The sequence below is a fragment of the Cupressus sempervirens genome, chromosome 10, assembly GCF_028749045.1.
Source record: "Cupressus sempervirens isolate cs-2001-9-10 chromosome 10, ASM2874904v1, whole genome shotgun sequence".
Taxonomy (NCBI): Eukaryota; Viridiplantae; Streptophyta; class Pinopsida; order Cupressales; family Cupressaceae; genus Cupressus; species Cupressus sempervirens.
The window spans coordinates 538,690,595-538,834,773 of record NC_143127.1 but is presented as its reverse complement, the minus strand read 5'-3'; the positions used below and the strand labels follow the sequence as shown (position 1 = coordinate 538,834,773).

The 144,179-nt window shown below is 34.7% G+C and overlaps 1 protein-coding gene across 3 annotated transcripts; it reads right to left on the bottom strand.

Moving 5' to 3' along the window:
- Nucleotides 1-74,171: 74,171 nt before the first annotated feature.
- Nucleotides 74,172-136,517, bottom strand: LOC149535027 (uncharacterized). 3 transcript variants are annotated; one of them, XM_089806998.1, is made up of 16 exons: nucleotides 136,372-136,517; nucleotides 135,859-135,935; nucleotides 135,694-135,791; nucleotides 135,502-135,602; nucleotides 135,012-135,090; nucleotides 134,787-134,847; nucleotides 134,490-134,536; nucleotides 133,512-133,604; nucleotides 133,209-133,299; nucleotides 111,878-111,926; nucleotides 75,282-75,398; nucleotides 75,044-75,191; nucleotides 74,871-74,963; nucleotides 74,722-74,790; nucleotides 74,599-74,641; nucleotides 74,172-74,508 (listed from the first exon to the last, which is right to left on the bottom strand). In XM_089806998.1, the coding sequence occupies exons 2-16, from the start codon at nucleotides 135,911-135,913 to the stop codon at nucleotides 74,408-74,410; spliced, it is 1,245 nt and encodes a 414-aa protein (XP_089663124.1). In that variant the 5' UTR covers nucleotides 135,914-135,935; nucleotides 136,372-136,517; the 3' UTR covers nucleotides 74,172-74,407. The 3 variants fall into 3 exon arrangements, with proteins under 3 accessions (XP_089663124.1, XP_089663123.1, XP_089663122.1); XM_089806997.1 differs by lacking the exon at nucleotides 136,372-136,517 and adding an exon at nucleotides 136,185-136,359; XM_089806996.1 differs by lacking the exon at nucleotides 136,372-136,517 and having other exon boundaries at nucleotides 135,859-135,958.
- Nucleotides 136,518-144,179: the final 7,662 nt, after the last annotated feature.

Below are 144,179 nucleotides of genomic sequence, written 5' to 3'. Positions count from 1 at the left end.
AAGTGACACTATATCTACCGAGTCACCAATGGTTACCGAGTTCCAGGCAACATTGTATGAATAGTATGAACCGAGCCCCTACCTCTATCGAGTGCATGAAGATGCCGTATAATGTAGTGGATGCCATGTATCAGAAGGTCATCAAGTCTGTCTGAAGAACCCGAGTTTATTTTACTATTTGGCCGACTCAGTTATATTTTGTTTACTTGTGTTCAGTCGACCTTGCATCTATAATTACTGAAATGGTATATAATACAGAGTTGTAATTGTTGTAATAAAAAAAAAAAGAAAAAAGTGACAAGTATGAATATATTGTGATACAAGAGACAGATGTGAATTCAGCAACAGAGTAGTATATTAGCAAGGTTCACAAGGTGCAGTAAAGATTTCATCAATCACAAGAGGTGATTATTGCAAAAGATCTAATCAAGGTATATGTAGATCTGATTGGTTCATCCTAATAGGTGAATCATCTAAAATCCTCTAACAAGGTAGACTTAGCAGTCTTTGTATAAATCTCCTAACAGAGTGCATACTTGAAATGTATGTTTTAAATCCTTTAACAAGGTGGATCTAGCAATCCTCTTTGCTCCTAACAGGGCAGATCACCAGAAGTGATCATTGTATGCCTTAACCAGCTAACTTCCTTCTACAGAAAAGAAGCTTTGTGGGTTTCATCCCCACCCTAGTTTTACTTTCTATTTTGGAAGGTTTCTGGGTCACCAAATCTCTGTGCATATGTGTTATGAATATTTATTTATCTCTTGCATGCATCAGATTAGGTGAATGAATGATTTTCTAGTTTATACTGAACTAACTTAAAAGTTGTATTGTTACTGATTCACCCCTCCCCTCTCAGTAACTTGTTATATCTTGAATATTTCCAACAATTGGTATCAGAGCTATTTGGTTCTCAGGACAAAGCTTGACAACTTGAGCAAAGATCAAAGTCAATGGAGATATTCAGACTAGAGAAAGTTATAGAAAATGAAAAGTTAGATCTAAAAATGGCCATGGTTCAACTCAAAGAAGCAAAGGAAAATCTTTCTCAATCCCTAAAAAGAAGAAAGGAACTTGCAAGACAAATGAATGATCATCTTTATGTTGAAGAAAGGATTGAAGATTTGTTACCATCAAGTAATTCAGAAGAAGTTGACAAAGCAATTAAAGAACTTCTAGAAAAGAATGGATCTCTGCAAGAAGAGGTAAGAAAGCTTAAAAGAGAGCAAGAAATACAGTCAATCAGGCTATGTGAAGTTTTGGAACAAAGAAACAAAGCACAAGAAGAATTGGAAGATAGAAGTCATGAAATTCATAATCAATCCCATCAGCATGAAGCTCTTATAAACCAACTCTGTAATGCAAATGAAGAAATCAGGATTCTCATAGCACAAAATGAAAGAATAAGGAATGATTTAAACACTGAAAAGCAAATCAATAAAAGTCTACAGAGTGACTTAGGAACTGAGAGACAAATCAATGAAAGCTTGGAAAATGACCTAATCTCTGAAAGGAAAGTCAATGAAAGAATGATGAAATCCCAAACAGATATAAATCAATTAAATCAACAAAATGAGGAAAACATTCATAGACAAAAGGGTAAAGCTGGTCTTGGATACAAGGAAGAAGGTGAATCCTCCAAACAAGGTGAACAAAGGAATAAAAGACCCACTTGTAATCACTGTGGTAGGTTAGGACATACATCAAACAAATGCTGGAGCAATGGGAAAGCAAAATTCAATGGCAAATGCTTCAATTGCAATCAGCATGGTCATAAGGCAAATGAGTGTAAAGAAAAACCAAAATTTGAGGGCAACTGTTACAAATGCAAAAAACATAAAACTAAATCATTCAATCTAGCTAAACAGATTGTCAAAGCCATATTTGGATGGGACTACAACACCTAGTGCAGATGTCACTATTGTGGAGAATATGGACATTCTGGCATAAATTGTGCTAGACATCACCTAAGGAAAAAGGACACTACAGCAAGATGCTATACATGTACATAACTTGGTCATATAGCTAAAAATTGCATGAATATCAAAATAATTGAAGATGAGAAGAAAATCAAAGCAGACAACATTCAGAAGCAAATGAAGCAACAGTGGATTCCAAAATCTACCGAGCAAAATAAATCAAAGAATGGAAATGTCACTCAAGTAATGAGTGATTCCACCATTTCCAATTAATATTCATAAAAGAAAGATTGGAACTACATCCTCCAAGATTTATCCTAAGCAGCTCCAAAGGAAGAAGGATGATCAAATCAGTATTTCAGATACACTTTGACTTCAAGACAATTCAAGACTTTATCGAGTTCGGTCGGGTGCAAAAAAGATTCATTAATTGAGTATCAGCTACCAAGTTAGGTCGGTAAGAGACTTTACCAAGTTTGGTCGAGCACAAAAAAAGTTTCATTGACCGAGTTGTGTCAACCAAGGAAGGTCAGTTCGTGACCTAACCGAATTAGGTCGGTACTTCAATGTTTTCATTTGATCGCCGAGCTGATAATATCTATCGAGCTAGTGGATGACAACTTGTCATTTCATCTACCATCATACCAAAACATTTATGGCGAGTTTGTTGTCAAAAGGGGCAAAAATTGATCTCATTTTTCACTGCGAACAAAGAGCTAAGTTATCTTCTGCGATTCCATAGCGAGCTTAAAGCATTTTCGAGCGATTTTTTTCAAAAGGGCAAAGAATCTGCTCAAAAATTTTCTACACCTACCAAGTAGCAATGGCATCTAAAAGTGGCAACTCCAAGACAAAGAAAGGCTCAGAAATGTTGGTTAGAGGAGAGGAATGGAAGAACCCGAACTTCAAATTGGCATCGACAATTGCAGAATCATTGGACCCTAACGGTGCTCAGTCGCAAATCCCTCCAAAGGTACGTCTTATTAATGACATTCGCTCTCATTTCAAGTGTTCCATTCAAGAACTTGGAAACCTAGAAATTGACAATGCCCTAGGTGAAATGAGTGTAGATGGAACCTTGAAACCTGAACATAAACATCTTGAAACAAAAGGGTTAACCCATATTTCGCATTTGCCAAGGAAATTTCAAGTAAAATGGGTTAGGTATGTACTCAGTCAGGTTCACAATGGCCAATTGTGGTTAGAGCAAACAGTACCTATCACTAAGAAAATGATTAGCAAAATTACTAGACTCCCCATGTTGAGCAAAGCCAAGACTACCAAAACCCTAGGTCGAGAAGAACTGCAGAGACTAACCCAAGCAGAATGGGATGGCAGAGGACTTAAGCTTAGTACAGTAACTGATGTTGAATTGAGATTTTGCATTCACGTCATTGCTCATAAAATCTACAATTCAAGCCGTCCAAACAGTGTATCCTGTGAAGCTGTGGATTTTGCATATAAAATAATAAAGAAGAATGTAGAGTTTGATTTATCGAAATTGCTTTTGTCCCAATTCAATAAAAATATGGAAAGCATAAGGACTTCCAAGAACAACTCCTATAAATTTGTTTCACTTTTGATTTGTTTGTTTTTCTATATTCTAAAGTTCTTTCCATCCAAAGGATCAATAGTATGGAAAAAGGATATCCCAATTCTTTATCAAATTAATGAATTCATCGCCAAATTAGGTGAAAATTTTGACAGTGTTTTGGATAGTTATTTTGAAGAATTTAAGGAAAGAATGAACAATAGGTTCCGAATTCCTCCAAGACTTGTTGAAGAGTACAAGGAAGATGTATGTTTCATGGTAGAATGTGACAAGGTATACATACAGGCAGTCAGGCCTTGGGTAGCATGGGTGAAACCTCTTCCTTATGAGGTAAATATTGATGAAACCAGGGACATCATAGAAGTACTGGTAAATGAACCTGTAGACCCAAGGCAACCAGTTTTTGGAACATATGATGAAGCTAAGGCCAGAATTGAGCTTCAACTTAAAATCTCTCAGGCCATTAGCAAAGGAAAAAGGAGCATAGCCAAACTGAAAACAAATGTTGGTCCTCTCATGATAATAGAAGGGAGAGGTGAAGATGAAGAAGAGGAGGAAACTGAGTCTGAAAAAGAAGAAAAGCCTCAATGAAAGAAAGGTAAGGTGACTATCACCAAACCTACAAAGCAAAGTACTGTAGTGTTCTCCAAGAGAAAAAGACAAGGAAAGAAGGAACCTGTACTTGTTAAGCCTCCACTCACCCTTGAGGCAAGACTGAAGCAATTAGATGCAGGAGCTAGCTTCACAAACTTCAAAGCATTGAAGTTTGAAACCAGAATAGAACAGGAGAAAATGCAGATTGAGGAACTGGTACTGAACAAAAGGGGTAAATGGAAACACTCCCCGAACTAGATAGCCTCTCAGATCTCCAAAGAGCTATTGGAGAGGTTGCAACCAAGATGCGAAGCTGCAACCAAGACTGTCAAAGACATTTATGAGCAGACCCTGAGGAATCTCCTGTCGAGTCTCACTAATGTTGAAGTGAAGAAATCATTGAAAGACCACGAAGGTAACATGATGATTAGATTCCACACTTGTTTGATGCTTGTCAAAGACATTGAGAATGTAGTAAATGATGCAACAAACATGTGGAAAAATATCTATCATCTACACAAACCTAGTGATGATACTGTTGAAATCAAGGACAATGACAACAGTGATGATAATGATGATGATGATGATGGTGATGACATTGAAGACATTCCAGAAGACCTGCAATCATTAATGTTAGAAGCTGAGGAAGAATCTGAAAGATAAATGAAGGAAGAAGCAGAACAAGATAAGGAGGAAGAAGATCCACTAATAATTGCAGCTGAAGTCATTGCATCTCTTCCTCACTCTCCACCTAAAATAGGAACATCAACTGTGGAGATAGCTTCTACTAGTGAAATTATGAGCTCAATAGCCTCATCAATTGATCAGTCTTCACCTATCTCCTCTCAGCTTCGGGTATCATCTATGCGTGTCTACCACTTCATTAACCAAGCTGTAGCCACCTTCTTTGACCGAGTTATCCTCAGTCACAGTAGTAAGTTTTTCAAATATATCAACTACAGAGTGTACAGTAAGTGTACCTATAGGTACTACAATTTTGACTTCTCCTGCTCCAATTTTGGCAACTGTTAGTTCTCCCACTCTATCCTGTATAGCAATTTTGGGAGCAACACCAATTTTTGATACTATTAGCACTTCTCTCAGTCTTTCTCTAGTTAGTCCTATTCCAATTTTGTCAGCTAGTCTAGCATCATCAACTATTGTTTCAATTTCAAAGGGAAAAGATGTAGTCACTGCAGAAAAACCAAAAAGATACATATTTTCTAGTAAGGCAGTGGATGAGGAAATAGATCTGGATAAGGACATTGTCATTCCTAAGATAGATCTAGATACTACATCAGTTGATGAAATGAGAATGATCAGTCAGCTAATAGAGCAGAAAGCTAGGCAAAAAGAGCTAAGGCATGAGAGAGACCAGGAATATAGCATCATTGAGAATGCTAAGAATATCATAACAGATGCTATAGGTGTTGAAGTAGATTCTACTCAACACATTTTGATTTAGTTAGAAGATGCTATATATAAATTTAATGAGGACAGCTCTGGCCAAGAGAAATTGATTGAAAAGGCAGAGAAGAAATTTGATAATAAGGTGCTTAAGCACATTGCTCAGCATATTGTAGTAAAACAGGTAGAATTGTCTACAATTTTGAGTAATTTTGAACATTCTTTTAATAATGTAACTTCACTTTTTGGCAAACTCTATGATGTTACTGAGTTTACTAAGGAAATAAAAGAAAAGTTGAATAAAATTGATGCGGATATGAAGGTCAGTGCTCAAATGCTGTAATCTGACCACAGTGCAAGTTCATCCCATCATCTGAGAATAAGGTTTTTACCAGAGAAATAGGCAGAATTGGTGAGAGAGGAAGCAAGGATCAGGTCTACTCTGATTGACATCCAGAATACGATCCTTCTTGTCATGGTCACAATTCAGAAGCATATTACTCACTCTAAAACATTGATCCATGACAACAACTTCTCTATTGCAGATCACATGATTGAACTCTCTGCAGAAGTTCAAATTGCACTCTCCACCAGCAAAATTTTGCAAGAAAATTGGGATAAGACTTTGGCTCTTATTCTCAAGGTACATTCAGAATTTCTCTCTCATTTTGGAATCTCCGTGTAAATATATACTGTTTGGCATTATTGTCAAAAAGGGGGAGATAGACTTCAAGAGCTAATTGTACATATTGTATGGGGGAGATATATGTAAATAAAAGGATATATGTTGCAAGATTTGCAAAAAGATCAATTTTGAACTATATATCATTTTTATTTTGCACATAAACTTTGATTCATAATTGTTTTTGTCACTAATGCCAAAGGGGGAGATTTTTGGCATAAAGGTATTTGCCATTAGTGACAATACTCATTACACAGTTCAAACCGAGCATCGAAGACACAGTTCAAACCGAGCGTCGAAGACACAGTTCAAACCGAGCGTTGAAGACACAGTTCAAACTGAGCGTCAAATACATAGTTCAAACTGAGCGTCAAAGACACAGTTCAAACTGAGTAAAGTTGTACTTTGAGTAAAGTTGTACTTAGTGTTAACCGAGTAAAGATGGACTCAGTATTGACCGAGTGAAGAAGGACTCAGTGTTAATCGAGCTCAGTCGATTAACAAAGAAATTAGTTTTTACCGAGTGACACTATATCTACCGAGTCACCAATGGTTACCGAGTTCCAGGCAACGTTGTATGAATAGTATGAACTGAGCCCCTACCTCTACCAAGTGCATGATGATTTCATGTAATGTAGTGGATGTCGTGTATCAGAAGGTCATCAAGTCTGTCTGAAGAACCCGAGTTTATTTTACTATTTGGCCGACTCAGTTATATTTTGTTTACTTGTGTTCAGCCGACCTTGCATCTATAATTACTGAAATGGTATTTAATACAGAGTTTTAATTGTTGTAATAAATAAAATAAAAAAGTGACATGTATGAATATATTGTGATGCAAGAGACAGATGCAAATTCAGCAGTAGAGCAGTATATTAGCAAGGTTCACAAGGTGCAGTAAAGATTTCATCAATCACAAGAGGTGATTATTGCAAAAGATCTAATCAAGGTATATGTAGATCTGATTGGTTCATCCTAACAGGTGAATCATCTAAATCCTCTAACAAGGTAGACTTAACAGTCTTTGTATAAATCTCCTAACAGAGTGCATACTTGAAATGTATGTTTTAAATCCTTTAACAAGGTGGATCTAGAAATCCTCTTTGCTCCTAACATGGTAGATCACCAGAAGTGATCATTGTATGCCTTAACTGGCTAACTTCCTACTGTAGAAAAGAAGCTTTGTGGGTTTCATCCCCACCCCAGTTTTACTTTCTATTTTGGAAGGTTTCTGGGTCACCAAATCTCTGTGCATATGTGTTATGAATATTTATTTATCTCTTGCATGCATCAGATTAGGTGAATGAATGATTTTCTAGTTTATATTGAACTAACTTAAAAGTTGTATTATTACTGATTCACCCCTCCCCTCTCAGTAACTTGTTATATCTTGAATATTTCCAACACCTCCTTAGGTTGTTCAATACATACCTCTTCCTAGCCGTTCGCCTCTCCCACTACCATCCTTCCTTTTATTGATGGAAACTCTCAAAAAATCTCTAAAAAAAATTGCAAAAAAGGTGTCTGGTGTACCTTCAAACCCCTCTCCACCTTAAGAAACCACGTTCCCCCTCTCAAGGTCTCTATAGATGCCTTTTATGAATCTGGGGTCTACAAGGTTATGTGTTCTTGAGGCTCACCTTACATTGGTGAAATGGGTAGATCTTTCACCATGAGAGGGTTTGCAAGTCAACTTTGGTTGAGAACTCATCTTCTACTAAACACCACATATGTTGAGATCATTCCCAAATCCTTGTCAAGGAGGATTACTTTTATAAGAGGAAGATGAAGGAGACAATTGAGATATTCAATCACCCCTCTAATCTCAATTGTGATAAAGGATGGGATTTTAACCTCACTTGGCATCCTCTATTATCCTCCATCAAGAGCCACCATTATCTACCTAGCTAAATCTTTCCTCTCTTCTCCTTCCTTGGTGATCTCTCTCTCTCTCTCTCTCTCTCTCTCTCTCTCTCTCTCTCTCTCTCTCTCTCTCTAGGTCTTTCATTTTTCCCCCTTCATCGATCCTTTGTGAGGCTCCCCTCTCTAGTCCTCCCAACCCCCCCTCCCCACACACCCCTTGCCTTGCATTTCCCCCCACACCTTCGACTATTTCTCTTGATCTTGTCCATCTCTTCTTTGTGATATTTATTTTGGTGGTTTTCTTATATTTTGTTTTTCCTTTTTTCCTTATATATGTATACATGCATACACACACTTATTATTTTCATTAGTCAGTAGTTTTTGGTTTAGTTTATTATTTTTCTCACATTTTATGTTACTTTCATTTATGCATTTTTTGTGCTCTTATACACATGTATGTATGTATATATGTGTGTATATATGTATGCATATATATGTGAACGTATGTGTGTGTGTGTTTATTCACATATATATTTATATATAGCTATATTTACGTACATATATGTTTATATATGTACTTATATGTACATATATGTTTATATATGTATATATATATTTTCATATTATTTTCATTAGTTATTAGTTTTTATTTTGTTTTATTATTTTGTTTGCATCTAATGTTACTTCTTGCCTTTTTCTCTGTAGTCTCTTCCATCATATTCTCTTCTATTTTTGTGCTTGTTTCCTTCTCTGAAGTTCTTCTTCTATGTACATCTTGCTACAATATGATCAACTTCATCGCAATTAAAACAAATGATAGGCAACTTACCTTTGAATGTATCTTTTCCTCTGTGAAATTTTCTTGTCAACAATGTTTCCAATTGTTCAATGTCTTCCTCATCTGTACTACTATCACTGAATGCATACTTTATCTTTCTTTTCTTCTTCTTCTACTTTACCTCCTTAGAATCTTTTAGCAATAAGTTTTCTTTGAAAGCTGATTCAATACTTTTTGGTCTGTAATTGTCAAAATTAGATAGCTCAAAAGCAGTGAGTCTTCCTACCAAACCTTCAAGGGTTAGATCATTTTCTGGTATACATCTTAGCTCTTGGATTGTAGAGACTCTAATGGCATACATAGGAAGCAATGTTCTCAAGACTTTACTTAGCGCATTATCATTATCTATTTTACTAGTAGCACCTTTTATTGCACTAACAACTTCTTTTATTCTAGAAACACATTGAGCAATATTCTAAACTTCATCCATTCTCGTGTCATCAAACTTACCTCTGAGGCTCTTTGACTTAGCTCTTTGAACATTTTTTCTCCTCCAAAGATGGTGTTGAGGGCATCCCACATCTACTTTGCATTCTTAAGGCCTTTGATATCATCAAATTTAGTATAGCTTAGGGCAGAGGCAATCTCCAACATCACATGATTATGTTCTTTCTTTTTCTTCAAATCTTCAGCAGTTAGGGCTCCTACCAAATCAACATGTTCTACTGAAATGCAAGATTGTGCATAATCTCCAAGTCCTCCAAGGTGTAGCTTCATAAAACTTTTCCATTTAGGAAAGTTATCTCTATTTAGCTTGGGTGCCTCTCTTTTGACATCTTGATCTTTGTGCTTCTAGTACCTTAAAACTAGTCCTCTTAAGCAGATGGCTCTGATACCAATTGTTGGAATTCTTTTAGAATAACTGAGAGGGGAGGTGAATCAGTTATTCAAGCTCTAGATGTACAAATAAAACTTTTCACAATTCACTAAACCCATAAAAATTTCTCAACCATGCATGCATTCATTATGTGTTGACCAAAACTAATATGTTACTGTCAAATCAATATGCAGAAATGTAAAGCATAAAACACAACATATCCATCAACACATTTGACCCAATGATTTAATGTGAAAACCCAATTTGGGAAAAACCACCAGTAACATGCTACTCCTTTTTTCACTTTTGAAGTGATGCCCTATTAAAGGTTACAATACACACTGTTAAATGTGGCCCAGTTAAGGGATTTCAATCACCTTGTCAAAAGTGAGCCTTGTTAGAGGACTTTAGGCCATTCACTTGGAATGCCACCTTGTTAAAACATTTTCTAATGACTATTAAGTCAACCTTACTCCAAAGGATTTACCCTAGGCTGATACAATTGTTAGAAAGTAATAGTAGAGCTTTGATCTAATACAACTTACAACCTTACTTGCAGATTACAAATCACTATTTAGTCCTCAACTCTTCTTGGCTTCTAATCTTTGTAACTATAACAGCTTTTCACCCTTCAAGCATTCATCATCTTTAAGCCTTCTTTCTTAGGACACCATTGTGGACTTCTTCACTTGAGTCACTTGATAAAGCAAACCCTCTTCCTTCTCCTTATCAGATTTTTGTATCAAAACTCTCCAACCTCTTTGCTTCATGACTAGACATCCCTACATATAGCAAATTAGAACACTTTTCCCACTCATTATCCATCAGCAAAATTATGGTTTTTGATGGATTAGGTAGAATACAATGTATCTACCCCATATTTTTTCTTTTCTAGAAACTTCTCCTAGAATCCATTTGAATTCACCTCCAAAATGGTTTACATAAGATTTTGTGCCACCAGCTCATCAATCTTATCTTCCTCCTAATTCACTAGTTCCAAGAAAATAAACTTTTTGGCTTATATTTGGTGAATCTTCGATCTTTTTCATAATGTAGCAGCTCAGCATTATCAATTCACTAATGCTCAGCACATACTGTGTTACTCGGCATCTACTGTAAAATCACCCAACATCAGCTAGATTTTACTCGACATCCACTAGAATTTTCTTTCACTAGGCTCCAACTGACTTTTTTCTTAGGTTGCACTAACTTTGCTTGGCACCTTCTATCAACTTGGTCAAGCTTGGAAAATGAACTTTGTTCAACCTTATTCTTCTGAACTTCCTAAGTGTAGCTAGTCATTTTGTAACCTCAAGTAGATCATCAATACACTATGTTATCACTATCTTAATTGATTCTTGCACTTTAGTACATAATCATAACTCAACCTTTCCTCTAGGTACTTTTGTTACATCTTGTTGATCAAATCCTCCTCATCAATTAACTAATTGATAGTGCTTGAAACATTTAAGCAATCATCTTACTAGCATGTAGCAGGTTTGACATCAGTGACAAAACAATGATTGAAACACATAGTCTTCTTACCCAATCTTTTCATTCAAATGATCAATTCAATCATGTATCAATAATCTCCCTCTTTGGCATTGATGGCAAACAAAATTGATCAACCAATCAAACAAATGATGAACATCTTGTACCATCAAACTAACTAGGTTAAAATAGTAAGGCAATACCAAAAAGAAAGTTTGTGATTAAAACTTTTCCCTCTATCAACAACTCCCTCTTTTGATTAGGATACAAAATAAAACTCCCCTGAGTTCCTTCTTTTATGATTCTCTTCTGTCATAGATCAGCAAAATATCAGAAAAAACTCCCTCTGAGTTCCTTCTTTTCTTATTCTCTTCCATCATAGATCAACAAAATATCAGAATATCTCCCTCTTTTTGTTCTGATCCTTCCTCTAATTGCTTTATTCTTTTTCCCTCTTTCTTTCTTACGAAACCAATTAGTAATGTACTTTAAACCTTGATTATCTCCCTTGATTAGTTTAATGTACTTTCTCCCTCTTTAACAACAATTCCAAAGACATATACTCAACACTTGGCATCTTTGATATATGTAGACATAGGCTTTTGCAGGCTCTTCAATTTTCTCCCTTTGTCACCTTGCTTGTGACTGATTTGTAATTCTAGCTCTATAATTACTTTAAGCAATTCCTAAAATAAGATCCACTGCATCAATTTGTATGAAATAAATGTTATCTTGTTTGATGTAGGGTACTCCCTCTATCTTTTACATAGGGGTACCACCCCTAGTTTACCTCTCAAATACTCATAAGAATCCTTAGGTAATCCTTTGGTGAAGATATCAGTAATTTTCTCCTCTGTGTTAATATATTTCATCTTCACCTCTTTGTCTTCAACTAATTTCCTTACATAATGATACTTTATTCTAATGTGTTTTGTCTTGGTATGCATTACAGGATTCTTTGATATATTGATAACACTTGTATTATCACAATAAAGTGTCACTAGTTCTATGATTTCTTCCTTCATTCCCTTAAGTAGTTGTTTGATCCATACAATGTTTGTGCAATTGATAGTAGTAGCAACATACTCTACTTCAACAGTAGATTGGGAAGTGCAACTCTGCTTCTTGCTAGTCCATGTAACAAGTCTTCTACCTAAGAAGAATGCTCCTCCACTGGTGCTCTTTCTATCATCAATATTTTCTACCCAATCAGCATCAGTGTAGACTTTTAGTTCAAACTTTTAATTATTCTTATAGTATAAACCATACTCTTTTGTTCCTTTCAAGTATATCATTATCCTTTTCATAGCGATCAAGTGATTCTCTCTAGGATTAGTAGAGAATTTTGCAACTATTCCCATAGCTAATGTAATATCAGGTCTGCTATGTACTACGTATTGCAATTTTTTAATCATGGATCTGTATAATGTTTGATTTACCTTAGTTGAACTATCATTCTTTGATAGCTTGAGTGCTATTACCATAGGTGTACTTACTGGTTTTGAATCCTCAAGTCCAAATGTCTTCAATATCTCTTTGACATATTTTGACTAAGTGATATATACACCATATTTCATTTGATAGACTTGTAATCCCACAAAGAATTTGATTTCCTCAAACATTGACATTTCAAACTCTTTCTTCATCTAATTTGCAAAATCTTTACATAAAGAATCTTGTCCTCCAAATATTATGTCATCAACAAATATTTTAGATAATAGTACACCTTTTTCTTTATCTATCTTCATGTACAAGTTGTTGTTATCATCTATCCTTTCAAATCTAATCTTAACAAGATAAGTATGAAGTCTCTCATACCATACTCTTGGTGCTTGTTTCAATCCATATAGGGCTTTGAGTAGTCTACATACCATGTTCTTATTATTTTTATCAACAACATCTTCTAGTTGTTCTACGTAGACTTCTTCTTCTAATATGTCATTCAAAAATGCAGACTTGACATCCATCTAGTAAACTTTGAAACCTTTGTATGTAGTATAAGCAAGTAGAATTATCACTCCTTCCATTCTTGCAATAGGGGCAAATGTTTCACCATAGTCAATTCCTTCTTCTTGTGCATACCTTTTGCAGACTAGTCTTGCTTTGTTTCTTGTCACTTTACCATTCTCATTTAACTTATTTCTGAATACCCATTTTGTGCCAATCACATTCTTGTCTTCTGGTCTAGGAACTAGACTCCAAGTCTTGTTCTTTTCTATCTGTTGAATTTCTTCGTCCATGGCCTTATACCAATCATCATCTTCCAATGCATCTCTCACTATCTTAGGTTCCTTCATGCTTAACAAACATGATTCACTTCTCAGCCTATTTCTTTTCATTGGCCTCGCATCTTTGTTTCCAATGATTTGATCTATAGTGTGGTGTTTTTTGACATATTTGGACAGTCTAGGCTCAGTTCTTATAGGTGCATTTTGTCTCTCAGCTTCAGTATCACTATGTACATCTCTATCAGGTGTTTCAACATCTCTATCATGTGTGCTAATCTCAGAGTCAAATTGTGCATTTTCCTCATTCTGTAACTTGACATTTACAGGATGTGACTCGGTAGTTGTTGAGACTTGTTGTTGGTTTGTTGCATGATTTATAGCATCTTCTTTAGTAGGCATTACTTCATAATAGTATACAAATGACTTGTATTCTTTTGGTTTTTTTGTAGATTTAGTCTCATGTGCTTCTGTAAATTCATCAAAATTCACATTTGCACTTTTCACAATTTTGTTAATGTTAGTATTTAAACACTCATAAGCTTTACTTCTTGTGGAGTAACAAGGGAATATACCTTCTTCTCTCCTTGCAAAAAACTTTCCACTCCTAACATCTTTAAGAATATAGCACTTTCTTCCAAATACCTTAAAGTATTTCACATTAGGTGGATGACCATACCATAGTTCAAAAGGTGTTGAGTGAGTACCTTTCTTGATTTGCACATAGTTTAAGGTGTATACAGCAATACTTATAGCTTCTCTCCAATATTTTAGAGCAACATTCTTCTCCATCATGAGTGTCCTAGCATAGTCCATTATAGACCTATTTCTTCTTTCAACAATTCCATTTTTTGGAGGGATCTTAGGTACAGATGTCTGTCTCTTGATTCCTCTATCATTATAGAACATTTCAAACTCATTTGAAGTGAATTCACCTTCTCTATCTGATCTCAAACATTTCATACTCTTACCTGTTTCCTTTTTTACTCTTGCCAAGTACCATTTAAACATTTGAAAAGCATCTGATTTTTGTTTTAGAAACATGACTATCATCATCCTAGAGTAATCATCAACAAATAGCATTATATACTTTTCACCTTTGTAGCTTTGCACTTCAATAGGTCCACAGAAGTCAGTATGAATAATTTCAATTATTTCCTTAGAGGTATAAGCTTTACTTTGTCATCTTGCCTAGCTGACATTGTTTGCACATTATATTTTCTACTTTCTTCAACTTAGGAAAATCTCTAACTCTTTTCATGTTGCTGATACTAATCAGATTATAAAAATTAACATGACTTAGTCTCCTGTGCCAAAGCCATACATCATCAAATTTTTCAATAAGACAAGTAGCATCTTCTATATCCAAATAGAACAGATTACTTCTAGTTTGATCACCTTTTCCAATCAAGTTTCCATTTGTATCATATATCTTGGTTGATTTATTTTCAAACTCAATTTTGCACCCCAAATTATTCAATTGTGACATACTTAACAAGTTATAATTCAATCCTTCAACATAATAAGAATTGTCACATGAAATCTTGTTTGTGAGTTTGATAAACCCTTTTCCTTTTATCAAACATGGTGCATCATTACCAAATCTTACACTATTTCCATCATAACAAGTTAAGGTAATGAACTTACTTTTGTCTCTAGTCATGTGATGTGAGCATCCACTGTCAATGATCCATTTGTAATTCTTGTTCACACAAGTCATAAGTGCAGTTGCCTCATCCTCATTAGATTTGTCCTTCATTGCAACATATACCACTTCATCATAATTTTCATCAGAATCATGTTCATCAACAATGTAGCATGACTTCTTTCCTTTTGTGTCTGTAGTCTCTCCTATCATCTTCTCTTCTATTTTTATGTTTGCTTCCTTCTCTAAAGTTCTTCTTCTATGTACATCTTGCTGCAATATGACCAACTTCATTGCAATTAAAAAAAATGATAGGCAGCTTACTTTTGAATTTACCTTTTCCTTTGTGAAATCTTCTTGCCAGCAATACCTCCAATTGTTCAATGTCTTCCTCATCTGTACTACTATCACTAGATGCATACTTTATCTTTATTTTCTTCTTCTTTTGCTTTACCTACTCAGAGTCTTTCAGTAACAAATTTTCTTTGAAAGATGATTTAATACTCTCTGGTCTATAATTATCAAAATTAGATAGCTCAAAAGTAGTGAGTCTTCCTACCAGACCTTCAACGGTTAGATCATTTCCTAGTATACATCTTAGCTCTTGGATTGTAGACACTCTAATGGCATACACAGGCAACAATTTTCTCAAGACTTTACTTAGCACAGTATCATCATCTATTTTACTAGTAGCACCTTTTTATTGCAATAACAACTTCTTGTATTCTAGAAACATATTGAGCAATATTCTCACCTTCTTCCATTCTCATGTCATCAAACTTACCTCTGAGGCTCTTTGTCTTGGCTCTTTGAATATTTTTGTCTCCTTCGTAGATGGTGTCTAGGGCATCCCACATCTACTTTTCATTCTTAAGGCCTTTGATATCATCAAATTCAACATAGCTTAGGGTAGAGGCAATCTCCAACATCACCTAATTGTGTTCTTTCTTTTTCTTCAAATCTTCAGTAGGTAGGGCTCCTCCTAGATCAACATGTTCTAATAAAATGCAAGATTGTGCATAATCTTCAAGTCCTCCAAGGTGTAGCTTCATCAAACTTTTCCATGCAAGAAAGTTATCTTTGTTTAGCTTGGGTACCTCTCTTTTTCACATCTTGATCTTTATGCTTCTAGTACCTTAAAACTAGTCCTCTTAAGTAGATGGCTCTGATACCAATTGTTGGAATTCTTTTAGAATAGTTGAGGGGGGGGGGGGGGGGGGGGGGGGGGGTGAATTAGTTATACAAGTTCGAGATGTACAAATAAAACTTTTTCACAATTCACTAAACCCATAAAAATTTCTCAAACATGCATGCATTCATTGTGTGTTAACCAAAATTGATATGTTACTGTCAAATCAACATGCAGAAATGTAAAGCATAAAACACAACATATCCATCAACACATTTGACACAATGATTTAATGTGGAAACCCAATTTGGGAAAAACCATCAGTAACATGCTATTCCTTTTTCACTCTTCTGAAGTGATGCCCTATTAAAGGCCAACCCTGTAAAAGGTTACAATACACACTATTAAATGTGACCCAGTTAAGGGATTTCAATCACCCTGTCAAAAGTGAGCCTTGTTAGAGGACTTCAGGCCATTCACTTTGAATGCCACCCTATTAAAGGATTTTCAAATGACTGCTAAGTCAACCTTACTCCAAAGGATTTACTGTAGGTTGATATAATTGTTAGAAAGTAATAGTAGAGCTTTGATTTGATACAACTTACAACCTTACTTGAAAATTATAGATCACTATTCAATCCTTAACTCTTCTTGACTTCGAATCTTTGTAGCTTTGACAGCTTTTTCACCCTTCAAGCATTCATCCTCTTTAAGCCTTCTTGCTTAGTATGTCATTGCAAACTTCTTCACTTGAGTCACTTGATGAAGTAAACCCCCTCCCTTCCTCCTTATCAGATTTTCAAATCAAAACTCTCCAACCTCTTTGCTTCATGACCAGACATCCCTACATATAGGAAATTAGAGTACATTTCCTGCTTATTATCCATCACCAAAATTATGGTTTTCAATGGATTAGGTAGAATACAATGTATCTACCCCATATTTTATCTTTTCTAGAAACTTGTCCTAGAATCCATTTGAATTCACCTCCAAAATGGTTTACATAATATTATGTGCCACCAACTCATCAATCTTATCTTCCTCTTAATTCAAAATTTCTAAGAAAACAAACTTTTCATCTTTTATTTGGAAAATCTTCGATATTTTTCATAATGTAGCAGCTCAGCACATACTTTGTTACTTGACATCTACTGTAAAATCACTCGGCATCAACTGAATTTTATTGGTGCTTGACATCAACTAAATTTTACTTAGCATCTACTAACTTACTTAGCATCCACTAGAACTTGCTTTCACTAAGCTCCAACTGACTTTTTGCTTGGCTTGCACTAAATTTTTTTGGCACCTTCTATCAACTTGGTCAAGCTTGGCAAATGAACTTTGTTCAACCTTATTCTTATGAACTTTCTAAGTGTAGCTAGTCATTTTGTAACCTCAAGTAGATCATCAATACATTATGTTATCATTTTTTTAACTAATTCTTGCACTTCAATACATAATCGTAACTCAACCTTTCCTTTAGGTACTTTTGTTACATCTTGTTGATCAAATCCTCCTCATCAATCAACTAAGTGATAGTGCTTGAAACATATAAGCAATTGTCTTACCAACATGTAGTAGGTTTGACATGAGTGACAAAACAATGATTGAAACACACAGTCTTCTTGAACAATCTTTCCACTCAAATGATCTTTTCAATCATATATCAACACCTTATTCCTTGTCAGAACTCCTTTGTTCACACTTCCAATGATTTTCTTAATAGGATGATTATTTTCCCTATTTCTACTAGGTGTCACTTGTTCAACTCTATTTTCTATAGTAAGTTTAGGTCTTGGTTCTTATCTTTGTTCTTTGCTTACTCTTTCTAATTCAGTCTGTAAATTGGTATCACTTTCATAACATAATTCATGCTCAACATTTTGATTGTTAGTTCTCTAATTGTTCTCTCCATAAGAATCATAATTAAGTATCCTCTCTTGAATTCTAAATCTCTCATCAACTCTCACATTAGTACTTTCAACAATAGTCATCAATCTCTAATTAAAACATAGTAGGCATATACCCAAACCAAAGTTCATAAGGTGTCTTACGAGTACCTTGTTTAATCTGTACTCTATTTATAGCATATACTATTGTGTTCACTATTTCTCTCCAAAATATATAAGATAAATTATTCTCAAACATCATTTCTCTAGTTCCTTTTGTAACTAATATGTTCCTTCTTTCTATTATCCCATTTTTTTGTGGATTCTTAGAGATTGAAAGTTGTCTCCTTATACCATTATCCTCAAAAAAATTGTTAAACTAATTTAAAATAAGTTCTTCATGTCTATCAGACCTCAAGTATTTAATATTTAGACCAAATTCATTCTCATCTCTACTCTTAAATATCTTGAATTTCTCAAAATATTTAGATTTACATCTAAGAAATGCAACCACACCATTCTAGTGAAATCATAAATAAGAAGCATAAAATACCTTTCACCATAAAAAGCTCTAGTCTTTGTAGGACCACTTAGACTTGTATGCACAATCGCCAAATTTTCTAAAGTATTAAATTTCTTTCTTGGAAATGGACTTCTCTTTTGTTTTGCCAACACACATTCTTTTCACATCATATTAGTAGGTTTGATAATTTTAGGAAAATCTCCAATAGAAAATGTAGTATTGACCTTCATAATGTTATGAAAGTTGATATGAAAAAATTGCTTATGCCACAACCAAATATCATCCACTTTAGCAACTAGACATATCATTTCAGTAGGGTTCAACTGAAATACATTACCTCTTGTCCTTGTACCAATACAAATAAATATTCAATTTTTATCTTTGATAATGCAAGTCTTCTCTGTCAACTACAATTGATACCCCTTGTTAAAAAGTTGTCCAACACTCAAAATATTATGTTTCAAACCATCCACAAAGTAGACATCATCAGTGTTAGTCTTTCCACTAAGAGTAATAAATCCTTTTTCTTTTATGTGACACATTGCATTATATCCAACTCTAACTATTCTACCATCACAACTATTAAATTCCAAAAAAAAAAATCATATCACCAGTCATATGATGGGAACAATTGTAATCACCTAAAAAGGGTCATCTAGACTATTAGCCCACTTTTTAGCAATTTTGAATAATTTATTAATTCCTTATTCTTGATAAAATCCTCAAAAATATATTTATTCGATTATAACCTATGGTTTGACCACTATATCTTAAGTTCCACCTAATGCTTTCCATGTTGAATATGTGTATCCTCAAGGGGTACCTCCAAAAGAAACTCAAGCTAATCTTCACTTGGCTGAAAGCCTTTTTCATATAATGTTATGCCTACTATGTTCACTTTAACTAGTCATTCACTATCTCTTCAAGATCCTACCATGCACAACTGACATTTTGTTAGAAATATGGCTAAGTAGGATGAATTAGGTGTTTCATTTATGGAAACATATATATGAGGATGAGATGGCAGAATGTACAATTAAAGATCTCACAGTCTATGACAAAAAATTGTCTAAGTGTTAGACAATTTCACTGGTAGTACATAGACAATTTTGGTAATGTGTAGTCTACAAAGATGTTTGGCATGCACATAGTTAAGGACATGTAGTACATAGTGTCTTGATGATGTACCTAAGTGCACAATATGGTATGGATAGAATGATGTCATATATATTTATTTAATCAGTAGATGTAGTGAACATAGCAGAAAAAAGCTCAGTAGTAAAAGGTAATTTAAAAGCTAAGGAATTATTTTGGGTACAAAATAATTGCTTAACTAATTAGGGATGACATACTAGATATTAACCCTATTTTAGTAAGATTTATTTTTGTAATATGCCAAATGTGTGAAAGCTCTAAGGCCAACAGGACAAAATTTTGTTAAAATGTAAGATATAAAAGAAGATTATAACTTGTGAAGTTATGTGTGGTGTTGCAAACTATGTATGTAATATATGAATTTATATGAAGGCTATGTAATACAAATTCTAGTGTAAGATCAAAGATATGCAAAGTATAGTAGTCAATAGTAAAGAGGTTTTGGTATCTATCTTTTGTGTATTAAGGCACTACATTGTATAATTACAAGTTTGGGGAGTGGGATCTTCTTGGATACATTTTTTAATTATAATACCAACTCCTAATAGGGTTGAAGAAAATCCTAATATGGATGAGGCTTTTAATAGGGCCTAGTCCTCTAACAAGGACCAAGACACTATATGTACTTCATAGACTCCTAATAGGCTCAATATCCTTAACATGATTCTTTTGTTTAGTGGATCATTTTTTGGGTACCATCCCCATTGGAGTTTTCTCTTGGTTAGGGTTTCCCTAGTTAACAAAATATGGTTTTATGAGTTCTCTTTTTGTATAGATTTATTTATTGTTTAACATTGTTGGTTTTCTTTCATATGTGTGTTATAAAGTAATTAACAATATTTAGTCATAAGAAAAAGTTTGTAGAATAATAATTCACCCCACCTCTCTGTGTTATCTATTTCTAATAATTGGTATCAGAGCTCAGTTACTTAGAAGAGGCTTAACAACTTGAGTAAGATCCCTATGGATATGGAATAGTTAAAAAGGAATCTTGAAGAAGCCATTGAATAGATTGATCTTCTTACTGAAGATAGAGACAAACTGAAAGAAAGGTACGAAGATACGAAAGATTACATTGAGAAATTGAAAGATAAGATTGATCATCTCAAATCTAGAAAATAACCTAAAGAGTAGACTAGTGATAGTGATGAGGTAGCAACCCAAAAGAAAGAAAATGATTTTGAAACATGAGTTGAATATTGTTGAACTAAAGTTGAGCTTGAAGAAAAATGATAGCAAGATTGAATCAAAACTGAAATCTAAATGATGTAGATTTTAGAAATCATCTCACAGAAGTGACATCTAAACTAGATTCTATCAAAATAGAACATGCAGAACTCAATAAGTACAATACTATTATGAAAAGATAATTGAATTGGGATAAGAAATAATTAGAGAATCTATATTCTAGTAGTGAGAAAATTGATGAACAACTATTCTATCAGAGATCTTCTTATGATAAGACAGGTTTTGGATATCTTATTGAAGAAAAATTAACAAAGAAATCTAAAGCTAGAAAAGAACTAGATCCAATTGTTGAAACCCCTGAACCTAAGAACAATGATCAAAATGAAATTAAGTCAAGTAAATCTGTAGAAGTACCTAAAGAAGTTGAGCAAGTAAGTCAACCTGATAAATGTGTTGAACCCAAACAAATAGAGCAAGTTGAACTACCTAAAGAAGTAAGATATGAATTTAAAGGTAGATGCTTTATATGTAATCAAATTGTTCATATGAAGAAAGATTGTATAGGTAATTCTTTCAAACCTATTACTAATTTCCATTGTTATAATTGTCATGGTTTGGGACATAAATAAATTGATTGTAGGAAACCTAAGTTTGATAGTAATAATGGCAATAGTAGAATGTTTAGGGATACTAACCCTATAGGAAATGAAAGAAGGATATGCTCAAGCAGATATAATGAAGGGGAAAGATTTGATGGAACAAGGAGAAATATTGTGTGTTGCAAGTGTAACAACTTTGGACACATTGCAAGGAATCGCAAAGCACCAGTCAATCAGAATGGACCTAATTAGATGAGGAGTGCACCTATATGTCAATTATGTAATAACTTTGGTCACATTGAAAGATTTTTCTAAATGGATATGAGGATGATTAATAGGAATCCAAACTACAAAAGGAAAAACAATAGAAATGATAGAAGAAGTGATAGTAGCAATAACAGTCAGAAAGAAGCACTCAAAGAGCATGTTGAAGAATTCAAGGAAGTATTTGTGAAGGAAAATGATCCATCAAGTTCACACATGGTATTAGAAGAACAATATTTTGATGCACCTAATGAGAGATTGAAGTCATCCATTTTGTGTGATTCATCTTATTTGAATTAAGCACTTTTTCATTGAAGATAGAGCACCAGAAAGATATAATAAAGATTAGAGATTGAATTAGAGCTTACAAAATTGGTATAAGCATTAATAGATTGTAAGGAAGCTATGGATAAGAGTGCAAATCATTCAGAGATTGTATGAGGTCGTATGAATGAAAATAAGTTTTACTGGTTAATACACAACATCTTTTACAAATTGAGTAGTTTTGCAATCAATGCAAAGTTCAATTTGAAAGGAATTAAAAGATGAGAACAAGATTGTGACTACCATTCAATTGTGTGAAGAGTTAAGAATGAATTGAGAGCAATTTGACATTGATTTAAAGGCAAATTTAAAGTATTTACAAATGCAAAGTAAGAAAGCCCTAGTTACACAAATTCTAGGTATTTTACAAAGTTTTGAGTTGTATTTTGAGAATCTTTGAATCAATTAAGATGGAAAATCCCACTATTAGTGATGTTCATGATTAGGGAAGATAATGTAAGAATAAATAAATAAAAGTATAGGTTACAAGATTAATCATAGTTCAAGGTTGAAGGTTAAATTTTTTACCTACTAGATTCATCCATGCAACATACCTAATTGGTGGGACTTTACATGTTTCTTAAATCAAGGGGGTTTAATTAGGTTCCTAATAAGTCAATTAGGTTTAGGGTTAAATTTCAAACCTTAGTAATACACTGTAAAATCACATTACACAACATTGACATGTCAATAACTTCATAGTGAAATCACCTAATACATACATACAACTGATGATCACAAACTAAGTCAATTAATAAGGAGGTTTGAATATCTTCATTAGATTCAACCTTGGCTTTACAGTTTGTACATATCGTTGGTTACTAATTCTCCGATAATTTCCATTATATTTTTTTAGCACACTCAATTGAACATCAGTAGTGTGTCATCTTAAAATGGAAGCACTTCCATTTCAAGAGTGTTTAGCCCTCTGAGTAAGTGATATGGGGTCATGTCAAGTGCCTTGAATGATTCTTTGACTTGGATATGGCCTTTTCCCCTATTTTGCCCCCTTTTCCACTTTCTTTCTTCACTTTTCTTGCATTTTGGACTGAGATCTTGAGATTTTTGACATTGGGTCAAGGACAACCTTTTAGGTCAAGGTTGACCTCGACCTTAACCTAGGTCAAGGATGACCTTGACCCTGACCTAGGGCAAGGTTGACCTTGTCCCTGACCCTAGGTCCAAATTTTAAGGTTTCAAGATTTTTAGATGTTGAGTTTCAGGAAGAATTGTTTTTCCACTTTCGGATGGACTGTTTTGGTCTTCGAAATGGTAAACTCTTACATTTCATTTAATCTAGGTCCATTTCTAGGGGTTAAGGTTAATTGGGATTTAATGCTCCCATGTTAGCCTTCTCTAGAAGTTTGTGCCCTAGATCTATGTATAAGGAAGCCTCCTCCTCTCATTTTCTTTAACCTATGAATGCTAAATAAGACTTAAGAATGAACAAGGTATAAGGAGATGCAATGAAATTATACTCTTTCATGATCAAGAATTCAAGAATTATCAAGTTCAAGCAAGCATCCATCTTCAAGCATTCAATTCATCAAGGATATCCATTAGTAGTCATTGAAGGATTCAAGCTCTATGGAGCCCTCTTGTTGAAGATTCCTCCATTTCTATTCAAGCCTCTTCCTAATCCAAGATCCATTCAAGATTGGTGTTGAAGATCTAATGTCATTGATTTGAGACATCCTACATACAATTCTACATTCATTTGGAGCATTCATACTTGTGGATTCAATTATTTGAATCCTCCACAAGGATTTCAATATAAGAAATGTGAAAAATTCCATTTACTTTGTTTATAGTTATTCCAATTTCAATGTTGATTCCAAACTAGGTTTTGACCAAGGCAAACCCCCCATCCAAACAAACAAATCCCTCTTTCTTTTAGATACAAGTGTGGAACAACTAATTAAAGAGTAGATTTGGATACCCTTTTAGTCAAACTTGTAGGATCCATGAACAAAATTTTTGTTAGAGTAGTGCAAGTCAAGATCAATGTCCCACTATCTAGGTCAAGGTTGACCTACACTTAGAAAAGAAAAATATTTCTAGGTTTTGAAGATCTCACAGTTTTAGTTCAAAAATGCAAAAATGGACTTTTTTGAGATCATTTGATAGGGTTTTCAGCCAATTCTTTTTCAAAGGTATGTACCTTTATTTCTTCATTTTAATATTAGTCTCCTATATTTGCATCCCATATCCAAAAAAAATATGTATGTGTAAAATATGGGATTGGGGTCTCTTTCATATGCATTATTCTAAACCCTATTCATCATCCATATTTTATCCTATTCATTTTGGTGAACTTGACACACTTACCCCCTCTCTTTTCTCAAATTAGATGCCCTATTATATTTTTTGTGTTGGTTTTCCCTTCATATTATCTTGTGTGTTCACCTTCATCTTACATATTGGTGAACCCGCAATAGACAACTCTTTCTTTTTGATGTTAGATTTGTATTTTATGTTAGATCTTACATGCGTATAAAAGTATATTTATTTTATGCTCTTGCATTTTTCAAAAGTACAAAAAAATAATAAATTTTTTTCAAAAATACAAAAATATTTACATTTTGTTGCTTTTTGGAATTAGATGCCCTATTGTATTTATGGTGTTTGATTTCCCTGTCTTCATTTGAATGCATCTAGATCTATTATTTATGCATTTCTTTATTCATTATCATGTTGCACAAGTTGTTTGAAATTTTTTCCAAACATTCTTCTATAACTTTTGGGACTACACAACATCCTCCTCTTACCTTACCATCGCATGGTGTTACACATAGAAAGACTTTCTTTAGTGTGTGTGATGATGCTTTGTCCTCTTTTGAATTACCTTGTATGGATATATTAGAGCATGAAGATGACCTTAATCTATATTTGCATCATATTTCTCTTTGTGGAGAGTATTTGAGGATTGATGTTAATTCTTCTCCTAATATGTATCATTTCTATGAGTCTTCTTTAGAATATAATCCTACAATGTGCTTTATTGATAGGGATGATAATCCTCCTATTTGGGATGAACCTTTAGATTTGGATGTTGATTACTCTCTTCCTCATGAAACCATTGTGGATGATCATGTGGATAAAGACATCGATTTATCCCCTCCTCATGAAGATACTTTTATACAAGAGGGTGATTTATTAATGGATGACATATTCATATATGATAATAACTCTCTTTTTTTAAAACACACTCCCCTTTTGTAGACATTTTAGTGAATGAAGATGACATTATAAATGCTTTACCTCCATTTGAGATTCCTTCTAGTGTTAAGGCATTAGTGGAGAATGATATGTTTTCCCTTGATGCTCTCCTACTTAGTGATGATCTTATGGAGAATCAAGTTCCTACCTCATCTCCTCCTAGGATGTCTTCTTTTCTTCCTTCTTGTGAATTTTTTTGTAGTGTTGAGATGACTAACATGGTTTATCCAGAACCTTTGTTGACTATCAAAGGTTGTCCTTGCATTACTATCAAAGGTAAATCTATGGAGTCTTTACAGTCTTCCAGTGACCAAGATTCTATAGCTCACACATAACATAAAAGGAGTAACCTTCAACCTAATCTGGTGGTTTCTACTTCATTGCCACCTTCTCATCCCATTCTTCCTCCTCCAACCCATCTTCCTAGAAAGAAGTATGATTTGATAAACCAACTGCAAAATATCCATATCAAGATTTCTTTATGGGAGCTTCTTCAAACTTCCCTTACCCACTATGAAGCCTTGCAAAAATATCTAGCAACTCTTCCCACTCCACCTTCTAATTCAAAGAACATCAATAGCTTCTTACAATGCATGCATACTACCCCAATTGTTCCTCAAATTGTATTTACTCAAAAGGATTTACCTTCTAAAGAAGTTAAAAATCAATATGATGCTCTTATGGTCATTGTTACTGTCAATAAATGTATCATTTGTAGGACTTTGATTGATAATGGATCTAGGCTTAATATTTGTAGCATGGGCATGCTCAAAGTAATTAACACTGATCTTTCAACTATTCAACCTGATAATGTTCCTATATGTGGCTTTGATAATATTTCTAATAGAACTTTGGGAATAATTACCTTACCTATTAAAGTAGGTCTGGTCATCCTAAATACACCTATTCATGTTATGCCTACACCTTTCAAATATAAATTTCTTTTGGGTAGATCTTGATTGCATGAGATGCATGCTATCCCTTCCACCCTTCACCATAAAGTCAAGTTTATACATAACAACATGATGTATACACTTCATGTGGATGATGTGCTAAATCCTTGTCCGAATATTCAAACCCATACTACTCCTATTCCTAATAGTAATCCTTCTTCCTCTAATGATCTTCCTCATGATGATTGGGGAACCTTGGATTTTAATCCTACCTTTATTGGAGAGTATAAGGTTTATAATCTTGATTTTATGAAGCCACAAAGAGAGTTTGAACAATAAGTTTTTATTTTTAAGGCTCTTCATAAAAACTTTGTTATTGTTTCTATCCATAATAAAACTATCAAACCTACTAATGATGACATAGTGACTAATGAAGTTCCATTGACTCCTTCTGATGTGGCTTCTCATTATGGTCCTAGTTATTATTTCCTAGTTAAACAAGGATTCAATGGTCAAGCATGTGGTAAGAATAAATAGGGAGTTCAAATACCCTTATAGAATGGGGGGCATAGGCATTCTTATGGATTGGGATTTAATCCTCAACCAAAAATCAATGTTAACATCTCAAATAACACTTTAAAATATGCTAAAACTATGAAGGATTTTGACCAGGAAGTTCTTTTTCCCAAACTCCTCCATTCTAAGATGATTACTAGACATAAATGCAAGAATAAATATAGTCCACACTTGAAGACTCTTCCTTTTTGTTTGTATCATAGATTTCATGATCATTCTACTAATGAATGTCAAGCTTTACGTTATAATATTAGGCTTGATAGTAAGGTTATTTATATATCATGTGGTAACAAGTTGTATTTCAATATTGTTTTCTTTAAATAACATTTATGTTCCTATTATGGAACTCTGCATTATGTAAACAATGTTAGCCTAACCTTTGGGGGCACATTGTCTTGTATAGTGTTGCGAGCGATATAATAGGTCCCCTTCCATCTTTGTTCCTATGCTTGGGGGCCAAGGATGTCATCTCCTTATTTTTTGTATTTTTGGGATCCATTTTTCCTTGGTTAAGCAATATATATATATTATGTGAATTCCAATCATACATGAAAATTTTGGTTTGCATTGAGGATCTATGTTCTTAATCATAACCTATTTCATTGTTTGACATTGGGTTGCCATGGTTGATAAATCTATCACCTTGGAAGTTGAATAGTGTGATATCCCTTACAAGGGTTACTTTTTCTCTTCTTGCATGATATCTCTTTGCATTCATCCTTTCCATGGCCTCAAAGGAATTGTGACCTTTGTGGCTTGGACTAGGTCTTGTCTATGGATATTGTCTTGATTTTAAAGAAGGCTTTATCCTTGTTCTTTTATTTCCTTAACATGTCAAAATAGTATGTATTTTTTTCATCTTAAGGTGGGGGGCATATATATGGCCTCCCTCATTCTATATTATGCATTTTTGGCCTAACCATTTGTTTTGCAAAATACTAAATCTTGGAAGGTAATGCACATAAGTTGCTAAATCCTAACTTAGGGACATGCATTTTCAATTTTCAATATGCTAAATCATTTGAAGGTAATTCACATAAGTTTTTAAATCCTAAAGGGACATGCATTTTCAATTTTAAATATGCTAAATCCTCGGAGGACCTAACGCACATAAATTGCTAAATCCTAAAGAGATACACATTTTACAAATATATTCTATAATGATATGAGAATATGGATCCATGGGTACTTTATAAAAGTCGTCAGAAGATGCACTACATACATGCACAAAGCTTCCAAAAGGTGCACAACTTTATGGGTGACTATCAAGTTCTTTCTTGGTGGGCCATCCTATTCTTTTTATGGTTCACAGTGAGATACACACTTCTTACTGGGCGAGCTAGCTACTTCTCTTTTCTTCTTCTCTTTTTTTTCTAGAGATGTCTCTCTTATTGTAATCTTGGAGTTGATAAAGACTTTTGTCCCTTGGGGCTTAAGGACCTCTTTGTCCCTTTGATTTTAATAAGATTATATTTTCATTATGATCTACTTTACCAAGAGTTTCCATTGAGTCCATAATCTTGCTAAAGTGGGAGCTAAATGTATCATCTTAAAATGGAATCACTTCCATGTTAAGATTTTTTAGCCCTACAAATAAGTAGTATGGGGTCATTTCAAGCACCTTGAATGGGTCTTTGAATTGGATCTGGCTTTTTCCCCAATTTTACCCCCTTTTTCCACTTTCTTTCTACACTTTTCTAGCATTCTAGACTAAGATCCTAAGATTTTTGACCTTAGGGGCAAGGATGACCTTTTAGTTCAAGGTCAACCTCAACCTTGACCTAGGTCAAGGATGACCTCAACCCTGACCTAGGGCAAGGTCAACCTTGTCACTAACCCTAGGTCCAAATTTCAAGGTTTCATGATTTCTGGATGTCAGGTTTCAAAAAGAATTATTTTCCCACTTTTGGGTTAGCTGTTTTGGTCTCCAAAATGGTAAACTCTTAATTGCATTTAATCTAGGTCCATTTCTAAAGATTAAGGTTAATTTGGATTTAATGCTCCCATGTCAGCCTTCTCTAGAATTTTGTACCCTAGATCTCTATATAAGGAAGCCTTCTCCTCTTATTTTCTTTAACCTACAAATGTAAACAAGACTTAAAAATGAACAAGGCATAAGGAGATGAGAAAAATTTCTACTCTTTCATGATCAATTATTCAAGCATTATCAAGTTCAATAAAACATCTATCTTCAAGCATTCAATTCATCAAGGAGATCCATTAGTAGCCATTGAAGGATTCAAGATCTACGGAGCCCTCTTGTTGAAGATTCATCCATTTAGATTCAAGCCTCTTCTTAAACCAAGATCTATTCAAAATTGGTGTTGAAGATCTAATGTCATTTATTTGAGACATCCTACATACAATTATACATTCATCTAGATCATCCATACTTGTCGATTCAAGGATTCAAATCCTCCACAAGGATTTCAATATAAGAAAGGTGAATAGTTCCATTCACTTTGTTTATACTTATTTCAATTTCAATGTTGATTCCAAAATGGGGTTTGACCAAGGCAAACCCCCCATTCAAACAAACAAAACCATTCTTCTTGCAAATACAAGTGTGGAACAGTGAATTAAAGAGCATATTTGGATACCCTTTTCATCAAACTTGTGAGATCTGTGAAAATAATTTTTTCCAGAGCAGTGCAAGTCAAAGTCAACTTTTTGGGGCACAATTGTGGCCTAGGGTACAATTTTTCCCTACTATCTAGGTCAAGGTCGACCTACCCTTAGAAAATAAAAATATTTCTACGTTTTGAAGATCTCGTAGTTTTAGTTCTAGAAAGAGAAAATTGACAGTTTTTGGGATCATTTGATAGGGTTTTCAGCCGATTCTTTTTCGGAGGTAAGTACCTTTATTTATTCATTTCAATATTAATCTCCTATATTTACATCCCATATCATAAAATCTATATGTATGTGTAAAATATGGACTTAGGGTCTCTTTCATATGCATTATTCTAAACCCCATTCATCATCCATATTTTATCCTATTGAAGTAGCTCGATAAATGAGTGAACATTCTACATTCTTATTTTAATAAAAATTTCTAGTTCTACATCTGATAAGACATAATTGATTTCATATTTGAAATACCATATCATATTCATCGTTTCGATTTAAAATGATAAAATAATCATCATAATGCATGTGTATACCTAAAACATCATAAACATCATCAATAGAGCATACTGAAATATTTGAATGCATATAACCTAATCATCAAGGTACCATAATTAACATCATCATAATCATCTAAGTCTTTAATTATTATCACCTAGTTATACAGATGTATCTTAGAGAACACATGCAATGGTTATGATTTAAACCATAATTTCAAGTAACCAAATAAATCATCTCAATACAAAAGTATACCCTCTTGTACATAATACCTTAACACGTCATAATGTACTTTTAACATCTAGAATTAAGTTACTTAAGGAAACTTCTACTGAGTTGATAATCTTTGTCTTTGAATTTCTAATGATTCATAAAAGAGCAAATATTAAGTTATATTATTGAAACAATCATCAAATCATAATACGTAAGATAGCCACAATTATCATAATATCCTCTACATAGTTTCGAGCAAGAACATCAATATTCTCCCATACCATTTTCTTTTCGTGCTCATATATCCATTCAAATCTCCTATAAAGGATTTAATAGAGAAATTCATATTTAAATAAGTCTATATGAGGAGGGGTCTTATAAATTTTATTAACATACCTCAATCTTGCAACATTGAACTTAATCATTAAACCTACTTTAACAAGTATGGGCTTGGTAGATGGGGTGAGGAAATCATGTGAACATGTGAGATCAAGAGGGCTGAAATGATTCACTTTCAAGCAATTAGGTATATGTTGATTCAAATAGAGAAAGAGAGAGAATGTGTAACAGGAATAGAATGTTGGCAACCCTAAACCACTAAAGTAATATTGGAAACACTAGCTTTGCATCTCAATCCTAAATAATATTGGAAAACTAACTTCAATATAATTTCTTAATAATACATTTAAGCCTCAAAAATAGTGTTGCCAGATATTATAGTCTAAAAGAAAAGGTCACCGTGTCATTTTAAAGAGTAGAAACCACTCATATTAGTAGCACCAACATTTGTAGAATAGATCAAGATAAAGTGAAAATGCAAGATTTTAATTCAATAGAAAATTGTAGAGGATAAAATCTTAAGTAGTGATACATAGCATTCACAACAATAAAAAGGGGTATAAATGAACAATAAATGCTTGTTTTAACCAAAAAATCTTCACACCTTCAAGCATACATTTATTCAATATTTTCTAACATAGATTAAAACCCTAGTATCTAACATATTACTAGTACAAAATTTAAAACTATAATCAACAATTTACTTAATGAAAGGAAAATCCAATGATGAAAATTGAGTTACTAACTACCTAGAAACCTCTTCATAAAGTGTCAATTAGCAGTCTATATAAAGTGTCAATGTGAGTATTGTAGCTGTTCAAAATTGAAGTAAAATTGTCAATGCAAGTAAAAAGAACTAATATCAAGATCTATAGTTCTCCCACATCCTTCATGCTATTTCATCTCAAAATTTTCCCCAATCATCTCTATCTCACTAATTCATCCCATAAGTGTCAAGAATTGTCACATTTATCCCATTGCGATCATGTTCCTCTTCAATTTCCACATCTGATGGAACACCATCCTCTATCATAATGAAATTATGTAGTATTTAATATGCTAACATGATCTTTGTTTGAGTCATGATAGTATAGGACACTACTTGCCTCAGGATAGGAAAACATTACTCCAAAATACCAAATGTGTGCTCAATCACATTCCTAAGAGAGGAGTGTCAATGGTTTAAAAACTCATGTGCATTGTTGATTAGGTTTTCTCTAGAAAAATCTCTTAGGTGGTACCACGTACATTGAAAAGGGGCAAGAAATCTAAGAACATTTTGATAGTCAACATAAACTAAATAGATTTTTCCTATACAAAGGAAAAATAAGTTATAGATTGGAAATAGCATAAAACTATCATTTACAATAATGAATATATAATCATTAAAAATATGATTTAATACACCACAAGGAACTAGTAGTGAATCTACTCTTGACAAAGCCAAAGAAAGAACGTGACTATCTATAGCTTACCCTTCCCAACCACCAAGAACATATTGAAACTTGTAGTCAAACAAACAAACACCCATTACATTTTGTGATTGGTTTCCTTATCTATCGCAATATTTTTCTTAGTTTTCCACATCAATGGTAATTAGTATATGGGCTCCATAAATTGCTCCAATACAGTCCTAGTGTAAGATATATTATTGTTAAATACATAGCAATAGACTCGAGCAACAAAATATATGTCAGTAGGAGGTTTACCTTGAAGTGCAAATCAAAACAATCCTTCCCAGTAGTTTCTAGAGGAAAAAGTAATTGGTATGGAGTGATATGATAGCCTTCAAGACCTTGTGGAAATAGAAACTAATTGTCTCTCCTGAGTGACCAAAGTTATGGACAGTCTTATGATTCTTTAGATTGTGGACAAGGGTATGGAGGAACATGACTAGTTGTTCTTCCAATTTCATGTTTATCATATCTTTAATGCTCCCTTTCTCCCTTAGAATATTGGGGAGTTTGAATAAATCTCCTCTACTCATGTGTATTTAGTCATGGCAATCTGTCTCATTGGAATATATAATACATTTGTAGAAAGGACATGCAACTCTTCTTCACTTGTGTTTATTTATTCTAGCATATTTGGAAGATGATACTATGAATATTGCTCGAGTGAAAAGCAAAATAGAAAGTACATGCAAGAGCGTGATCTTCCAAAAAAAAAATTGCCTTGGACTTTTATATCATTAGGAAGATCCATTAAACAATCAAGGAGGAAAAAAGGTGTTGTCACTTCTGTCAAGAATCAAGGAGACCATGGTCAGTATTTCAATTTTCTCTACTTTCTCATTTCTTACAATTTCTTTAAAGTTTTAATTTCTTAAAATGCATGGAAAAAATTTAGGTACCATTAAGAATATTAGTCAATTGTCATTAATGAAATTCATCAAGATCTTGAGTGAATTGTTAATATTTTTCTTTATTTGTATCATCAGTTTACACAAGAATGTGATATTTTAAATTGTAAGAAGAAAGAGCATGTGTGTGCTATTTTTATCATTACAAGGATTAAAATATCCGACTGCATAAATGTTGCACTACAACTTGGCTCTTGTTCACCCACAAATTTAACTATAAGATGCACAAATGTACCACATCATTGGTGTAGGTTTCCTTTAAAATTGTATGAGTAAGATTTGTAACATTGATGCATATTTTTCTCTTTTCCTCCCCTCATAAAGGTAACAAAGGTGTTAATAGAAAATTAAGGATCTAAAGAAAGAAACAAAGTTCTTTATCATAACAAAGGTATGATTTAAAAAGGTAAGGAAGGCTCTGATGAGTTGAAGGTCAAGGTGAAAGGTGTTGTCATAGATTAAATCTAGGAAAATTTAGCAATCTAAGATTCCTTAACAAGTGATCTCACATTAGATGGAAAAAGATGATTTTCATCTAAATTGGAATAAGCATGGACAATAGGCTCATTGATGTAAACCTACCCAAGGCTTTGTAAAATTAAATTTTAGTGGCACCTCACATGGTAACTTGGGTAAGCTTGAGGCTAGCCAATTGGTTCATGATCAATTAGGATTTTGGTTGAAGTTCACTCTATATTTCTTTCTCACCTACAATAACATTGATGAACTGGGTCACATATGTATCCATAGATCTGATGTAGGGTGACAATTGGAAACCTGGGGATTAAGATCAAGATGCATAATGAATGTAATTTACTGTACATAGTTTGACAAAAGTGCATTTGAGATGTTATTCTCATAGTTACAATGTCAATATTCATTTAAGAAGAAAATTTGTGATTAAGCTCATCAAAAATCAAAATTTATATAAATTCATCAAAAATATTTATCCATAAAACAAGCCAAACATTTAATCGAGATGCCTAGTCGGTGTGGCTAAAAAAATTCATACAACCTAAATACTATCTACCACTTGATTAGCAGATATTAGTATGTCAAACTACAAGAATGTAGGTCCTTTTAAGATGTTGGCACACTAAGTATAGCTTCACATAAACATCACATAGTCTACGTTCCAAACATCTAACAAAAGCTCACCTATTAGAGGCTAAGCAAAACAAATTGATATTAGAGTAACTAGGGAATTAATTATATCACTAGCTTAAAGACTTTATCTTTGCATTGAATATTTGGATCCATCTCCTATTATAGAAAAAGGGCCTCATCAAAATAGATGGTAAAAATTTAAAGTATGCAACCAATATGTATATATAAAATAAAAAAATTATTGAGACCTTTCATTATCAAGTAAACAACTATATATTATATATATTAAAAATCACCTCTTATCTGAGAATCAAGAAAAATGTGGTAGCATTATGAAAATAAGGAGACCTAAGGTCAACAAATGACAAAAATTTAAGGGAAATTTCCATAGGAAATGAGCTATAATAGTAGGGAAACACATAATCATCAACCCAAAATGTTATAAAATACAACATTGAAACATACAAATTTCCACTTACCCATGCTTTATTTGTGAAATTTTACATGTTGGATGAATAATACCCACCAATCAGAATAATTTGATTGCAACAATGGCTTATCAATCCCTAAAGATTGGAACAATATGATCGTATCTACATCCCAAACCAAGTTGACTATAGCTAAAGAGAATGCCTGAATAAGGCATGATCTAATAGAATTGTCAAGGCTTCGACCCCCTTTGTCACTTATCCTAAACAGATAGGTCAAGAGGAGAAAGATTGATCTCGGAAAGTCCTTTCTCTATCTGAATCAAATGATTACAATGGCCATATCTAGACTTGAAACCATTGAGGTACTCAATTTTCAAACCCTCCATTGGCAAATAATTACATGTCACATTCATCTAAGAGTATTCATATTCTACTTTAAGCTACCTCCTACAATCTGCCCTAGAATTTTCCCACAAAGAAAACAATGGAGAATATTGTGAAGTTATATGCAAAACTAACCTAATCTAACTGCATATTTATGTCACCAAAATGTTTCATGCATATAATATGATTTAGAACTTCTATCCTTTCACATAGTTGCATGTAATGAGCACCTTTGAGATCACAAAGGTTGACCCTTGATACCTTCAAATCATTGATGTAAAATTTTGGAATAGAAATACAGTGATACGAAGATGAAAAAGAAATGATGATGTACCTAATCATTGCATGGAGGAGGGGGGAATGATGTCTCTACTACAGAATAACAACTCTCCAAATTAGGGCACCTCTAGATCAAATGAGATAATAGGACACCTTTGGGTATAACAACTCTGCAAAACAATGGAAAATCAACACAAACAACCAGAATCCACATAGTCAATATCATACCAAAGATAAATAGATGATATCATACCTAGCAGGAGAATGAAAACACAAAAACCCTGAAATGGAGTTCACATGGATGAGAGGGAAAAATGTGTTGAGTGTCGATACTTGAGTGCTGAAATATTTCATGGATCTAACAAATTATGTTTTATGAAGAAGTAAACTTAGGAATAGGAATATGTATTCCAACCACCTATTTAGGTGGAATAGAAAATGTCCATTTTGGGGGGAAATTTGGCATACATATTCATATTCTCAATTCCCATTTGACACACCTAGATGAGGAATTAAAAATACTAGGAATCTACCAACACATATTTCATTCAAATTCTCGTTGCCAAATGGGCCCCTAGTGATAAATACAATGTAGAATTGAATAAGGAATTTATAATGTCAAAAGTTTCATTCTAAAAAATTTTCAAGATCCTTACCATAATGAATTTTTAGCAGAAAAATAAAAAGTGATGAGCAAGGAACAATTGGGAAAGATCCAATCATAATTATATATCGTGTATATTTAGCATTAACCATCAAGTTAGGAAGGAAAGACATATAATCAAAAACTAACATTGATTATTATTAGACTCGAGACCAAACCAAGGAAGGTAGATTAATTAAGGGTATCGTGAAGGACAACACTAAACTAATAATAATAAGTGATTGGTCCATGAACCAATATGTGACAATCATTCAATGATTTCAGTCAGTCATAATCATGGACAATTGTAGTGTGCATAACACTGCTCAAAGTGAGTTTATATTGACTCACAATGAATTGGATGAGGAAGATAATTATTGAGGATGGGGATCAACTTAATTCCTTATGTTCTCATATCATATTTCCAAGATATAAATGCATAACTAGTCCTCTTAAATTCTTGAAATGTATACATTATAGGACACACAAAGTCAACATTAGCTAGTTGGAAAGGAAGATTTAATACAAATGAAATGAGAAATTATCATCATATATATGAGAGTTTGAAGGTAATTTAAGAAGTGCAGTAGTATAAAGTAGTGATCAATCTCCACCAAGTGAACAATCACTACAAGTGATGAAATTTGTCAACCAACTAATATGGTAATTTAAGTAGGGTCATTACATATTGTGGAGGAATCATAGGGGAATAAAGGAGAATGGAATGATGAAGTGAACAAAAATTTTAAAGAAAGAGAAGTAATTGCATTGGTAAGGATCGACAACACTACCCATGACGTATAGAAAGTAATTATGTTTTACTTGATTGATGAGTATCAATTTAAATAATGATATTTTTAGAATAGTACATGTTAATGTTTATGATTATTAACTAAAATAAGTTGTTGATATTATTATGGAATGAATTTATAATGTTATAATTAGAAATATAAAATTTAAAAAAAATTATAATAAATATTGATTAGAATTATTAAAGTAATTATTATCATTGTTTTGAATATATATTTATTCTTGATATTACTATTATTGAGTATTTAAATAAAGAAGTCTAAGATGTACTCAAGGAAAGGTTTGAGTAAATTTCAACCAATAGGATGTGTCTAAATAGAGGTTGGGGGTCAGCGTTTTGCAAATCTTCATGAAACAGAGTTGGACCTATAAAATTTGAGGGAACACTTATTGAGGATTGGTGTCTAAGAAACTTGATTATACTTGAAGTCTCCTTCTTAAACCTAAAGATATTCTTTAACGTTATAATAATTTGAAGGCAGTGATGTTACCAAGGAGGGGCTTGTCGAAGTCCAAGCAATTGGATCTTCTCCGAAGATATGGTATAGGTCAACGACTCGTGAACCTTTGAGACACATGCTTGGACCTATAAAAATTGAAGGAATCTATTTTCACATTTGGAATCTAAGCAACTTGGATATTATCTATGCCTTCTAATCTTAAATTCAAATAATAATGCATACTCTATCCTTCATTGAGTTGAAAAAAATAATATGACTAAATATACATGAATTAATGGTACTTCCTATATGACCAATAAGAGAAGGTAGCGATGTTACAAAGGAGGGGCTTGTCTAAGTCCAAGAAATTATATATTTGTCCCAAGATAGGGTAGGGATCAATGACTCATGATCCTTTGAGACATGGGCTTGGACCTGTAAACTTTGAGGGAATCCATTGCACATTTGGCATCTAGGAAACTTTGATGATATCAACTCCTTCCATCTTTTCAGGTTAATATGAGTGTTAAAAGATGAACAAATTAATTCTATTAAAGAATTGGCTTGGAGTAACTTATCATGAGATGACTTACATTTTCTTTTGAGTACATGTGTACTAATGATCACTTGTGGTTATAGGATTCTATAGAAGACTTGCAAATTTTATAAATCATTTTCTTGCCTCTAGTGAACTATATGACATTAATCAATAATGCATGTATTATTTGTCTACATCATATATGCTTCGTATATTCATACATTCATGTGTTTGCATTGTGTTTTCATGTGGTTGCTTCATGTTTTCATACATTAATGTGTCTACTTCATGTCTACTTTTTATTTTTATGCATTAAGATTATACTGCATAAATCCTTTAAGTCTTCTTGTATCTGAATATATGTTTTGTATCTATGAGGAAGGTTAGGTATGAATGATATTTTTTGGAGGATAAACAAATTTGAGAAGGGCGGACTATGACTTCCCCATCTTGACATATGGTTTAATAATAAACAATCATTAGACAAAGTTTATAATTTTAAAAGGAAAAATAATTTATATGAAAATAAATAATATAATAATATTAAGATGAAAATATAAATTATAATACATGTTATCTATTGTAATAATATAAATATTATCATATCATTATAGATATATGCATATTAATTAGATCTTAAAATAATAATACTATTTGATACTTCAATAATAGAAATATGCATATCAACTATGAATACTATAATGTGTTATTAATAAATAAATAATAATCATATCATTAATAATAATATTGACTATAATGAAAATACTACTATATTTTCATATAAAATACCAAATAGTCATCACTAATATTTATATAATATATTATATAATTATAATTAATTAAGACGTCAAGCCTATGAAGAGTTGTGATGTTTGGAAGGTCTTCATTTATAATATAAAATGAAGAATTATTCAATTTCAAAAAGTACATAGGACATTAATAGAATATTTTCAAGACATATTATAAAGTTCCAAAATAAGGGACATTACAATTATTCATACGTAAAAGTAAAGCATGTAATATGATCACCAATTTAATAAATTAAAAAACTCCTTCTAGGAACTACATTTAATATCATAACTATTTGACTACGTTCATTAGTGCACCATCAAATAATTAATAATTTTTTTAGTTTTCTTTCAATTTAATTACTTTATTCATAATTCTTGGGAGATAAACACATTGTATAATTAATTATTTTATATTGTAATTTATTCTAAAACATACCAAAATAGTTAATATCCTTTTTTTAAATAATAACAATCAATGTCAATTATGCTAGATCTATAAGAGTGCAATGTAATATTCAATTATTATCTCCAAAAGGAAAAAAGTAATACACATTTATCATCTCCAAAAGTCAAAAGTGAAAAAGTAATATTTAATTAAGAAAAAGTTAGAGTTGATGAGATCTAAACCCCTATCCTTTCATCTCTATAACTTAGAGCCTATGTTTTATGTACTCAAACAAACAAGTAATCCATCTAAAGCTCATGTATTATCCACTAAAATTGCCAACCATTTATTAGTGCTTAGCCTAAAATCCTATGTTCTTGTTTCCAAGAAGATTTATTGAAGAATAACATGCAAAATAGAGATTTAGTCACTTAACCTCAAGGCTAGACTTGTACACTTTACCAACTATTTTAGTCACACCATTGGTACACAATGATCCGGTCAAAATATAAAGATATGAAGAAAAAAAGGTAATACATTCTCCATTAATTTTATGTGTATGGCAAGATGCCAAACAAGATTTAATGGAAGAAAAAAAACACTCAAATCAAAGATAAAAGTAAATACATAAGAAAAAAGAGTTTTTATCTTTAAGCTGGTTTTTGGAAATTATTATTATTTAGATAAATTTTTTAGCTCTCTTGTGATAGTTTGGAGCCATTTAACAAATAAGAGGATTCAAATACATTAAATATTTATTGCAAAAAAATTGAATTCTTATCTTCTTAACTTTTCCATTTTTTTTGTTTTTGATATATATACATTTTGTTGGTTGAAGGCAACACTTGACAAACATGTGAAATTGGAAGACACAAATGAAGTACTAAAATATTTTAAGTCAAACTCAATGACCCATGTTCCATGAGTAGTGGTTCATATGCACCCATCTCTCATGATAATGAATGGAAAACTTAGCACTCATTGGATCTATGTAATGCTCATGGAGGTAAAGCACCGAGACTTCCCAAAAGATCACCCATCCCAGTACTACTCTAACTTGAATGTGTTTAGCAATGGAATTTCTTCCATGGTCACTCTTCTTGCAACTACATTTGTGAAACCTTCACCAATTGTGTTTAAGAACACTTAAGTTGGAGTAGTATTGGGAAGGGTGACCTCCTGAGAAGTCCCAATGCTTTAGTTTTGTGAGCATTACCTAGATCCAAGGAGTGTTAATGTCTCCATTCATTCTCATGGGAGATGGGTTCATATGAACCTCTACTCATGGAACATGGATCACTGAGTTTGAAAAAAGATCCACCCAATTAAATCCTAATAGAAATATCAAAATTTGACTTGTCATGGAAAAATATCTCCTACTTATTAAGATTAAGGGGATCTCTAATGAATGGCTCATAAGGAACAACACTTGGTGAAGGTTTCTCAAATGGGGTTCCGAGAAGAGTGGATTTAATCATGGAGGAAGTTCACTCAAGCTAGATTAGTTCTAGGATGGGTGACCTCCTAATAAGTCTCAATTCTTCACCTTTGTGAGCATCATATAGATCCAATGAGTGCTAAGTTTTCTATCCATTCTCATGAGAGATGGGTTTGTGTGAATTACTTCTCATAAAAAATGGATAATTGAGTTTGACTCAAAATATATACAGTTAAATCCAAATAGAAAAATCATGACATGAAATAGACCTACTCACAATCTATGCTCTATAGATACAATCACTGAGGAAAGAGTACTCAAAACATTAAGCCACTACAAATGTATGCCCCCACGAAAAAAATTATCGTATAGAACCAATAAAAAACCTCCTTAATGATTTGTCACAACAAGATAATAACAATAATAATAAATGTCAAAACTAAATGCTTCTGGATATCAATCATAATAAACACAATTGGCTCTTTGAAAATTGTAAATTAGCATTACAAATTTATAAATTTCACATTAATAGAAAAATTCTCACACCATGAATGAAGCTCCAATTGCATATATCTTGATTGAAAAATAAAAAAACAACCTTTATCATATTATTTTGTAATGTATATGTAGTACATTATTTTGAAAATAAGAAACTCATAGCTAGGGTCTCAACTACGCATGAAATTGAAAAAAAATTAAGACTTGATTTTCTGTGAAAAAAATTCTCCTAAACCACTTGCTAACTATCATGCATCAATTTATATTCATTTACATCATGTTTTCAAACAAATACAAAATAAAATTCTAAAAGATGGAGGAAAACAAGCTATAGTTCCATCATTCTTCATCTTTAGTTGAGCTTGACTCTTAAAATATCTCTTTGGATCTTGCATATGAAAGCCCTCATGTGTATGGAATAGATATATAACTCTAATTTAAAAATGACCCCAAAGCTATGTGATAGCTACCTAAAAATAGATTCAACAATAAAATATGAAAAAATGCATGATTGTCTAGAAATTTCAAACTTGACTCCAACTCCAAAAATATGAAGTCCAAAAAATGGCTAAGTCTATAACTTGATTTTCAACTTCCAACCATCTTGAAAATTTTTGAAATTTCAAGAGTCTAAAACTCTAAAAATCTACACTCCAAAATTTCCTAAGTCTAAAAAATTGATGTCCAAAATTTTTTAGAGGTGTGAAGTTTTTTGGCCTTTCAAATTCCAAAACTCTAAAAGTCCAAAATTCTAAAACTTCTAACAACTTGAGAATAAAATTTTGTCTGGCATATTGATGTCCAAAATTTTCAAAGCAATGAAGTTTTATGGATTTTTTGATCTCTAAAACTCTAAAACTCCAAAGTCACAAAACTTTGAAACTCTAAAACTCTAAAAACTCAATAATGAAAAATGGGTGTGTAAAATACGACCTTGTCAAAATTAAACACTTAGTGATCTTGAATAATATTGGGGTGATCTTTGGGAAGCCTCACTATTAAATCTTGGACTTCCTCAAACCTTAGAAGCTTCATGGATCTTATCTTCTTTTTTAACTTCTTTGTATACCTCAAAAGGTGCACACCCAACTTATAAATGTAAAAGAAATTATTAGTGTACTAAATTGCCTCAAGCTCTGATACAATGTAAGAATTTTCCTAAGGAAAAGAATGTAATGCCAAGATCTAGAAGCTCGAGAAATAGAAAAAGAGAGAAAAAATGAGGATCAAATGAGAAACTCAATAATGATTAGATGATTATTAGGTATTTAGATTTTGTATAATGTATATGTGTCTCAATATATAGACAATGCATGATAACTAAGAGTGCTTCAAGTGATAACCTATCAACTAGACAAGGTGTAATCATATGTCCACTAAAGGTGGATCATCCTCTATTGTGTAACAAATGATGTGAAACATATGAAACAATAAGAGGATGATAATATGATAAGAACACAAAGGTAGAGCTCACTAACAATGAGGTGTGAGACAACTATGTGCAAGTGTATTTCTCCTACACCATGTGCTAAAATAGAATGCAAACTCCTAGGTGTGTACATGATAACCAACATGGAAATTCATTATCCTAATTAAACTTATGTAAATTTTGATCAGTAATATTTAATTACACCAACACACCCCCTTAAGTGCAAACTTAGCGAAATGCCCTTAAGCTTACAAAAACTAGATGACAATGCAAAGTCGATCCCAACTACTAGGACATGTTAGATACCCATATACAAATTACAAGTGTTAAAGATATGCAATCTCTCATAAAGAATGTAAAAGAGGGAAAACCTCATGGAAAATCCTCCCCCAAAAAAGGATGAAAAATGAAGAAAGATTCATGTCTGTCATTATGACATACATCGCACATATACAATGAAGAATCCATCTATACGAAAGAAATAGGGAGACATTGTATCCCCCTCTCTTCTCCCATACTGAATAATATCATCCAAGGGTGCTGAGTTCTTAAAGACAAAAGATAGTCCAATGTTTGTAAACAATATTTTTTCCTAGGAGTAAGATGAGCCAAATACAAATGCAAGAATGGTCTCCATTATGGATCGGAAGAAGGGAGGGGAATTCAAATGAAGTATGATGTATGATCTCTTTAAAGTATGGTAATGTGTCATCATGTCCTTGGTCAATAAAGGTTTCACAAACCAATCGAGATCAAACCCAATAGAAGAATGTGAAAAATAAGGAACCAATGATAAATTTTCCATGTAATAATGTGGAACAAGTTCCAAAAAAATGATGTCTCCTCAAAAGAAGTAGTTGGAAGAAAAGTAAAGAATCTCCCCCTCAATGTAGAATATACACCAATGATAGATTCTCCTAGGTCAATGTAGAAGTTGCACCAAGAAAATTGAATGATGCTCTTCTCTTGAGGAAAAAAAGGTGACATAGGTGTAGCAAATAATTTTCCCCAATCAAAAGGAAGAATCCTCAAAATGTATGATTCTTGAAGTAACTGAATAGGAATCTCCAACACATGAGTATGATCAACCACGAAATGTGACATCTCAAGAGAATTTTGATACTCATGAAAACCAATCTCCAAAGACTCAAATATCTTCCTCAAATTGAAAGAGACCTCCTACCTACAACTTTCGTATCAAAGGATCCACAATCATGTCAAATTCAAAGGAATGATCAAGTAAAGCATGATGGGGGTTAGATGTTTTCCTCAGAATAACTAAATAAGAATCATCCTCAACAAAGAGAAGATAAATATCATTAAGTAGTCTCCCAAATCCTCAATATAGGACTCCATAAAAAATACTCACAACGTCTGCGAAGAAATTATCCCAAGAAGCTATAAGTGGAAGACAAGGAACATATTGCATTAAATCACAATAAACTATGGTTGGAATGATATGTTGGTAAATAGATTGTTCTTTTTTATCTAACTCTTAGATGGCCAAATTTGTGAACAATATTTGGTTACAACAATTGGAAAGTTGCTTGTAAAAAGGCCTAACCTTCCTCTAAATTATTAGATACAGCTCCCTATTGTAGATTTGCAATGAATTATGTTTGTTCCTAAATATAAAATGGGGTATGTTCTTAACTCGATAACAGAAGAGGTAAATTGAGCTAGATCTAAACAAGAACTAACTCAGGCAAGAAATGGTATTTGGAGATTAATTAAGTTTATGAGCTCACACATCTTATGAACCCATAAGGCTTATTGTTTTAATATTACATACTAACTAATACTAAACTGATTCAACAAGAAACTAACTATAGAGAAAGAAAGACTAACATGAAGGAAAACACCAAAGGTATTTCTCTTGAACCTATGATGACAATACTTATCATATCCAATTCACTGCCTCAAAATAAGGGAATGACGCTATGTTCATTCCTTGTTTTGATTTAGATAAAAGAGAAAACATATACTTAACATCTAATAGAATGGAACAAAAAATAATTGACACAAAATACCCTTCAATTGGCTCTGCAACATCAAGTATTTCACACCAAAAATTAGCTGACCTTTTATTAATGTTTCATTTCAATACATATAGGATTCTGAGATGACCATTACAAGGAAGTTTAATTGGTTCATCTCTTCAAAGATGAAAAATGGAAAGAAGCTAGTTTGTCTATTATAATAATTTCATCAAAATACAAAAGAGGCTGAATATGAGTCACTTCTCCTTCTTTCCCTTTTTTGATTTTGTTATATAGGCCTTAGCAGCAACAATAATTGGAATCAATTCTTCATGCCTATGAACGTGTACATTGCTATATCTTAAGAGCCATTTGGAATGTTCTCTGGCCAAATCTTTGATAGCACTCAACTAGTCTTGTATTTTTTTTGTGGCCATGTGTATACACTTACCAAGCTTCTAGAGTTTGGAAATTATGTTTAGGTGACCATAAGGTATCTCTATCAAACTATCAATGTAATTGGAGAAGTTTGATTACATGAAAGTTATCCCAATGATTCCCTTCCCTTGTACACTAATCTAGGAGGATATATGTAGACCTTTTAGGAGTTCATAATCTCTATCTTGATCTTTCTTCACTTTGGCTTTTGTCTCCTTAAGCCCTTCCTCCATTGCCATGATCATCTCATATTTGAACTACATGTTGTGAAGCCCCTCAAAAGGCAAGATCTTCACTTTGACAGCCTCCTTAGCCTTCATGTGGATTCTCATCTTCAACAATGAGACACAATCCTCACTCTGAGTTTTTTTCATGGCCAAGGTGGCTATATTTGCTAAAATATTGTCCTTCTATGTTTCCAGCCTTAGTATGGCATTGCCAATCTATTCTATAATTGTGAGTCCCTCTGACTTGAGTTTCCCGCTCCACTCTTTACCAATTTTTTTGAAGTGTTTATCTTCTTGGACATGGGAGATGAGTGCTTGGACATTCACAGCAGTGGGATCACTAGTAATAGGCATTCCATAAATGCTTGCCAGTGGGGTGACCAATTGCCTAATGAAGTTGTTCAGTTCTTGGATTTCCACATTCATCCTAACCTTTGACAATTTAAGGCTTTCCAGTTGTCCTTCAATCACCTCATTTGTTGACTTTTTTAAGCCAACCTTTGCATCATGTCTAGCCTTCCTAAGATCCACTTAATACAAGGAAAAATCATCAGTAGACATATCCTCAATTCTTCCCTCTTTGGTAGGCTTTTCTATCTCCATTGCTAGATGTCCTATTTCAGGATCTTATCTAGGGATGGACAAGGTCTTCTACTTCTTGACCTTTCTCAGTGTCAATCCAGAGTGGATAGCAAGAGATAAGGTATCCTTGTTGGGAGCTCTTTCATCTTTCTTCTTTCTCTTTTTGTCTAGAGTTTCCTCTAGCCATGAATATGTGCCTATCACCTTGGAGGAAATCCCAAGAGAGTCTATACTAAACATCTTTCTCTTGATTGGGGTGATTTATTTCATGGCCAAAGAGAAAGGATTCTTTAGGGCCTATGACATGAGCTTTGAAGAATCTTTGCCCTTATCTATGTCTGAGGTTTTCTTTATTACCTCATTAGATTCAGTAGACTTGTTATCACTGCTCCCACCATCTCCAAGATCTACTATTTGCACTTGAGGGATACTCAATAGGAGAAGTGCAACACTTACAAATGGAACTAGACTACTATGAGGTGACAGGGCCAGAGTAACTACACCATCTTTTAGTTCTTTTGCCTTCTTCTTCTCGGCTTCTGGTTGGATTTTGATTACTGGGACAGAGCCATCTTGGAAAGTCTTAGCTAAAGGAACTTTTTTTTAGGAGGTTGATCACCTCCACCTAATGGTTGAGTTGGTCCTTGAGTGATGGCCAAGGTTGCACTTGATGTGCCACCTTGAGAGGAAGAAGTTGTTGCAACTACTGGAGAAGCTTGAGCAGATGTACTTTTACTTCGGCTCCTTCTAGCTATGGTCCATTCAACCCATTTCCTACTTCTCTTGATAATTTGGGCCATCATTATATCTAGCTCCTCTCTTGCATCTTCATAAGGTTTTGAGATTATCGAAGTACCTCTTAGCTTAGTTAGATAAGTATTATTGTACATGCTCTGACCATCATCTTCTATTCCTTCTACATCAATATTGATTTTATACATTTTTACTTGATCAACTGTCAACCTAGTGAAAGCACAATCACAGCTCTCAAAAACATCTTTGTAATCAGCCCTATAGTCTTCAATGGTGATGATGTGTTTGATTACAATTCTAATTTGCAACACCTCCCTTGCATACCCATTCAGATCAAATATGGGCCTCAAAACTTCATACATCTCCAACTTATACTTCATTTCAAACATCTTTAGCATGGTTTTTGCATCAGAACAAGTTTCACAACTAAAAGTTCCCACCTTCATAGGGAATTTGTACCCTTTCTTCTTCAGACTCCTACTAAGCATGTTCACTTGAATAGCTTGTCACATGATCTCAATCAACATGATCATGTCACTAGGATGTCTCGACACCTTCAAGGGGAAACCATCAAAAGTTGCAAGATGCAAATACAAAAAGGATGAGAACTGGATGAAATAACTCTCAAATTGGTTGATGGTTTCCATGGCTTCGAGATTGAATCTTCTCTCTAGACATCCCTGAAGCTCCTTGCAAATTCTCATGGTGAAAGAATCATTAACTCTTATATACTCTGCATAACTATTCTCCAATTGTAAGCATGGGTAGAACTCAGAAGACTTCACATCATTAGGAAAAATTTCCACCCTTGGGAGGCCTGGCCATAATTGTAAAGAAGCTAACATGTAAATGAGGAAAGAGGACATATAGAATGTGTTGTAGAATTTTGCAGCATGAAGAGCACTGGACAGAATCTCGCTTACCTCATGATCCCTATCAATATATTGGGTGTCAGAGTAGATGACTTGCACCAAAAAGAAATATTGCTCAACAAAATTTAAAGCTTCTACCTCACCTTTCAATCTGTGTAAGAGGACCAAGATATTAACAATCTTAGGTTTGAGATTAGTCCTAAACAAAGTCTTAGGAACATTACTCTTGGCACTCCATGATTTTTGGAACCTTGATTGCATGATTTTCTTCCTCCAAATCATCTTCCTGGAAGAGAACTCAAAAATAGCTCCTCCAAATATCAAATATAAGAATTTTTCTCATTTCAAAACTCAACGGAAATTCACCACAGTTTTCTTTTCGACAGAAATTAACACAGTGTCATCTAGTAGCACAATTTGTCTAGTATCCGGGTTGTAATGATTTATACATTCATGGATTAACTCTAGGGCTTGGAATACCACTAGAAAAACCACTGCCTTGGCCAACCCTTATCCTTGAAGCTTCTCAGTAATGGGATGGATCAGCTCCGACCTCACTCTCTTTTGAAAATCTTGCATGTCGTAGAAACAGAGAGAGGTATCCGTGAAATTTTATAATGAAGACTTGATTCTGTTGAACCAGTCGAAACCCACAAATCTGATTGCCATTTTTTTTGAAAATGAATTTTGAATCAAGAGAATGAGAGGAATAGCTAATGCATAGATACTAACTTTTTGAAAAAGTTATGCAAATTAACAGAATAACAGTTCAAGAAAGAGAGGTATTTTGTTCAATTGTTCATGGTTCCATATATATGGGAGTCTCAATTCATCTGTTAATCTTCAAAAGTCATGCAATACAAATGAATTGAAGGAGATATCCATTGAAACATTAAATGCATGGTTTTAATGGATATCTCAAGGCCTTTTCACTATTATATTGGCCCAATGGTAACTTTCTACCTTCCCATACTTACTTTCCTATTTTCCTTTAAGCTTCAGCAAGTTACCATCAGAGTACTTCGTGAGAAAATATCCACTAAGTTGAATTTTACTCATTAACCCTTTCCCAAAATGGTTAGATTATTTCTACTATCATCTTGAGATGTTTTGTGCACATATTGTAGGTTCAATTCCCTTACAAGCTGAATTTTCTTTAAAATCCAGGAAATTGTCTTCATGGGTTGAAAACTTGTCGAGGAGAAAAAAATTTGTATTTCTCTGCTAAAGCTTCTCTTTTAATTGACTCTTCAACCATTTTTCTTTTTGGGCTCAGAAATTTCTAAGTAAGGTGCAAAATTTCAATAGGGACCCACCTTTTGTTTCTTTTCCTTCAAAATTGCCTTTTGCGAAAAACCAACTTCATGGGTTGAAAACCCGCTGAGGAGAAGTTCATTATGAGTTTTCCATCGAGAATGATTATGAGAGGTTGTGAGGAATCCAAAACATTTTATGAGGTAAATAATCATAAAGGGAACATGGATTCACCATATGGCACCTTACTATTTTCTTACATTGATCCATATGCATCATTTGGTGCTCTTTGCGGGAAATAATCTTCATGCGTTAGAAACCCACCGAGGAGAAGATGAAGTCTAGATTTCTACAAGCTTCTATTTTTATTAAGAAAGTGATATACTGCAAGAAGATATAATTTTGTAAATGATCTTTGCAGAAGCAACATGAATCTCCATCGGATTAGGCACTAACCTACCTATGCAATCCCTTAACACAATGGAGAACCACCCTACTATGAAATGTGGAAGAAAGGAAAAATGAGAAATCTGATGGAGACCTGTTCCACCTAAAAGAGTATAGACCTAGACTCAAACACAACTAGTAGATCACTAAGGCACAAATTTTCATTTTTACTAATCGGTTGGAGGAGTAAAAATGCGGCAACATGATACAAGGAACATCAACAGAAACACTAAGACAAGTGATCTCAATTGGAGAATTAGAAGCTACAACTAGAGGTTTTATAGCATAAGGACTCTCATGATGTGAAAGTTTTGTTATTTATGCTAATGTAGCATCATCATAGGGAATATCATCTACATCTTCAAGTGGAATGAGACAATCTACAACTGGATCATCTAGTATTGGAGGAATATATGGATCTCCAAAATTTTCCCAAATAATATTCCAAATTGGGTGAAGGGAATAATGATTCTTGATCTTTGAGTAGACTCAATGATTTCTCACGAAACTTTCAATAAAATGTCTAATATGATCTTTTTAATCATCTAAACTTGTCTCTTCCAATATGTCTTTGGCTCAAGAATGAGTCCATAAAGATTAGGCAAGATATTAAGCCATCTATAATGTGTGATGATTCCTTTTTCCCATAATGCATTATTTTTCCTAGTCAACTCTACAAGAACATGATGTATTGCTCATTTGACTCTGATACATTATAAGAATCTGCCTTAAGCTTTATACAATGTAAGAATTTTCCCAACACAAAGAATGTAATTCCAAGATCTGAAATATCAAGAGATAGGACAAGAGAGATAAAATAATGATAAAATGATAATCTCAATAATCATCAGATGATAACCAAATATTCAAATTGAGTACAATGTATATGTGCCTCAATATATAGGAAATGCATCATAACTAGGAGTGATGTAAGTAATAACATATCAATTAGACAAAGTGTAATCACATCTCCATTTAAGTTGGATCATACTCCATTGTGTAACAAAGTATGTGCAACATATGCAACAATGAGAGGATGATAATGTAATATGAACACAAAGGTGGAGCTTGCTAACAATAAGGTGTGACACAACAACTATGTGCAAGTGGATTACTTCTACACCATGCGCTAAAATATAATACAAACTCATATGTGTCTACATGATAACTAACATGAACAATGCATTATCTTAAGTAAAATTAAGTAGAGTGTAATTAGTAATATTTAATTACACAAACAATTAGCAATATTTATTAAAAACAAAAAACAACAAAAACTATCCACAAAAACTATATCTAGTTTTTTATCCAAAAAGTGAATGCAATATGATGCTTCAAGTAACCAAGAAGTGAGACACAAAAGAGTAAAAAAAAAAACTAAATATGTAGACTCAAAATAAACAAATAAGGGGATCCCCATTGTAGGCAATTTCTTGAAATGGGGTGTGTGTTGTGGAACCATAGTACATATTTATGAGATATGTTTATTATATCATTTTTTTTACTTATTTAATCATGATAGCATGTATTAAATAAAGATTTTTTATTAATCTAACTTTCTTTATACTCTTTATTAGTTGAATGTTCTGTGTATGGTGTTAATTATGCATGTCAAATGAAATGGAATTATGATGCATATTTGTCTTATGATTATGGTTTTTTGGTACTAATCTATCGATTTTAAATCAAGGCGTATGAGTAGTTGATACATTAAAGGAGGGAGTTTTATCTCCTCAAAAATTGTTGGTTTTGATAGATCTAGCACACATGATATAGCCATAGTTGTGTGCACTTATATGATCATTTAAAGTGTTGGATTTAAGCATTTCATTTATAAGCCTAGCCTCTACCGATCAAATTTGTGTTTAAATTTTTTGTTTTCTTTATTATTCTATTAAAAAAATAGAATAAATGTGTATTTGAAGAGTCAATTTTAGATTGATGACTTTAAGTATCATATATAATATATATCATCAATTAAATTATTATTTCAAAAGGGAAACTATATATACATATAGGAATAGCAATTGCCAAGTTGAAACTTCCTTGCAAAAATAGGAAATGTGAGCATTGTAATGAGTAAACCGCATTGAGTTTAACTCATTGTAAATGTGGATTTAAAGAATCAAACTTGAGTCAAATTCAACATAAAATGAGGAAATATTATTTTTGTGATTGACTAATTGCAACTCTTCACTAGAGGAATTATCTTTGTTCTTGCAAATAGATATTTGACTAGAATACATAGGTTAACTTTGGTTGAAATGATATACGTATTATTTTCTATAATTTTTACCTTTTTCATTTTTCCTAATTTTATGGCACTTTTCATTATGGAAAAACCTTTGGCTTAAACTCTTTCTAGAAATCATTTTTTACGCCATAAGTTATGATCAAGATGATCAAATTACACTTTGTTAACGATAGAGATAATAATAAATTGAAATTGCATTTAATATCTTATGTATCACCTATCTTATGTCTAAGATCTTCCCCTGATCCCATTTTATCATTAGATTTATTTGATTCCTAGTCCTTGATGTGTATAATGATGAAAGTGGATTTTTATTGTACAACTATGATGTTATCACTAGTTATAAAATTTGGATAAAGTAATAACTTATAATCCATTTCAAAAGATAGGTTATCAAAATATACCTCTTATCCATCTTTAAAAAGTGTATTGTTAATAAATTCAAAGTTGTTGGAATTCTTTACAATAACTTAGAGGGGGAGTGAATTAGTTATCCAAGGTCCAGATGTACAACTAAAAATTCATAGCTTAGTGAACCCATATCCATAAAACATCTTCATCATGCATGCATCCATTAGATCATACATTCACTTAAACTTGTACGTTATTTTCAAATCAACTTTACAGAAATGTAAACATGAAACATTACAGATTCAATAACACTTTTGACCCAATGATTTAATGTGGAAACCCAATTTGGGAAAAACCACCAGTAACATGCTACTCATTCTTACAGATCTAAAGTGATGCCCTTTGAAAGGCCAGTCCTATTAAAGGTTACAATGCACACCGTTAAATCTTACCTAGTTAAAGGATTTTAGTCACCCTATTAGGACTTTAGATGATTCACTTGAAATGTCCCTAGTAAAGGATTTACAAATGACTATTAGGTCAACCTTAATCCAAAGGATTTACCCTAGACTGATACAATTATTAGAAAGTAATAGTAAGGCTTGATCTGACAACAACTTACAACACACTTGTAGATTACAGATCTATGTTTCAATCCTCCATTTTGCTTGGTTTTCACACACTTTAACTCTGATAGCTTGTTCATCCTTCAAGCATCCATACCCTTAATTCTTCTTTCTTTGCTTGCCAATGCAAAAACTTCTCTTAGGTCACTAAATGAAGCAATACCATAGACTCCTTATCTTCCTTAGATTCTCACACATGATAATGATTGCTTCTAACCAACCATCTCTATAAATAAAAAATTAAGATCTTTACAAATTTATCCTCCTTCATCCATTTTAGGGTTAGGTTGGATTAGGTAGGATTCAATGAATCTACCAATCATTTCATCTTATTCCCTTCTCAAAACTTCACCTTCAATCCTCTTTGAATTTGTGTCAAAATGGTTTATCTTGAATTATGTGCCACCAGCTCATCAAGCTTATCTTCCACATGGTTCACAAAATCCAAGAAATCAAACTTGTCATCTCAGATTCATCAAATTCACAATCTTTCTCATAATGTTGACACTTGGCATTAATTGTCTTCTGATGCTCAGAATATACTGCATTGCTTGGTATTCACTATCAAAACACTTGGCATGAACTAAAGTTTACTAGTGCTCCACATCAACTAAACTTTACTTAGCTTATACTGTATCACTCAGCTTACACTAAAATTGACTTTTTCTTGTCTCCAACTAATTTTTCTTCTCGGCATACACTAAATTTTCTCAACACCTACTATGCATATTATTAAGCTTGGCAAACACAATTTTTTTAACTTGTTCTTTTGAACTTAACCAATGCAACCATCCTTTGCAACCTTAAGTAGATTATCAATGCATTATAATATCACTATCTCAACTAATCCGTGTACTCCTTTTTCATATCATAACTCAACCTTTTCTCTAGGTGCTATTGTTACCTCATTTGGTCAAATCCTCTTCATCAATCAAACAAATGATACTACTTAAATCATCTAAGCAATTTTCTTATCAGTAAGTAGCAGGTTTGACATAGCGCCAAAACAATGCTTGAAACACATATTCATCTTATATCAATCTATTTTCAACAATCTTCCTGTTTGGTATTGATGGCAAACCAAACTAACCAAACTTAATCAATATAACCAAAAAAATACCAAAAAGAAAATAATTCTTTGTATTGAAATCTCTCCCTCTATCAACAACTTTACAACTTTTGAATAGGTTACAAAATTATATTCTTATCAATAGAATATCAATCAACTCATCCTTATGACTCCCTCAGAATCACTTCTTATATCTCCATCTATGTCTCTCTTTCTAGATTTCTCCGTTATTGACAATAGTGCCTCGCTCAGTAATCAGGATTTCTCCCTTAGTAGGATCAAGAGGATCAGGATTTGTCCCTCTCTTTGTCTTTCTCCCTTTCTTTTTCATCTTTAAATTAGTAATAGGATTTCTCCCTTACTTTGTCTTTCTCCCTCTTTGACAACAAAGACAAAGACTTGTCATTTTAATATGCAGATATAAACATTCTCAATTTCTCCACCAGTCACCTAGCTTGTGATTGATTTGTAGTTCCAACTCTTTGATCACTTTAGGAAGCTCCTAAAGTAGGATCCACTGCATCAATGTGCAACATATGTCAATCAACTTTTTTGATTCAGGGAACTTCTCATGCTTCTTAGATATCCTTTGATCAAGGTATCACCCCTAGTTTACCTCTTAGATACTCATGAGCATCCTTAGGTAATGCTTTTGTGAAGATATCAATTATTTTCTCTTTTGTGTTAACATATTCCATCTTCACCTCTTTATCTTGAACTCATTCTCTCAAGTAATGATACTTGATTGCAATGTTTTTAGTCTTTGTATGCATCACAAGATTCTTTGATATATTTATAGCAATTATATTATCACAATAAAGTATCACAGGTTCAGTGATTTCCTCTTTCATACCTTTGCATAGTCGTTTGATCTATATAATTTTTGTACAATATATTACAATAAAAACATATTCATCTTTAACAATAGATTGAGATATACAATTTTATTTCTTGCTAGTCCATGCAACCAACCTTTTTCCTAAGAAAAATGCTCCTCCACTGGTGCTCTTTCTATCATTAATATTTCCAACCCAATCAACATCAGTGTAGGCCCTCAATTCAAATTTCTCATTTTTCTTGTAGCATAGACCATAATCTTTTTTTCCTTTCAAATATCTCATTATTCTCCTAACTATCATCAAATAATTCTCTCTGGGATTAGCATAGAATCTTACAGCTATCCCAACTGATAATGCAATATCAAGTCTGTTATGTACTACATATTGAAATTTTCCAATCATAGACCTATATAATGTTTGATTCACCTCAGGTGAATCATCTTCTTTGACAATTAATGGCCTGTCACCATAGGTGTGCTTACTAGCTTTGAATCTTCCAATCCATAAAAAATCAATATCTTTTTTACATACTTTGACTGAGTGATGTATATACCATATTTCATCTAATGTACTTGCAAACCCACAAAGAACTTGATCTCTCCAAATATAGACATCTCAAATTCTTTCTTCATTTCATTTGCAAAAGATTTACATAAAGTATCTTCACCTCCAAATATGATATCATCAACAAAAATTTCAGATACTAAAATACATTTTCCTTTCTCTATCTTCAAGTATAGATTGTTGTTATCATCATTCATCTCAAATCCAATCTTCATAAGATAATTATGAAGTCTTTCATACCATGCTCTTGGTGCTTTTTTCAAACTATATAAAGCTTTGTGTAATCTACATACCATTTTTTTTTTGTTAGCATCAACAAATCCTTTTGATTTTTCTATATAAACCTTTTCCTCCAATATATGATTTAGAGATGTAGACTTAACATCCATTTGATAAAATTTGAAACCTTTGTATGTAGAGTAAGCAAGTAGAGTTCTTACTCCTTCCAATCTTATAACAAGAGCAAGTGTTTCTCCATAATTTATGTTAGAAATGCTTTACAATAACTGAGAGGGGGGGTGAATCAGTTATTTAAGGTCTAAATGTCCTATTCAAACTTTTCACTAAGTATAGTGAGCCCATTCAACTATTAATTCATCCAAGCTTTAACTTATCTAACCAACAAGTTACTGTGAATCTACATGCAAGTATAACACATAAGAAATCAACACATAACATAGTGATTTACGTGGAAACCCAATTTGGGAAAAACCACCAGTAACATGCTACTCAATTCTCACTCTTCTGAAGTGATGCCCTGTTAAAGGCTTAAAACACACTGTTAAATGTGACCTTGTTAGAGGATTTAACCACCCTGTTACAAGTGGGCCTGGTTAGAGGACTTTAGAACATTCACTTGGAATGTCGCCCTGTTAAAGGATTTACAAATGGCTATTAAACCAACCTAAGTCCATAGAATTTTTCATATCTAATACAATTGCTAGAGAGTATTAGAAAATCTTGACCTGACTATAATATACAACTTAACTTTTAGATCTCAAATCACTTCTTAGCTCATACCATTACATGGCCTTCAATCACTGCAACTCTGACTGCTTGCCCTCCTTTCAAGCTTAGTCTCCTTGAGTCTCCATACTCAATGTACCAGTGCAATCATCTCTTCATGACCACTCGTAGAAGCAGAGTCTTTGTGCTCTCCCTTCTCCTAGATGTCTTCTCCTTGACACCCTTCTAACCACTTCGCAAATTCGGCACTTCAACAGCAATAGTATCAGCAACATTTGCTTCTTGGTCTATGACTCCTTAAATAGAAGTCTTGGAGTTCTTTTTCCCACTCGATTATTCTTTCCTTTAATTTCAATTCGTATGGATTAGGTATGATTCATTGCATCTACCCCATATTTTATTTCTTCTAGAAACTTCTTGAATAATCCTTTAGAATTGGCCCAAAAATGGTTTATATAGAATTTTGTGCTTCCAGCTCATCATCTTTATCTTCCAACTCATTCACAAAATTTAAGGTAACAACTTTTTTGGCTTAGATTTGGCGAATCTTCGTCATTTAAAATAATGCAGCAGCTCGACACTATTGAAATATTGGTGCTCAGCACATACTGTGTTACTCGACATCAACTATGTTTTTCTTGATGCTTGGCACCTGAAGACTACTCGGCACCAACTAAGATTTTCATGATGCTCGACACTTGATCTTCACTCAACACTTGAAGATCACTTGGCACATACTAGAATTTTCTATTACTCAGCTCCAATTGAGAGTTTTCTCGACTTCAACTAACTTGCTCGGCCCCCACTAATGATCTTAGTTTAAGCTTTGCAGTCAACCTTGTTACAACTTATTTCTCCAATGTTTCTAAGTGTGACCAACCTCTATATCTCTGAGTATGTTATCAATACATCATTTAACCATTGTCTTAACTAATCCTTGCACTTCATTACAACATCATAACTCAACCTTTCCCTTAGGTTCTCTTGTTACATCTTGTTGATCAAATCCTCTTCATCAATCAACTAAGTGATAGTACTTGAATCTTATAAGAAAATGTCATTCCTACAAATAGTAGGTTTGACTTCAATGACAAAACAATGATTGAAAACAACAATCTTCCTTCTTTACAACAATCTCCCTCTTTGATCTTCAACAATGAGATTTTCAATCAGATTTCCAATAGTTTATTCCTTCTTCTTGTGCATATCCTTTACAAACTAATCTACTTTGTTCCTTGTGACTTCACCATTTTCATCTAACTTGTTTCTATATACCCACTTGGTGTCAATCATATTTTTATCTTCTAATCTAGGAACTAGAGTCCATGTCTTATTTTTCTCAATTTGTTTAATCTCTTCTTTCATGGCTTTACTCCAGTCCACTATTTTAGGTTCTTGCTTGCTCAGTAAACATGTATCATTTCTCAAATTGTTCCTTGTCAATGGTCTAACATCTTTATCTCCAATGATTTGTGTGGTAGGATGATGTCCCTTGACATACTTAGACATTCTTGGTCCATTTCTATTTTCCTCATTTGGTCTCTCAACTTTTGAATCACTATGTACCTCTACCAAGTTGTTCAACATCTCTTTCATATACACTGGTCTCGGAATCAGAATGTGCCTCAACTTCATTTTGTAACTTGGCACTTGAATGTAGCTCAGTTCCTGAATGCGACTCGACATCCATAGTATGTAACTCAGCAATCACTGAGACTTGTTGTTTATTTGCAACTTGATTTACAACATCTTCATCAGTAGGCATACCTTCATAAAAGTATACAGATGATTTTTTATTCTTCTGGTTCCTTCATAGGTTTAGCCTCATGTACTTCTATATATTCATCAAATTTCATGTTTGCACTTTTCACAACTTTGTTAGTGTTAGTATTTAAACACTTATAAGTTTTACTTCTTGTGGAATAGCCAAAGAATATACATTCTTGACTTTTTGCATCTAATTTACCATTTCTAAAATCTTTGAGAATATAACACTTGCTTCCAAATACCTTAAAATATTTTACATTGGGTGAGTATCCATACCATAGTTCAAAAGGTGTAGAATTAGTACCTTTATTGACTTATACATGGTTCAAGGTATAGACAACTGTACTTACAGCTTCTGTCTAGTATTTCAAAGCAACATTTTTCTCTAACATGAGTGTCCTAGTACAGTCCATTACAGATTCATTCCTCCTTTCAGCAATTCCATTTTGTGGAGGGGTCCTAGGAGCAGATGTCTATCTTTTGATTCCTTTGTCATTACAAAACATCTCAAATTCATTTGATATAAATTATCCTCCTCTATTAGATCTTAAACATTTCAGACTTTTACCTATTGCCTTCTCAACTCTTGCTAAGTATCACTTAAACATTTGGAAAGCATCAGAATTCTGCTTCAAAAATATAGCTGTTGTCATTCTAGAATAGTTATTGACAAATAGCATAATGTACTTATCTCCTTTGTAGCTTTGCACTTCAGTTGGTCTACACAAGTTAGTATGAACAATCTCTAATATTCCATTAGAGGTATGAGTCTTGCTCTTAAAACTTGACTTCGTCATTTTGCTTAACTGACATTGTTTGCAAATTATATTGTCAGGTTTCTTCAACTTAGGAAAACCTCTTACTATTCTCATGTTACTGATACTAACCAAGTTATCAAAATTAACATGACATAACCTCTTGTGCCATAGCCAAAAATTATCAAATTCTAAAACTAAACAAGTAGTATCTTTTATATCAAGGTAGAATAGATTGCCTCTAGTTTGATCACCTTTTTGAATTAGTTTCCCATCAATATAATATATCTTAGAAATTTTGTTCTCAAACTCAACCTTACAACCTAAATTATTTAGTTGTGACACACTCAACAAATTATAGTTAAGTCCTTCAACATAATAAGCATTGTCACATGAAATATTTTCTATGAGTTGGACAGAACCTTTTCCTTTTATCAGATAGGGTTCATCATTACCAAACCTTACACTATTTCCATCATAATAATTCAAGGTAATGAACTTACTTTTATCTCCAGTCATGTGATGTGAACACCCACTGTCAGTGATCCATCTATCATTCTTGTTCACACAAGACACTAGTGTAGTTGCCTCATCCTCGTCAGCTTCATCCTTCATTACAACATACACCACTTCATCATTATGATCGTTAGTTTCATCTTTTGTTTCCTCTTCAATAATGTAGCAAGACTTCTTTCCTTTATCTTTTTAATCTTTGTTGTCTTCATCTCTTCTACTTGTGTACTTGTCTCCACCTCTTTAATTCTTCTTCTTTGGACATCTAGCAACAATATGACTAACCTCGTTGCAATTGAAACACATGATAGGTAATTTACCTTTGAATTTACCTTTACCTCTATGAAATCTCCTTGCTAGTAGTGTTTCAAGTTGTTCTACATCCTCCTCATCTGTTTCACTATCATTGGACACATATTTTACCTTTTTCTTCTTCTTTTCATTAGGTTCCTTCAATGACAACTTGGCTTTAAAAGCATATTCAACATTTTTAGGTTTGAAATTATCAAAATTAGATAGCTCAAAAGTAGTGAGCCTACCTGCTAGACCTTCAAGACTTAGAATAGAACCTGGTATACATCTCAGTTCTTGTATTGTAGAAACTCTAATAACATAAGTGGGTAGCAATGTTCTCAAAACTTTTCTTAGCACATTCTCATCATCAATTGTACCAATGGATCCTCTTATTGCATTAACAACATCTTTTATCCTAGAGCAATATTGATCAATATTATCACCTTCTTGCATTCTCATATCATTGAACTTACCTCTAGAACTTTCAAATTTGGCTCTTAGAACATTTGGGCCTCCTCCATAGATAGTGCGAAGAGCATCCCACATTTTCTTTGCACTATCACAACCCTTGATATCATCAAACTCGACATAACTTAGGGCAGAGGCAATCTCCAACATTGTTTGGTTATGTTCTTTCTTCTTTTTCAGATCTTCAAAACTTAGGGCTCTAGTAGAATCAACATGCTTTCTGGTGATGGTAGATTGTGCATGATCTCCAAGACCTCCTAGGTGTAGCTCAATCAGAATTTTCCATGTAGGAAAGTTATCTCTATTAAGCTTGGGTACCTCTCTTTTTGACATTTTGATCTTTTTGCTTCTAGTACCTTCAAACTAGTCCTCTTAAGTAGATGGTTGGAGTTCTTTAGAATTACTCAAGGGGGGTGACTTAGTTATCTAAGGTCCAGATGTACAATTAAAACTTTTCACAACTTAGTGAACCCATATCCATTAAATATTTTCATCATGCATGCATCCATTAGATCATCCATTCACTTAAACTTGTAGGTTACTATTACATCAACTTTGTAGAAATGTAAACATGAAACATAATAGATTCAATAACATATTTGACACAATGATTTAACACGGAAACCCAATTCGGGAAAAAATACTAGTAACATGCTACTCATTATCACTCTTCTGAAGTGATGCCCTATAAAAGGCCAACCATGTTAAAGGTTACAATGCACACGGTCAAATGTGACCTAGTTAAAGGATTTCAATCACCCTATTAGGACTTTAGATCATTCACTTGGAATGCCACCCGATTAAAGGATTTACAAATGACTATTAGGTCAACCTTAATCCAAAGGATTTACCCTAGACTGATACAATGATTATAAAGTAACAATAAGGCTTGATCTGAGAACAACTTACAACACACTTGCAGATTATAGATATTTGTTTTAGTCCTCCATTTTGCTTAGCTTTCACACACTTCAGCTCTAACAGCTTGTTCACCCTTCAAGCATACATACCCTTAATCCTTCTTGCTTTGCTTGCCAATGCAAACACTTCTCTTAGGTCAATGAATGAAGCAATACCCTAGACTCCTTTTCTTCCTTATTTTCTCACACATGACAACCTTTTCTTCTGACCAGCCATCTCTATAAATTGAAAATTAAGATCTTTTTCTGTTCATCCTCCTTCATCCATTTTAGGGTTAGATTGGATTAGGTAGGATTGATTGAATCTACCCATCATTTCATTTTATTCCCTTCTAGAAACTTTACTTTCAATCCTCTTTCAATTCACCTCAAAATGGTTTATCTTAAATTTTGTACCACTAGCTCATCAAGCTTATCTTCCACATGATTCACATAATCCAATAAATCAAACTTGTTAGCTTAGATTCATCAAATTCATGATCTTTCTCATAATATTGACACTCGGCATTTACTGGCTTTTGATGCTTGGCACATACTACATTTCTTGGCATCCACTATCAAAACACTTGGCACAAACTAAAGTTTACTAGTGCTTGACATCAACTAAACTTTTCTCATGTTACACTGTATCACTTAGCTTACACTAAAATTGACTTTTTCATGGCTCCAACTAATTTTTCTGCTCAGCTTAAACTAATTTTGCTTGGCACCTATTGTGCAGATTGTTAAGCTTGGCAAACACAATTCATTTAACATTTTCTTCTAAACTTAATTAGTGTAACCATCCTTTGCAACCTTAAATAGATTATCAATACATTATAATATCACTGTCTTAATTGATCCTTGTACTCTTTTCCCATATCATAGCTCAACCTTTCCTCTAGGTGCTATTGTTACCTCATTTGATCAAATCCTCTTCATCAATCAAACAAATGATAGTACTCAAATCATCTAAGTAATTATCTTACTAGCAAGTAACAAGTTTGATGTCAGTGACAAAATAATGATTGAAACACATATTCATCCTATATTAATTTGTTTTCAATAATATTTATTTGCAATGACTTTATTATACCAATCTATACATAGTACAAATATTTACTTACAATCTTAAACAGCTATGCCAAATCAAAATCTTCATGAAGCTTGTGAAGATCATCAAGTATTAATTTCCTTAACCTATATCTATTATGTCTCTTCCTAATATTTTTATAATCATTTTGGTACTTTATAATGAGTCATTTATTGATTTGAGCTCATCAAACTTTACCTTCATTTCCTTAGATGTTGTATGTCTTATTTGCAGTTGTTTGTGCTCATGCCTCTATATTTAATTATATGAAAATATGTTTATTTTATTATTTTCATTAGACTCTTAACTATTTATAAATTTAAAAAGTGACAATTTATTGTACTTATTGATCCTTCAATTTTTTTATGGATCCTTAGTTGAGTCTTCTTGTACCACCCAACTTTTTTAAGACTTGCATCACACTTTTATTTATTACCGACAATAATTCCTTCCAATTACACTCATGAAGTCCAAATTCATGCAATCATGTTAAACTTATGTTAGAAATAATGCAAAAATCAGCATTCTCTTCTAAGAGATACCTTTTAATTGAAGTATTCTAAAAGGCTTCTTGTAGCTCCCACTCACTTTTTTAATAATCTTGGACTTCATATAAGTATTCATTGTTGGCTACTACTTTAAAATTTTCACCAATCCTAATCCCATTATTAGGATCTCATAAATCATATTTTAAATGTTCATATTTTACAACAATGTTGTTATAGGGCCCTACCACATGTGGCTCATTATTTAATACATGTTCTTCTTTGTGGAGGTGTTTCAAGCATTCTTATTTCTCAAATTTGGGTTCTTTAACAACTAAAAAACTTGATTTTATCTTTTCTTCTTCTTCATGTTCCACTGTGACAATATTTTGTTCTCATCATATGCTTTTTGAAATGGCATTTAATAGAATCTTTCCCTTTTAGCTAGTGGCTCAGGAGTATACATCACTTTTTTTTTCCTAGATCTACATTCTCCTTTTTCTCACATTGAACAAAAAAAAACTAAAATGAGTAATTCAGGAACATCATCACTTGCATTCAAAATAAAACTTTTAATTTTGTTTTGAGGGTTAAAAAAAAAATTCTCATGATTCATACTAATAGTAGGAAATAAATATAAAGAATTATTTAAGAATGAGATTTTTTTTTTGCTTAACATCATAACACAAAAATTAATTGTAGAAATAGTGTCAATGAGGAACTGAGCATCAACAAACATCAAGTTCACTTGGCCCATGAAGGAACACTCAACCAACACTGGATAGCTCAACACATATAGTAACTCTCAGCCAACACTAGATATCTTGGCACATACAAGAACTTGGTAATGATTGCAACTCGGCAACCATTGGAACACAACATTAACAGGTAGAATGGAAAAAATGTGCAAGATAGGAAGGCAACCTAGGATGCTCATGTATCAAATTCACTATAGAAACCAATAACTATGAGCTTCATATCATATAACTACTCTTTAAAATAGGTAGTCAAGTGATTTTAAAAAATTGTAATTTTAAAAAATGGCAGGGATAGGAAAAGAAATTGGATGGGATAGTTTTTTAAAAAGGTAGAGGTGTAGAAAAGGATGAGACTTCTAAGTTAGAAGAAGATGCAAATGGAGATGGTGGAGACTAGTTCTTTCTCCTTTGGAGATCAGGTGCATTGGTTGTGACCATTTTTGGTTTTTTGGAGAATGTTTCATGTTTAAACCTTAGTTCTGTCTTGGGGGTAATTTATCTTCTAGTTTCTTGGCATGAGTTTGGTTCTTGTTACTTAGAGGCCAATGGTTTTCTTGGTTCTTCCTTTATTTTTCTTCTAACTCCATGTGATACTGCAATAGGCTTTTGGCAATATCAAGGTCAAATGTTTTGGGAGGTTAGCTCCCCTATGGTATAAATACCCCTTTTGGCCTTCTTTGCAAAGGAAGGATTTTTTATTCGTTTTATTGTTGAGGCCTCTGCTATTTATTTGGTGTGATTTTTCTCTCAAATTTTGGTTGTGTATATTTGAGGTCTTGCCTTTTCTTTGGATATGGTTAGGTTTGTGGCTTAAGCTCTTTTGTCTTGTGTTGAAGGTGTTGGTTGAAAAAGGTGGTTTTATTTTTATGTAGCATGTTGTCTCAGTCTCTATAGTTTTATATTATATGCGTGTCTAATGGTAAAGGCTCGTATTATTGAGATTTTGGATTTTGCAAGCGCTACCAACTTGCTTTTGTGGAGTTATGGGATATTGTCTTATATCTATTTTCCATGTATTTTTTGCATTGATAGTTTGCAGATATTGGTGGTTTGGGTACCTCTAGTTGTTGAGGTAAATATTGATGTGGTTTTTTATTAAAGGAATGGTATTTGTGATTGTGGTTTAAATTCCAATAAGATTTGTGTATCTTCGCCTTTTAGCAGGCCCTTTCTAGAGGTAACATTTTTTTTCATGTGTCAAGAAATGTTTTGGGCCTTCTTTTTTAGCTCTCCATTTTTTTTTACTATGAGTAAGAAAAAAAAATTTATTGGCTGGATTTTTTGGGTTGAGGCAAATCTAATAAGGATTTTTCTCAGTGTTGGCTTCTTGTGGCTAAATTTGTCAGATTTTGATATGATTAGATTCTTTTCAAGAGAGGGATTTGATTATCCTATTCATATTTTAATCCACGCTTTGATCTTGATTTTCCATGCCCTAAGGGCATCTATCTTGTTTGGTGGGCATTGGTTCTTTTGTGGCTTCTCAGTTTTTGGCTTTCCTAGTGAGGTTATATATTTGATAGAGTTTGAGAGAGTGTACTTTGATGATTTCAGTTATGTCAAGTTATTTTCTAGTGGACATTCCTTTACTCTTATGTTGGCTTTTACAACCTTGGTGGATATGTCTCACCCCTACTAGAATTTCTAGGGAGAAATCTTTTTAAGGTTTGAGGGTTATCTATATTTTGGAGTGGGGAGTTGGACAAGACCAAAAAAAATGGATGAGGCTTTGACAATTTTGGGTTTGTTGATTTCCCATTTTCTTCAACTACCCTCTTTCTTTCAAGGAGTATTTTGACTATGTTAGGGCTTGTTCTTTGGGAGACATCACTTTATGGATGGTCAGAATCTGAGTTTTAAAGGTTTGTTAGTTAGTTAGTATTGATTTTCATACGGAAGGAAGCATTGAGATTCTTAGCCTATCCAATTTCCTTCTCTATAGGCATTCCCTTTTTCAAGTTGTTATATCTTGTGGTGTTGGTGATTTGTGCACAAGTTGGTGTGGCCTCTCTTTGTGGTATCTTGGATTTCTCATTTTTGAGATGGGATGTCAGCTAGATCTTATTTTCCTATATTTGGGTTCCTTGATGACATTAGGGATTTTGATTTGCCTTGTATCCGCTAGGGTCTTTTGTTGCAGAACTAGTTTTCCCTATCTTTTTGTTCTTAGTTTCTAGAAGGTTTATCCTTAGGGGGATTTGGTCTCCTATTTGTTTAGGTGAGGTTTATTTTGGTTTTTCTGTCTTAAGGAAGACTTTGATGATTTCATCCTTTAGTCTTCCTCTTTCACTTCAAGGTATCGTTTCATGGACATACTTTCTTGGTGTACTGGATTTTTCTCTGTGTTGGCAGTTGAAGTGTTGCAATTGGTAGGTGTGTATTTTCTTAACAGAGAATGATTTTATGATCTTCATCCTTCTAATTTCCTTCTTATACTCTTGGTCCCTTATTTCTAAAAGTGTCTTCTTAGAGTGATGATGCTTGTTCTTTGGGGGGCTTCTCCTTTTTGGATTATGGTGTCTTATTTATTGAGGTGGGAGTATTTAATGGTGTTTATTTTGTTAATAAAGGGGATGTCAATGATCTCATGCCTTCTCTTTTTCCCTCTTACCGCAACCTCCTTTGTCCTTTCGAGATGAATTTGTTGCTTCTTGGTTGTTTAACTAGTATTAAGATGGAGCTATCTTCCATTGAGGTGGAGATGGATGTTGGTTTTGATTCCAGTGGAATCTATTTGAGACTTTAGGAAGTGAATATTTTCTTGTATTATTTATCTATGAATTTTTCATTTTATAGTTCCATTAAAAGCTTAAGTTTAGTTTTGGGAGATAGGTCAAAACTTAGGCATTGTGGCTTTTGGAGCCTTCAAATCCCTTTGGAACTCTTTTCCTCTAAGATCGTATCTATGATGTAAGGCACTGGCCTTTTAGGTAGCTGGTTCCTTTTTGTTTTTCTCGGTAAATATATCTTTGTTGTCTCTCAATGACTTTGGGTTGTTGTTTTTGTGATGCTCTCTATTGCATTATCTCATCTTATTTGGTTTTTGGATTACCCTCAAAATCTAAATGAAATGGGTTTTAGGGCTCCATCGAAACCTTCTTTTTCTTTAGTCCAAAAATGTAAGTTTCACATCTTTATTTAGATGTACCATAATCTAGGTAGTTTCACATCTTTATTTAGATGTACCATAATCTAGGTCTTAACCATATTAATCATGGATAACTTCATTGTCCATATCAAATTATTAGCTAGCATGTGATTATTTTACCATGGATAAACAAATTTCCACTTTCTCTAAACAAATAAGTAGAATATCTTTGATTGAGGGAGTTCCTCAAATTTCTTCCCTACTCTCTGCAATCATTATCAAAATTGTCTAAATACTAAATAAAATTGAAAATACAAATTTTATGAATATTATATCACAAATTAATGTGGTTAACTCAAAGTTTATAACTCAATATCTACAAAAAGTATTAGCTTCCCAATAGTTTGGCAAGTGCACAAGCTCTAATGTCACTCTAATAACCCTACATATAAAATAAATCATTATGCAAAATGTAAATATAATTTCATGAACTATATAATCACAAAGTTCCTAGTGTGGGTAAGTTGGGAGTGTGTGATGTTTGGGTGACACACACTATATCTATATTAATGTAATATTTAGATATAAACATGACAACATTATTGAACTATATAGGTGTTAAATCCTACCAAAACCAATATCTTTGACAAATAGTATTTCATAGGGAATGTAGAGGCACTACCATATTACAATAAGATTTGATGACAATAAAATGATTGTATTAAATGAGAATATGATCAAAACCAAAATAGTCTTGGAATCCAAAGGAGGCCAATGGTAAGCCAACCAAACTTGTTAATGCTAGATAACACTAAGAGGTGGGGTAAATCAACATAATCACAAATCTAAATAACACTAAGAGGTGTGTGTGTGTGTGTGTGTGTGGGCGCGCGCGCACGCGCGTGCGTGTTTGTGTCTGTGTGTGTGTGTGCGCGCGCGCGCGTGTGACTCTTGAGCTTAAGGGTATCATATAAAACCCTATCTATGTGCAAAGTGTTAGAATCCTTCTAAGGAGGGGAACTTGTATTACACATGTTTTGAATAAAGAAAATTAGTTGTATTGATACATGTGAGAACTCGAATAGGACAAAACCAATGTAGGGATTATTTAGAAATATTCCTACAATAAATAAATAATGTAAATTAAATTTACTTGGTAAAGATCATTTCTTAATATAAGATCATTGAGAATTGGTGATAAATGGTTTCAATTGAAGAAGAATGTATACCTTAGCCAACAAAAATCTTATTTTGAAGAAAATCCAAGTGATTTGTGACTTCATAACTTACTCTCAACTTGCACATGAATTGATTTATTATTTCTTAAAAGGAATGACTAACAACATTATTGATGGAGATTATTTTGAGAAGGTGTGTGTTGTACATTATACACACTCAATGATCAAGTCATTTTCTAAGCTACCAAGAATTACTATTATTGGTAGAGTTGAAATATACAATTGTTGTCCCAAATTGTTTAACCTATTAATCATGGGCATTAGTGATGATTGCAAGTGAATTTTAGTGTCTTCTAGAGGTTTCATATTAAGTATTCAAGTCAATGTAAAAGTTCTCATAAAACATTTTATTGCATTGCTAGTTTCAAGATGGGAAGCTTGCACTTGTGGTATGGTAAGATACCCACATATTTTTGCTTGCAAAACATACAATGATAAAGAAAAATTCAAAACCATTGAATGTTTTTTAAAAGTGCATAAGGATATTGTGGATAATAGTACTCATGAAATACTTTACCAAGAGAAATATCATTCTATAGGAGAAGGATATAGAAAATATAAGCATCATAGAATGATTCATCATATTAGTACAAGAAAAATGAAACTTTGTATTTTCTTGAAATTCAAGATGCTATTTGGTTAGGGAGATGTGATAGAGTTTAGGAAAATGGTTGACAAACGTGTTGTTGTATAAAAAATACCTAACCCAAATGGTTATACCAATGGTCATGTGTCTACGAGGGAGATAGATTATTTTTGTTAGCTTGTGGTGACTAGTCAGGTAAGTATTTTATGCTTTCCATGTATCCTTAGTTGGGTTTGGGGGTGGAAGCCCCTAACTATGAGGGTTCAAGGGCCGAGCGACTAAAGATTTTTTTTTTTTTTACTATTAGAAAAATTATTGTAATCAACGCAAGATTGTATAAAATGGCTTAGGGTTAGGAATTTAATTAATGATGATGATTTTAGAATCTTCTTGCAATGATATTAAGTTGCAAGGGATTGCAAATTGTAATTAGGTTGTAATCAGTGGATAAAAAGAATATTGGACATGTTGTTTGGTGAACATAGCCTAGGGATTGTGTGAACCACGTTAAATCTTTGTATATTGTGTTATTTTCTGTGTGCTTTATTCCTTTTTTATATTGGTTATATTTTCATGTAAATTTTACTTATATCTCTTTAATACAAACATTGTTAGCACTAGGAGAAAAAAATCCAACTTTTAATGTTGATGAATGTCCTTTTCTATCAAAATACTCTTTACATAGTGGTTTCCCTACTTAATATCAAATCCAAGGTTTTGAGGTTAAGCCCTATGGAGTGTGGTGGGAGATATATGTCCATAATGGATAAAAACTTACTATGTTGATCTAACTATCATTGAATATTTATTTGTCGCCCAAGTTAGTGTGTACCAAAATCAAAAGGTGAGAATGATGGCCATGTGACTATGAGGGGGAAAAAAGTCCCATCCTTGGTCATTGGTGATTTTCTAGCATGCAAAAAACATGACCCATTGATGTAGGCACTTCCAAGGTGTAAGAGTAATCTTGCTTCACCCAAAAAAATTGACTAGTTTTTCAATAAGGGCTTTCTTTGAGCAAGGTTACTATTTTTTTTGAAAGTTTACTATTTTTAGTAAGTTGTTCATTTGGGTGTGAATCATTGCAATTTCTTCCCTCAAGTTTCATTTTGGATATATAATCCTATTGGTAAAGTTTCGTGAAAAGGCATTGATTTTTTGTTCCAATAGGGTAGTAGAAAAACTTTGAGCTTAGTCATGAATACCTTAGAAGCTCCAAAAGGGGGTCAAACTTGATCAAGTAGTTCTTCATGATTTCAAGACTACAAAGGACTTTGAGAGGTTTTAAAAACAATTATAATAGCTAATTGGGTTCATGGTTCACATACAAAAGGTGTCCTACTTCAAGAGAAAAAGTTTAAAAACCTTCAAACATTCCAATGAGTTCCAAAATCCACTTAGGGGAATATTCTTGACACATTCCAATGTAAGGAAAATATATATAAGGATGGTCAACCTCAAAATGGGAGGTTTAATTTCCAATATTTTATAGGACAATTAAACTTCCCAATATAAAGAAGAAAAATTGGGGTTGCCATGGGTAGTTTTGATGGTACATATGGTGGCTCTGGCTTGCAAATAATTTTAATAAAAATGTTCATGTGTCTATAACATGTTATTTTACAAATATTGTCATATCATTTTAATTGAAGATAATAGGAAGAAAGTGTTTCTATTCTTGAAATCATTCGGTTCTAGAGACTTTTGTTTATTTTTCCATTGTGTTGTGTGTGTTTGGGTTAGTAAGGCGGGTATCCTTCATCAACTAGTATTGTAGAAAACTTTCCTAGATATGTAGATAGACTACCAAATGTGAGACAATTTACACTAGGACTGTGGTTGTGGGTCTAAGAGATAAGTGCTCAAAATGTCTCCATGAAGGAACTGTGGTGGAAGAGTTGTGGACATAAAGAGAGTTTTATAGCCCTTCAAACACAAGTGCATGCATTGCAAGAGGAGTTGCATAGAGGAACTAATATTAAGGAAACAGATGAAAGTGGGGATAGATATGAAGAGGAAGGAAATTTTTTGGGGTCATTTTCAAGATTGAAAAGAGGCAAAGAATTGAAGTTTGCACATTTTTCTGGGTACCTTAATCTATAAGAATTGATTGATTGGATTAATGACATAGAAATGTATTTTGAGTATGAAGAAGTAGAATAGCCTAAGTGGGTTGGATTCGCAAAGACCAACTTGAAAGGTCATGCTAAAATCTGGTGGAAAGAGGTTTAGTTAGAAAGCAATAGAAGAGAGAAGGAGAAGATATCAAGATGGGATCAAATGAAGAAAAAATAAAATACAATTAATTCATGTTGATTATGAGCTTGATTTACTAAAGAAAATAGAAGGGTTAAAGAAAGATGGAAGATCTATCGAGGAATATACATAAGATTTCTATCGAGTGATTATTAAAACTAGTCATTTTTTAAGCCAACAAGGACAAGGTTGCATAATATGTAAATAGGTTAAAGTTGGGTATTCAAGAAGAGTTAATAATGGTAAAAATGTCTACCATTGAAGATGCATATCAGTATTCTTTGAAGGTAGAAGAAAAATTGAACAAGAAGTTTGAGAGAGATATTACTAGGAGAGGTTGTGGTGGAAAGCATAGTAGATGGTCTTATAGAGGCCAAAATGAAGATAAGAATAATGGCGACTCTAGTAACGGTTAGAATCAAAGTGGAGATAATTCATATCATCCCTATGATCAAAATAAAAGAGATAAAAGAGGAAGTGGAAGAGGGAAAGGACTAGGAAGAGTAGGTTTTTGTGGGAGGTGTTTCTAGTTCAATAAAGAATATACAGCTTATAATTGTCCCCGAAATCAAGGAAGAACAAACAGAAAACCATATGGAAAATGAGTATTACATGTTGGTGAAGATGTCGTCATCACATTCTAAAGATGCCACAAGAGGAGAGATCCTTTTTATGATACGGGCATGTAATATCTAGCTTTCTTGGTTGTCGAAGGATCACAAGGCCTTGTTCAACAAGCAATGTCTGGTAAAGTTCAAAATTGAAAACTTTCAATGATGAGGTATTATTTGATATTATGCCTATAGATGGTTTTCATTTTTTCGTGAGGCCATGACAATTTGATTGTCATTCAAAACATTATGGGTACACAAAAACCAATTCTTTGACAAAGGATTGAGTCAAATACAAGCTCAAGACATTGAAAGAAATAGAGGAAAAGGTATCTAGTGATGCAATAATTTGAAAAGTTGATGGAATGAAGTTTTTGAAATAGATGATGAAGGTTACTCCTCTTACTAACCCAAACGCACAACACAGGAGAGAAATAAATACAAATTTTCAAGAACTTAATAATTGCAAGAATTAAAACAGTTGCTTGCTATTATCTTCAATGAAATAATATCACAATATTCAGGGGGGGGAAATGCTCCAACCACATGAGCATTTTTATTGCAATATTATGCTAGTCAAGGCCACTATGTGCACCATCAAAACTAGCCCTAGTAATTTGTCTTCTTTATATTGGGAAGTTTAACCACTCTAGAAAGTTTCTATAAGGTATGAAGCTTGAGCATATGTGTTTGCATGAGCATATGGTTGTAATCTCATGAAAACCAAGTCTCTCACCTCAGAATATCTCTCAATTATCTTTTGATTTACATAGGTTGTGTTGGTTTTGTGCTTCTTGCAAATTGCCCCTTAGTGCCCTCAATATCTCTTCACTAGATGCCAAGTCACTTATTATTTGTGCCCTACTAACTAAAAGCAGTAGATTAATAAAAGTTAGTGTATTGTAACTATATATGGTCCTATAAGATGTTGTATTCATGAATATGAGGCATGAGGTAATAAAATAGTATTTTCTCAAGTTCAACCGTTTGATCCATGTGATTAACTAGTACAAAACATAATTCATAAAGTATTCATTGATCCAATAATTAATTACCTATGTTTTTTCCATCACTTTAGGGAAGGTAGATAGTACTATGTGTGAGTTTTGTACTTGTTAAACAAAATAATTCATGCCAAAGAGATGTAACAATTTTTTTATGCTTTTCATTAGCAATGGTCTTGGGCAAGCCATGTAGTCTAAACATCTCTTTTAATAAAAGATATGTTATTTGAGATGCTCTGAAATTTAAAGCAATAGAAATAAAATGTGCACTCTCTTTCAATCTATCAACTCTAGCATAATTAAGTCTAATCCTTTCACCTCAAGTAAAGTTGTGATGAAGCCCAAGGACAAGCTCTCCCATTTGTGCTCAAAAATTGTAGCAGTTGAAGTGAACTTGCTAGAAAAATATGTTCTTCTTAATTTTTTTGGCGAGTTGTGCATTTCATAATGTGCCTAGGCACATCCTCTTTCAATCCCCTCCATTAAAACCTCTCACAAATTTTCTTTTGTATCTTATAATACCCTTGATGCCCTGTTATTGAAGAGTGATGTAAGGCTCCCAAATCTTCTACCTGATGTTAACTCAAGCACCAAAGAAATCTTAGTTTGTAGATGATTGATCTTAACATACTTATCAACCTTTACACTCATCAATGATAGTAACAATGAATATTTTCTTAACATGGACACAACCGCTTGATTATAAGGGCCTCCCTTTCTATTGGTACCACTGCTTCACTACTGGTCACTTAGCTTTGGATTTTGTTCTTCTGCACTGCGAAGGTGCTACTTCTTGGTGGAAGGCTACCAATCTCAACCATTTGACAGTTCTTTCCAATGACTCCCTCTTGAAGTCCTCTTTTGGCTCCATGTTAACTAACACAATTGTTACACCTACAGTTGATCTTGTTATGACTCCTATTATTGTTCATGACCTTATTGTTCATGAATAGGCCTCTGGTGTTGTCTCAAGTCTCTCTCGTGTTGTTTTTGTTGCCCCCAACTATGATGGTGCTCATTCCTCAAGATGGGAGGGCACTTCTACTCTCTTCTTTTGTGGCCTTGCACCATTGTTCTGCTAATGTTGCTCAACTTCTTTAGTACTCGGGTTGATGTGTTGTCAGTTGCCCTACTGGTGTCCCCTTTGTTGGTGATCCTAAGGATTGTATCACCTGGACAGTTGTCTATAGGTGAAGGAAGAACTCTCGCCCTCCTATTGCGGTGTGAGTTTGTCCCTCCTTTTTGGGTTTTCCCTTGGTGCTCGAACAGTTGTCTGGAGGCTTAGATTGTTTCTCGATCGCTAGATCTTGCAGTGTGTGTTCTGGCATGCTTTGTTCAGCCTTTATCCTCTTGGCCTTGTTCTTTTAGTTTTATTTTCCGACAGCACCTCTTGTGTTGTCTTTGTGTGGTTTTGTGTTATTTTTGGCCTTTTTCTTGTTAGGCCTTGTATTTGTAAAAGACCCCCTTATTTGGTTGTTTTTATTATCAAAAACATTCTCAACAATAATGAAGATCCTCCAATCAACATAAAGTGGGTCTCCTAAAAAGTGCATCAATTGTTGCATTCTTCTTGCTCAATGTGTATTCTCTTGATTTTTATTGGCTATCATTCGACCTTTTTGATACAAATACTTCAAACTACAGTGAATAGTATTCATTACAAATTTTCATAAAACTAGAAAATGTTTTAGCTTCTATTGTGCTTGTATGAAAAATGTCTTCTTATCATAAATGGAATATCATGTCTCTTAACTAATCATTGTATTGCTCTCAAAAACTATTAGATGCCCTATGTGACTTAAGATAGCTCTAATGTCTTCTCCAAAAGCATCTCATTCAACAACAAAGTGTAATGGAAAATTAAGAATTGCAAGCACAAGGCATGAACTTGTTACATCTCTCTACTTGTCAAATGTCTTTTGAGCATTTTAAACAATCCAAAGGTTAATTTTTTTTGCCAAAGCAATTAAAAGTGTAGCTAGTTGAAATCCTACAGAAATCTCTTGTGATAACAAAATAAATCCAAGAAACTCTTTAACTAAGTTGGATCGGTAGGTAGAACTCAATCAAGGATCACCCAAATCTTTTCTTGATCTACCTAAACACCCTTGGAAAAAATGACATGACTCAAATACAAAGTCTTAGATAATCCAAATTTACATTTGGACAAGTTACCATAGAAGAATTGTTGCTCCAAAATGTTCATAACAATGTCTAGGTGTTCCTCATGTTTGTTCTTTTTGGAGGTCTGTTTCATGTTGTCATGTACTGCTCTTCTCTGATGTTTATGTCTCATGTTTATCTCTAGACTTACCACAACTATAATGCAATCATAAAAAGTTGATTATAACAAGCATGGCATACAAGTTGATTATAGCATGCAACTAACCCAGTTAACCTTAATCAAAATTTCTTTAGTAGATAACACATGTTAATGCAAGCTATTGGGAAAATGTTTAGGCTAGGTCAAACCAAAATGGTTGATTACACTAACTTGTTTAATTTCATAAGAGACTAATGAAATACATTGGGTGCAACATTGAACAAATTGAGACCTATTAGTGTTCCACGGTTATGTATTAGCAACAAACCATCTATCTTCACAAGATAAAATGCATACAAGTACATACCTCTAGCGGTACTATCGTTGGGGCTTACACAAACAACATTGACACAATATGAAATAATCAATCATCTTGTATGCATGTGTTCCTTCCAAGTCATGTACTGCTCTTCTCTGATGTTTATGTCTCCTGTTTATCCACTTAGTCAACAGGCATATGAAATTAATTACAGATTGTATCCAATTTCAATTAGTTATGATCAACTGAGCCTTTGTATCCTGCAAGGCCTTTTGAATTAGTCCCATTACCGCAGTAGCTTATAGCCCCAAATAAAGCATTTGTAAAACTCGATTCCATTACAGTATATTTATGGCCAAATATATCTAACTATTTTAGGCTTGCCCAAGAAAAGACTATATTAAAGATAAAATCTCCAAATATCAACCAATATAACAAGGAACTAACTACACAGACAGTAAGTTACTAAGAAGTGAAGAGATTCTATCTAATTGGTTTCACTTACATTTTGTTTTCACCTAACTGTCTTATGATTGGACATCACCACATTTTGATTAGATATGCAATTTATCATTAATTATGCAGATGCGCATCCTACATATACAGGTCATTCCATCAGTATTACAATTAAATTCTATACTCCAGAATCCCTCTTCTGATAAATTTTACTCTAGTTCAATAAATACGGTGCTTCGTGTTCCACAAATGAATAATTAATAAACATGGAATATTATTATATTAATAATGATATTTTGAAATAAAATGAAGAGAGGAATTACATAAATTACAAGATTATTTCCTCTTGTACGCTGACATTAAGTGTCTTATGAGGAAGAACAATACAGTTCACCACTACTACCTCATCTTCAACTGTAACACCCTCACCTGGTGACCAAAGCAAAGTGAGTACTACAGTTTAAATGAAACATTAAAAAACTAATAACTTCAACAGTCTGAATGGAAGCTAGTACTTACCAAGAATTGCAATCCCAAGTTTAGATGCATAGTTCCCTTCACCCTGAAATACAAAAGAGTTTTAGAATCTTGCTTGAAATTTTATATTGTGCAACCACTTTATGTGAGCATGATCAGACTTGCCTGGACCCTTGACCACCTGCCTATTGAAGACTTCCAGCCAACAATAGAGTGCATCACAATGGAGTTTTCCTGACATAATAACCAAAGTAATTTTTGACCGTTATGGGATAACTCAATCAGCAATAATTCTCCAAATATTTTGTTCTTACCTTTATCTCAACATCATCAAGAACTATGCAACCAATTAGTCGAACACCTGCTCCAATACGAGCATTGGCAGAAACAGAAACATTTGGCCCTATCTGCTAGAGAAAACTATGATTAGGAAGCAATCAAAATATAGCCACAGAGAAAAAGTCAAAGCTCATGAAATGCCTCCCACCTTAGCTGTTGGATGTACTTTTGCTGAAGGATGAATGTACACATTACCAACAATAGTAGCAGTCCTACCACCATCACCCTTTGCTAAGAGCTCAGGACTAGTACGTTGATATTGTGAAAGGTATAATTCCGAACATCGTAAAGACATCCTGCACATAATGATACAAAGTTAGTGAATCTCGAGGCATTACATAATACGAAAACATTTGAATGAAAATTTACTGGATGTTCTATACTACCCTGGAGTCTTGATCTGCTCCCAAAATTCTGATGTCTCAAATGTGTACAATTTCTTTTTTCCAGCAAGAGGGGACAAAATGTCTTGGTCTAACCGAAAAAAATCTGTTGGAAGTGTCCTGTCAAGGGCACCAATCCATATAAGAATCAAAAGCAAGTTTAGCAATCTATTTTGAATTACACCAGTTTTAATTTTTTCCCAGAATTTTTGAATTACAATTAAAGGCACAGTAAACATTCATTAGATAATTTACTATCTTGGGCTCTTGCAGTGTGCATCCAATACTTTTAGTATAGATTTGAGTGGTTTTTCCCCACAAAATATTTCATGTGTATATTTTCAATCTCAGGCTCTCCCAAAATGCACCGATGCTTATTAGGACAGATTGTTGAATGGTTTTCCCCCATAGTCTACAACAAATTTACACCAGTCACTCACCAACGGATACAGAAGATACAGAATTTTATAACTTAATAAAGCCTTGCCAACAACATAGAATATGAGATAATGCACATGGCACCATGATTCAAACTGGTACAAAAACGTGGGGCTTGTTGCTGCTGCCTCAAACTGTACTACAAAATCATCAACAAACTGAAAATAAAAAATCCAATAGTATGCAGCATAGTCACAAACTCCGAAAAGTCTCTGATTTGCTGAGTACTCTAGTTTATTTTTTTCTGGGCGACTTTTCACAAGTTTTAACTCTTGCAATTTGATAGAGAAAAAAACATGGGTAAAACTATTGACGTGGGTAAAATGCTGCTAAATTGTTTTTTTTTGCATGTTATTTTTGCCAGAAAACCATGCATTTTCTCTAACAAGATCATAGTTGGCATAATCGCCGAATAATCGGCGAGTTTTTACTAATCGCCGAGTTTTTGGGACTGGCGAGTTTTTCTCAGATTTAATCGCCAGAAAAAATCGCCGAGTTTTTGCAAAAAATCGGCGAGTTTTTCAGATTTTTTCTTTTTTTTTTTTTTTTTTTTTTTTTTTGTTTCAAATTTTTATTTTTATTTTTTGGTTTAAAAAAAAGGCAAAAAGCCTATATATTATGTAAGATAGAGAGTTACAATATGCTAGTAGAGCTAGGAAGAGGAAAATGTGATTGTAATGATGTTTTTACTTCTAGTTTGACACAAATTATTTACTATTATGCTTCCCACCATCAGCATTCAGCATGAGAATGTGATTTTGAACTCATTAGATGCATCTTCTCATTGAAATTTGCAAAAAAATGTATTTTGAATTAAATTTTAGCGGTTTTTTTAGGTTCCCGAGTTTTCCCGAGTTTTTTTTTTAAATGGCCGAGTTCTTCCCGATTAAACTTTTGGGGGGCTCGGCGAGTTTTTGGATTTGGCGAGTTTTCCAACTATGAACAAGATATCATGTTTGCATTAATACATTCTGTCATTGAATTTTTCTTCAAAAAATGCTGCTTTCAGATATTTTAAGTGCTTTCTACATTGCCAAGTTTCTGCTGAGTTTTTGTCAAATATGCCAAGTACTCTCCAAGTCCGAGTACACACAAACCAACATAACAAGTGCTTGGAATAACCAGAAACGATACGACGTGTGAAGCAAATATGTATTCCCAACCTTATCAAATTACACTCCTATGTACATACCGTGCACGGTGCACCTTGGGGGCAAGGGAGTATTACAATAATAGATAAGCTTCTATTATTAGTTAATGGTTATCTATTTGTAATCTATTGTAAATATTAGAATGTTTCTAATATTAGTTAGTCTATAGTTATCTATTAGCTTTCTTTAGCTTTCTTTTAGCTAAAATAGAATATTTCTATTATTTATGATCGTTTCTTAAGGAAACACCATTTTATTCTTTTGTATATATTGACCTCTTGGTCTTTGTTAACATGAAACAAATATTTACCAATTACTTTGTAATATGGTATCAAAGCCACTACTTTAAAAAATTTCAAAAATAATTATAATTTCTTGGTTGAAATTATATACCTTTTATTTTCGAAATTATTTTCATGCATATTTGCTTCCAAAGCCTCTAGTTTGACTAGATTTTCTGCCAAAAAATCGCGTCATTTTGTCTGTAGCTCCCGCAATTTTTTCAAGTCTACACACTCGTGCCCAACTAGCACAACTGAATCCTCTGGAAATCGAGGGTTATTCTCTAGTGTTCATGTGGAGGTTTGTTGGGCACCATTTCTCTGCAACTCATGCCCAGATTTTTCTACCACTCACGTCCAAATTTCTCTGAAAATTGCACGTCTGTTTTGTGGCCCATTTTTCTATTTATTTTTTTAAAGAGTGGTCATTTTTTTCTTATTTGGAGGCATCTAGGGTTTTTACAAACCTCTGGTCTAGATTCATGCCCAAAATCTGCTATTTTTTCTGCAAATTCACCATTTTTTTAAGCTTTTTATCCAGCCATGACTGTTTTTGTTTGAAACCCTAATTTTTCAGTACCAGATCAAAAATAGTTTTCAAGAGCTCAACTAGATTGTTGTTCGATTTTTTTGGGTGTCTCATTTCGAGCAAGCAAATCCAGAATCCGACAACATAATTTTTCTATGTTTTTTGAGCTCTCTTCTGGGTACCTCTTCATTTTTTTGGGTCTTCTACTTTTTTTGTCTTGAAGTACGTGCACTCTCATATTTTCACTAAAAAACATGCTATGGCATCTCTGACTAATATTTTGCTTGATGGAAATCAAAAGTTCAATAGTGGCAATTATGACACGTGGAAATAGCTGATGCTAACCATCTTCGAATATCGCAACAGCGATAAGGTGGTTTTGGGTACTACAACTCAACCTACTCAAGCTGGCCCTGATCTGAGAAATGTGGTTCACAACCCATAGTGAACAGTGCAAAGCACTTTGAGCAAACAAAATCTATCTTTTACACTTTTTGATAGCTTCGTGCTCTGGATAGATTAACAACCATTAAGGGAGGGCATTACGATAATAGATAAGCTTCTATTATTAGTTAATGGTTATCTGTTTGTAATCTATTGTAAATATTAGAATATTTCTAATATTAGTTAATCTATAGCTATCTGTAAGCTTTCTTTTAGCTAGAATAGAATATTTCTATTCTTTATGATCGTTTTCTAACGAAACATCATTTTATTCTTTTGTATATATTGACCTCTCGGTCTCTATTAATATCAAGCCTTTATTTACCAATTACTTCGTAATAGGGAGCAACCAGAAAATCTCTGATGTAACATAGGCTATTAGTATTTAGAACTTCTCAAAACTCTACCTAAAATACACAGCCCGTTTCCTCTTTTCTTGCTCCATACTCATCCTTTTTATATAAATCTGAGAAGGCACCTACATGCCACTTGAATACAACTATATAACCACTATCTATCATTTCTCATGCCACCTACACCCCCAATCTCTATTGAATATTAAACAATTTGTTTCTTGGCTATTTGATGATTGACCATGCTCAATGCGTCAAAAGACCCTCTAGCACACACAAGGTCCATGGGATTTTCCTACTAACATGAATATTATTACAGAAATATAAACACAATCACAAGGTAATGTCCACTACCGGTTTTGACAGGAAAAACTTACGAAGAAACAAGTCATTCAAGATGATAAATAGCATTGTAGATAAGCCTACAATTTTAATCAATATCAATATGAAACAATAACAAATGCAATAAAATTTCAAGCTCAACTAGCGATTGTAACATATTAAAGATTGTACTTGCTCCACCAATTGTCACTTATAGGAACGGAAAAGGATATACTACACTTGTTTAATTATTATAAAATAAAATGAATTGCCATGATTGAGTGCCGGCTCTAGAAACAGTAAATTAAGACGGAAAAACACTAGAAGCCCATTAAATCTAATGGGCTTTTGGAACTCTGCAAGGGTTTTTATTTCTCTGAGTTCTTGCTCCCCTCTTCCTTATATTTCACCCTCGAAAGGTCTAGGTCCAAGCAATAGGGGATCTACCACACTTCATTCTTTTGAAATGAAGATACAGGAATATGTTCTTCAGTTCGCAATAAGGAAATTGATGCAATGTTGTTAGCTGGTGGTATGCACAAGATTGGTGAACCCAGAAGTAATTTGGGTCAATACATGCCAGCTCTGAAGGATTCTCCAAAGTTAATATTAATGTTCAGGAATTCCAAAAGATTGTTTCTTCCCACATGGAAGGAAACTGAAGTGTAGATTCCTTGACATGGAGTCACCTCTTGAAAATTTCTATCTTTGAGCCCAAAAGAATTGGAAAACATATGGAGACTACAAAATCTGTACAAGTACTAGAGGATAATCTGTTGTTATGTTCATATAAATCCAACACAAAATATGTCTTAGGTGAAGGCCCCTACATTTTAAGAAATGGAACTCATCATCAAGCATTGTCATGCGCATTTCAAACCCTCGAAGGAAATGTCAACAATAGCACCAATATGGATTCATGTGTATGCCCTCCCTTGAGAGTATTGATCATATGTTTGAAATGATCGTGGAATCTTTGGGGCTAGCCATTCACATCATCAGGCCCTCACATGATAATGTTCTTTCAGTTTACACTGAAATATGTTGAGCTTGATCTTACCATTCCTCTTACTAAATTATCACTCTATTCATGAGATGAAATGACCCCAGGCACCAGATTATGATATCTTACCATGCAAATGTCATGGACATGGCCACCTTATCAAAAAAGTGCCCAATTCTTCAAAGAAAAATTGTTTACACAAGTTTCAATACGATTCTGTGAAAGTTCTAGATTTCAAAAAAAAAAAGATACAAACAGGGACAAGAATCCAAACACTGAAAAGAAATGGGGTAATGATCAAAAGAATGCTTCACCACATGGAATGGCAATAGTCAAGGAAACACAATTTCGGGAGATTGAATCTGAATACATGGAGGACTCATTGAAGGCCTACAAATCCAAAGGAGATCTGTAGAGGCTAGTTAATGAATCAAAAGCTGAAAAAAGATTTCCCCAAGCCTGAAGATGATGGGTAATAGGCCCTTACTCAACCCAAGTTAATATTGATGTTCAGAAATTCCAAAAGATTGTTCCTACATGGAAGGAAACCGAAGTGTAGATTCCTTGGCATGGAGTCACCTCTTGAAAATTTGTATCTTTGAGCCCAAAAGAATTGGAAAACATATGGAGACTACATAATCTGACAAGTACTAGAGGATAATCTGTTGTTATGTTCATATGAATCACACACAAAATATGTCTTAGGTGAAGGCCACTACATGTTAAGAAATGCAACTCATTATCAAGCATTGTCATGTGCATTTCAAACCCTCGAAGGAAATGTCAATGATAGCACCAATATGGATTCATTTGTATGCCTCCCTTGAGAGTTTTGATCATATGTTTGAAATGATCATAGAATCTTTGGGGCTAGCCATTCACATCACCAGACCCTCACATGATAATGTTCTTTCAGTTTACACTGAAATGTGTTGAGCTTGATCTTACCATTCCTCTTACTAAATTATCACTCTAGTTCATGAGATGAAATGACCCCAAGCACCAGATTATGATATCTTACCATTCAGATGTCTTGGACATGACCACCTTATCAAAAAAGGTGCCCAATTCTTCAAGGGAAAATGTTTAGACAAGTTTCAATAAGATTCTGTGAAAGTTCTAGAACTCGAAAAAAAAAGATACAAACAAGGGAAAATCCAAACAATGAAAAGAAATGGGGTAGCGATCAAAAGAATGCTTCACCAGACGGAATGGCAATAGTCAAGGAAACACAATTCTGGGAGTTGCATCTCAATGCATGGAGGACCTATTGAAGGCCTACAAATCCGAAGGCAATCTGTTGAAGCTAGTTAATAAATCAAAAGCTGAACAAATATTTCTACAAGCCTGAAGATGATGGGTAGTAGGCTCGTGCTCATCCCCTACGTATACTTTCAAAAAGATAGGATCAAAAGCAAAAGACTCATGCGAGGCTACTGATGCTAGACAATCTGAAAAAATAAAGAGGAAATCAAAAGCAGATGTGGTAGCTGGGAGCCAAACTAAGCTAGAGAATGGCTAAACACCAAGAGATTAAAGATTACCCAATGTTGATCATTCCTTTAAACATTCCGGGATTGAACAAACCCTCCAAGAAAAGGCTTCTTTGAAAATTCTAGAATATTTAATCCAGATATCATTCTATTTTAGGAGAGCAAGATCAATTTAACATCAAGATTTCCAAGTATGATACTTTTTCAAGGCAAATGGAGGATTATGTATAAAAATGTCAAAGGATTGGTTAGTGGTCTAGCAATCATTTGGAACAAGCTCGAAATAAATATGCAAGAAATGCTTGTTGGACCAGTTTGTATTATTTCTAAACTATGCATCTCTCTCATTCATATCTAGAGTTTCCAACCTTAGTTACTGAATTCACGCATTTGAGCCCCAAACCGGATCTGGGTCTGTACCGGGTCCAGACTCGCAAACCAGTTTGTGTCAGATTCTCACAGGGTCCAGATTTGACCCTGTGGATTTGTCCAGACTCAAGTTCTACAAATCCGGATGAACCCACAAGGTCAAATCCACGCGGACTGAGGAGAATCAGGCATGAATCAGTCACAAATCCACATGGACACATGAATCCATATATTATTATATACACTGCATATATATATATATATATATATATATATATATATACACACGAATTGGATTCTCGTACCCAAACATGTCCCTGAATCCGAAACGGCAACTTAGTTTGCAACTTATACCTAAAAAGATCCTTTGTTGGGCCAAATGAAAGATATGCTAAGAACAGAAAAAGAGGGTAAGTGAATCGCTACAAGGGATTTTAATGTCATACTGGATTCTTCATAAAAGCTGGGCAGTTTTCTTTTCACTTCTTACAAGGATGATCTACACGCTCTCCTCAAAGATTTAGCCCTCTAGGATATCTAAGCTAAAAAGGGTTGATTCACTTGGACCAACAAAAGAAAAGATGATATCAAATATTGGCCTAGACTGGTAGATTCTACGCTTCTACATCTTCATTTGATCAATGATTCTATTTGTAACTCCAAAGGCCTTTAATAAGAATTCTCTGATCATTGGCTGATTTCCTTGATAATAATTATATCAACAAAAACATTTCAGATTGGGGAAAATATAGCAACTCACCCTAATTTTAATCGAGACATTTCTTTTCTAAAAGAGTTAGATTTTGTAATGTTGTGAGGTATCACAGCATCACCCCATTGCAAATGGGGACCCCCTCTTTTTATTTTTGCCCCTTTACCTGGGGTGTAGAGAGTTAGTTTAGCAGTCTTTTGGGTCAAGTTAGGAGAACTTTGAAGGGTCAGATCAGGGAGAGAGAAAAATCTGTCATGTCTTTAGGATTCATTTTGGGCATGAGGACAGAGTGAGGTTGTTAACACTACAGCCAACCAAATTGAACCAGTAGAGAAGCCCCAATAGTAAATCCACTTTGAGACAGAGCTTGAAAGAGGGCAGAAAATGACTAAGCACAGACAAGTCGCATACAGGAAAATCCTTTGAGCACGTAGGATTCTGCCTGCCGCAGAGAATTCCAAAATCCTCTCACACCCAGATTTTCGGCCCCCCTTTAGTGGCCTAAAATCCTGCAAGGCCTCTCAAATCCACCTATGGTTAAGCTATTGAGGGAATCACATGAACTAATATCATAGTTTTCACTTTTGAGGTCAAAATATCAAAATAAAGGTGAAAAATAGAGTGCAAAGTGGAGAATGAGCATGAAATTTGACCTGATTAAACCCGAATCAGATTGGATTGGAAGTGAAAGCACCTTACAAGGCTTGTTTGCATTTCAAAAAATTGAGAAATTGTTATGTAAAAGGGGAATTTAAGTGGTGCAGTGAGAAAATTTGAGGTTGCAAAGATGAAGTGATGAGGATGCATGTCAAAAGGAAAATCCTTTGGCCGTGGCAGATTCTAAAATCTTCTCTGCCCCTTCAATTCTGCCCTTAAAATTGGATGAGGAAAAGTTGGCATAAAAATGCAAGTTTTGATGCTGAAAACTAAATGGTTGGGCAAAATTGACAAAGTGAAGGTATAAAAAGTCGTCCCCAAACCCTGATTTCCGCCACCATGATGAGGACAATTGAAGGTGGGGATTGATGATATGTAGAACAAGTATAGTACAGGGATAGAATCCCTGAGTTTGAAGGATGGTGTGGCAAGTGTAAGGTTGAATCTAAGATGAAGGAGATGAATGAATTGCTCAACAAGAAAATCCTCAAGGCATGATGGAATCTGCCAGCCTTTGAGGACTCCATAATCCTCTCATTCCCCTAATTTATGCCAAGGATCAATAGAAACAAATTCGAGGAAAAAGGCCTACCAACTCATACAAATGGAAAACAAAAACATGGAACTATGGAATAGATCAACTTTTGGATGAAATCAATTGGAAATGAAGTAGGAAATTCTAACATCTTCTCCATGCCTTAAATTCTGCCTCCTACGTCAAAAATATGAGAACATAGAATAAGCCCCTAGACTTGTGCAAAACGAAAATTGATGGCAATATGATTCCAAGAGACAGAATTGAGACCAAGTAGGCTAAATTCAAAAGGATGGAGACTGAATTTGAAGTAAAGGATCAAAGTCCTCTTGACCCCCTAATTTCTGCCTTCACCTATGCCAATCGAAACATGAGTCAGGTTCTCCAAAATTGCATGATGATCAAACAAGAATGAAAGGACTGAGTGACTGAACCAATTCAAGAGAGAAAGGTGAGTTTGAGAAAAATGGAAGTGCAGAGAAGAATCCTCTAGGAGTAGTGCATTCCACCACCCAAGATTCCAAAATCTTCTAATGTCACCAAAATCCGCCTTGCAATATGGATTAAAGCAGTGACCTACAATCTCCAAGTTGCACAACAAAAAATGGAAAGAAGGACGATGAAAGGGAACAAATCAAGGAAGTGGTTACGAGTTGGAAAACTGAAGCTGGTTTCCAACATAGAATAAGAGGGCAGGCAATGAGCATTTGATGGATTGAGATACAAGTTTGAATGAGGAAGGTGAAGAGCATGGAAAACCTTGGGGAGTAGCGATTCCAACACCATTAGAGGAATCCTTGATCCTCCAACATGCCTTATTTCTGCCAAGAATTCATGGAGAACATATGGGAAAGGAGAGAGACGATTTGACAAATAACTAAAAAGATAAAACATCCATTTGATTCCCTAAAGCAAGCTACCCTATAGTGAAGAGGAGGAAAAAGGTGATTTATCAAAAAGATTTAATTGGTTTGAGCTTTAAAGAGACCAATACGGCCTCTTTGCAAGGGCATGCCCTTTTAAGTTGGCAATTGCCCATTTAAGGAGCGGAGGAGAAACCATTTCAACATCACCTGTGAGGCAGATGTATCTCTGCAAAGACAGTAACTTTGACTTAGGCAAAAAAATAACCTTCCCAAGGCAGCGAATTCCATTCTTGGTGATACAAGACACAACATTTTTGGATATCCAAGGAAAATTTTCTCCAAAAAAAACAGATATAAAGAAAAGAAGAATGAAATTTGGGCATGCCATATGTAGCAAAACTTTTATATTTTCCTGATTTCAAGTAATTTCAAGTTGAAATCGCAAGATTGATCATTTCTTCAACAAAATCAAGATTGGCAATTGCAAGAAGATAGACAAATTTGATATTGAACTTAAGAAGATCCATTTTGCCTCTTTGATTTGTTGTTGATTTTTATGAAAGCATTCAGATTTCTTTGATTCCATTATTTCATGCACTTACGCATTTTTGTCTCCTTTGTTTTGCAAGGGAACTGTGGAGAGAAGGCTGAATCAAGATTCATTCATGCAGCAATTTGAAAGATCAGGAAATGAATGTTATGCAAATCCTCCATTATCACACGAACAAAATGGATGCGACAAGACCAGCCTCAAGGACTTTAAATGATAAGGAGATGCAAAATCGGATTATTATAGTGCATACTACAAAATCAAGGCAAGATCAAGATGGAGTTCATGAAAGCAAGACTACAAATAGTAAAAATTTATCATCAACTTCAATTTCTTCCAGAAATCAAAGTTCATTTTAAAGGATCCAATAGAAGTACATGAAAATTTCAACACTAAGAGAAGTTCAAGATTCAAGTTTGGAAGTACAAACAAGTTCAACATCATGACACTGTGAAAATTTCCAACGATGAAGATAGATAAGATTTGAGAAGATGAAGCAATTTGGGAATATGCCATAACAGTTAAAGCCTTGATAATGTTGAGTATCAATACATGTTTTCTCATCACAAATTTTTTTTTAAATGGATCAAGTCTAGAGGCTAAGGTGTATATGTGGCATCCACTTGTTTTCTACCAATCAAAAAATTCCAATTACACATGTCCAAGCACATTTAATCATACTATGTCAAGTGTACAATCTTCTCATTGCCTCTCAAAAGCATTGTAATTTTCTTATTGGCCCACAGGGTGGTGCCTTGATGTAATTGGATGATTGGGTAAAAACCCTAATTATGGTTTGTAATGGGTTAATCTTGGCTCTTGAATTGACATTGGCCCTTCATTGTAACTGAGCAACTATGAAAGACCAAGGCCTTCTCATTTGTAACAATGAGCATTAGAGAGGAGATTAGATTTAGAGTAGAGATAGAAGAATTCATTGTAATTGATGATTGATTCATTGTAAATTGATGATTGATTCATTGTATGGTGGATTACTTAGTGATTATTTTAAATATTGCATGGTTTGTCCAATTCCTTGCTTAGATTAGATTTCATTCCATGTTGAGTAGAAGTAGAAGTAGTTGAATGGTGATTAATGGTGAAGCTAGTGCCATAGCTTTTGGTACTTGCTAATTGTAATTGCAAGGTTAGATTTAGGCCTAAATTGCAAGTGTTTTACTTCTATTGGCACTGTTCATTTAAATTAAGCCTCCATATGGTATTTGGATGAATATTGACAATGTGAAGATCATTCTCATATCTGTAGAAAATAGCAACCTCCTATGCCGAGTTGATATGATGAAGCAATAATTAGTTAGAGATTCAACCCATCATCAAAATGATCTTACATTCTTGGAGTTACATTAAATTTCTAAACTCTTTTCTTCCAGTTTAGTTGGTTGAAGTGATTTAAAAAAGTTGAAGTCAAATTGATATCCATTGAATGAACAGCATAAGTCCCTTTGAAATAACCAACATATCACATTATAAAACTGAGTGGAAGCCCACAATTAAGAAGGAACCTTGAGGTTGTCTCATTTGATCACACGATTTGTATACATTGTTTATCATATGAGCATCCTTATTCAAGAGAGAACTGGAGAATTAGTGTTCCATTTTGTAATACTAAGTATATGATTGTGTATGTTGTAGTGGAACAAAACTCACACAACAAGTACTATGAGATAAGAATGTATGTACTTAAGAAAGTTATAAGCTCTTACACTCCATCTCAAGAAATGGAACCACCAAGGCGTCAAAAACACATTTAAGAAAAGCCTCCTGCTGGGAACAAAACAACCAAGATTCAATCTCTCCTCTTGGATGATAACACCCTTAAAAGAGTCTTCGATAGAATAAGACAAGGATATCTCTTCCAATTTAGATAACATTTACAAACAAGAGGAAACTAACTAATCCACGCAGACTGAGGAGAATCTGGCATGAATCCGTCATGAATCCACACAGACACATGAATTCATATATTATTATATATAATGCATACATACATACATACATACATACATACATACATACATACATACATACATACATACATACATACATACATACATACATACATACATACATACATACATACATACATACATACATACATACATACATACATACATACATACATACATACATACATACATACATACATACATACATATATATATATATATATATATATATATATATATATATATATTTATATTTATATTTATATACATTTATACATATATATATATATATATATATATTTATATTTATATTTATATACATTTATACATATATATATATATATACAAACAAGAGGAAAATACCTAATCCACGCGGACTGAGGAGAATCCCGCATGAATCTGTCACGAATCCACATGGACACATGAATCCATATATTATTATATATAATACATATATATATATATATATATATACACACTAATTGGATTCTCGTACCCAAACATGTCCCTAAATTCGAAACGGGAATTTAGTTTGCAACCTATCCCTAAAAGGATCCTTTGTTGGGCCAAATGAAAGATATGCTAAGAATGGAAAAAGTGGGTAAGTGAATTGCTACAAGGGATTTTAATGTCATACTGGATTCTTCAGAAAAGCTGGGTAGTTTTGCTTCACTTCTTTACAAGGATGATATACATGCTCTCCTCAAAGATTTAGCCCTCTAGGATATCTAAGCTAAAAAAGAGTTGGTTCACATGGACCAACAAAAGGAAAGACAATATCAAATATTGGCCTAGACTAGTAGATTCTTTGCTTCTACATCTTCATTTGAACAATGATTCTATTTGTAACTCTGCAGGTCTTTAATAAGAATTCTCTGATCATTGACTGATTTAATAATTATATAAACAAAAACATTTCAGATTGGGGATAATATAGCAACTCGCCCAAATTTAATTCGAGATATTTCTTTTCTAAAAGAGTTAGATTTCGTAATATTGTGAGCTATCACACCATCACCCCATTGCAAATAGGGACCCCCCCCTTTCTGCTTTTTCCCCTGTACCTGGGCTGTAGAGAGTTAGTTTAGCAGTCTTTTGGCTCAAGTTAGGAGAACTTTGAAGGGTCGGGTCAGGGAGAACAAGAGATATCAGTCGTGTCTTTAGGATTCATTTTGAGCATGAGGAGAGATTGAGGGTGTTAACACTACAGCCAACCAAATTCAACCAGTAGACAAGCCTCAATAATAAATTCACTTTGAGAAAGAGCTTGAAAGAGGGCAGAAAATGACTAAGCATGGACAGCAAGTTACATACAGGAAAGTCCTTTGAGCACGTAGGTTTATGCCTGCCACAGAGAATTCCAAAATCCTCTCATACCCAGATTTTCAGCCCCCCTTTAATGGCCTAAAATCCTGCAAGGCCTCTCAAATTCGACCTATAGGTAAGTTATTGAGGGAATTACACGAACTAATGTCATAGTTTTGACTTTTGAGGTCAAAATATCAAAGGAAAGGTGAAAATCAGAGTGCAAAGTGGAGAATAAGCATGAAATCAGATCTGATAAAACCCAAATCAGATTGGATTGGAAGTGGAAGCAACTTACAAGGCTTGTTTGCATTTCAAGAAATTGAGAAATTGTTATGGAAAAGGGGAATTTAAGGGGTGAAGTGAGCAAATTTGAGGTTGCAAAGATAAAGTGATGAGGATGCATGTCAAGAGGAAAATCCTTTGGGCATGGCAGATTCTAAAATCTTCTCTGCCCCTTCAATTCTGCCCTTAATCTTGGATGAGGAATAGTTGGCATAAAAGTGCAAGTTTTGATGCTCAAAACTAAATGGTTGGGCAAAATTGACAAAGTGAAGGGATAAAAAATCCTCCCCTAACCCTCATTTCCGCCACCATGATGAGGACAATTGAAGGTGGGGATTGATGATATGGAGAACAAGTATAGTACAGGGATAGAATCCCTGAGTTTGAGGGATGGGGTGGACGGTGTAAGGTTGAATATAAAATGAAGCAAGGAGATGACTGAATTGCTCAAGAGGAAAATCCTCAAGGCATGATGGAACCCGCCAGCCTTTGAGGATTCCATCATCCTCTCATTCCCCTTATTTATGCCAAGGATCAATGGCAACAAATTCAAAGCAAAATGCCTTCCAATGCAACGTCCCCATTTTTGGCTAGTTTGTGCAGTTGATTGAATTAACTCATCATAGCGCCCTCGTGAGCTGACAGGGTGCTTTAGGGGTCTCAGTTGATTACTTACTATTTTTAGTAAGTCTATTATGGGCAGTTGCTATTTTAGCAGCACAGTGGATGGCTTGGCAGTTGGTCGTCACCTACGGTTGATCAGGTTAATAATTACATGAGCTCTTATTTACTTATTCATTGAGTTGCATTATTATAATAATGTCTATATTATTATAATAATGACTTAAAGAGATATTTCTAAAAAGCAAGTTGGAAAGTTTTCTAAAGTGGAATTTTATGGAAACTTTTGCCGACGATAAGCTTATAAATGAGAGCTCTTTTCATCGGGAAAAAGCACACTTGATTATATATTTGATTTTTCGCCTTTGTGGTTTTTTCCTGAGTTTTGAACTGTATGCCATTGCTGATGTATAAGGGTTAAAGTCTAAGAAGTTTCTTGGCAATTGTGCTGAATTATACAATTGGTCATCATTCTCCTACTGTATCTTTTGTAGCTAAGGAGAACAATCTTGATTCTATATTTTAATTTGCTCATATCGATTGGCTGAGGGTTTGACGAATTTCTGAGTTCTTATTTGACATTTGTGCTAAGGTAAACATCTATCATAATCTCCTGTTGCGATTACTGTGGTTGAGCAGATAGTCGTTGAAGGGAATTGACTGCTATAGAAGTACAGCAAAGACCGTTTGTTGGCAGTGTTTTGTGAATGGGAATACATGTGGAGCTTTGAGTTCAGCTAGGATCCATATAACTGAGGCAAAGTGGACTAGGTATTGGTGGCGGCTAGCAGAGCATTAACACTTCAATCTATGGTCACGTGTGCAACCCACAGCTCCAGCCTATCCAATAGATGTTAGTCTCTCTGCCTGCCAATAACAGTTGGGGCAAAAATCAATGAATACAGCATTGGACGTGAGCTTTGGTGATGCGTAGGAGTTGGGTAATGATTAACACTCGTATGTAAAGGCTGTATATTGAAAGTCACTCCCTTTTGGCAGGACCTGCGGTTATGGTACATCAAATCAGGTTTTTAATAATTAAACACTTGATTATGGTATTTGTTTAAAAACTCTTGTCTCTCTGTCATTAATAATACTCAAAGCAATTCTGGAATTGTTACATGGTTTTAGTGCCTTCTTTTATAATTAATATATACTCTGAAAATATTCAAAAAATAATACATTTTAGTAAATCAGAAGAAAAACAAAAAAAAATTTACTATGGTATCAAATGCTTGCCTGGAAAGTGTTTGATGTAATGTCGAACCATTCAATATAAAAGAAATTGATGCCTGATTTAGCTTAACCAAACAAGGTTCTTTACAGTGGTATCAGAGCGGTTTCCTGCTAGCCTGCAGGAATTGGGCTCAATTTGGCCAATGCTTGGTTTGAAGTGCAGTCAGTATTTGATTTGTTTTTTCTATCATGGCTGATGATAGGAGGTTTGTGTTGGGTATGCACTATACCCGAAGAGGACGTAATTCTCCTCCTAGAGAAGAACCTAAGACTCAGTTTGGTTCGAATGGTAGTTTGGGTGGTTCTAGTGGCACTGGACTACGACCCACAAACGCTGAGGTTGATAGAGATGCCCTAAAGGCATTTAGGAATATTGCAGTCGAGCAACACCAAATGACAAATGTACTACAATAATTGTCTAATACTCTACAGCAAATAGCACTACCTTGAGGAGGGAGGAGGGAGAGAGCTCGAGATGTTTCTGTTGGTTCTCCTAGATCTTAAGTCGAGAATAGAACCTGAGATGGTGTTCTGGTTCAAGATCATGGTGGATTTGTTAACAGAGCTAACATTCATACTGGTGCACATGATAGGCTATGAAGGCCCACGTTTCTGAGACTTGAGATAGATGCGGTCAGTATTGAGCCTGAGGTCACTCTTTTTTGCTGACGATGTGTTGGCACACTTTACGGAGTGAGATGCTTTACCACAGGCCATTAAAGATCATTTGAATTTTAATAGGTTCCTGACTTAGAAACGGGAGCATTCCATAGCGAGGTCGGGACTTGAGAGACAACGACCTCGACAGAATGAGTTACAACAAGTTGTCAGTAAGATGACCTTGGAGCACTTTGATGGAATTGGGAGAGTTACAGCTCGAGCATGGATTCATAAACTCAATACATATTTGGCTTTGCATCCTATGTCTAAAGTGGACTCTATCAGATTTGGAGTGTTGCATCTGGACAGAGTTGCCCATGACTGGTGGTACCATGGGTTGGTTTCTTTGCGACATGATCATATCACTTCCTACTAGGAGTTCGTGGATTGCCTGGTCGAGAGGTTTGATAGGAAAGATCCGGAGGTGTACTTTTGTGAGTTGGCTCAACTAAAGCAATCTAGTGGATTGGAGAGTTACATCAATGAGTTCCAAAGGCTTTCGGTCATGTTTTATGATATTTCAGAGCACAGACGAGTGATGTTATTCATGGAGGGATTGACTGAGCCACTCCATGGATGGGTGAAGTCATTGGACCCATCTTCTCTACAGTTAGCGATGAGGAAGGCACGTGACTTGGAGTCCTCTTCTCGAAGTAGGGTTGCTTCAAAATCTTCTGCTCTTCCGCTGGATGAGGAGTCCCCACCAGTTGTTGAAGACAAGAGCAAGTCAGTGGAGAGATTTGATGACACTTCTAGAGAAGATTTGAGGAGGCATCAGCTTTTCTTTTGGTGCAACGGGCCTTTCTCTAAGGGTCATACTTGTGCGTTAAGGCTAAACGAGCAGTGAATCGTAGTATGTGGGTTTACACTGATATGATTGAGGATGAGTCATCACAACAGCATGAGGATGTCAATGAAGATGATCATACTGATGATAGAGTTTATCCTGTGATGAGTATTTATAGTTTGGTATTTGACTCACATGTTCAGGATTTGCACCTGGTACAGAGTTGGCCTAAGCCTAAGTTGGATTGCTTGCAGGATGATTGAGTAGGCATAATGAAGGAGAGTGTGTTAAGATCTCCTATGAATTTGCCAGCTAGTGATGTTCCAAATTTTACATCATCAGCACAGATATTTGGTGCTATGTTGTAGGTTATGTTATGGGTCCTGATGATGGCATTTGCATTCAGTTGGTTTAGTGAGGACGGGGACATCACTTGCTTCTTGTGAGATCCTGGTAGAGGTTTTTTTTCATACCAGATTGCTTGAGGACAAGCAATTCGGGGAAGGAGGATTGTAATGTCCCTGTTTTTGGCCAGTCTGTGCAGTTGATTGAGTTAGCTCATCATAGCGACCCTCATGAGTTGACAGGGTGTTTTGGGGGTCTCACTTGATTACTTACTATTTTTAGTAAGTCTATTATGGGCAATTGCTATTTTTAGCAGTGCAATGGATGGCTTGGCAGTTGGTCGTCACCTGCAATTGATTGGGTTAATAATTACATGAGCTCTTATTTATTTATTCATTGAGTTGCATTATTATAATAATGTTTATATTATTTTAATAATGACTTAAAGAGATATTTCTAAAAAGCAAGTTGGAAAGTTTCTGTTGAGTTCTTTAGGGAAACTTCCACGATTTCTGAAGTAGAATTTTATGAATACTTTTGCCAATGAAAAGCTTATAAATGAGAGCTATTTTCATCGGGAAAAAGCACGCTTGATCATATATTTGATTTTGTGCCTTTGTGGTTTTTTCTTGAGTTCTGAACTGTATGCCCTTGTTGATGTATAAGGGTTAAAGTCGAAGAAGTTTCTTGGCAATTGTGCTGAAGTACACAATTGGCCATCATTCTCCTACTGTACCTTCTATAGCTAAGGAGAACAATCTTGATTCTATATTTTAATTTGCTCATATCGACTAGCTGAGGGTTTGAAGAATTTCTGAGTTCTTATCTGACATTTGTGCTTAGGTAAACATTTGTCACAATCTCCTGTTGTGATTAATGTTCACAATCTCCTGTTGTGATTAATGTGGTTCAGGGGTTAGTCATTGAAGGGAATTGGCTGCTATAGAAGTACGGCACTTAGCATTCAAGGTGAGACCGTTTGCTGGCAGCATTTTGTGAATGGGAATACACGTGGAGCTTTGAGTTCAGCTGGGATCCGTATAACTGAGGCAAAGCAGACTGGGTAATCGTAGCGGCTACCAAAGCATTAACACTTCAATCTGAGAACACATGTGCAACCCACAGCTCCAGCCTATCCAATAGACATTAGTCTCTCTGCCTGCCATTACTAGTTGGGGCCGAAATCAATGAATACAGCATTGGACGTGAGCTTTGGTGATGCGTAGGAGTTGGGTAATAATTAACACTTGTATGTAAAGGCTGCCTATTGAACATCACTCCCTTTTGGCAGGACCTGTGATTATGGTACATCAAATCAGGTTTTTAATAATTAAACGTTGGACATTTGATTATGATATTTGTTTAAAAACTCTTGTCTCTCTGTCATTAATAATACTCAAAGCAATTCTGGAATTGTTGCATCGTTTTAGTGCCTTCTTTTATATTTATTATATACTCTGAAAATATTCAAAAAATAATACATTTTAGAAAATCAGAAGAGAAACAGCAAAAAATTTATAGTGGTATAAGATGCTTGCCTGGAAAGTGTTTGATGTAATGTCGAACCATTCAATATAAAAGAAATTGATGCTTGATTTAGCTTAATCAGACAGGGTTCTTTACATCCAACTCATATAAATGGAAAAAAAAAAAACATGGAACTATGGAATAGATCAACTTTTGGATGAAATCAATTGGAAATGAAGTGGGAAATTCTAAAATCTTCTCCATGCCTTAATTTCTGCCTGCTACGTGAAAAATATGAGAACATAGGATAAGCCCCTAGACTTGTGCAAAACGAAAAGTGATGGCAATATGATTCCAAGAGTCAGAATTGAGACCAAGTAGGCTAAATTCAAAAGGATAGAGACTGAATTTGAAGTAAAGGATCAAAGTCCTCTTGACCTCCAAATTTCTGCCTTCGCCTATGCCAATGGATACATGAGTCAGGTTCTCCAAAATTGCATGATGATCAAACAAGAATGAAAGGACTGAGTGACTGGCCCAATTCAAGAGAGAATGGTGAGTTTGACAAAAATGGAAGTGCAGAGGAGAATCCCCTGGGAGTAGTGGATTCCACCACCCAAGATTTCAAAATCCTCTAATGTCACCAAAATCCGCCTTGCATTATGGAATTAAAGCAGCAACCTACAATCTCCAAGTTGCACATCAAAAATGGAAATAAGGACGATGAAAGGGAATGAATTGAGGAAGTGAAAATGAGTTGGAAAACTGGAGAAGGATTCAAAAATCCTTGAACACCCTGATCTCCAACGTAGAATAAGAGGGCAGGCAATGAGCATTTGATGGATTGAGATACAAGTTTGAATGAGGAAGGTGAAGAGCATGGAAAACCTTGGGGAGTAGCGATTCCACCACCATTAGAGGAATCCATGATCCTCCAACATGCATTATTTCTGCCAAGAATTCATGGAGCTCAGGGAAAGGAGGGAGCTGATTTGACAAATAACTAAAAGGATAAAACATCCATTTGATTGCTGCCTAAAGCAAGTCATCCTATAGTGAAGAAGTGGAAAAAGGTGATTTATCAAAATAATTTAATTGGTTTGAGCTTTAAAGAGACCAATACAGCCTCTTTGCAAGGACATGCCCTTTTAAGTTGGTAATCGCCCATTTAAGGAGGGGAGGAGAAACCATTTCAACATCACATGTGCGGCGGATGTATCTCTGCTAAGACAGTAACTTTGACTTAGGCGAAAAAATAACCTTCCCAGGGCAGCAAATTCCATTCTTGGTGGTGCAACATACAACATTTTTGGATATCCAAGGAAAATTTTCTCCAAAAAAAACAGAGATAAAGGAAAGAAGAATGAAATTTGGGCATGCCATATGTTGCAAAACTTTTATAATTTCCTGATTTCAAGTAATTTCAAGTCGAAATTGCAAGATTGATCATTTCTTCAACAAAATCAAGATTGGCAATTGCAAGAAGATAGAGAAATTTGATCTTGAACTTAAGAAGATCCATTTTGCCTCTTTGATTTGATGTTCATTTTTATGAAAGCATTCGAATTTCTTTGATTCCATTATTTCATGTACTTATGCATTTTTTTCTCCTTTGTTTTACAAGGAAACTGTGGAGAGAAGGCTGAATCAAAATTCATTCATGGAGTAATTTGAAAGATCAGGACATGAATGTTATGCAAATCCTCCATTATCATGTGAACAAAATGGATGCGACAAGACCAGCCTCAAGGACTTTAAATGATAAGGAGATGCAAAATTGGATTATTAAAGTGCATACTACAAATTCAAGGTAAGATCAAGACGAATACATGAAAGAAAGACTACAAGTAGAGAAAATTTATCATCAACTTCAGTTTCCTCCAGAAATCCAAGTTCATTTTGAAGAATCCAATAGATGTACATGAACACTTCAACACTTTGAGAAGTTCGAGATTCAAGTTTAGAAGTACAAACAAGTTCAATATCATGAGAATGAGAAAATTTCCAAGGATGAAGATAGAGAAGATTTGAGAAGATGACGCAATTTGGGAATATGCCATCACAATTAAAGGCTTTATAATGTTGAGTATCAATAGATGGTTTCTCATCACAAAAAATGGATCAAGTCTAGAGAATAAGGTGTTGATGTGGCATCCACTTGTTTTCTACCAATCAAAAAATTCCAATTACACATGTCCAAGCACATTCAATCATATTATGTCAAGTGTAAAATCTTTTCATTGCCTCTCAAAAGCATTGTAATTTTCTTATTGGCCCACGGGGTGATGCCTTGATGTAATTGGATGACTGGGTGAAAACCCTAATTAGGATTTGTAGTGGGTCAATCTTGGCCCTTGAATTGACATTGGCCCTTCATTGTAATTGAGCAACTATGAAAGACCAAGGCCTTCTCAATTGTAACAATGAGCATTAGAGGGGAGATTAAATTAAGAGAAGAGATAGAAGGAGACGTTGAAATAATTGCCATGATGCTATCAAAGTAATTGGTGATTGATTCATTGTATGGTGGATTACTTAGTGTTTCTTTTAAATATTGCATGGTTTCTCCAATTCCTTGCTTAGATTAGATTTCATTCCATGTCGAGTAGTAGTAGAAGTAGTTGAATGGTGATTAGTGGTAAAGCTAGCGTGCCATAGCTTTTGGTACGTGTTAATTGTAACAGTGCAAGGTTAGATTTAGGCCTAAATTGCAAGTGTTTTACTTCTATTGGCATTGTTCATTTAAATTATGCCTCTATATGGTATTAAGATGAATATTGACAATGTAAAGATCATTCTCATATCTGTAGAAAATAGCACCCTCCTATGCCTAGTTGATACAATGAAGCAAGGATTAGTTAGAGATTCAACCCATCATCAAAATTATCTTACGTGTTTGGAGTTAGATAAAATTTCTAAACTCTTTTCTTGCAGTTTAGTTGGTTGAAGTGGTTTGAAAACGTTAAAGTCAAGTTGATATCCATTGAATAAATAGTGTAAGTCCCTTTGAAATAACCAACATATCACATTATAAAACTGAGTGGAAGCCCACAATTAAGAAGGAACCTTGAGGTTGTCTCATTTGATCACACAATTTGTATACAATGTTCCTCATATGAGCATCCTTATTCAAGAGAGAGCTGGAGAATTAGTGTTTCATTTTGGAATACTAAGTATATGATTGTGTATGTTGTAGTGGAACAAAACTCACATCAACAAGTATTATGAGATAAGAATGTATGTACTTAAAAAAGGTATAAGCTCTTACACTCCATCTCAAGGAATGGAACCACCAAGGCGTCAAAAACACATTTAAGAAAAGACTCCTCCTGGGAACAAAATAACTAAGATTCAATCTCTCCTCTTGGATGATAACACTCTTAAGAGTCTCCCATAGAATAAGACAAGGATATCTCTTCCAATTTAGATAACATTTACAAACAAGAGGAAACTAACTAGAAATAAATGTCTAGGTTAGCTGGCTCTACAAGGGCAGCCAAAAGTACTAAATTTTTTCATCTTGTTTGGAAAATAAGAAGACGAAGGAATTACATTTCCAAGCTCTCAATGAAAAATGGTGGGTTCACACAAAACACTTGGACTCTCAAGTCTTTGATTTCCTTTCGAGAGAATATGCTTTCTACTGCTAGTGAGGAACAAGATGATAAACAAGATCTCTTTACTGGTCAGATCTCCTCTATGTTAGTCATTCAAGTCAAATTGTTTACAGAAAGAAATCTGAAGCCCCCTACTTTAATGTGAACAGCTAAGAATAAGACTTTATTTGTAGATTCCTATATTTCAGGAGAGGAAACCTTCCAGATTCCTACCTAGGTTCCGTTTTGTTCTCTAAAAGAAACAAGAAGCAACATCTTTTTTATCTCAAAAAGAACTACTCAAATCCTAGATGGAGATGGCTTTCCTCTATTGGCCAACAGAAAAGTTGTAAATTTTAAAAGCAATTTCCCAAGCTATTTTATCAACAAATTCTCCATTATGTTTGCCCCCATAAGCATCATTTCCAAAAGTACAACTACTATGCAGAATTTATTATGGAGAGACACTAGGGATTAGTTCAAATATTCTCGTCTTGTGAACAAAGATATATAAACAAAAGAATATAGGTTGTCTTGACCTAAGGACAATAATTTCTTCAACCGAGCCCTCATCACCAAGTTTGTCCAATGATTCATTTTCAACGAAGATGCATCCTAGATCAAGGTTGTTAAAAAATAATTGTCTACTGAGCAGCAACACACTTCCTAAAATAAGATAATATTTTTATTGGACATATTATTTGGGAAGGAATGAAAGGTGTTTAGGATTTGATTGGTCAATTTAGCTTATAGATTATTCAAAATGCCAATGGAACTTTGTTTTGAGATGATCATTCCATGTTTGGAAATCCCCTCAAAGAAGACAGAATTTGACTATTTTTCCTAAAAAAAACTTTAGGCGCTGCAGTCAAACTATGAAAAAAATGTAACAGAAAGGAATGGTATTTCAAGAAAGTGGAAACCTATTCCTCATTTCCTTGATATTCCAAAGAATTCTACATAGCATCATATTACTCTTTTCCAAACCATCAAACCTATTTGGAGCAAGAAGGAAGATCTTCAAGCCTACTTTCAACAAGTTGAGAATTTGATCAGACAATTTGGCTTCTGGATTTTTCAAAAGGCAAAGAAACTTCCTTTTGGGATGATAATTTGATAATTTTGCAAGCCCCTCAAAGAAGATCAGGGTCTTTAAACCCTTTGATGACTGTTCTTAAGAGCACTTAAGGCAACATGTAAAAAAACTACTGAAAAGAGGTAACAAAAGGGCATGGTCTTTCAAGAAAGAGTAAATCTATTCCTCATTTCCTTGACTTTCTTAAGAATTCCAAAATGTGTCACATTACTCTTCTTCAAAGGTTCAACCCTATTTGGAGCTGTTAAAGTAGATTAGATTTATGTCAGATAGGAATGGTAGATAAATTTAAATTTTGTTGTCTCTAAAATATGGCTCTTACTAATCTTAATACTTCCTAGCAGGTTGTTGCAAGAATGATATTTGTGAACTTGAATCCACAAAATTCTGAATTTAATAAAGAGAGACCAAACACTATATGATATGCACTTTTTCTGTACTTGTCATATATCGATCTGCTATGAGGTATATGCATTATCTTGGTGAGACATGTTGATTGATAGACATGTCTCTCCATATGGAGACATGTCTTTCCACCAACATGCACCTCTTCATTATCGGTGGCTTATGCAAACTAATTATTTTACATACAAATTCTTTATGCACCGTTTCAATCAACAAATATACATTGTTTCTCATCTGATGGTTATCAGTAATATAACAATTATTATCAGATTCGAGTATGATATATAATCAACGCAAATTTCAAATTGTCAATCGCAGCAGTTATATCCAATATCGATACTCATAAATAGCAAAGATAACTTTTTTCAATATTGATTGAATGCTTCACCTCTGTGAGCATCACCTAGATCCAATGAGGGATAAGTGTTCCATTTATTGTCAAGAGAGATGGATTTGTGTGAATCGCTACTCATGAAACATAAGTCAATGAGTTTGACTCAAAAGCTACACAGTTAAATTCTGATACCAATATCATAATTTGACTTGATGTGGGAAAATATCTCCAACTTATCAAGTGATGAGCTTAAGGGGCTTTCTAATGAATGGTTCATAAGGTACAACACTTGGTGAAGGTTTTGCAAATGGGCTTGCAAGCAAAGTGGGTTTGACCATGGAGGAAACTCTACAGTTAAGCACGCTCAAGCTGGAGTAGTACTAGGATGGGTGACCTCTCGGGAAGTCCCGGGACTTCACCTCTGTGAGGATCATCTAGATCCAATGAGTGATAAGTGTTCCATTTATTGTCATGAGAGATGGATTCGTGTGAATCACTACTCATGAAACACGAGTCAATGAGTTTCCCTCAAAAACTACACAATTTATGATAGCAATATCACAATTTACTTGCTGTGGAAAAATATCTCCTACTTATCAAGTAATGAGCTTAAGGGGCTTTCTAATCAATGGTTCATAAGGCACAAAACTTGGTGAAGGTTTTGCAAATGGGGTTGCAAGCAGAGTCAGTTTAGCCATTGAGGAAACTTTGTACTTAAGTGTGCTCAAGCTGGAGTAGCATTGGGATGGGTGACCTCTTGGGAAGTCTTGGGGCTTCACCTCTGTGAGCATCACCTAGATCCAATGAGTGATAAGTATTCCATTTATTGTATGAGAGATGGATTCATGTGAATCACTGCTTATGAAACATGAGTCAATGAGTTTAACTCAAAAACTACACAGTTAAATTCTGATAGCAATATCACAATGTCCAGGGATATCAAGTCGCAAGATATCCATCATGATAGTGAAATAGATCATTGTAAAGTCGGCACCTTACAATGTCAAATACAAGTGTTCACTATTTGAAAAGTCATCACCTTTCAATAATGTCCACAGGGGCCCATGATGTCATGGAGTCACACAAACAACAACAAAAGAGTTTACGCATTAAACATCTTTATATATTAGTACAAATAAAGAATAATTGAGACTCAATCTCAAGTTTGTCTTACATTTTCAACCATACCAAGTTTATTCCGAAAGTAGAATGTTTGTTGTTTGATCACTTGTACTAATATACTCCAAATGAATCACATTCCTTTCTACCATGTCTCTCACATAGTGAATAGGAATCTTGATGTATTTTGATCTATCATGGAACACTGAATTCACTGAGAGCTTGATGCAACTTTGATTATCATAACGGATAAACATAGGATTCAAGGGCTCGCCAAATAGTCCCACAGGCAATTTCCTAAGCCATACTACTTCTCTTGCTCCTACGACAGCTGCAATATACTCAGCTTTGTAGAGCTTTGTGTAACTAAGGATTGTTTCCTACTAATCCATGAGATCATTGTTGATCCTAAACCAAAACAACATCTTGATGTGCTCTTTCGATCAATGACACTTCCAACCAATCTAAGTCAATGTATCCATGTAGATCTTGGTCTGCATGTTTGTATCTAAGACCATATCCAATTGTACCTCAAAGATATCACAAAATATGTTACACAGCAGCAAGATGTATCTCCTTTGGTTCACACATAAACTAGCTAATTGCATTCACAGCATAACATATATTTGGTCGTATTGACCAAATACATCAGGGATCCAATAATTTGTCTGTAGAGAGTGGGATCTGCAAATTCTTAGTTTACTATTGCTTCCTTTAATTTGTGCAAATTAGTTTCCATGGGTGTAGACATGGATCTATACTCCAACATTCCAAACCTCTTCAGAATGTCAATAGCTTTCCTTGATTAAGAGTGATGTCATTTGACTGTTGTCAAACTTCGAATCCAATGAAATAATGTAAAATGCCCAAGTCTTTAGTGTCACATTCTGAAGCTAAATCCCTTTTACATTAGCAGATTAGGTGATCCTCTCATGTGATTAATAGGCCATCAACATATAAAATAACAATTAACATATCACCATCAATTTCCTTAAAATAAAGGTTTGGAATTCTTGAAAAACCCTAATCCCACAAGGTAGTGATCAATCCTTTCATACCAAGCTCTAGGGGCTTTTTTAAGTCCTTATAAAACCTTCTTTAATCTGCAAACATGTGTTTCAGCATTATGTATGACAAAACCTTCAAGTTGCTCTAAATGAACTTCCTCTTCAATCGTGCCATTCAAGAATGTAGTTTTCATATCCATTTGATGGATCTTCCATCCTTTTAATGCTACAATAGCAATTACGGCTCTGATTGAAGTGTATCATGCAACAAGGGTAAAAGCCTCTTCATAATCAATACCCTCCTTTTAAGAGAAACCTCTAGCAACAAACCGGGCTTTGTGTTTCTCAATGCTACCATCTGTAGCATATTTGATCTTGAAGAGCAATTTTGATGATACAATAGAGTTTCCTTTAAGTCTTGGTACTATGTCCTATACATCATTTTTTACAAGGACTAATACTCTTTTGGCATAGCATATTTCCATACTTGATGTTTGAGAGCTTACTCAAGACAGGATGGTTCTGATTTTATAATCTCGCTCATCAAGGCAACATGCCTAGAGAATTTGTGGGGTCTCTTTTCCTAAAAGTTCCCTTTGGTGTTGCATACTTGTATGCTTCCTGAATCATCTTCCTAGCCCAAAGTGGTCTATGTTTATTATTATCGAGTTCATCTAATGGAGCAGTCTGGTTTCATTTTCAATCTCCTAGGGAAACTCCCTCTGAGCCTCACGAACATGATCCTCTTCCATATCTTTAAGAGGATCTTGATCCTCTATCTCATGAGAGCTCTTGGATCTCTTGAAAGCAATGTCTTCCTCAAAAATGAAATCTCTATTGAGTTCTATGAATTTTTATCTAGGAACATATATACTGTACGCTTTAGATGTTTAACACTGTAACCCATAAATACTCCTTTCCTGCCTGAGGGTTCTAACTTTGACATCCAAAGATACTTAGATGGCTTATATCAAGTTTGATGCCGGTGAATGCTTCTTCAGGGGTATAATTGTCTAGGAGTGAATGAGGACATCTATTTTGGATGTAGACAATTGTCCTAGAGGCTTCAGCTCAACATTAAGTTTCTATGTTTTGATCATACAACATAACTCTAGCAGCTTCTACAATGGTACATCAACTAATCCATTTTGTTGAGGATTATAAGGTACAGTAAACTACCTATTGATCCCAGAATTTACACAGAACTCTTTAAAGATGTCTAAAGTGTATTCCCTCCCATTATTTGTTCTTAATATTTTGATTTTCTTCCCTAACATGTTTTCTACAAGAGCTTTGAACTCCTTGAACCTTACAAGGATTTCTTCAAACTCTTTACATTTACGAAAGTATATCTAGGTTTTCCTAGAGGAATCATCTACAAATATTATATAGTACAAGAATCCTCCAATGGAGATTACAGACATGGATCCACGTAAATAAAAATAAGCTAGTTCTAGTACATTTGTAGATTTGCTAACACTATTTTGAAAAATTCCCTTTGTATTCTTTCCTAGGGTAGAACCTTTGCATGCTCCTTCATGAGTTTGATTTAGTTTGGGTGACCCAGCCACCATTTTCTCTACCGAAGATAGGCTGCAAAAGTGAAGATGCCCTAATCTTCTGTGTCAAATCTCATTTGAGTTAGAAGTCTCATGAATTAGGACTTGATTTGGATTAGTGCATAGTTTGTAAAGACATCCATGTCTTATTCCTATAGTATGTGCCTTCTTGATAATGGGGTTCTTTGGCCATGCCATAACTTTGCCTTCCATAAAGGTTATTCTATACCCCTTGTCTTCAAGTGCAGAAATGGAGACTAGATTTCCTTTTATTCCCAGTACAAATAATACTTCTATGAGTTGAAGAGATATGCCTGATTTCAAATTTATGGTGCAGGTTCCAATCCCTTTGACTAGGTTGTTAGAATCATCCCCAATAGTTACTTCCTCATTAGTATTTTCCACCTCAGTGTCCAGGCATTCTCTAAATCTTGTAATATGGAGTTAGGATCCACTATCAATCACCTAGGTATTGAGTTTGTTTGAAACTTGACTTGGGCTAAATAGAAGACAAATTTCTATGAATCATTTTCTATGCTACCTTTTCTAACTTCAGCATAGGAGGCTTACTATTTTGTCCTATCGGGACATTTATGGCATAATGTCCATACTTATCACATCTAAAACATTGTCTTTGAGATATGTCCTTCCTCTTCTTCAAAGAACTTTTTCCATAGGTGTTCTTCTTTCTTTTGAAATTATTTTTCTTTCCTTCTTATGAGTGTTAGTGTTCAATATATGAATATATTCATTGATGGTATTTTGGTTGATCCCTCTACTGATCAATCTGGATTCTTCTTGCAAGCAATCCATTTTTAACTAATCAAACATGCACTTCTTCTCTTAATGAATGAATCCCATAATTATGTGAGTCCACCTAGAATCATCAATGCTAACTCCTTATTGCCAATCTGATTAGATAGTTGATCTCTCAATTTAGTGATCCTCATAAAGTATGTTGTGACAATTTCTCCCTTATTTATCTTCACATGATGAAGTTGTCTTTTCATTGTGAGAGCTTTGTTGGTATTGTTTATTTCATTTGTATCTTCAAGTGAGTTGAACATATGGTATGCAATATCACATTTTCATGTAATTGGAACCATATGGTCCCTAACTGCATCCACAATCATTTTCATAGCCTTTTCATTGTTCTTGATCCATTGAGTTTTCTCGGGATCATTCTCTAGTTCAGCTATGTTTGCTTTTACAAATGAATCTAGTTCATTTTCTTTCAAGATCAGCATAACCCTGAACTTCCATGCGACAAAGTTTGATGCTCCTTCAAGACAATCTTCGAATCTGATTGCGCTTGTCAATATGAAGAATGGAATGTGATTTCTCCTATAAGCGCAAATTTATATTCTAGATAATATGCAATCTCAAATCTAATTGGATCTTTCTTAGCAAGGCCCTGATACCATGTTAAAGTAGATTAGATTTATGTCAGATATGAATGTAGATAAATTTTAATATTATTGTCTCTAGAATATGGCTCTTACTAATCTTTATACTTCATTGCAGGTTGTTGCAAGAATGATGAGGCAATAATATCTCACAAGTATTGTAGAGAAATCTGACAATGATAATACTCATAATATTTCTGAGCTTGAATCCACAAAATTCTGAATTTAATAAATAGGGATCGAACACGATATGATTTGCACTTTGTTTTGTTGTACTTGTCGTATATCAATCTGCTATGAGGTATATATATTATCTTGGCGAGACATGTCAATGCATAGACATGTCTCTCCACCAACATGCACTTCTTCAATATTGGTGGCTTATGCAAACTAATTTTCACAAATAAATTGTTTATGCACCATTTCAATAAACAAATATACATTGTTCATCTGATGGTTATCGGTAAAATAACAAGTATTATCAGATTCAAATCTGATATATAATCAATGCAAATTTCACATTATCAATGGCAGCAGTTATATCCAATATTAGTACTCGTAAATAGAAAAGATAATGCTTTTCAATATTGATCAAATGCAGATCGATAATTGAAGGTTTATACTTGGATCAAACAGTAATGATAATCAGATTATCATGAGTGATAATTTTCTTTACAAATAGTCAATATAATGATTTATGGTTTAGTATATATTATGTATGTATATTGATATATATAAAAGCATGGCATCATAGATCATTCTATTGATAATTAGCAATCATGTTTATCTAACCGAAGCTATCATTTTAACAAGAGCAACCGGAATATCTTTTGGCTAGGATCAAGAAGGGATAGAGATTTACTTCGTCAAGGACAATAGCAATTAGCTTTTTTCCTCCATTTAATCCCCCTATTTTCAACCTAGTTAAGATTTGGCATTCTAAGGCTTTGTCCAAATCAAGAAAAAAATGCTTGGCTCTAATGTTATTCTTGGACTCATTACTTGAGACCACCATCAAAAAGAAGAGATTTTTTGGGTACAAGCAATTGCACTTTATGCACAACCCGTATGAAATCAATTGTCATCCAATTATCCCTTGTAATTTTGTTAATGGTTTTTGGAATAGATTCTTGAGAGCTTTAATTTCTTCCAAAATTCTTTTGAGGATGGTTTGGAAGCATGGATAAAGTTGATCACTCTTAGAGATGCCTCTTGTTTGGAAACCTATAGGTTTCTTACTTTTTATTATGTTGGAAGTATTAGCACCTCAAATGTTCACTCATCATGTTCAATCATTAAGGCTTTCTACTCTATCATGCCTTTCTCATAGATCATTTTTTTGATGTCTTTATGAAAATACGGGGGTTTTCCTGACTTATTCTAAATATTCATTTTGAAATTGTTCATAGTTTGTATCCTTTATACTCAAATCAATAGAATAGTCATTGTTGGCATTGTCATGTGCAGGATGATTCCAAAGAACCAACATTGTCATATGCTTTCTCTGTATTTTGGTCCCAAAGTGTACCATCAACCAGCCTATAGTGGAGGTTATACCGACAAAGGAACAATGGAGTACACAAGCATAAGAATCTAAATCGGATGTAAATTTCACAGGATGGCCCAATGTAGTAAAGTTACACCAATAAATATTATTGAAAAGAGACACCTCGAAGGGAGATCAACAAAGGGCCTCAAGCTATTGGTAAAGGTCTTAAAAATGAGAGGGTTTAATATAACAAAGAAAGCAGATGAAATGTATGATTGGCAAAGGATACGTTGATAAATTCATCGATATAACTATGACAATTGGCAAAAAGTTTAAAATGTCTCGCCAATGGTTGATGAGTCCATCAATAAGACTCATACTGATAAGGAAATAAAGTTTATAAAATACTATCGACAAAAGTTCACCCAATGAAAAGGCATTAGCATAGCTAATAACTATAGTGGAACTATTCACCAATTTCCCTAATACTTGATGAAAGGATAGGGATTACTCCTATGTTGTTCCCACTAAAAGCAATCAGCAAAACTTGTGCCTATGAAAGGATGCTATTGGCAAGAGATATGCTGATAAGGAGATAAAATCACACCACAGATCATGTCAATAAGATAGATGCTGATAAAAACAAGGTAAGAACATCAAGAAGAGTTATGTTAATGATCTCATCGGCATAGCTTTGCACAATGCAGTAACAAAACGAAAGTCGCACCAATCTCTGATGAAAGGATCGGTATGACCTATATTGATGGTAATGGAAAATGGAATTACCAAAGAAACAAATTAAGGGTTTTGCCAATGGCACATAAAAGTACGTATTGTCAGGATGACCTATGCCGACTCTAATGGTTGTCTTATCAATTTTTCAATTTCCAAAATGGAGTGCAAGGACACCATTAAGTGAACAGATCAAGTTAGTGGACTTATACAAGGATAATTAATCAATTAAATACCTTCGAAATTTCCAAAATCAATACATTTAGTAGACAATGGATGATTGTCGATACCAAACAAAGCCAAAAGGAGAGTTTGCAAAAGAAATGCAATTACAATGTGAAGGAGATTTGCAAGAAAATTGTTGAAACAAAGTCCTCAAGCACCATTGGAAAGAAGAGGCCAACCAAGAGTGGGGAATCAAAGTCAAGAAAAACCAAGACAGAGGAAAAAACCCAAGCAAGGAAAAAACTTGGTTTTTGAATGGCAACTCTCGGAGAGCTTCTACAGTACTACAACTTGTCCATGATAATATTAGTAGACCTATGGCTACTCTTTTTGTTACTACACCCAAGTATTTCTTAGTTTTTGTTGATGATTTCAGTTGTAAAATGCGGGTGTATTTACATCATAAAAAAAGGTGTTTGTTGTGTTTCAATTGTTCAAAACATATATAGAAAAAGAGTCTATTCAACTTATTGTTACTCTTCGAACCGACAATGGGGAGAATTATGTTCTATCTTTTCACGTTTCTGTGAACATGGCATAAAGGGCCAATTAACAATACCCTACACCTCTCAACAAAATAGTGTCATTGAGAGGAGAAATCGCATGATCACCAAAATGGCATGCTCTATGCTTGGACAAAAGAGTGTTGCAAAGAAATTTTGAGCTGAAGCAATCAAGACTGATGTCTATATTCTACATTGCTCTCTTACAAGAGCTGACAAGAATAAAACTCTTAAAAAGCCTTGGTTAGATTGTAAGCCCAGAATCAATCATCTCAAAGTTTTTGGCCCCAATGCTTTTTTTTGGATCCCTAAAGCTAAGTGTGCCAAGTTGGATGCCAAGAGCCAAAAACTTCTGCTAGCCAATTATAGTAGTAATCACAAATTCTACTAACTTGTTGACAATAAGACTGATCATCTCATCTTTAGTCATGGTTTGTCTTTGATGAGGAACGAATCATTTCAGCTCTCTCCTCCAATTATGGATTAAGAGGATCAACCTTTCCAGGCTCAACACTTCGGTGTTCATCATTCATTAAGTCCACTAGAAGGAGGGCTTCAGTTGTTCCAGTTCCTGCACCTTCGTTGGTTCCTTCTCCTACAAGATCACCTAGATGTGCAATTGCACCCCCTAATTTTCCTCTAGTTTCATCCAATCTTCTATTTGATAAGCCTAATCCTATTGCATCTCCTGCATTTGATGTAGGTAGTTCTACTCCCCGACATAAATAATGAACTAAGATGATTGGTGATCTTCATGATGATGAGCTCATCAAGGATAGAACTACTCAAAAGAAAAGAAAACTTTCTTTTATAAAGTTTGCTCTTATGGCAACATTCACAGCATATATGAGCCTCCAACATACGCAAAGACAAAAGGGATACTTGAGTGGGAACAAGCTATGGATACTAAGCACTACAGTTAAAGAATAACATTTGGGTTTTGATAAATCATCCTTCAAGGAAGAAACCCATTGGATGCAAATGGGTCTATAAGGTTAAGTACAAGGCTAATGGTACTTTGGATGAGTACAAGGCTCGTCTCATTGCCAAAGGCTTCTCTTAGAGTTAAGGAATGGATTACAAGGAGACCTCTGCTCTAACAACGAAGATAAGCACGATCAGATTTCTCCTAGACATGAAGGCACTCTATGGCATAAAATAGGCTCCTCAAGCATGGTAAATGAAAATTGATAAGTACCTCACAGATTAGAGTTACCAAAGGAGTCCTTAAAACTCAAATTTGTACGTCAAGAATACTTGCAGTGATATCATCCTTCAGGTTCTATATGTTGATAATTTGATAACACTGGTTTGCATCTTTGATTCAGAAGATCAAACAAAATTTGTGTCAATCTTTTGACATGACTGACCTTGGGCTTATGCACACTGCCTAGGTGTTGATTTTTGGTAGCAATCTCATGGCATCTTCATCTCTTAGTCTAACAACACACGAGCTCTACTAGACAAATTCAGAATGCAGAACTGCAAAACTGCGTTTACATCTACAGAGTTTAGTCTAAAGTTATCAGCCAAATCGAGTTCTCCTATTGAAAATGAATCCATATTCAGGCAACTAATGGGTAGTTTAATGTATCTCACCACCACTAGACCTGGTCTAAGCTTTTCAGTGAGTTACATACCCCACTTCATTACAGCTCCCACTTCAAATCATTAGGTTGCAACGAAGCGCATCCTGCACTATCTCAAGGGCACATCAGACTTTGGTATCTTCTATGGACAAACCAAAGATCCCACACTTATCAGGTAGACAGAATAGAATTAGGGAGGCTTCGTTGATGACTAAAAGTCCACTTTTAAGTATGTCTTCAGTTTGGGCACAGGTGCTATCATTTGGACCAATAAGAAGCAGCAAGTCATCTCTTTCATCAACACAAGTAGAATATTGGGGAAGAGTTAAAGCTTCTTGTGAGACAGTTTGGCTTCAAAGGATGCTTTCAAACATTCAAATCTCTCAAGTAGGACCTTCATCCCTCTTCTATGGCAATTAACAGGTGCTCAAACTCACCAAAAATTCAAGCTTCAATAAGCGGACCAACCATATTGACCTTAATTGTCACTTCATCCTCTAGTTGGTTAAAGATGGATCCATGGATTTGCAATATGTTCCTGCAGAAGACTAGACTACAGATATTCTCACCAAGTCACTAATTCCAGATGAGTTTATTAAGTTCAAGAGGTTCCCTGGTGTAACTGATAGAGTGACTATTAAGGGAGTGTATTTGAATAGTATTGTTCTATTTAAACTATTACTATTTTAATGGCAATTCTAGATCTTTTATAAATAATAGCTAGTTTTTATTCTTTGTATGTTTCTTTTTACAAACATCCCATTTGTAATTCTATAAGAACATTTGTGCTCTTTGTTTATAACTAATCAAATTTTGACGAATTACTTGAGTAATATACCTATGTACAACATTTTATTAGGAGTATGTTATGGCCCATCTGGTTTTGAAGACCGTGGTCAAAGTGTTAGTTTAGTAGGGACCCCAGACAATTTTATGTTGTGTTATTTATATTATATATTGGCACAAATTTATGTCTTTAAGAAGAGTTTTTATCCCACCTTGAGTCTAAATTGGAAAAACCCCTACATGTGTATCAATGTGCCACTTGATATCTATATAACACAAAATCATCACTTTCTAACCTCTTTAAGTATGTTTTAGTCAGCGTAGCAAATACAAATCCATATCAGGAATATGGTTGCTCTATTGTACATTTCAGTATTTCATCTTCAGCTTTATATATTTCGTGGAGTATTTTTCATTCTCTTCAGAACATCACTTTTACTACCTTATTGCTTATGGGGTGGTGCTTATTTCAGCATCAAAATATTTCCTCCAAGGACCTCCATGGAACCTCCCAAAGGATTTCTAAGGAAATTTCAAGGCAATGTGACCTTTTCATGAGGGACAACTACCACACAACAGCATGACCCTTATGGGGAAAAATTCCACTAGGCCACTTCTTAGGTTGTCTCACAGGCAACTCAGGTCTAAAAGCAGTTGTAACTTGTCTCAAAATGCTCAATCAATTCCGAAAACATCTCCTTTGAAGAAATTGTTGTCAATCCGCCTTGCCATTTCAAAGGGGAATGTCACCAAGACTAGGAAATTGGTACCAATGTTATTTGGGTTGTCAATAACATAAAACCTTAGCCAATGTGACTAGAAACCTACCAGCTTAATTGTTATTGTGACCACCTACCTTGTTGGTACTTTACCTCTTGAATGAATATTGGCATGTACTATCAATTGTCTGTCCAATCTATTGACTAGATGTTGAGAGAAATCCTCTTCAATGTGTCTTGATTCCTCCCAGGTTTTTTCAACCAAACCTGTGTAGGCCAAGAAATTTTACCCTTAGATATTTTATCAAATCTCGCAATGATCTTGCTGTGACTTGTAGTGGTTGTGGGTGATAATATTGGCAGGTTTCCTTCCTCCACTCTAACCATTGATATAGACATGAAATGACTACAACTTCTGGTCCTGATCTGCATACTTGTTCTTTTTCTTTTTCTTTGCCCCCATTTCTATGAAGAGCAAAATTTCAGCAAAATCCCTGAATTCAAGGGTTTTGGCTCCAACTCAATAAACCCAAGGTCCCAAACAGTTGAATCAATGATAAGGAATCTACTCTCCACTATGTTGCTCAAGAGCTAAACTAAACTTACATTTTTGGTCTCAGGAGGTGAATGGAAGTCCTATTTTCACAAATGCCTGCCCAGGACTGTTGTAGCTCACTGGATCCCTCACAAATGAGAAAGTAATACTCTGGAGAGTGGAAACCCAAACCTCAAAACTTACTGGCTTCTCTAGCTCTCTCATCCCCCAAGGGAGGGGATAATCCTTAAATGAAATGTATGTTCAGAATACAGCCATCGTGAATCCTCTAAGACAATCTTGTACTGGTCTTTGGTATCCTGGGAGTAAGCAAAGCATCATTCTCAGAAAAGGGCTGATTGTTTGGGTCCATCTGCATGTGTGCTCTGTGAAGGACTTGGCTTAACACACTGTCGAACAATCTAACACAGCATATTCTCACAAACTAGCTCTTTTAGTTTTATTTGAGATGTAAGCTTATTCAACGTAGCATCCTCTCTGCAGCCTTTACCTGGTGTCTGGCTGTGCTTCTCATCTATAGTGGGATTATGTAAAAAGCTTCCTTCTTCATATATTATTGGCATTAATCCAAAAAATGCAGATTTATATGGAATTTGTTAATTGATGGCTGTGCCATATCTTGTCCTGCCAGGCCAAAAATGGGTGAGCCTCGCACATCCCATTTTTTAGATAGAAGTTCTTTACATGGATTTACAATTTATACTCTGAAAACTGAATCTTTACAAAAAAAGCAACCTACAATACAAGTTTACTAAGTAAGAATTATTTATCATATATCTCTTGATATTCCTCCCAGCAATCAACAAAAAATAGGTATGCTAAATCACAGTTGTTATACACCTTCACCACAGATTTAAAGGTCCATTTTTAGCTTTAAACTGAATGATATCGGAATTACAAAAATGTTGATACTTCGACAATAAATTGTATGATAAAGTCTTTACAAAGATATTCATAGGCATTATCTATTAGTCAAAAAACAGCAATATAGAAAGACCGAAGCTTTGGCCACTGCTCAAAATGAGGGACAAGGAAATCTGTAATAATGTCAAAACAATGCTTTCAAACAGTAGACATCAATGAGAAATTAAATGAGGACTTACTTTGTTGCTGACTGAAGAGCCTCAAAACTAGATACACGCCGCATACTTGCTGCAATGCATTAAGATATGAACAACTGATATGAGAATTTGCAGTCAACAATCACAACAAACAATACTGGTCTCAACACCTGAAATTTATATACATGTAATAGAACTCTCAGTAACTGATCAAAAGGATATTGGTCTCATGATCCTCAAAAAACTTAAAGAGAGCAATAAAAATAACAATTATGAAATGTTTTCAACTTTTTAACCACAAATGTGATATTTGCACTTGTTCATTCTAGAGATTTTTGGGCCAGAAATCTGCTCAGGTACCCTCACCAGGTTGCTGTCCAAACAAATTGATATTCACCACATGCCCTAATTATTATTTCCACTTTCAAAAAATCCCATAAAATCTCTTTCTGATAAATGCAAGATTGTTCTATTTAGAGACCTACACAAGACAAAGAACTTTCTGCAAAATTCTGCTCTAAATTCAACCTGAAAAAATTTATGAAAAATCAAAACCACCGAGCCAACTTTACATCATAATATCTACCTAGATACTATTTATATCTTTACTGTGAGCACTTTTTGGAAAGCTTGAGAAATCATTTTTCCAGGGAATTCAAGATTGCCTTAATTGGAGAAATGAGGATATCAGATTCTTGAAGGGAATCGAAACCAAATACCATGGGAACAGTACACAACCTACTGCAATATAGGCAGCTAGATTGGAAAACTAATCTGCAGAAAATTACTCCCACTTTGCCCAAATAGAAGCTCTGACACCGAATGCTAAGATCTTTCTTAAAATTATAGGAATGCTTCAAATAATATCCAATATACTTAAAAACAGTTAACTTTGGGCAACACTACACGATGCTCCTTATGGAAGAGATCACTCCATACTATATCTCCCTTTTGAGATCCTAACACATACAACACTTAGCTTGATATATTTATAGATTTAACTGCATAGAATTTTTCAATCATCAACCTTTCAGATCATACTCCACAATCCATCATCAAGAACCTGAAGGGAGGTTAGAAAAAACCAACTTAAAAAACAGAAATATGTAAAAATTAAATTTGTATACCAAAGAAGTATTTGATCTCAGCCTAAGAAGTGTATTAGTAGTAACTGACTAAATCCTACTCCCCCCAAATTTTTCCCCGAGTGAATTGAAAGAATTGAGATCTCTGCAGACTAAGATCTGGCGGATTAGATTAGAAATCCAATCACACTGTTCCAAAAGAGTGATATTATTGTTTTCAATAATGATGAGATTGGGTGTATCAGATCTAGCAATCCAATCTCAACACTCGAATATAGAAAAAAGCATACAGGATATTTCTTAAAATTCATAAAAGCATAGACATGCAAGCCATTGCCATGGAAAAGAAATCATGAGAAAAGACAACAAATCAAAAGGTGTCCCACTTCAGTAATAGTCTTAGCAGATAAAAAGGAAAATGCATCTTACTTCCCCAAATACAGTGCTTCTGTCTGGAAACAACTCGCATAGGTACTTCAAGATAAGCAAATATTTTTTTCTTTTGTAATTACCTTGTCCATGAGATTCCAGTGTTTATTGGAAGTACCAATCCCTCTGTTAATCCAAGATATAATAGACAATATGGGCTTGCCTTGTTGGTATGTGGGGGGAAAGGGAACTTAGAAGTGCCTGTCTTAGTAACTAAGCCTAAAATTGTGTTTTTCAAAGCTCAAGCTGGTTTAGAAGTCATATCTGCAGATTCTCCTCAAACTTATGGAAATGTCTTTCTTTCATTAAGCATCTGATGTTTTTGTGAATGAAACGAGCCATACATTTCCAAAGTAAGAGATTTGTGCAAAAAGTGGTTGCTTTTTTTTAGGTCTCACTCTAGTTGTTGAATATCTTGTACTGACATAAATTGGAGATGTTCTCAATCTTTACCTTTAGAATTTGTTGTCCCTAAATTAGGGATAACCCACCAGATTTTAATGTTTAACGGCACCATCACACATTTCAAGTCACATTTCCATTTCCCAAGGTGCTCAATAACGAACCCATAATCCTTGATCTTTTGTTGTGTTAAGTTTTCTGAGTTACTAAGTTAGTTTTTTTTTCATTTTTATAGTCAATACCAGGTTTCGGACTCCATTCGCAAGTTCACATTATTTGTGTTGCTTGTAAGCATAATTGCCCTCTCAACATACAGTTTTGACTTGGCTTTTAGCAATTTTGAGTTTCTGAGTTGAGATTGCAAGTTTATATTACTTGCACTTGTGACTGATCTTTTTAATAGCCAAATTTGACCATGTTTGCCTTCATTTATTGTTATGTTTTAAGCCCATGAATCAGATCAGCTTTTAGAAGTCATATCACAAGTTCTGTACCCCAGGGACGTGGACCCTGTTGTTGTAAATAAGTAATTACTTATTACACTTACTTAAGTTTACTTAGGTCAATGCATTATTTTATTATTTTTTAGGTGAGACACTTAAGAGTTTGCCTACTTTTATGAGTTGTCTTGTTGACAACACAGAAATAAGCAACTCTAATTCAGCACATGGTGTCCACAACACTAGAGTTTGCATAATTAACTGAGTTGTCGTGTTGACAACACAGTTATTTGCACTCTCAATTTAACACATGGTGTCTACAACATAATTTTACGTGCTACACCTTTGTAGGCTTATCCGCTCATCATCGCACTTTCTCCAGTGCTTAATGGAGGATAACCCACACTTGGTGGACATGTGCTTGGTTTTAAGACTTATCAATATGTTGATTCCTAGGCACTCTAGAAGCATTCCAGAGGCCTTTATATACAGGCACTCCTAGTGTGTATGTACATGACATGACATAACTGAACATTGAATGACAATAAATCAATTTTGGATATTGTTATTCTGATCATACCTTGTTGGTCTACTATTGTGCTTGTGCTTGAGTTCCTTGATCTTGGGTGATTTTGCCCTAAGGAAAATTCTTACATGATATCAGAGCTATACCAAATTCTTACATGGTATCAGAGCTGAGGGAAATTCTCTTCACATAGCCGTTTGAGACAATTCTTGCTTCACCTCTCTGAGGACACCTCAACCCAGATCCAGAATATCATAGTTGGGAGCATCTAGAGCCAAAGTGGACCTTGTCATTGCGTCTGGAACGTTGATTCAGTGAAAATCAACTATAAATTCGCTTACCCTAAGCCATAGTCGAATTTGAGGCAAAAAAAATTTTGTAAACTGGCACCCGGAGGTCCAATTTGCAAGTACGTTATGATCTATTAGATCTACAATTAAATTTATTTCAGATCGGTATTTTTAATTTTATCTGCAATCCATTAGAATTTTTCTGCAAATTTTCGGAAAAAAGTTTGTCTACTCGGCTTGCAGAGAAATTTTTTTTACAAGAACCGGCCAGTGAAACCCCGGCCCCTACAGAAAATATTCTATCATAGCATAGAATATTCCTTCATATTCATCCAACGGCTTTTCCAAATTTGGCGACAACACACCAGTAACTAACCACCAACCCGGCGGCAATACTAACCAGCAGCACCTTGCTTGTTTGATTTACAATTGCGGGCTGTTTATTTTATACACCCCGCAAGGTATACCCACAATGAATGTGGGATTTTAAAATTCCCACGCCGACGTTCACCCTTTCCCGACCAGCTCCGCAAAGTCTTCGGCCATGTTTGAAGACTTGACCACTACTGTCATCTCTCTGGTGACCTCACCACCCGTCATCATTTCCTGGCCCCATTGCAGATTTCAGCGACAATTCGTCTTTCTGGTGCAGATAACTTCGATCGCAGTTTTCCAACGGCTCCATCATCACTTCGCCGGAACTCTTTGCTTTCCCGGCACCACAGTTTAATCCCAGCCTACATTAATGACAACTCATTGCGGTGTTGTTTTAAAAATCTTCAACCGCCGAGAAATTTTTCCGAGATCGGCTTCAACAGACAAAGATCTTCAATCACACAGCAACACAGAAAGCCCTGCCATATGTCTAGAGTAGGTTCACGTGCCACATCTACTCTCCATGTGTTCGAAGTCAGCCCTCGCCGATCAATCCATGCACGTCGGACCCTCTCGTCCTACCACGTGGACCAACAACGATTGCAATCCCAATCACCTCATCCTCCACATGGGCAGGACACAATGTTGCACACCTCCATGTGGTACGATCACAAACTGCCACGTAAGCAGTCCACAACGATAGGCCGTACACACGTTAGCAAACCCTTTGACACGTGCCACCTCCACCTCGCCATTCGTACGTCCAATCAGCCTACCACATCAACAAGGGGGATTTTTTTCACTGACATCAACCAGACAATATTTTAAATTTGATGGTTGTTCGACCGTCATTTCCAGGCAATTTTGAAATGTTGCGACAGTTGTTTGACTATCAAATTTAACCTTGCAGTTTGCTGCCCAAACCCCTCTCCAGATTCAGTTTTGATTTGACAGCCTAACTTTGGGAGGCCATAATTCAATCATCTGGACTCCAAATCAGGTGCAATATTTTTTTATTTTGGGTAGAATTTCTTGAACTTTTTAATGGTGTTGTTCTTTTCTAGTTTTGGTGCATGGATTTGTTAGAAATTGCATCTTTTGGCAACTATACCTGTCCAATCTTGCATTTTGCAACTTGAAATGCTCCATACAGGCTCATCTGAACACATTTTCAAGTTCCGTTTTTTTTTTAAAGTGCTTAATTTTTCATCTACTTTCCAAATCTACAATCAGATTATAGGGTTGTGTGGACAAAAATATCACTTTCAAAATTAGGGCCTTTTTCTGCATTGTCTTGCTTTGATTACTTCTCAAAATTGTTGTACATCTGAGCTACAGTGCTTAGTGACAGATTTGAACCTCAAAAGGTAGTTGTAAATAGCAAAATCAGAAATCCGAATTATACATTTTGACAAGTGGCCTATTGTACACGCACTATCTACAAAGCACCGAATCATACATTAGGGGTTTTTTTTTTTTTTTTTTGCATTTTGGAAGGTACATTGACTACTACATCATGGATGAGGAAGATTTAATTACCTTGACAACACAAAACTATAAGCAATGGAGTCAATTGGTTCTCACTTATCTTAGTTAGCATAATGCATTACTATATGCGAAAGGACTTTCATACAATGATGACACTCGTTCCATCATTTGTCATGCCCACTTTCTACATATGGATATGGAGGTTATGGATTCACTTGATGACATGAAGTCAACTGATTTATATGATATTTGGATCTATCTTTGGGAGATGTATGGAGATCCACACATTCCTCCATTCCCAAAAGATCTTTTACCTCTAGTTGTAGCTGCATCCTCTCCAGATCAGATCACACCTCCTGATGCTCCTGTTGCTACTACTGATCCAGTTCCAGCCACAAAGGCTTCTGATTCAGTGCAGCAGACAACACCATGTCTTCCTACTTCAGATTCATGGGACGACTTCCTTCCAAACATTACAAGGTTGTTCGTGGAGTCTCACATTGAAGATGTGGGAGACATCATCGATGATATTCGTCTTCTCTTTGTTGAGGCGAATACTTCATCCATTGCCACAGTGATAGGTTCAAGTACTTAAGCACAGCAAGGTACACCTTGTCTTCTAGCTCCAACATCAGTGGATGACTTCTTGACAGACATTGAAGGTTTGTTCGTGGAGTCACACATAGCAGATTTGAGAGACATCTTTGATGATCTACATCTTCTCTTTGCTGAAAAAGATCCTTCTTCAGTTGTCACGAGGGCTCACTCCGACCCTCCTGTCCATTCTCTACATGATCAGTCTTTACAAGTTTATATGATTGTGGATCCTTATGTAGAGTAGTTCCAGGAGGTCTCTTTATCATTTGAGAAGACTGTTCTTTGAGGCATGTTCTACATCCATCCTTGCTAGATTTGCACTTCTTTTCAGCAATATTGGAAGGCACGACTATCAACATCGACACAGGGACATTTGAGCAGGTTTCAGAGGCACCATTCATCATTGGGATTCTTTCTACACATAGGGGAAGCATCTCACCTATACCTCTGCAATTGTTTCTTCCAAAGGGGAGGAACATTATTCAGCAGTCATGGATCAGCTTCTATATTGGAGCAGCTATCACTAATCGGTACTCTACATTTGGGGGGGGACTACCTTGTCTCCTTCTTCCTTTCTTTTATGGTGGGGGGGGGGGGGGGGGGGGAGGGGGGGGGACCTCTATGGCTCGGAGGCGGGATTGGTAGCGATGATTCCCCAGAGAATTAATAGGGCCCACAATTTTTCTAGGGAGATTCCCTAGAACCTATCAAAATTGTGGGGAGAGGGTCCTATTGCCATTGTAGGGACCAACACGACGATAATATAGCAAAGGCTAGACGGGCTCCTAAATGGGGAGTTATTAGAAATCTCAAAGCAATTATTCAAGATTTCCCCCAGTGATTGGGAAGTACGACAGGCCTCCAAGATCAAATGACAGTCTCGCCAATAGCTAAACAAGAGGGAGATCCCCACTTGCTCCCTTCTTGTCAACTGCTGGAATGGTAATGGTTCTTTATGGTCATTACCCAGATGAGGTTTTGTCCTACATCTCTTTTGTATATACTTGATGTATGTCATAATGGGGGGTCTTGATTACTCCATCCATCCATGTATCTTGATTTTTCATCTCTCTTTTTGGGGGAGGGTTTTTCCCATAAGGTTTTCCCTCTTTCTTCGCTTTATGAGAGATTGCATTGCATTATGTACATAAGTACCTAACATGGTGTAGTAGCCGAGACCCATTATGCATTTTCATCCTAGCTTTCATAAGCTTAAGTGCATTCCCCTAAGTTGCACTTAAGGGGGGGTGTTGGTGTAAATAAATATTTACTTATTACACTTACTTAAGTTTACTTAGGTCAATGCATTATTTTATTAATTTTTAGGTGAGGCACTTAGGAGTTTGCGTACTTTTATGAGTTGTCTTGTTGACAACACAGAAGTAAGCAACTCTAATTCAGCACATGGCGTCTACAACACTGGAGTTTGCATAATTAACTGAGTTGTCGTGTTGGCAACACACTTATTTGCACTCTCAATTTAGCACATCGTGTCTACAACATAATTTTATGTGTTACACCTTTGTAGGCTTATCCTCTCATCATCGCACTTACTCCTGTGCTTAATAGAAGATAACCCACACTTAGTGGACATGTGCTTGGTTGTAAAACTTATTAGTATGCTGATTCCTAGGCATTCTAGAAGCATTTCAAAGGCCTTTATATACAGGCACTCCTAGTGTGTATGTACATGACATGACATAACTGAACACTGAATGACAATAAATCAATTTTGGATATTATTATTCTGATCATACCTTGTTGGTCTATTGTTGTGCTTGTGCTTGAGTTCTTTGATCTTGGGTGATTTTTCCCTAAGGCAAATTCTTACATAGTATCAAAGCTATACCAAATTCTTAGAGAACTTGCCCCCTCCCCCTCCCAAATCCCCAGTGTTCTTTGAACGGGGATGCACCAAGAACTTGGGGACAGCATTCTAATGTCCCCAACTATGCCACCAAATGGGCATCGTTTTCCTAGAAACACGAGGACCACGTGGCATCCCCCAAGGGGACAGGGGGACAAAACCACATCTCTCAGCCCCTTAGAATGCACAAGCATCCCCATAACAACACATGCTAAACAGAAATTAAAAAAACATTGTTTAATAGGTTTGTACTTGTTTTGATATATCATATCATGCTATTCAATGTAATCATCTTTATGATGAGGTACTCATACTTTTGATATCTATTATACAAATTATAATAGAACTCTTCCCTTTGTTGACTCAAGAATTTAAAATTTTATTGTTCAATGTTCAAATGTTTACTAATTTACTGTTTTACATCTTTATATCTTATATTGTTATACATATTTTCATATAGAATTTTAAGCACCACATGTATAGTATATCATATATTGCAAACCCCCACCCTCCCTCGTCATCCTGAAATTGTGGCCCCTTTCTCCCCCTATTCCAACATCCCCTATCCCCCAGGGCAGTATAACTATGATTGCAAGTTAAATGTTATGTATAAAAAATTACTTGTATATCAGGTTTTGAAACCCGATATGCAAGTTTAAAGCTTCATTTTGCTTCTTTTTTAAGCACTTGTAATCTACTTTGTAAAACCCAACCAAAGGCAAAAATATATAACAATGGAGTATTTTATTGGCTTAAGTTTTATATTTTCTATTACAAGTGAAACTTATAATTACTTAAGCTTGTATCCAAACTTGCATCATGCTTCTTCAAACCCGAAAGGCCTTGCACTAAGATTTTAGAGACCCAAATTCATTTAGGAATTAAAGTTTAGATTTAGAGAAGGGGATTTACATTTGAAATCCATTTACCTAGGCACATTTATGAACACGAAGTAGTCACATAATCGACTTGTGATTTTTCTGACTTGGTTATAAGATTGTGTCCCTTTCTTGAGGTCACATGTATACTGGACCGCATTTTGACTTTTGGGGCATCGCATAGGCATTCTCCCTAAGTGTTTCAAATACCAATTTGTGTGTTTTATCAGGTATGCTTTATCTTGTTTTTAATCTTCTGTCTAGCATGAGTTACATACGTTTGAGTACGTTATTCTAATTTTGTTTTGGTTTTTTATGTTGTATTGTGATGATTGATTGAGTTTGTATTTCAAATAAGTTCAATCCAAAATGCAATGGAGGTTCAAAAATATTGTTCATGTCGTGTTTAGGGTTTTCATTTCCTTACGAATAATAAATAGTGCTGAGCCTCACTCCAAGAGCATTAAAATTAGATAGTGGATTAGAGCAGCATTTTCATTTGCAATGTGTTTGCACTGACAAGTCACATTCGCAATTCTTGTTTTCGATCTTCCATCAACCAAGTAAAATTACTTTTCGGGTATGGAGGATCACGTTTAAAGCTGTCTTTGCAATGAGTATGGTACTTGTACTATGTATTTTCAAGGACTTAATGCAGGCATATTGTTTCCAAAATATTCAGAAGTGTACCATAAATTTCAGCAACAGCCTCTCAAATTTTCACCAAAATATTAAATGCAAGGATATAACTTGCAGTCGGGTACTCAAGACCCAACTGCAACCTCAAATGCACTTCAAATCACTTGAAATTGAGGGTCTTAGGGACCCGACTGCAAGTGCAAACTTGTATATTCACATTGCACATATGAAATGCATTCTCGTTTTCCCCAATTGCAAGTTAATGCTTATAACCTTCCATCCTTGTAATGCAGTCCTCAAGACCCAAAATTCACTTGTGACCCCATATTTGTAACATTAGACATCTTCTTGCCAGTTCCCATGCACACACTATTTACCAAAGCAATAAATCAGGACATAAGTATTTTTTTATAACATTTCCATCTTGAAGGAGGTGTCATGATGAAGTGCAGATTCTCAGAGTCAAGATAATGACATTGAAAGCAAAACATTAAGAGTTGCTAGACACAAAACAGAGGCAACGATAACCAAGAGAGATCCATGTAAGAACAGAGGACATGCTATCATGAGATAATAATACTGATCCAGCATTGTGCTAAACCGTTGCTCTTATAACAATGACGAGAAAAGGATTCCTTGTTTCATCAAAGGCAATATAATGCTTCCAAGACTGAGATGGTCACAAAATGTTAAAAGGATGTTTTCCAATTAAGACCATTGTAGTGAAGAATAATCGAGGATGTATGTTTCTGTCCCTGTACAAATGCCTTCATTGAACTTGGAGTGTTCATGTGTCAATGTCTTGTAGCAACATGAACAACAGATAGAGGACGATGTAAAAGAGTCATGTCTCCAAACACTTAAATTAGTTTCAATTATGCACTTGTAGTATCATTTTGACAAATTAAAATTAAAAAGAAAAGATGTAATTGCAGGTGGTCATATCACTTGCAAAGTTATAACTTACAATTACATATAATCACATTGCAAGTCAAAATGTATATGGGACTTGCAATGTTGAATAAGTTAACTGCAGTCAGTCAATCATGGAATAGATCTTAGGTTGTTGGACTTCCCACTTTTAGCTCTCAGCCCCTCACCTATATATAGGAGGGTGCTCATGTAATCCTCCACTTTTAGCTCTCAGCCCCTGACCTATATATAGGAGGGTGCTCATGTAATCCTTTATCTTTATGCAAGGAAACAATATGCTATCAGTTTGACAAACACTCTAAGACTTTGATCCTAGATGTAAATCAAATTGCATTCAATAAAGAGGCAGGTTGTTTTCAGACTTTGTGCAGAATCAAATTGTTATGTGAAGACATTTTCTGGAAATTGATTGTGACTATTGTTCTGTTGTCTAAACAAGATTTGAACCCAATCTTGCAAGCTTTGAGTTATCTATTGTGCTTAAAGTTATAATTAGACTTTCAGACTTGATCTTGCAGACTGAGTTGCTTATCATGTTTGAAATTATTATCGTATGCTCAAGCAAGGAGGCAACTTGCAGAGTTTGTGCTGCTTTTATCTTCTACGTTCTGAAATGTTAGGTGAAGTATATGTTTGAGACTTTGAGCTGCACTTATACTTCATCCCTGTTCCTGAATTTACATAGGATTCATAGAAAAAAATTTAACTCTCATAAGCTTCTTGTTTTTAACTTTGCTGAGTTGTACTTGAGATTATATTGTAAAGATAGAATCATGTATCCTGAAATAAGAGAATACAACAAAAGAAGAACACCCACTTGGAAGGAGTGTATGTTGAATGTAATGCCCAGTCAATTATTTTTGTGAAAACAATCTTTGGTTTAGTTTGGTATTAGTTGTTTTCAGTAGCATTAAACAGGGGAGACTTCTCTTATGATTAGGAGAGATTGTGTCTCGCAAAATGTGGTTGGCCCCACTATTTTGCAACTGATCACAAAACTGTTGGTTGCAAAATTTCCACCCATCAGATTTCAAGGAAATTGTCTCTTTAGGCCCTAGAAATTGTCACTAGTGGCATTGATCTTTGGGGCCTCTATTTTATCCTTTTGTTGCTGGATCTACTAATAGTGCAAAAGGATTGGCAAGGTTACTTAATAAGTTAATTCCTTTAGCCTTGCATTTTCCTGTAAATACTTGCTGAAACATTATTTGTTTTACTAACTGTTGAGGATGGAACATCATCGGGTGTAATGTCCCTGTTTTTAGTAGGTCCCTGTAGTTGGTCAGGTCAGCTCACCGTCTCAACCCTCGTGAAATGACAGTAGGATTTGAGGGTCTCAGTTGTGCGGTTATAGGCTTTCCAGCAGCCTATGGTGTGTTTTGGCTCCGTTTGAGGACTTACTATTTATAGTAAGTCAATCTATTGGTTCCAATGAGCTCATTTGAGTCAAAAGAGTTGGAGGATGCTCTCAGTTTTTATTTCGGTCTTTCAGTTTGGGCTCCAAGAATCTTGGAGGGAGCATCTATTTATAGTAAGTCACCCCGTCAGGTTCATTCATCATCTTTCATCATCAAGATCACTTTAGTGTTGTCAGATTTCGACTATGGTGCTTCTTCAGTTGTTTTCACAAGACGGGTGAATTATTATTATTATTCATCCAAATACGCTCAAGTTGCTATTTTTGGTGGTATTGTTGGTTGGTCACCTCAGTATCATAGCTCATTGGAACCGGGATGAAAAGTTTTAAATCCTAGGAACAAGAAATAGTGGCTTTATGTGTCAGAATTTGAAGTTATGGTGGAAAAGGTCATTTTTGGAGCCAAAAGCAATTAATAAATTAATTTATGATGGCACTTTATTATGTTTTAATGTTGTGTGTGGAAAGCTTCTTAAGTGAAGTTCATTTGGGAAACTTTGTGCCATTTGGAGATTATAAATATGAGCCCATTTGATTAGTTAGGCACACTTGATTATACATTTGATTTTGTGCCTTTGTGGCTTTTTCCTGGGTTCTTAACTGTATGCCCTTGTTGATGTTTAAGGGTTTGGAAGTTCTTTTGCAATTTAGCTGCTGAGGTATAGCTAAGTTTGTCTTACTTCTCTAGTGTTCATCACTGTAGCTGAGAAGGGTTTTCATTCCACTACTGAAGTATAGTGGATTCGATATTTGTTGGATTCTCCTACTATATCCACTATGTCTACGAAGGAGTTTGTTTACACTGGTTGATTGATCAAATTGGAAGCATTTTGTTGGCTGAGAAACGTCTTGAAGATCTGCAATTGCATTTGAGTTGTGGAGGTTACATTTTTGGTTGGAAGTCCACATTATTTTGGTGGCCGACTTAGTGTTGGATAATCTGCATACTAGCCGCCATGGTTGGAAGAGAGATCTAACTACAATAAAAGGAGGGGACGACAATATATTTAAGCCCTCACAACGTATTCCAACCTTCATTGTTGTTGAGACGGCTGTTTGGAAAGTCACATCAACAATTGTTGGGACTGCAATTTATCTCAGCAAGCCATGTGGGGTATTTGGAGATCACATGAGTTTGGTTAGTGAAGTGGCACACATGAGCAATAGGGGGAATATTTCATGGTACGGCTTGGCAAGTTACTTACAGCTCAGGTGTCATTAATAAATATATATATTTCTGATTTGTAGTTCTTCATATTAAATGCCCAAAAAATCTGTTTCCAGTTATAGTCTGAATTCATTACATCATTTCAATCTTCTTGTAATTGTTATCACTTATCAACTGGAGAAAATTCAATATAAATTGGAAACAATTAAATATTGCAAATAAAAGTCTATGCATTCATTTATTACAATGGGAGCTGGATAGGGGTTTTTACAGTGGTATCAGAGCAGTTTCCTGTCATCTTGTGAGGTAGGAAATTTTATTTATTTATTTCACATCTGTTGTTGTTTGCGGAGTGACCAGCACTCTAGTTTTTCCAGTTATGGATACATACAGGAGGCCTAGTAGTTCTGGGAGCTGGCAGAATAATGAGGAAGTCAATGAAAAAAATGAATGTTTTGCAGGAGAGTATGTATAAACTTAAGCTTCATCAACAAAGGTTGGCAGAGAGCTTGTTAGATCCAATGACAGTTGAAAGGGCAGCAAGGTATATAGTTTCCACCTTTAGAAGGCCGACATTGAGGTTGCATAGGCTTGAGTTTTTCCCGATAGGTGTCCATAATGCAGATGTACCTATATTTAGTACAGCACCTGCTAGTCCTATCCTCAATGATGATGATGGACTTATTTCACAGGGACATGTGGATGTGGTAGTGCCTGTGGTGGATAGCAGCACTGAACTTCAGCAGGTTCAAGCTCCCAGAGTAGTCACTTTTATTAGTTCAGAGGCAGTTGGTGATGTAGTTGTCACTGACTGTTTAGACTCTCCCAAGGAGGGAGTTGTTATTGGAGACTTATATGTCAGCTATGATAGTGTTGCTCTAGTGCAGGATGCAGTTGCTTTCTTAGGTGGGACCAAGGCACTTATGGAGTCACCTAGCTGTGATGTTGGTGATCTGGGTGTTACAGCGAAGTTACTAGATGTGGGTTCATGTTCTAGTTTTGTTGATTCACAGCTTAATCTTGAGTCATGTCTGCAGAGTCAGGTGTTAACAATTGAGGCTTCATTCGGAGATGTGAATGCAGATAGTTTGGACACATTTGATGATCCATTTGATGATGCTATGAGTTGCACTAGGTATGACACCTCTTGCCAGATATTGGGTGATGACTCTGAGGAGTTTTTGGATGGGTCCTAGGATCGATGTTCGCAGGATCTTTCTATTGAGGTGGAAGCTACGACATGCGAGGCGAGAGCTTCCATTTCTTTAGATGAGGAGTTGGTTGAGGTACATGGTAGTTGTATCTCGGATGCAAAATTGTGTGAGGATGATAGCACATGTATGAGCGATCTTGTGGTGAACAATTCTAATTTCGTTTCCTATAATAGTTCAATTAGTGAGACAGAGAGCTTGCATAGGAGGCAGGGGTTACAAAGGCATCATGTGACCAATCAATTGAAGGTGAATGAAAGTGACGTCTCTTTAGCTTTTAAGCATTATGATGCGATCTGTCTAATGCTGGCTACATCTGGTTGGGGTGCTCCTATAGCTAATGAGCACAGTGATAGTACTCTTTCTCTAGCAGAGGTTCATGCGCTTCGAGAGGCTGTTTGGATCTTGAAGCATAACTATTCGCAGTTAGTTGCTGACAGGGATTACCTTCTGGAGTTGGGGAGCAACTGTTATGAGACATTGTTAGAGAAAGAGGGGGAGGTGGTTGAACTCACCCAAGAGCTTAAGGTGACTGTAGACTCTCTTTAGTGTACTCAGTGGGTTCTTCAAGAGTCACAATCACGATTGGATGAGGTGATCGTAGAGTTCGAGCATGTTCGGACCACACCAACCCCAGATCCAATTCAGTTGCATATTGTGGTTGGTGGTGAGTTTGCTTCTACGGTTGGGGATGATGAACGTGATGATGGGGCCGACACATCCGTCCAAGATATGGGTGCAGTAGGTACGAATGAGATGAGTGTATTAGGGGAGTTGGGCTCTCATGTTGATTTGCTTCCTTCTGCTGGAAGCGAATCTATTTCTTCATCTCATACAGCTGATAGCATTGGACTGTTAGCAGTGCCACAATTTCAAAGGGATCAGCTGTGGGTCGCAAGGGAGCAGATGGATGCTTCCACATATAATTTCTACTGCATAGAGTCCTTCATGGAGTATCTGTTGCAGAGTTCGGATGTGAGGGAGGATTCATACAAAATGTTTGAGGGTACTCTCATCCGAGGCTCTCATGCTATTCGGAGGTTGGTGGGAAAGATTGTAGAGACTTTGTCTACTATGCTTCCCCACAGGGATTTCGAGATTAGGTTTGCTAAGAGGATTGCCCAAGATCTTGGCCGACTAGTAGTTCAAAGTCAGAGATTGGAGCCATCTTCTGATTCGCAAACTGATACTGACGAGCCCTTGACAGAGATTGGGAGTTTTTATTGCCATTACACTGTGAAGAGTGCTCATCACTTTTATCTTGACCCATAGGTAGAGGATTTCATTTCACGTCGCTGTGGGTTGGCTCCAATTTCATGCCATCCATTATGGGATGGGTTAGCACCATCTTTTGCAGATGGGATTGATAACTGCAAATTAGACCCTTTGCAATATCTACACACCCAAGACAGTTTGGCAAAGGTTGGAGCTGGGGGTAGTGTTTCAGGACCTATGGTTGTTACCATCTCCACAGTGCAATTGGGTGTGAGTATCAGTTTGATGGGGACTCAAGTGTAGACAAAGTTGGTATTTCGGTTGGGTTGAGTTCCGATGAGTTGTTGCGTTCATTAGCACCTCGGGTCAGTTTTCATATGATTATGATGTTGATGTCCTTTATTTGGGTGTTGGTGCTACAGGAGTTGCTTGTACACAGCAAGGATAATACGCAGTTCTACCTTTGGGATCCAGGTGGATTGTGATGTCCATTTTGCTCCAGGATTGCTTGAGGGCAAGCAATCTTAAGAAGGGAGGACTGTAATGTCCTCGTTTTTAGCAAGTTTCTACAATTGGTCGGGTCAGCTCACCATCGTGACCCTCGTGAGATGACAGTAGGATTTGAGGATCTCACTTGTGCGGTTATAGGCTTTCCAACAACCTATGGTGTGTTTTGGCTCCATTTGAGGGACTTACTATTTATACTAAGTCAATTTATTGGTTCCAATGAGCTCAGTTGAGTCAAAGGAGTTGGAGGATGCTCTCAATTTTTTATTCCGAGCTTCTGGTTTGGGCTACAAGAATACTGGAAGGAACATCTATTTATAGTAAGCCACCCTGTTAGGTTCATTCATCGTCTTTCATCATCAAGATCACTTTTGTGTTTTCAAATTTCAATTTTAGTGCTTCTTCAATTGTTTTCACAAGCTGGGTGAATTATTATTATTCATCCAAATACGCTGAGGTTGCTATTTTTGTTGGTGTTGTTGGTTGGTTACCTCAATATCATAGCTCGTTGGAACCGAGACGAAAAGTTTTAAATCTTAGGAACAAGAAATAGTGGCCTTATGTGTCAGAATTTGAAGTTATGGTGGAAAAGGTCATTTTTGGAGCCAAAAGCAATTAATAAATTAGTTTATGATGGCACTTTATTATGTTTTAATGTTGTGTGTGGGAAGCTTCTTAAGTGAAATTCATTTGGGAAACTTTGTGCCATTTGGAGATTATAAATATGAGCCCATTTGATAAGTTAGGTACGCTTGATTATACATTTGATTTTGTGCCTTTGTGGCTTTTTCCTGGGTTCTTAACTGTATACCCTTGTTGATGTTTAAGGGTTTGGAAGTTCTTTTGCAATTTAACTGCTAAGGTATAACTAAGTTTGCCTTACTTCTCTAGTGTTCATAACTGTAGCTGAGAAGTGTTTTCATTCCACTACTAAAGTATAGTGGGTTCGATATTTGCTGGATTCTCCTACTGTATTCACTGTGTCTATGGAGGAGTTTGTTTACATTGGTTGATTGGTCGAAATGGAAGCATTTTGTTGGCTGAGAAATGTCTTGAAGATCTGCAATTGCATTTGAGTTGTGGAGGTTACATTTTTGGCTGGAAGTTCACATTATTTTGGTGGCCGACTTAGTGTTGGATAATCTGCATACTAGCCACCATGGTTGGAAGAGAGATCTGACTGCAATAAAAGGGGGGGACGAAAGTATATCTAAACCCTCACAATGTATTCCAACCTTCATTGTAGCTGAGACGGCTGTTTGGAAAGCCATGTCAACTATTGTTGGGACTGCGATTTATCTCAGCAAGCCATGTGGGGTGTTTGGAGATCATGTGAGTTTGGTTAGTGAAGTGGTACACGTGAGCAACAGGGGGAATATTTCATGGTACGGCTTGGCAAGTTACTTACAACTCAGGTGCCATTAATAAATATATATATTTCTGATTTGTGGTTCTTCATATTAAATGCCCAAAAATCTGTTTCCAGTTATAGTCTGAATTCATTATATCATTTCAATCTTCTTGTAATTGTTATCACTTATCAACTGGAGAAAATTCAATATAAATTGGAAACAATTAAATATTGCAAATAAAAGTCTGTGCATTCATTTATTAAATTTGGAGCCAACTAGGGGTTTTTACATCAGGATCTCCTCAAGCCAATCTTTGGCTTGGCAGGGTGTGTGCTGATATTACTGTACTGGTTATTATTGGTTGGCAAGAACCTTTTTATAATGTGATTAACACTAATATGCATCTTGAAAGGGGCAAAGTCTTGCCTAGTTGCCATGTTCAGTCTAGATGCTGAAGCAAAAATGGATTTTTCCATACTCTATCTGCATTCATAGTTTTAAAACTCTACTCACAAGGTTTAAGGAAAACAAGTAAAAAGCACTCAAACTTGCTACATGGCACAAATGGTTTTCAAAACGTTTTTAGTGCAGAATGATCATACTTCACTCTAAGTGCATTCATTGTTTAAATTTTAAAACCTGCTCTGAGCACGCTCATACTTTTTCATCTGCCATAGCCATCTGCTTCCACACACTTGCAACTCACATGCCTGCAACCTGTGTGCCTGCTGCTCCCAGTTAAGGAACTATTTGTGCAATTGCTACTACAACCCAAGCGTTCAACTCCAATTTTCCCAAAGTTACTTTGCTGTTCCAGCATAACCCAGCCAAGCAGCTCTGCAAGTTTAGCCACCCTATTTATTCAGATCTGTGTGTACAATTTGAATATCATTTCTGGCCTATGACTGATCACCTACATTTCAGAGGGCTTTGGATAAATTTAGGTTTTTGTAAGGAAATTGAGTATCTTTTTTAAGCTCCAGTCACTAAAACCAAGTCAAATTTAAAGTTTTTGCCAGGTCCAAGTTTTCAGACTATGGCTGCACCACTTCAATACTCTATAAAAGCCAGACCAAATCGATCAGGAAGAGCTTTATCCACATCCTAGTTGACATATACTCATGTAGCTAACCACTCCCAGGTAATGTATTCTGCTATGGCATTTCCTGGTTTCTTGAGTGTGCTAGTTCTTGTCAAAACTTACCAGGAAGTGGAAGAAGCCTCACCCATAATAGGACAGTACTGGGTAGATCTCTGGAGACAAACATTTCATTCAGAGGCCAAAGTTCTACAAGACCCAGGGCCATCCTTGGAAGGCTTGAGCTTTCTCTTGCTTGGAAAAGAAACTGGTCAAAAAATACAATTCAGCATTGTATTAATTTTGAACTCCCATGGAATCTAAGAGTTTCCAGCTTTATTGAATCCAGATCAGTAAAGTTTTGAGTAAAAAAATTTAGAATACTCCAAAATTTTGCATTTCAAAGCTTTCCTCTTAAGCAGCCAAAGTTTGTTCTAAATTTGTTCAACAGAAATGAGTATCTTGAATGAATTGCACTTTTATATAGAAATCAGTTCCTTTTATCCTATGAAAGATTCGACAGTCAATTATGATAGCGCAAAACTGGTACAGTTCTTATTTGTCAATTTAATTATTATGGATCATCAGAAACAGCTAGTTTGAAATTTTGGCTTGAGCTCAAAGGAGAAGGATTCTAAGAGCAAGCCATGGCCTCCTCTGTAGAGGAAATATTAGGGTCACACAGACAATTTTGAATGTAAGGAAGCAATATGGAGGGTAAAGCAAGGACAACCTGCTGTAGTGAAGATTTTAGGAGAGCATGACATACCAAAAGATTATTTTATGAATCAGATTTTTTTGTTATAAAGATTATGTGTTTAAGTGTCAACCCAAACTAAGTAAAGAAGCAAACATCTAAAACATCAAGTGTCAATCATTTAAGCTACACTGCTGATGATGGGAAATGGTCAAGCAGACTATGAAATTGAAAGCTAACATTGTGATCGTGTGACAATTTTTTCTCAATCCAAATAAGCCCAGACAATAGGAGGATATCACAGTAACTGGCATCTACAGGAAAGACAGAAAGGAAGAAATTAACAAGACCAAAAACAAAGCAAATCCAAAAGGCAATAAATATCGATATCCCTTTTCTTTTGTCAATTTAATTATTATGGATCATCAGAAACAGCTAATTTGAAATTTTGGCTTGAGCTCAAAGGACGAGAATTCTAAGAGTAAGACATGGCCTCCTGTACAGGGGATATTTAGGCCTTGCCACAAAGCCAAAGTTTGAATGTAAGGAAGCAATATGGAAGGTAGAGCAAGGACAATCTGCTGTAGTGAAGATTTTAGGAAAGCATGACATACCAAAAATTTATTTTATGCAGCAGATGTTTTTGTTCTGAAGATTGTGTGTGCAAGTGTCAACCCAAACTAGGAAAAGAAACAACTATCTAGAACATCAAGAGCCAAATCATTTAAGCTACACTGCTGATGATGAGAAATAGTGAAGAAGACTATGAAATTGAAGCCGACAGTGGGGGATAGAGTGCAAGTTTTTCTCAATTTACAGGAGCCCAGACAATAGAAGGATATATCATAGGTACTTGCATAGACAGGAAGGACAGAAAGAAAGAAATTGACAAGACCAACAACAACAAACCAAATCCAGAAGGCAATAAATATCGATATCGCTTTTCTTTTGTCCTTCACAGAGAAGCTCCATCAGTTTGCCTTTTCCTCTGGATTTAGAGTGGTGTGTCAATTCTATTTCCCATACAAGAAGTACTGAATGCGTAATCCATGCCTTATGCTCAAAGATAAGACTTATGTTGATGCGGATTCAGGGCTACTTAGGAGCAAAAATTACATTATTCCAATCTCAAAAGGCATCAAACTGGAAGAAGATAAAAAATGCAAAGGGTTAGCACAAAGGAATGAGCTAATACAAACACAGTATCTTAGACAGAAAACCTCATTATAATATTGAGGAAGCGTGTGTGTGTGTGTTGCAAGTGTACAACATCATTAAAACATTGAAAACATTGACCAATACTAGACACATTCTATAGATCCTCTATCAACTAATGAAAGATGTCATGAGGGACAAGAACCCAAAACAAGTTAAGCATTAATTCTATTGAAAAACTCAGAAGAGTTTTAGCAAATTAACAATCTGCATGCAAGAATATCTTATAGAAGCTCTTGCCTTGCACAGTTTTACTTTGGGAATTTATCCTCCTCTTATACAAACATTGTCCCATTTTCAAGCATAGGGATTACCACTGTCATGATTTATACAAAAGAAAGCTAAACACATAGTGTTCCAAAAATAGACCACTTGGACCAATTAAACAGAGTGCTAGCAATATTCAAAAGGAAACCTAATTGAATACAACGTATAAGGGATGCATTCACATGAAAAAAAATCATTCCCACAGACAGGTAACTTGTTTGAAGCCAAAATAACAGGCATAAAAGAGAAGGCGCGATCAGAAAGCAGAATCTCCAACTAGAAGGGAGCCTACACTGGATTCATCTCGGGCATGGAAATGTAGAGCAATAAATAGCAAATAAAAGATGCTAGCATAGCTGTTCTAGAAAGACTAGACATAATAGATCTGTCAAGTAATAGGGAGCTTAAATCATCAAGTGTTAAACACAGAACCCCAGAAAAAACTTCATAGCATCTTACCCTTGAAAATGTAGACATTTTACCACAATTTATGGTCCAGCCATACAAGTCACTAATAACAGATGCATAATAAACCTATTTACAATGGTTCGGTCAAAGCTCAAAACAATTCAATCATATCATGCAATTTTCAGGTGTTAGTCAAAATTTATATTGAATACAGAAGTTCCTCTAGCAAAATCATGAACTAAAGACCATCAAATACTGGTCAATATTTGTTTTCTTGTAAGAATGCGATAAGATGTATCATGCCAGGCCGATTTCCTCAGACTTGTGAGATCCTTGTTTCCCGTAACAAAGTATCCAACTTATTGTTGGGATCTAAATTTTAAATGGAGATATGTCTTGTAAATACAAACAGTCAAATGCCACTCGCTAATCCTTCATCCAAATCAACTTCATTTTTTAGAACATGTCATGATTCCCTTTCCTGTTAACCTAAGGATTGGTGATAAATGTTCAAATAAGTTTGTATCAGTGTTGCCCCAAATTTCCAGGATTGGTTTGGCAGGGGACAGGGGGATGAGTTTCCAGGACAGTAAATCCTCTAGCCAATTTTGGGGACAGCTATATAACGATAGGGAACATTAAAATATATACAGAAATTTAAAATATTCATATGAAAACATGGATAAAGCATGATTTTATATATAATAGAACCTTAAAATATAAGAATTAGCAGAATTTCTATGTCAAATTTGTGTTACTCCATGAGTTAAAGTTAAAGTCAAAGTCCCCTAGGTGTTCCCAAGTCCCCGGGACATTTCCAGAATGGGGATGGCTGAAAACATACTGGGGATGCATCCCCAGGTAACATTGGTTTGTATTGATTACCAACCTCTGTCTTTGCGCTGGGTTGAAACATCCTGTATAGCTGAAAAGATGTCTGGAGTGAAGATATAGACACCGCAGTTTATTCGGTCACTTACCTGCAGAATTGCAAAGAAAAGGATGATGCTACAGCAACCTTTGTACTTACAATATGTGAAATGCTGAATGAAAAATTTGTTCAGAAAAGTCATTTTAACTATATGAAACCCATTAAACAAATCCATAAGGACTAAAACATCAACATGCAATAGACTTTAAATATATACTACCATATCCTATACCGTATGGGGTAAAGGTTCAGTAGACTCACAAAAGTCTCCGGCTTTTCTGCATAGTGTAATAGTTCCTTTGTGACAGAATCTGCAACCAATTCACCAAATTGGTTGGCCGATTCTGCAGAAACCTGTGGAGCAAATACTGATCAACAATTGAGATAATACTGCTGATATAAACTATTTATATTATACTAACTCACTTCTGGTTTAGATTGTGTTTGTATCTTTAGCATCAACTATTTATACTCGTAGTAACTCCAAGCCTCCAAACAATAAGTATACAACATTAGCCAGCCTGGACAATAAACGGTAACTATAAAACACATACATGGCATCCCTGGAGTAATTAAGACAAGTTCAAATTAACGAGAAGCTCGAGCTACTAACTACAACAAGGCAGATTTAATCGAGCTAATAGAGGTTTGACTGGCCACCTCAGGACCAACATCTGATACTGAGATAGCTTGCATATAATATTGGGAGATCAACCATGACTGACCAGCATCTGATACTGGGATAGCTTGCATACAATATTGGGAGATTAACCATGACTGACCAACTGCTGAGTTTCAAAAGCTAGAGTACACTGATTAATAATTAACAAAGGCATAGGCTGGTAGATGTTGAAAAATCTCTTCAAGAAAACAACAAAATTTAAGGAAAATCCCAAAAGTAATTTTTTTGGTATAGTGGGAATGAAAGAATCTACAACAAAACAGCAAACAGTTCTGGGGTATAACAAGATAGCAAGGATCTAAGAAAACAGATTATGAGGATTATGCTTCGTAACTTAATAGTCGTAGAGACAAAGGATTAAAATTCAAAAGAGCAAATAAAATGGCATGCAGATGTGACAAATATGTGTGCATATTTGTGATAAACTAAATTTTTTAGACATCTAGCAGAAAGAAAAATGAGAAAGAATATGCAGTTCAAAAGGTCAAGTGCTAAGTTTTGTTTTTTAAATTAATCTCAAATGAATTTATTGTTTCTGTCAACCCATTGTTACTTACCTTAATCACTAAGATTGTACCCATTCCACCATAATTATTATGGGCCTCTGTGATAATGCCAAATGGAGGAAAAAACAATAAATCAGTCAAATAATACATTTTGAATCTTAAACTTCTATTCTTTTTAAGAAAATTGTTACATAAAAGGGGCTAATCTAGGAATGAAGGTTATGCATCAGATTAGGCGAACTGCTCATTAAAATGAAACATAAAAATAGCCAATAGGAAAACATAAAGAATAATGTAGAAGCTTTATGTTATATTGCCACAAACAGACTCCAAGTTAACAACACATACCGAGCATATCTGCAAGAGGAAAACTGCAACATACATCACAATTGAGCAAGAATATATTTGTCTGCAGAAAACAAATAGAGCCCTCAATTAAGCAGTTATAGGAAGGTAAAACAAACTAGAGAAGGTATAATATTTCGATATGCAGGACAGAAATCGTAATTGAAGCTGATTATAGACAAGCAATACGAGTATTTTTGAGATATGAGTTACTAATAGGAGACTTACCGGATCATCCTCCATTATCAACTCTCTAAAGTGGTAAAGTCCACCCGCTGAGCCATGTGGCTTGTCCTCTCTCAGGTACCTGCAGATACAAAAACTCATTCACTTTCATTTACACATCCACACAACAAACAGAATTGTGTAATTCTGTATAGTTGTGAGTTAACTTTTATCGACCTGATTTCAATGAGTGATGGTTCACAACTCATTTCTAAGAACCATGAATTATGCACTTGGCTGTTAATTTACATGCTGGTACCCCATAGCATGGTTCCGTCCCAGCACTAAACAAGCTCAAGGGCACTTAAACATAAACATTCGCTCACAACCAGTCCACTTAACATGCTACTCACTTACAATTTATTCAGTACTAAACTGGCTCCAGTGCACTGGACCATTAAAAAATTCCCACAACCAATCCATTTTACTACCCAATTTACAGTTTATTTAATTTTTTTAATATGATGAACAGAGTTGGTGAAGTGAATACTACCTTACAGGAATCTTGAGTTCATTTGATATGGAGGAAACATAAAGCGCAAATTCGCGCTCTTCGTAAAACCCTATAAGATAAATGTGAACCAGATTTGGTATCTGCCAAAACAGGTATTTTTGCTTCAGATCTGCAACATCACATTGAATTGCACCTTCGAGGACAAAGAGAGAGAAAGAGATGAGCGCCAACCTTCTTGCAGGCGAGAATTGGATGCTGAACCATTGCCTGCCCAGCCAAAGGAAACAGAGGTTTGGCCACATTCAGCGACAGCGGCCGAAACCGAGTGCCTGCATGCCATACTCAATCATTCGCTATTCAATCACACAAATAAGCAAGCTTTTCTTCTTCACTTACCTTTTGTTGGGCCTCCCACCATGATGACTGCAACAGACCTCTGCTCGCTCTCCATTGCTATTGCTCTTGCTCTTGCCCTGTACAAGACGAAAGAGAGCGTGGATTTAGTGCCTTTGCGGCACCTTTTTATTATGATTAGTATGCGGTCCACAAAGCGTCCTACGTGGGAGTCAAAATGTACGCAGCATTAAACAGGCTTAAAGTGAGATCGAAGAGAATTCATTGGCCGATCTGGCGATTGGAAATCTCGAATTTTATTTTTTAAACCTCGAAGAAAGTATTCACATGTGAACTGTTAGAGCGAATGAATGTAGATAAGCAGGCACCTTCACTTGCAAGAAAAAGGAAAGGGATGAAGTTGCAGGAAATGTCTACCCAGCCAACTGAATAAACATTATTCTATTATTAAAAATGAAATTAAAATTACAAAACAGTTGCTTTAAAATTTATAAATAATTAATAAATTGCACTTCCGTCGGCTGGATAGCCATTTCGGAAGTTGCAGGGATCTACCATTGAGCTTTTGTTTTATTTCTTTCTTCTAAATTTGGGAACCGCCAGACAATTTAGCATTTGTTTACAAAGGCCTGTGCATTGCATTTTGAATGAGATGGGACGCAGACTTTCCTGGAATAGGATGTGAAAGTTGGTGCAGGAATAGTGCTTCTATTGACAGGATGATCTTTTAATGGTCCTCAGACCCAAAACTTTAAAAAACCACGTGTTCAATAGGGGAGAGGACCCGATGCTTAACATCCTAACTTCGCACTTACCAAAATTCTATGCGGAAATTTAAAATCACTCTTAATTTTCTATAGCAGCTTATTTGGTGAGTCGTTTATTTATCACTAAGGTTTCAAATCCACGTCATCAATTATGATCATGCCACATCTAAATGTTTTTTGCCAAGTTGTCCAAAATAGTTCAAATAAAAAGTGAGACCATTGGTCGGGTATCCATACTTGCAATGCTAATGTGGCATCACATCATTGGTTACTTTTTAAAACAAAGTGTACATTTTCATTCAATTTTGGGTAATCATCATTGTACTAACAACTTTAAAGTCACAACTATTGGTGCAATTTTGTCAAAAAAAAATTTTGGACATTAAGTCCGTAAGTGTAGGTATCAAGTAAACAATTTCTATCGCAACCATTCGAACCAATTCAAGTACTGAGTCCTCTCCCATAATCTATCTTAAAGAATAACACTTCATTAATGCTTGAGGATACGTTAATTAAATGGCAACAAATGAGTTTTGCATTTCTTAAATTTAACTCTATAGTTAAAATTTAATAGAGGAGATTGAATAAAATGATATGTAATTAAATTTAAAAATAACTAGCAATTGCACTTTAACAAGGTGCCACGGTCATGTCGAGAGGAAGATATACTTGAATAAATCTTGAAGGATGAGGGAAAATGTTTACAATCCAAATAACAATCTACCCAAACTAAACTTGATATATAGTGTGATATTTACTTGATGGATTGTGGAAATTTGGCAATGTTACAAATAAAAAATAAATTTTAATCAAGCTAAAAAAAACATTGTAGCCCTAAGTGATAAAGGTATAAAAAAGTATTTAAAAACATGTTTTACACTTGCTAATGAAATATTGAGTTTGTCTTTTGTGAGTGTGATGTGACAAGGTTGAAGCTTCTTTAGAAGACACTTTTCTTAAAAGAATTCTACACATTTCATGTTCTATGCAACCCAAACATATAAATTCAATAGAAACATGATTATACTATACAACCAAAAGCATTTCAATAAATATTGCATGATAGTATGAACTTATTCAGTAAAAAAAATATCAAGAATAAAAAAATGTTAGGATTGTTGTGGAGTTTCTTTCAATATTAATGTCAAATAATCAAATAAAGCATTGTATCAACCACAGAAGATAAAGTAAAGATACATGTATCTATTACTTGATGCATTATAGTCCTCCATATAGAGGAACACATAAGTTGTCTAATGTACTACATTCTTATCACTCATCTTTATTTCTTCTAACCCAAAAAATTGATTATTGTGATGATCAATTAAACCAAATGTAGACAATCATCTTTGATTCCTCTAACCCAAATTATTGATTCTTGTGATGATCAATTAAACCAGGTGAAACATTTTATCACTTTACGCATTATGAATATGTGATATGTCGTGTTCCATGATGAGTGAACAACTTCACAAAGGGAAGCATGGATAATTCTATGAAAAAATTACACCAATCAAAAATCTTAAATAGAAAATAATAGAAAGTAAAGTGCAATCATATGCAAGCTAAAATTCATATCACTTAAAAAATATATAAATCTTAAAATGTCTTTGCAATGCCTTGGATTTTATTTCATTTTCAACCCTAAGCTTAATCATAATTGTTAATTAAAAGATATATAGGTTTTGAGATATATTCAATGTCAAAGTAAAACTATTAATAAATAGTTAACAATAAATCACAAGGGAGGTCTAAAATCTTTAACATGTCATCCAATGTATAGAATAACATTTCCTTTCCTTACAATTTGTTTACTGTCAACTAAAAGATATGATTCTAAAAAATACTTTTATCTCTTACATCCAATACATATCATTTTCATCTTCCTCAAATAGAGGTGAAAGGAGGGACCTTTCAATAGGGACCTCAACTAGAGACTTCCTAGGGGATGAATGTCAAATCCTAATTTATCTTAGTTATAACCTTACAAAATCAATAATTATTAATGCAATGACCAAAAAGTTTTAATAACCAAAAATTAAGCATATTAGTACATCATCATACACAATATTTCTCTTTTAGAATGAAAAAAATATGCCTCCATTTAAGCATGAGTTTAATATTGCATTTTCTTCCCAATGATTTCCACTTGAAACATCTAGTTCATGTTAAATGGTAGTCATTCTTATATACGAAATACAACTTGCAAAATGCATAGCACAAACTTTGGAATCGAAAGACTTAGAATAAACTAGGGATGATTGTCAAATTGATAAAATTGTATGCACCAATTTGGCTATGGAGTTAAATGTTTGGTGGTGGCATGATCTCCTTCATCATCAAAGCATCAATTGCTATAAGAAATCACACGCCAATACTTAGCTTCTCTTACGCCTTACACCACTCTTCATTTTGCAATAATGAGTAATATGCCAAGTGTTGAATAAAAATTCACTTTTGGCAATTTATGTTTTTTGGTCCACTTTGCAATATCACGACAACTAACTTCTATAGTAAATGAGAATGAAGAAGGGCTCTTCAAAGTCCCTTAACAATTGTTTCCTGAATATTTAATACAAAAGTAAAGAAGGTAGATATTGTGTGTCTGCTAATTTTGTAGTAAAAGATTAAGGTAGAGATCTACCTAGGTGAACCCACAATAATGGGTTCCACTTTAGTGGGACGAACAAAAATGGAAAAAATTGCAAAATGAGAAATTGAGTTTACAATATGTTCGCACGAACACACTTATTGTGTTCGCACGAACTTTTTTTTTAATTATGTTCGCGCGAACATATTTCGTATGTTCGCGCGAACATACATTCACGCGAACATGGTAAATGTGTTCGCGTGAACGCCATGTTTGCACGAACATGCAAAATCTCAAAAAATTTAACCTTTTTTTCTTTTTTCTTTTTTTTTGCTCTTTTGACTGCCATAATTGTAGAAGAATGATCTCCTACTGTAAAATAAAAAATTTCAAAATGTGCTGCTCAGAGCAAGCTTTCCAAATACTATAATTTTATTACATAATTTAATCATTAAGACTTTCAAATATGAGTTTAACTCATTATAGGTTCATTACCGATTGAACATCAACCGACTTTGACACCTCAAGAAGATTAGAAAATTAGGTCAAATTTTTTTTGAAAAATATGGAGGCATTGGCTTATTGAGATACCTTTCTATTCAAAAAAAAAAAATGGTTTATGATAAATTGAGTTCAAATTATCTGTGTCAAATGAAACGTATGTCTAAATTACGGTTCATGTCACTTCAAAACTTCATAAACTATACAATATTCAACAAAAATAAATCAAACCAAATGCAGACACTGGATATTGATTTCTCAAATCCAACGCCGAAAGAATTACTTCATTATCATTTCTAGAAAAAAAGTTATGTGTGTCAAACAGACTGTCACTTTTTAAAATATTGAATTTAATTATGTACCACTTTTTGGAGGAGATAAAAAAAATTGACATGAATTTTTTTTTTTTTAGATTAAAAAATATAGTTACAAAGTAGGAACAAAGTACTCAAAATCACTAGTTTATGTCATCTTGAAATTATTTATATTTTTGGAGATATAGTCACTTGAACGTGACGTTTGTTGCAAAAATATTGATTTTAGTGTCAAAATTGGTCAAAAAGTGGAACCCATTATTGTGGGATCACCCACCCTTTTACATTAGTCATCTACTAATAAAAATGTAACTTTGAATGGAGGTAATAGATATGCTCTAATGAATATGTAATATGAATGTAATAAATCATAAAAAAGAAAAAAAGATTAAGATACATGTATATATAAACAAAGTACACAAAGTATCATCTTTGTATCTATATTTGTGTGTGGGCACATGTGTACATATAGTTACGCACATATATTTCATTTGTTCACGTTGAGTTAAAGAGAAAATTGTACTATTATGTTGTTGCCTTTATGAATAAGAAATAGTTTGTTCTCTGTTTGCAACTTATATTGCTCTTAACAGATAGCAAGTGGAAAAAAGTTTCCCTTTTTTTAATATGAAAATGCTTGCCTAATTTTGTTTTCTTGCAAGTTCTTAAATCCCTATCTACATATTATTTTGTCACTATATTCATTGAGACAACATCTCTTTAGCGACATTGTCAAACAAAACAAATGCCTTGCTAGAATTTTCTATTATCACATGTTTGCCCTCTAGGACAATTGCAATGACAACAACTAAGATAACGATTAAAATGTTTTTATCTAAGAAGTTCAAGCTCTTTGGAAGAAAATCAAGGCACAAAAAGAATAGGAAATGATCAATTAAATATATACCTAGTTCAATCACATAAGAGAGTCTCATACCTCTCCATCTTATTGTCATTATTCTCATGTGATGGAACCGTAGCTATCTTTAACTTACGAAAATGGTCTCAAAATAAAGTAAATAGTTTTTTACATGCAAAATACCTGGGGAGAGGTATATTTGAAATAACAGTTTCAACCATCCACTTTGTAAAAAGAATTTGAAAGATGCAAGGTCTGCATCTTCTACGATAATCGTACAAACACCTTGGGATGCATTATGAATGTGACTAATAAATGTTCAAACTACCATCAGAATGCAATAAAAATCGCGTTGTTAAACTTTCATGACTGTATTTCCAATAAGGGAAGAGACCCAATAGTCACTCGGGCTAAATTCGTGCACATAGATCTCCTAAACCATAAGTCAAATTATGTTAATTTTTTTGGAGTACTTTTGTAAGTGACTCAAGAGTTTAAAGCTAAGGTTTCAGCATTTGTGCACTTATGAATCTTTTTTGTAGAGGCTCTAGAATGAAAAGTGGTCCAAATGTGTCATTTTAAAACATTCCCCATCATGTTCACCCTCCAAGAATTATTCACCAAAAGAAAATAGTACTTTTAGCACAAATGGAGAAATCAACAAGCAAAAAAGCTTAAAAATGATCAAATATTAGTACATGTGTGGTCGGTTATTAGTACATACATTATTGGCTATAGTACATATGTAATCATTTTTTAAATTTGGTAAAAGCGATAATTAGAGGATATCTATCATGAAAGCCTCGTAACCATTAGACCGCTACTCAGATCTATTCGAATCTTTAGCAAGATTTGTTTTGCAATGATTACATAGAATAGAGCCGCATGGATATAAACTAGTGGACAAGAGATAGCATAAGTAACAGGCGGCAGTAAAAATGAGCAGTGGGAAGAAAGGGGTTGGAGAAATAATGTGTTTGGCCTTCCCTTTCGTAGCCTAGAATTTGCATTATTGGGAACACGGAAAAGAAAACACGAAAGATATGGAAACTGTGTGGAACTCTTGGTAGAAAAGCTTGAGGAGTTTTGTGCTTCTTCAGAGTTCGAATGGAAAGCTTTTCTAGGAGCACATGAGAAATATTTCAGGATTATGCAGCAGATGGAATATCTATCAATGCAAGGCCATTACACAATGGGAATTCTTCTGAGCATTAACGACCTTCAATCCCATTCAAGCAAGAGATCTTCATGTTGGTCCAAACACCACAATGACCCTGTTTCTCTTTAGAATGTTGTGTGTTACTCCACTCATGAGAATGACAATCATTAAATGACTATCTTGGAAGACCAGTTTTGAGATGTTGTTCCACTTGTAATAGACAAAACTGCAAGCAATCATATTCTAATCAGTCTTTGTCCCAAAGGCTCCAAAGTTGCAGTCAAACAACCTTACTTCATGAAAGGTGCCTAAGATGGTGTTTTCATGCTGCGCACGGATAATCCACAAAACATCAAGATTTTAGCTTCCTTCCCAACAAAAATAGACAAGACTTCGTTGGCTAAGAGTTTTCTTGAATTGCGAAATAAGGGCAACATGTACTTCTCGAACAAGGATTGGAACAAGGCCATACAATTTCACTCTGCATGCATAAACTCAACATCCATGAGGATTCGTATTAAACCAGGGCAGAAGGAACGATGAACTTGAAAGAGTACGCGGATGTCGTACAAGACTGGGAAATGATGTTAGCCCTTATCATAAGAATCTCAATAAAATTGGTGTTGTTAAACTTTTTCGACATAGTAGGATCCGTTTGGCTGTTGGCTGCGGGAATAGGAATAAGGGAATAGGAATACTTATTCTAAAATATGTATTGTGGAATAGAAAATGGGGCTATGTATTGTTTTCTATTTGGTTCAACTAATATTTGATGGAAATTTGCGGATTCCAAAATTTATGTTTTCTAAAATAAATAAAAGTGGAATAGGAATACGTATTCCAATAACATCTATTTGGATGGAATTGCAAAATCTCATTTTTGGGCCAAAATTGGAATATATATTCCTATTTTACTTCGTATTTCAATTCTGTTTTGGTGCATCCAAATGGGGAATTAAAATTTTTAAGAATTTACATATGCCTATTATGCTTATATTCCTATTGCCAAATGGGCCCTTAGTTTTCAACAAATAATAGCCTATCGGCTAATAAAAAGAAGTAATAATAATAATAGGTATTTTTTTAATTTTTTAAATATACAAAATGAGCAATATGATGAATATTTTTAATTGTGTATAATTTCAAAAGTATATGTAGGTTAAGCTTGAGGTACTAAATTGATTATGATGCATGAAATCAATCTAAGAGAGTAGACATTTTTATTAGGTGTGGTTTTTTGTTGTAATTCATATTGAGGACAATAATATAACAAGTAACTTTAGGAAGTTGCTAGATGAAACTAGTTGATATCATTGTTAATTGTGTAAATCATTGATTAGGGATGAAAATCAGGCATAGGCAATGAAAGGAAGTGCTTGAGCTTGAAGGGAGTGATGACAATATAGGGGAAGTGGGATAGAAAGTAATTGAAATAGCTATCTACACAAGATACTTATATCTTTCTTGTTGATAGTTCCCTAGTTCTTTGTTAGAATAATTGATTTTGTAGCTCTCCTTATTAAAAAAGATAAAAAATACCCTTGATTTTTTGTGGGATTCAATCCACATTAAGATGCCTTCTTCATAGTGGCATTTTATAGATAGAGAGACATGACCCCTTCGATATGTATAGAATTAGTTGGATGATTATGAAAGACGAGAATGGGAAGTTCAACTTAATAGCATTATGCTAATACAAATCATTGTGCACAATAGTAGAATGGAACCCAGCATAAATAAACAACATATTACTTGAGGTCATCAAGTAACCAAACATAATAAGTTATCCTTTCTATACTATATCTAGGATTACTCCTTTATCAAAATATTGCAGCATCAAGTGTGTGCTTGTAAATGTATGAGGAATCAAACTATAACTTTAATTTTTGTCAAGAGAGTTATTTTGCAATGAGGGTTGTTTGAGTGCCTCAAGGCCCTATTTGTAATTGATATCAGTAAGAGTATAATGAACATTGAGTTGTACCTCTAAAAACATGGGCATTGGTCCATAACTTTTTAAGCTTGTCACTTAGCACAAATAAAGGAGATGTTGATGGCACGTGTCAATCTAGTTCTTCAAGTTACACATGCAACTAGAGGTCAATATAAATATAAAGTGTTAAAAGATGGGATTTTCTTTTTACCAAAATATTGACCTATCAAATCTCGATAA

What these genes read in the sequence shown, in the direction of transcription:
- LOC149535027 (XM_089806998.1), bottom strand. Translation starts at nt 135,913, where the DNA reads ATGGAGAGCGAGCAGAGGTCTGTTGCAGTCATCATGGTGGGAGGCCCA. An exon ending in GTACAATCTTAGTGATTAAG is followed by an intron (nt 133,605 to 134,489) that starts GTAAGTAACAAT and finishes TTTGCTCCACAG; the next exon opens with GTTTCTGCAGAATCGGCCAA. An exon ending in AACCCAGCGCAAAGACAGAG is followed by an intron (nt 111,927 to 133,208) that starts GTTGGTAATCAA and finishes AATGCATTGCAG; the next exon opens with CAAGTATGCGGCGTGTATCT.